Source organism: Phodopus roborovskii, unplaced genomic scaffold (genome assembly GCF_943737965.1).
Source record: "Phodopus roborovskii unplaced genomic scaffold, PHOROB, whole genome shotgun sequence".
NCBI lineage: Eukaryota > Metazoa > Chordata > Mammalia > Rodentia > Cricetidae > Phodopus > Phodopus roborovskii.
The window spans coordinates 3,214,985-3,359,163 of NW_026125575.1; the positions used below are offsets into that span (position 1 = coordinate 3,214,985).

Here is a 144,179-nt window from a genome sequence, read left to right on the forward strand (position 1 = left end):
CTGTTTACATGAATCACAAAATAGCACCACCATTTACAATCCAGGTAACTGAGAACGTCAGAAGGGTGAATTGATGGTTGTGTGGTTATTTCCCTCTCTGTAGTGAGTCTCACCTCACATGTCACTGAGATGAACAGGAGAGTCATGCCAACAGCACAGACTGGAAATATACTAAATAAACTCTTAACTTGCATATATCTGAGGCTTGGAATTTCCAAAGCTATAAAGCAGGTCAGTGAAATGTTCTGAATGGATGAGTGAATCTGCTCCAATTTTAGAGTAATATTCTCTCATTTTGAGCTATCATTGGCAGGGTGCTTCACATCTACACTTATATAAAGTCTTGGATTAAATTTATGTATTTTACTTTTTGGATTGCACAGTGCACTCCTGTCTTCATTTTTTAAGCCTCAGATCTAGAAGTGCTCTGTGTACATCTGCTAGATTCAGGGAAAATGTCTGTGTCTACTGGAGCTCATATATCAGACTTAAGACAGAACATCACATTTCTATCAACTTTGCTGTGTATTGAGGATGCTGGTCATATGTGTTACCCAGTCTGTACTGTGAGCAGAGGTGAACTTCCCTGAGGCATCCTGTGTGCCTCATCACAGACTTGATCCCCTGAGACCCAGGATTTAAGTCCTCCATTAGAGTCAGCTCCTGGTGAGGGAATGCAAATCTCTCCTGGCTCCACCCATGCTTAGGTTGAAAACCCAAGGCTGGGCCTGAGCACTCACTGGTGTGCAGCCATGGCCCTGTTTGCTTCCTCAGTCCTGCTGCTGATTGTGCCTGCATGTGAGTGCCAAGGATTCCTACTGGGTGAACTCCCATAATTCACTCTGTGCCAACCTTACCTTCTACTCTTTCTTCTCCACAGGTGTCCTGTCCCAGGTTACCCTGAAGGAGTCTGGCCCTGGGCTATTGCGGCCCTCCCAGGACCTCAGTCTGACCTGCTCTTTCTCTGGGTTTTCACTGAGCACTTCTGATATGGGTGTGGGCTGGGTCCGCCAGCTCTCAGGGAAGGGTCTGGAATGGATAGCAAACATTTGGCGGGATGATGATAAGTATTACAACCCATCCCTGAAGAGCCGGATCACGATCTCCAAGAACACCTTCAACAACCGGGCATTCCTCAAGATCGCCAGTGTGAACACTGCAGATACTGCCACATACTACTGTGCTCGAGCACAGAGGCACAGCCTCAGCTGACAGCTGTACAATATTTCAGGCTGGTTCTCTGCTCTGTGTCTTTCTACAATTCATGGTGTTGGGAATGGGCAACCCTTTCCTGCTGGCCTCTGGGTTTTCCTCTTCACTGTGAGTCTCAGAGCCTGGGTTTCCTGTTTTATAGCATAATTCTTTTTTTTTTTTTTTTGATGTAAAAGCATGAGTCTTTTATATTCCAAGTGCACTGGAGTCCACAGCCATTTGACATGGAGGGGCAGAGGACTAAGGATCACAAGTACAGAATTGAGGCAGTTTTTCTTTTATTTATTTATTTATTTTATTATTTTACATGTCGATCCCAGTTTCCTCTCCCTCCCCCTTTCCTCCCTCCCTTCATCCCTCCCTCCCTCTTATCCTCTCTGCCCCCTCACATGCACCCTGACCACCCTCCCCTCCCATCCTCCCAACCCAATTCCACATGTAGGGCAATGTCATCTAGGTGGGGTCATGTAGATCTGACAGGTCATTTGAAGTAGGGACTAGGACTTCTCTCCTGTCTCTAGGTTAAGGGAGTAAGCCTCCATGGGGGACTTGTCTGCAAGGTCCTTTTGTGCACCAGGAATACATCTTGGTTCCACTGTCTGAGGTCCCTTAGACTGCTCAGTCCTGGCTGAGACCCATATTTAGAGGGGCCTGAGTCAGTCCCATGCTGGCTTCCTGGCTATCAGTCTGGTTCAGTGTGGCTGGATTGATGTTGAGGTCTTTGATCCATTTGGACTTGAGTTTTGTGCATGGTGACAGTCTATCTGCAGTCTTCTACACACCATCATCCAATTGTGCCAGCACCATTTGTTGAAGATGCTGTCCTTGCCCCATTGTATTCTTTTAGCTGTTTTGTCGAAAATCAGGTGTTCATAGGTGTGTGGGTTAATATCAGGATTTTCAATTCGATTCCATTGGTCTACCTGTCTATTTTTGTGCCAATACCAGGCTGTTTTCAGAACTATAGCTCTGTAGCAGAGCTTAAAGTCAGGGATGGTGATGCCTCCTGAAGTTCTTTTATTGTACAGGGTTGTTTTGGCTATCCTGGGTCTTTTGTTTTTCTATATAAAGTTGATTATTATCCTTTCAAGGTCAGTGAAGAATTGTGGTGGGATTTTAATGGGAATTGCATTGAATCTGTAGATTGCTTTAGGCAAGATTGCCATTTTTGCTATGTTTATCCTACCTATCCAAGAGCATGGGAGGTCTTTCCATTTTCTGGTATGTTGTTTAATTTCTTTCTTAAGAGCCACAAAGTTCTTATTATATAGGTCTTTCACTTGTTTGGTAAGCGATACCCCAGGATACTTTATGTTGTTTGTGGCTATTGTAAAGGTGATGTTTCTCTGATTTCTTTCTCAGCCTCATTGTTGTCTGAATAAAGTAGGGCTACTGATTTTTTGGAGTTTATCTTGTATCCTGATAGTTTGCTGAAGGTGTTTATCAGCTGTAGGAGTTCCTTGGTAGAGTTTATTTGGTCACTTATGTAAACTATCATATCATCTGCAAATAGAAGCAGTTTGACTTCTTCCTTTCCAATTTGGATCCCCTTGATCTCCTTTTGTTTTCTTAGAGCTTTAGCTAGAACTTCAAGTGGTCCTGTCTAGTGTTGAGAGTGGTGTGTTGAAGTCTCCCAGTATAAGTGTGTGAGGTTTGAGTTTTAGTAGTGTTTCTTTTACGAATGTGGGTGCCTTTGTATTTGGGTTATAGATGTTCACAATTGAGACTTTGTGTTGTTGGATTTTCCTTCGATAAGTATGAAATGACCATCTTCATCTCTTTTGATTAATTTTGGTTTGAAGTCTAACTTGTTACATATTAGGATAGCCACACCTGCTTGCTTCTTGGTTCCATTTGATTGGAAGATGTTTTCCCAACTCTTTACCCTGAGGTAATGTCTATCTTTGAAGACATTCATTTGAAGACATGTATTTCTTATATACAGCAGAAGGATGGATTCTGTCTTTTTATCCATTCTGTTAGCCTGTGTCTTTTTATAGGTGAGTTAAGACCATTAATGTTGAGGGTGAGTAAGGACCATTAATGTTTTTTTTTCTTTATTATTTATTTATTTTTTTATATCCAACTCCATTTAAATGAAAACAAACATTTATAGACAATATTTGGGAATTTGGGCGTCCTTCCTTCCAAACTACTTCCGCTGGTAAGGGGTGCTGTCATGGGGGATTCTAAGATGATACAGAAATCCTGGCTGTAGTCTGCAAGGCTGCTTTGTCCAGTTGTTTTGAATGTAGGGTCACCTGGTACTCTGTTTCAGGCGGTCTGGCGTGATCAAACCACATTAGTCTGGAAGGAATACACAGCTTTTCATTTTCTGTGGAAACAAAAATAGAAATCCTTTTCCCCAGTAACTTGTCCTTGAACTTAAATTTTGGACTCAGAGCATTTTTTTAATTTAATTTATTATTTTACATGTCGATCTCAGTTCCCCCTCCCTCCCTCCCTTTGTCCCTCACTCCCTACTTATCTATCCAGGACCTTCTGGCCTTGAGGGTTTCCATGGAGAAGTCAGGTGTAATTTTGATAGGTCTGCCTTTATGTTACATGTTCTTTTTCTTTCGCTGCTCTTAATATTCTTTCTTTATTCTGTATGCTAGGTTTTTGATTACTATTTGTCGAGGGGTCTTTTTTTTAGTCCAGCCTATTTGGTGTTCGGTATGCTTCTTGTACTTTCACGGGCGTGTCCTTCTTCAGGTTGGGAAAGTTTTCCTGGATGATTTTGTTGAATATGTTTTCGCTACCTTTGAGCTGGGCTTCCTCACCTTCCTCTATACCTATTATTCTTAGGTTTGGTCCTTTCATGGTGTACCACATTTCCTGGATGTTTTGTGTTAAGGATTTGTTGGATTTACGATTTTCTTTGGTCAATGAGTCTATTTCTTCTAGTTTATCTTCTGCGCCTGAGATTCTCTCTTCCATCTCTTGAATTCTGTTGGTTATGCTTGCTTCTGTAGTTCCCAATTGTTTGTCCAGTTTTTCTATTTCGAGCATTCCTTCAGTTTGTGTTGCCTTTATTTTCTCTATTTCAGTTTTCAAGTCTTGAACTGTTTCCTTCACCTGCTTAATTGTTTTTTCTTGGCTTTCTGTACTTTCTTTACTTTCCTTAAAAAATTAGTTCATTTCTTCCACTTTTTTTTGTTTGTTTTTTCCTCCATGATTTTAAGGGATTTTCTCACATCTTCTTTGAGGGCCTCTATCATTTTTTATGATGATAATTTTTAAGTCGTTCCCTTGTGCTTCATCTGCTTTATTGTGTTCCGTAGTAGTTGTTGTAGATTCTCTAGATTCTGGTGGTGTCATGCTTGTCTTTCTGTTGTTAGGTGTTTTCTTGTATTGCCATCTTCCCATAGCTTCTTCCAGTATAGGTGTTGGTGGGGTCTCTCCCTCTCTCTATGGTACTTCCCTGGTGGGCTTATGTGGGTCAGAGGTTCGATGTCTGTAGCTCTTGGTGGTCCAAGCTCTCTAGGAGGTCTCTCCACAGGCAGAGGCCCGATGATGGGGGTCAGCAATCAGGCTCCAGCAGAAGACTGGCAGTGAGGGTCAAAGATCCCGAAGGCTGGGACTCAGGATGTTCCTTGTGCCTATAGGCAGATCTAGCCTGGGCCTGGCACTCTCCAGCTGAGGCATCCTTAGCAGAGGTCAAGGATCCTGCTGGCAGGAGCTCAGAGTGGTCCTGCAGAGACAGGCAGATCTCTGGGAGGGGCCCAGAACTCCAGTATAGGACCATTGGTGGGGGTCAGAGACGAGGCAGGTGGAAATTACGGGTGGTCTTTCATGGATAGGAAGGTCCCAGTGTGTTCAGAGCTGCTCCTGTAGTTTTGTGGACTGTTGGCTCCACCCTCTGTCCCAGTGCTCAACCAGAATGGCATTACAGTAGGCAGGAAAGCACACAGGGTAGGGGGTAGGCTCTCGGTGGGGGTAGGTGGGGGTGGGTGGGGCTGCATCAGAGCTCCAAGAGTGCTCTCAATGGGTTCAGGACACAGGGGCAGGGGGATCTGGGGCCAACCCAGGGAATTCCCCGGGGAGGGTGTAGGGGAGAGTCCACCTGAATTGGTCCCAGACTCACCTCTAGCCAAGGCCTGGCTATAGGGGACAAAAAGCCCATAATTCATTTTTAAGATGTTAGTGTGTCTTTGTTTGGTTTTATAAAGATTAAGGGAGTCTGATGTCCAAGCTAGGTGGCTCAAATCCTCATAGCGGTAGTTTCCAAATTGCTGTAATTTCACCTTCAGTAAACAACTTGAGGCACATGTCTGACACTGTTAAGTATCATGGCCCGAGGGGAAAAACAAATACTATTTCTAATAAAGAAACTAAGCGATAAAATGACTCTTATTTGCATGCCCATATATATATATATATATATATATATATATATATATATATATATATAAGTCAGTGCCTACCTAACTCAGTCTTCAGCACAGAAAATTCTTCCCCCCCCCCAGTAAATGGGAAATGGCTTACAGATACAAAAAGGGACAATGTGTATAGAGTGATACATATTTAAGCATTCGGTTGTCTTCATCAAACCTCACCCTCGGACTGAGTGACAAATTCAGAGGAAGGAATGGAAAGAAGATGGTAAGAGCCAGAAGTGATAAATGGCTCCAAGGAAACAGTCTCCTCCAGACCCTGTAGGTCTGGCACACACTTGGACTCAGAGAGACTGAGTAAGCAAGAACAAGGCTTGCACAGGTTCAAGCCAGAAGGAGTGCCAGGCTTGAGTGTTAGAAGTGGACAAGGGCTCCCACCACTAAGAGGCTATCTGCAATTTGTACCTACTAGAAAAGGAGAAAAATTGGTCTGATTCAATGGAGTCTCACTGGCTGTATTAATCATCACATTTCATGGTAGGCCCCATGCCCAGGAATTAGCACAATAAAACTTGCACAATGACATTATGTGCTTTTTATTTTGTATTACTTAACATTTTTTTAAGGCTTTTTTGTCTCATTAGTATTTTTGTATATTACATACTTTGGTTTCTGATTTTGTAGTCTTGTAAATATGTGTTTATGAGATATAGATAGATGATAATTTCTTGTTTTTTTTTTTTGTGCTTTGCACCTTTGTTTAAGGCGTGAGAGAAATAAAGGCTGCAGAGTTGTATTGAGAAGGGGAGGAAGATCTGGGGGTAGGTGACGGGGGATATGTATGATCAGAATATATAGTTAAGAAACAGGTTTTCTGGTAAAAAATATTTAAACAAAGCACAGTGGAGTCACCTCCAAACAGTTATGCATTTATGGTTATTCAACATATTAGAACATCTGGGTGGACAACACGTTTTCATTTATGATTCTTGCATGTAGATGTACAAACTGGTTGGAGAATTTGCAATGAGTTCGGTCAGTTGCTTACTATACTCTTATAATTTCCATCTTCCTGCCCTGAAGATAATCAGGTAGGAATCTAGGGAGATTTATAAATGTCACTGCTCAGACATTTTCTCAGAACAGGTGCAGAGTCACCAGCGTTACGTGTGCCCTTCCAGACTTACTCAAGCATAGGAGCGGTTGGAGAATTCCCTGTCACTAACAACAGAGATGATGGTTCAGTTTCTGTCAGCTCATTTTTCAATGTCCTCCATGACACCAGCAGGACTTGTCTTCATGGCCCATGTGTCTGCTGTAATTCTGCTTTCATTCCCATTGCACATCTCTTAAGATTAGCGCTCTCTCTACAGATGGTCTGTTCTCATTGTCTCTAAAAGGGTGTTGTCACTAGTAAACAATTCTGAGAAATAAAGGCCCATATTAGTACTTAGTTCAAAATGGTTCTTAACATCTAATTCCCCCAGGTCCTGAGATGTTTCAATATTTAATCATTTATATCAACATTCCCACTCTTCCATACAGTTACTAAAGTAATTTTATTGCATAAATAATAGAATGCAGAGTGAGTGATCTACCAGAACCAAAAGTGAATTAAATTGGCCAATCAGGAAAGCATAGAGATCTCTTCTGTGTGATTGTCGGAAGAGTATGGGATTTCCTTACTTGGATAGTGTTTGAGATTCAGGAGGAGCCAAGAGAAAGGCAGAATACCCCAGAATACTGACAAACCTAAGTTCTCTCTTCCTCTTTCCGAGGGCCAATTTGACTTTTATCATGTGCATCTCTTTACTCTGGGACCCTCCTTACATTTCCCACTTCACTTTGTTCAACAAGTGAAAGCAATTTCTGAACTCTGTGGTCTATGTTTATATTGATTGGTAAATTTCCTGGACCTAGAGTCTCCTGGGAAATTAGTCTTGGGCATGCCTTTACTGGAGTGTTTAGACTAGCTTTGTCCCTTGATGTTCCTGTGAGAGTAGTTCTAGAATAGGTTAGTTGAGTAAAGAAGACCCACTCTAAGTGTTAGCCACTCTGTTTCCATGGTCTGAGATCCAGGAACATGTACTAATGAAACCAGGTGTAAGCATTTATCTCTTTATCTTTTTAATTTGAACACTGAAGAAATATATCTTGATAACATCATCAATTTCGGTCATTTAGACTGTTTCCAGTATAGGAACGGTAACAGTTGTCAAGGCAGAACCAGAGTCAATGTTCAACTGGAGAATGGCTCTTGTCCTTTATGCTGTAGGCCATTCATTCTGCTGGGCTGAGGAATAATTTGGATCCAACACCCCTAGAGAAAATCCTGAGTTTTATGGAGACATTGAAAACAATTGAAACATAGCTCATCATCCATCACTGAAATATCTACTCAAGATCACCAGGAAGAAATAGAAGGAAAAAAACAAGCACCATATCAAGAGGACTGTGCATCAGACCATTGATAATGTTGTAGAAGCCATTCCTCAGGACCAGCAGGGGGCACTGTAGACCAACCAATCCCTAACAGGTACTGATAGAAAAGCTGAGCACTGAGGGGATTTTAACAGCCTCTGTGGACTTCACTGCCAGCATCACAACATCCAGCGACCATGTGCAGTTGACAATTGAGATTCTCCATGTTACTACCCTGGAGAGTTTCTTTGTTACAGAGAATGAGTATGTGAGCCTACCCTGAGCCAAATTTAATTCCTATTGTTACTATATAGGAAATTAGGCAATGGACTGTTTATCAGTATAGGTTAAGGATATTATTACTTCAGGATCCAGTTGATATCAGAGGTTTCTATACTCCTCCTGGTCACTGGTGTAGGATTGGTCATAAGGAACATGGAGGCGTTTACGATCAATGAAATAGAACAAATCAATATGAGTTGGTATATAGTCCTCCCAGTGGAGAGTGAATGGGAGAACTCTAGAAATCAAAGTACACATGTATTTAGGGAAATCTCCTTCACCCTTTGCACCAGCTCATTAAATAGTGCGATCATCCTATTAGTTTAGTCTAACAGAAGAATCTCACATCATTTCTCTCAAATCTGCAAGAACTAAGACTTTTGGGAATGTGCATCATTATTTTATGAGGCTGTGTATGAAAACTGCTTAGGCCAGCAAGAAGTCCTGCACATTGACACTCAAAATAGCCTGTCAGTAACCCACCATGCTGGACAATAAAATGTAATAATACAGTCATTATTAAAAAGGCCAGATTAGAATATGAAATCCCAGATGAGCCCATCCAGCACCCGGAATTGTGAGAAAGTGTTCCTCTACAATAAAGAGGGTGTTGCTCTGTAGAATGACAGTATACAGCACCTCATGTCAATTCTCACCAAGGAGAAAAGAGAAGCCAGCCAGGTCCCATGGCTATATTAGGTACATTGTTGCAAAGTGTATATATATACTGACTTTCTATGGCCTGCATTTTATATGCCATACCCTTCAGACATTTAAGGCCAAATGCATACAAAATCTTACTTCATGTTATTGGCTCTTCCAGTTCTTGGAAACATTACATATCAATCCATTATCTGTTAAAAGTTTTAGCTCCAGAAAACCTTTACTGACAAATGCCTTGTCTGGGAGAAGAGGATCCTGGACTTGTAAAGGTAGGTATGTCAAGAGAAAGATGTCTAATGTCACATACCCTTCACCCATGGAGATCCTTGGTCAGGATTCATGTTGAGTCACAGCCTGAATTTGCTTGACACCTATTTCTTCTCAGTTGTGAACACATTTTCTGCCGTTGCTAACTGATCTGTGAGTACCACACCGGGTTCCTCCTCTTCCGTTGACTCCTGTATCTCCACATCTGCAGAATTCTTATGTGGATGTCTGATGGGCTGCATCTGAAATCAAGACACATTGTGGTTACTTGGTGCAGGTGCTCTGATGCAGGTGTAGCCTGATTGTTGCAATTTAAGACAAGTGGGGTGTGAGAGAAAGGCGCCATGTGTCAGGGTTCAAGCAGAGGGTTTTTTATTTATAAAAAGGGGAGAGAGAGAGAGAGAGAGAGAGAGAGAGAGAGAGAGAGAGAGAGAGAGAGTGGGACAGATAGAGAGAGAGGGAGAGAAAGAAAGAGAGACCAGGGGATGGGAGGTGGGCAGGGCCCTTTAAAAGGGAACATCGTGAATGTGCACAGGTGGTGCTCTTAGTAGCTGCAGCTGAGGGCATATCCTGTCAGAACCCGAAGGGCAGGCCAATACAGATGCTTGAATAAAACTATAAATGCTTGATGAACCCATCAGTGATCCTGCATTCTCCTATAGTTACTGCGATACCGGTGGGTACTGCTGGAGCTGGATCAAACTGTGATGATTCTGACATTCAAAGGGACAGTGATAATACAGGCACAACTTCCAGGCACTAACTGCAGAAAAACAAGACCCACTTATCCCTGCAGCTGAGCTCTGTAAACACTGACTTTACAGGGATATGATACTGCTCAAGAGAGAATATGAGACTTCAGTGTAAGCCAAGATAAATCTAACTGTAGCGGACGGAGCTCAGGGCCAGCAGGGGGCACAATGGAGCCAAGAATCAACAGGACAGAAATGAGATGAGGAGCTGAACTACTTTTAGCAGCTGCTGTTTATATGTCAAGTTCCATGTTCAAACAGAGAAAAGATTATTAAATATTTCAGAGATTTATATTTTATCATTTTTCAGCTCCACTTATTTTTTTTAAAAACATGTTTCATTCAATATATTCTGATGACGATTTCCCCTGTCATATCTTCCTGACCCTTAACTGTCCCCACACACTGACCTCCACAACCTTTCTTTCACTCTACAAAAAGAAAACAGGGAAAAAAGAGAGTATTTTTACAATACAAGCAACAAACACACCCAAGACAAAAGACAATGCATAATTAAAACACAAGTTAAAGGAACCTCATTTATATGCAGAATAACATTAAGACCAAGACTGGAATCTGGTCGGCTCTGTGTACGACGTCACAGACACTGTATAGATTCCTTTGTGCATCATTCTTAGTGTGTCTGGAAGACACTGTATCCTTAGATTCATAATCTATACAGTTTTTAAATTCTTTCCCTCAGTAAGGCATAACTTATTTATTTTGTGCAACCACGAACAATGGCATCACGTCATACTGTATCCAGCATGCCTGGGACCTCTCTCATTGTTAACCTATAGGGAGATACCATGTACCCAGCAGTTGAGATGTTCAATAACTTGTGTTATTGGGAGCAGAACTGTTCATCCATTCAGGTACCTCTGTTCAATGATTCAGTGGTGAAAATAAAATACGAAGAATGTCTTCATACTTTACATTCAGGTTTCTGTGGATATATATCTCACATAAAATGATCAGAACCAGGCCACTGAGACAAGACTCTTAACCAAACGGCAAGTCTTATTTGGACATCATCAGTTTTGCACGCACTTTTATCAGTTTTATTGTTTTTGATAAAAATACTGTAACAGCAGATCCACAATACCGAATCGTAATCTAGGCACAAATTTATTCCATCAACGTGAAAAATAACCCATGGCACAGTTGCAAACCTGGGCACCTATGTACTACCCATTATTTCCAGTCTTTCAATTACAGAAAAAACACTGCTACTCATGTGACTTCCCATTCCATACATCACTTTCCTCGACCCTTCATATTTGCCATGTTACATGCATTCTACGTACTGTGTAGCTATATTTTCACTTTCATTTCAAGAACCTACATTCCAATGCCATTTTCTTATAACTGTTAAATTAATTCATATGAACTAATCTTATGCTCACACCCAATAGATTAGTGCTGCTCTCAGCTTCGATCACACAAGCTTCTGTGCGCTGTGTAATGATCAGTGCAGACATTCATGGCTGGTCAAACCGCTGAGAATGGGTGACAGAGGGCTGAGGAGTCATGGGCATCAACCTTCGTCTCAATATCCCACCCCCTAAATCACAGACCATCAAGAAACATTGAGAAGAGAGAATGTAATGTTCAGGGAATGAGGTTGAAAGGCATGGCAGTCTATCTACATGGGTTGACATACTCTCATTGCATAATTGAACTCTCAGCAGTCGTAGTTACCAGCACAAGACCTGCCCAAATCAAACCAGTCAAAGGTACAGGATGAGAGCCCGTGCAAAGGCTAAGCAGGTAAAAGTGCCTCCTGGCACAATCCCAGCCTGATATCTGAGAGCCATAATTTGGAAGAAGAGAAATGACCCCCATAAGTTGTCTTCTAAATTTCACACACAGGCTTTGGCACACATGTGCCCTGACCTCACTGATGAAATGTGTTTTAAGAGATTATAATGCAGATGGGAGAGGGACTCCCCAAAGACATTTCCAAGCTGAGGGGCTGTAGGGTTTGGGAAACTGCTTAGGAAGTTAGAATCATCATTTCTTAGGAGCATGTCTACTTGGAGGTTACTTATGAGCTATTGGATAACCCCCACCATACCCATACGGACAGCATTAATTAGACTTAGTGAGCTATTCATTAATAAAACAAAATAGATCAGTATGTTGGGAGAGAGACCTGTTGTTAGTGAGAACATAAGGGGAGCAAGACGGATATAGACTGGGAGGATATGATCAACATATATTGAATTCACCCATAAAAATTGCAAGGAATGTACAAAAACGTTATTTGAAAATAATATTCCATATGTTTAGTATTTTCACACATGTTTATATTGGACCCTTTCCTTGCTACTATTATTCCAATTCTCGACTTTATTTATTAGTCATTTTCAGTTCTATGTCATTATGTATGTACATATGTAATTGTTTCTAACTGTAATAACTAAGGACTACAAATAAGACTCATACAATATACTTAACAATATCATCACCAATGGCATTCATTTTCCTAAATGTGATGTAAGTTCCTATACTTTACTGATGAATAAATTGTATCGTGTACCATGTTTGTCGATGCAATCACTTGTTGAAGGACAAGTATTTGTTATCTATAATTTATATATTATAGATAATGCTGCAATAACACTTGTATGTCAATGTTTCTGAGACATTTTTACTTTTGGTCCTTTGGATATATAGATATCCTGATAGAAAGCATTTACTAACTTCCTGGATATGAAAGAAGTTTTGAAATCCTTATCATAGCCACAGTCTTAAATCAATTTTGTCACCGTGATGTGTGACCATCTCTGACTATAGTCTATTAGTGAAGTGAGTGCTTAGGCCTTAATGTTATATCCACAGGTCTGCACAGGGCTTGGGGAATTAGTATGGGATGCATTTGCTCAGACAGCATTTGGACTTGGACTTTAGCATTCTGCTGCCTGACCCAAGGTCTTCTACATCTTTCTTCTCCAGCCAGACTAGGTCCTCATATAAGTACCTTGTCATATGAATATGCAAATCATGTGAGCTTATGGTGGTAAATACAGGGATGTCCACACCACCAACAACATATGATCAGTGTCCTCTCCACAGTCACTGAGCACACAGGTCTTCACCATGGGATGGAGCTGGATCATCCTCTTCCTGGTGACAGCAGCTACAGGTAAGGGCAACAAGTTCCAGACTTGAGGAGGGGCCATGCACTCAGGTGACAGTGACATCCACTCTGCCTTTCTCTCCACAGGTGTCCACTCTCAGGTCAAGCTGGAGCAGTCTGGGGCTGAGCTGGTGAGGCCTGGATCCTCAGTGAAGCTGTCCTGCAAGACTTCAGGATATAGCTTCACTGGTTACTATATGCACTGGATGAAGCAGAGGCCTGGACAGGGCCTGGAGTGGATGGGGGTTCTCAACCTTAACAGTGGCAGCACAGATTATGCACAGAAGTTCCAAGGACGGGTCTCCATGACCAGAGACACATCCATCAGCACAGCCTACATGGAGCTCAGCAGCCTGACATCTGAGGATTCTGCAGTCTATTTCTGTGCAAGAGACACAGTGTTGCAACCACATCCTGAGTGTGTCAGGAACCCTGGAGGAGCAGGAGGCTGAGATGACAGAGAAGATCAGCCTGGAGACTCTCTAAGACATAATCATTTGAGTGGTGATTTTTCTGCCTCCTCCTCACAGTCCTACGTGTCTTTTTCAACTTTTCCAAGTTACAACAGCAAATAAAATGATCGGGTGACCCTTTCCATTTACACGTTTCTCCTATAATAAAACGCTAAAGGGAAAACTGTGACAATGCATAGTGACAAAAATATCTCTGAACTCTAATACACTGGAACTTTGGATGTAGTATCTTTGAATAAAACAGATTATGAATTTTAGCAGTAAAGCCAAATAAACAACACGCGAGCAAGCCCAAACACCTCTCATAGTCTTAAATTTTAAGAAACCTAAATTTGTGTTTCTATCTCAGGCTGTGTTGTCTAGCAGAACTTCCTGCATCTAACAATGTTTGAAATCCTCATCACTTTCACAGAAGTGTTATTATTGTAAGCTAAACAAGTGTATTATTGAATTACTTTTCATTAAACTCATTTCTTGACACAATGACACAATGTATATACATGCTAATTAAGAACAGGTTTGAGATTATGCATAATAATCTCTTAAGTGTATTGTCATTCCAATCCCAGTACACTGGCCCACAGTCTCATGCATTTACCAGACACTGACCTGTGCTGTTACACCATCAACCTTTACAGTCCACTGGATATCTTGAAGTCACCCTTGTTCTATAGAGTGCTTGGTTTTGTATAACTGGGCCAATAGCGAGCATCATGGAGACCTGCAGTACTTGACAATCTCAAAGATTTGAATCAGGAAGAAGTGTCTGTAGCACAGAGCATTAATTTTGCATGTTCCTCTACCAGACATAATTTACCTTGAAATATGGATGCCATGAACTGAGTATGGAGGAAACATCATATGATGATCATGTTGTGGCATGTATCACCTGTGCCGATTCTATGTTAGAGATCATGCAAACCTATGTTTAATTTAAAATACTGTTTGAAATACCGGTGACCTCATAAAGCACATACTGTCTTCTCCAATGGGAAGTGGGGAATGATCAGAAGGCAAGGGAATCTTCCCATTCTAGTCTGTGAATTGAACAAGACTTCAATGTACTAGCAAGGCATCTGTCTCGTGGCTGTAAGACCTTGATACGAGGAGCTGTCTGTTACATGATGGTGAGTCATTCTGAAGTGCCCCGAACACTTCAAAGGGCATGTCATCAGGAAGACATGAACATGTGAGAACATTAGAGCATGGCTGTGTGGGAGCTCAATGCGATTAGCCAATGACATTTGGGATTTGCTTCCATTATGCTTGTGATTTTCTCTGATAAGTGACCAAATACGACTTAAGGCGAGGAGTCCTGTGTTGTCTCTCCCTTGCACACTGAAGGCTTCTGGTCATGAGCTTTTCTCCATCCTTATCTGGAATAGGAAGAGGCAATGGTGTCCCTTCCCACTGTATTCAGGAGTTTGTGTCCCTATTTCATGACTTAAGAAGTAAGTCTTCCTTGAAAACATCCGTGGATTTCACACAATACATGGCCTTCATAGAGTCCAGGCTGCAGACTCCTCTCCATCCTGTGATGATGGCAGACATAAGACCTTGCCTATGCAGAAGACATTAACAGCGACTTGACCCCTAAGGATGTTTACACCAACATTCTACACACAGAGACGTCATAAAACATTTGCAAGCAGAGTTTTCCAATTGTTTATTTTATCAATCAAAGTATATTTACTTAATTACTTTTCTTCAGTCTTGTGGATCTAAACCCAGGCTCAATATTTGGTTGACTACCAAGGTATATTTACAAATCAATTGATCAATTTGGAGATATGAATTCAACATTCACTGGGTTTTCTATTTGCCTTCCTGCACATATAATTGTTTTACTTTTTTTGGTGAAGCAAGGAAGGTAAGAAGATATGTATTATGGTTAATATGTATAAGCTCATGATAATTTAGCACGATTGTTGCCAACATTTCCTTTATTTCTTGTCTGTTGTCTGCACTAGTAACTGCAGAATTCCCTATATAGAGGGACATGAGAATGGTTCTTCAGCTTGTGTAGACCGGACCACGCCGACCCTGTAGCTCTTGCAGGGCACCCATCCCCTGAATTCCCTGGTTTTCTGATCTGGTGATCAGTTGAGCCACGTGAGCACTGAAGTTGCAGAGATATGTTACTGCTGAAGAGAGACTGTGCATCTTCAGTGTAAGCTATGACAAACCATCCTGCAGGGGAGTGCCGAACCAGCAGGGGCGCAATGAAGCCAAGAATTCCCAGTAGAGACATGAGGTTGGTGTGGAGGGGACGCTTTATCCTCTGTGGTTTCCTTTCTTGAGTCCAAAAGATGACCTAAGAGTGTGTGATTGACATGTGACATGTGACATTTCCATGCTCAAACACAGTGCAAATTTCTTGTGGAATTCTTCACAGGAATATATTTTCTTGTTTGTTTTACTGTTATTACATACATCTTATATATTTTTAAAAATAAATTTTCATACATTATATTTTAATTATTTTTCTCATCTTCCATTTTTTACTCTAGGTCTTTCTTACGTCCCCATCACTCAGCTCTTTCTCTCTCTTCACAAAGTAAACACATAGGCAAAAAAAAAAAAAAACCATGAAATAAGAAATATTTTTAGAAAGGATTAAAACAATCAAACATATACATAACACAGAAACACACAAATCAATCCAAACCAAAAATTTTATAAGAACATAAGCCTAGAACCTTAGTTTTGGGCAAAAAGAACTTAGAAAAAACTAACACTTTTGATATGACAGAAAATCCCTTCAAACATGCCATTGAAGTCATTCTATGTTGGCGATCTACTGCTGGGCATGGGTCCACTCTTGAATGTGGTTAATATACTCAATGAGACTCCATTAGAGAAAACCAATTCTTTGGTAACCAAATGTCAATTGCTAAAACTCCTTGCTTCGGGTTGAGAGCCTGTGTCTGTGTCTTTCTGTAACCATGAAACCGCATTTGGATTGAATCTGTGCAGACATTGTGTATGCTGTCACACTCTCTCTAGGTTCATGGGCACATGTGTCCTGTTATGTATGGAAGACAGTTTTCTTATCCTTCTGCTCTGGCTCCTACAGCCTGTTAAGTTTTAAATGTTTCTGGAAATAAAGTCTAACTATTGAGTGATTGTGGGCAAATAAGGATAATGGTACTCTCTTATACTATTTTCAGCTTCTATAGGGCCTTTCTGATCATGAAAGCTTAGGGAGTTATCCTGTGCCAGGCTGTGAGGTGTTCACATGATGACTCATGTATTGGGAGGCAGAACTGTCCATACAGGCAGATACCTCTCCTCAAAGACTCGCAGGTTACAATAAAATACAAGGCTCACCCTTGTTCTTTCTACTCAGCACTCTGCAATAACTCAGATAATGAGACCACTGAGACAACACTGATAGCTAAAGTAAAAATCTCATCCAGATATAACCAGTGTTGCCTACAGTTTTCTTCACTTTATGATATTTGATGAGTATATATTAACAGCAGACCCATAAAACCACATTATTATCTGAACTCAAAAAATATTGTCAACTCAAAGAAAATGACAAATTTAGAACAAGGCAACTATTAACATTTTGTTACTAATAACAAGGGTAATTAATGTTTCTCTTTACTCCGTGGTGCATGTTCTTCTACTCCCAGTCTTCTCCCATAGTTTTCTCATGTCACACAACTCCAGTACTCTATATCTTTATATTTGAATTCTGATTCAAGAGCCTATATTTACACAGAACTTTCTTATCACCTTAATTTTAGCTTGCTTTACTCCGTTTTCTCATTTCTCAATTTCCCAACACCACTTCATGTTTGAACCATTCCCTTTCCAGTATTCCTCATGTGATTCCATTTTGTCCCTGTTTTACTATACAGCCTCCCATAAGTCCTCAGACTCTAATGACGCTTTTCTAGTCACTTGGCTTCTTCAAATTAAACCAACAAAGCCAATATTCAAATCTTGGAACCACAGATGAGTGAGAAAATGAAGCATTTGTCTTCATAGAGCTTGGTGACCTCACTCAGGATACTTTTTCTTGTTCCATCCATTTAAGCAACAGATGTGATCATTCATGTTTTAACACAGAACAATATTCCATTGTCTTATATGTCCCACATTTTCATTATCTACTTATCCTGCATTGGAAATCTAGTTTGGTTCCATTTCCCAGATGCTGTTAATAGGACAACAATAAACATGTTTTTTTGAGTTTTCTAGAATAAGATATAGAGTCATTGAGAACATGCTTGGGAGGGTTATAGCTGGGACCCAAAAGTTTTAGTCATTACTTATTGTAAAATCTTAAAACTCACTTCCAAAGTTATTACACTACTTTATGTTGCCATCACTGATAAATAAGGACTACCCTTTCCCTTCATCCATGCCTGCCCTTGTTGCAATTTATTTCATTGATTATAATCATTTTAATTGATATAAAAACATAACAACGAAATTATTTAATCTACATTTTACTGTTAGCTGAGGACTTTGGTTGCAGGACATAGAGAAACCAATCATGAACAGAACAGGTATTCTCCCTCCTGGCAAGGTTTTCTACTGCAGGAAAATGCTATGAAGCCTGCAGGGAGAGAAAAATTAACAGTGATCTCACCCTGTACCAGACCTTGCAGTGCACACTATCAGCTTTCCAGGAAAACCTACCCACTAGTGCCTGTTATGTAGTGACCAACTACTTTCTAATTGTATCTATGACCTGCTACACAGGGAAGATTCATCATAGGAAAACATGTTCAAAACCCATGGGTGTGGATGAGATAGGGCATAGTAACCTCAGTTGCCTTTCTAATGGTCATGTTGAAAAACTGCTTTACACTACTTACGGTTACACTCAAAGGATTAGTGCAGGGCTCAGCTTATGTGTAGTATGTAATGATATATGCGGACAGTCATGAATGGCCAAAGTACTGAGAATGAGTGGCTAAGTTCTCAGACACAGATGCATCATCTGTATCATCCTCCAATCCAATGCCCAATGACAAAGAGGGACTGGAGGGAATGTAAGATCTAGAATATAGGATGGATTGACTTGACATGATTCCTTCAGGACTTGACATAGCCATTGTACACATGAACTCACAGAAGCTATAGTTACCAGCAGAAGATCTGCACAAACTCTATCCAGTCAAATTACAGCATAAGAGTCCTAAAATACCTGAGGAGGTAATCGTTTCTACTGGCAAGTTAGCAATCAGTTTGATTCCTTGGGACCACATGGTAAAATATGAGAAATGAATTTCATAAGTTTTCCTCTGAGAATTACTCTTACTCCTTTGAGCATGTGTGCCCTGTAATTACCACTTAAGGTAATGCAACTTTTATTTATTGTTTTTTTACTTTCTCACAAAATAACATTGAAACAAGGGTAGGGAAGGACTCCTGAGGACCCACACCAAACTTTGGGTCTATTGGTGTTTGATAACTGATGAGGACAACGCATTCACTCTTCATTGGAAGGTTTCTGCAGTTACCTGTGTACTAGTGTATGACACTCCTATGTGTATGTAGATGTTATTAATTGTATTCACTGTGCTATCTGTATTTTTAGTTAAGGAAACCAAAAAAGTCAGGAAGTTGGATAAGAGACTTATTTGAAGGTCCAAAGAGAAACAGAGGGATGATCATAATATAATGTATAATAATTTCAAAGACTTACAACCATTATGAATAATAAAAACAATTCTATGTATGTTTTTAAATTATATTCATGTGTATATTGTGCACAGTGAATATTTCTCCCTAGTTTCCCTTTAATAGACAACTTGACCTACAAACCTTTGTGGATTTGTACACGTAGTTGTATGCAATTATGGACTATGTAAGAATTACTTATGAGAGACTCACATGATGTCTGTGTTTCAGAAATGGTTTTAATTAATACAGTGATCTCTAGTTACATCCATTTTGCTAAGAATGAAGTAAGTTCCTTATTCCTTGTGGATAAGAGTCTAAATCAATCTGATAACCTTGTCACATAGAGGAGCCACAGTCTGAGGCCTGAAATCTGATGAGATCGTAGGCCCTGATGTTACACCCACATCTAAACAAAGCTGAGGGAAGGGATAAGGGATGTATTTCCTCAGACAGGATGAGGAATTGGAGCTCAGCATCCTGTTCCTGACCCAGGTGTCTTCTAACTCCTTCTCCTGCTAGACTAGGTCCTTTTCTAAGTACCCTGCTCATGAATATGCAAACCATGTGAGTCTGTGGTGGTAAATACAGGGATGTCCAGACCAACAACAACATATGATCAGTGTCCTCTCCACAGTCACTGAGCACACAGATCTTCACCATGGGATGGAGCTGGATCATCCTCTTCCTGGTGATAGCAGCTACAGGTAAGGGTTCCAAGTTCCAGACTTGAGGAAGGGCCATGCACTCAGGTGACAGTGACATCCACTCTGCCTTTCTCTCCACAGGTGTCCACTCTGAGATCCAGCTGCAGCAGTCTGGGGCTGAGCTGGTGAAGCCTGGGTCCTCAGTGAAGCTGTCCTGCAAGGCTTCTGGATACACCTTCACTAGCTACTACATGCACTGGGTGAAGCAGAAGCCTGGGGAGGGCCTGGAGTGGATTGGAAGGATTTATCCTGGAGATGGTGATACTGACTACAATAAGAAGTTCCAGGGCAAGGCCACACTGACTGCAGACAAATCCTCCAGCACAGCCTACATGGAGCTCAGCAGCCTGACATCTGAGGACTCTGCTGTCTATTACTGTGCAAAAGACACAGTGTTGCAACCACATCCTGAGTGTGTCAGAAACCCTGGAGGAGCAGGAAGCTGCCCTCTGACTGAGATGACAGAGAAGATTATAAGCAATCTGAGTGTCCCTTTGTCTGTCTCCTCCTCGATGACCTATATTGCTTTTGTCAATTTTGCAAAGGACAGCTAAGTATTAACTTAGGATTCCTCTAGAGTACACCATATCCTGAGAAAATCTTGGCCAGTGATTTCCTCCATTGACATCATTTTTTAAAAAATGAAACAATAATAAAGGGAAAACTGATTATGATTTATGATGAAAATATGTTTGGATTTTGAGTGATGGGAACTTTTGCAGCAGTAGCTGAGAATAAACTGCAATTTGATCTGTCAATTCCAGATCAACATCTGGGCAAACAAAAATAAAAAGTTCTTAAGTCACAAATATCAAGTTATATTGTTGACGTTGGCCAGCAGAAGTTCCCGTACCTTTAATGTAAGCGATATTTAAGTCAAAATGCACTACCACATCAGTGTAGTTCCTGTAACTTGTACAAGTGTAGTATTAAACACTTGTCACGTAACTAATTCATCAATTCTATGTTAATTAAGGAAGTTTCTGAGATTATCCCTTAGTCTCTGGTCCCACATTTGTTGCCTTCCCAGTCCAAATACTCAGCTCTACATTATCAAGTCTTTACAGAACATGGACCTATATTGCTACAGCCTGCATTGGATGCCTGCTGGTCATCCTCTTGCTATAGAACATCTGGCTTTCAACAAATGGGGCAGGGACAACCAGCATGGACATCAGTGGCTTTTGTCAATCTCAAAGTTTTGATTCAGTGTGGTGCCTCTTTATCTCAGAACATGAATTTTGTAAGTTCCTCTAGGACACATTTCCTCCCATTACAAACATGAATGCCACTCTGAGGTAGGGTCTGCCTTTGAAGTTGAGTCTTGTTTTTTTGTATGCAGCAGAAGGGTGTATTCTGTCTTCATATCCATTGTTAGCCTGTGTCTTTTTATATGTGAGGCAAGACCATTAATACTGAAGGAAATTAAGGACCATTGATTGTTAATTTTGTTTGATTTGGATTTGTTGTTGTTGGTATTGTGAGTAGATTTACCCTGATTTTTCTTTTGACTTCTGGTAAAGTGGGATTACCAATTCACTGTGTTTTTGTGAGTGTAGTTAACTTCCTTTTGTTGGAGTTTTCCTTCCAGAACTTTCTGTAGGGCTTTATTTGTGGATATGTATTGTTCAAATCTGGTTCAGGCTTCTGGGTCACTCTTATTTTGTATATGAAAAGTTATGACCATTAGTAATTCAACAGCTGCTATCCTTTCTTACACTGGACCTGTACATGAACATCATATCAGTAATGAGGCTTGGATAACGGAGGGGCTCATAGGGTCCATCTACCTGTCTTATGAACTAAGGAATCACGAGTGACCAGGAAATAATTTTTATTTAATTTTTATTTTCATTTGTATTTTTATTTTTTGAACAGGATATCACATTCAGATGTATACTTACTGGTGTACCCCTCAGGATCCATTAGTTTTAAATCCATGGCTATTTAGATGTTACTTGTTCAAATTAACAAGTCGTAAAACAAATAAAAATTAAATGAACACGTATGTAAAAGGGCCTTGAAGGAGGAGGTTTGACAATGACATGGGGAATAAAAGACAGATGTGTGTCATAAACATATATGTACTTTTCTGAAACCATTTTTAATTAATAGAAACAACCCCCCTCAAAAAAGCTTAATATTTTTTCTTTTCCAATAGAATTCTGAGACCTCCTTTTAACCCAAATTCTCTCATCAGGATCAGCTCTCAGCAGAAAGTGTTCAGCTGTCACTGAGAAATCCCTTCGTCTGTCAGTGGACACATTTGAGAACCAGTTCTCCCTGCAGCTAAGCTCTGCTACCACTGAAGACACACAGCTCTGCATTGCACTGCAGCAGACACAATGAGCAGATTCCCTGTGGGCTCAGAAACAACCTCAATGTGAGGATGCTCAGCACCAGCAGGGGGAGCTGTAGACCCAACTTTCACCAGGAAAGAAAATGTAGTAGATGAGAGAAACATCTGGAGATTGAGCAATTCCTCTGAGACTCTAAGATTTCCTGTCCTGACCGCAAATAGCTACAGAGACCATGTAATGCACGTGCTGTAGCTACTGTGACTAGACTCCAAACTTAGTATAGTAAAAATTATTTCTTAACTAATATTGCATATTCAAGTTTTAGTTATTTCAGAAAAAATTCAATTGCATACACCTAAAGAATAACAGAAAAATTCAAACCAGAACCACTGCCACCAGCAGCATCTGCTAATCTAACTGTAGCATCTTTCCACTGTAAGGAGGGGTTTCCTCAGCTGGGATATAAGACTGTGACCTGGGATCTGAGGCCTTGATGGTCCACCACAGTGTTGAGTCCTTGCAATTCAGATGGGCAAGTAAGAGCCCTTTGGCCAAGGCATTGCCCACTGCCCTGTGAAGCCCTCAGTTCAGAGGACACAGAGAAGGAGAAGATGGGCATGATTGCATAGTCTGGACTTTATTATACATTTTCATCATGTATTTTCTTGTGAATGTTTTCCCTAAAAGGAAAGATTTTTAGTCAAATTTGAAATACTAAACCCTAATATATGGCATTTGGTGACTTTGGAAAAGAGAAGAAAGTAAATTAAGACTGAGAATTTGCAAATTTAGGATCGTTAAAGTAGAGGAGAAGTAATGTTTTCACACCTTAAATATATTAATACCCTACTTGTGATTTTACACAAGGTTCCATTCAACACCCTGGGGTTGTGGCCATCTTTATTTCTTCACAGCACGTTGGACCTCAGGAGGGAGCAGCTTCCTCTCTTCCCAGTCTTATGTTTAAGGGATGAGTGTCCTTCAATGTGGTTAATGTCTGAGATGTATGTACTGCACCCATCCTATTGTTCAGATTCTCTCCAGACTGTTCATTATGTGGCTAAAACCAGATGTCCACTGTTAGATTTTTAGAATTTCAGCTTATTGCGTGTATTTGCTGATAATTTGTCATGAGGTATTGACTTTCTGTCCCCTGGCTGGATGACATTTGCACCTCACTAGTTTAGATCCCACTTCTGGTAGCAGAATTTACTCATCAACTAAATGCATGTTTGGTTGTTGCTCTATTCTCTGCATATCTTGAATGCTACTACTCACATCATCAAGATATAACACATGCTCCTCACAGGAATCACATAACAGTACCATCATTTTCCTTCCAAGTGTTTGAGCAATTTGAAGGATGAATTGGTAGATAAGTTTATCAAACACATGTTCTCTCTATAGTGTTTTTCACCTCATATATTACTGTGACGGACAGGAAGACCAAGACATGCCCCCAGCACTGATCCTAAGTATAATAAACAGACTCTCATGTTGACTCTATTTGAGTTCTGTAATTTTGAATGTTATGATGTCATACAAAGAAATGGTCTGAGTACATGAGTTACTCTGATACAGTTTTACAGTAATATTTTCTAAGTTTTTAAAGCCTTTATTGGCAGGGAGAGTTAATCTACATTAACATAAGGTTTTGTTGAATTAAGTTCCTGCATTTTAATTTTTGTACTGCATATTCCAACCAGTCCTCATATATATATATATATATGTATATATATATTTACAAGCATATGTAAATATATATGTACATGCATACATACACACATGCACACGGTCACACTCTCGCACACACGCATATATATATATATACATATATATATATATGCATATGTAGCCTTGGAACTAGAAGTACTTCTGGTATTTCTGAAAAATTTAGAAAAAATTCTATTTCCCCTGCAGCCCATATCACAGAATTAAGACAGAACACAAGAGTTTTGTGTCCTGCATGAACAAGGCATCTGAAACACAACATCAGTATTCCTGGTTAGAAATGAAATTCTCTGTTCAGAAGAGCCTGTTGCCTGCCTTCCCTACATCCAGGAACCAGGGTTCCTTGTATTTCTGACCCTCTAGCCCCTTCCGTCACACTTGATGACTTCTCCTTTGTATCATCCGTTCCAGGATAGTTTCCTTGTGATGAGGATATGTGTGATGATTTTGGAATCTCGTGGAGAGAATGTCAGATATGCTCCAATTTTGAGGTACATAATTTAATCATAGTCCAATAATCGGTTTAATATTGATCAAGCTCTGGACAGGTAAGTCAGGTGTCAGTGCAGCTCTTACAGCCCATCCTGATCTAAGGGTTCAGTGCCTCACTGGCCCTCAGCATTCAGCTGGGTCTCTACCTTAGTATTATGATCATGGATCATGGTTTGGATGAATCTTGACATATTTATCTTCCAAAGGTTTTAAAACATGAAGATGTTTTATGCATAAACATGACGGTTTTGTGTAGCTATTTTTAATGAAATCAGGAGTTCACTCAAACTTCTTTTCCTATACTCAATATCGATCACACCGATGTATTAGTTGATCAGTGTGTAAGTATACAACACTGTACAAGTTTGTCAAAGTCAGTCAAATCCCAAACATCTCTTTGATGTTTTAAAATACATCAAAATTTATAAGAAAAAATACTTTAACATCTCTGATAGCTGTGAGGAAAATTCCGAGGGCCCGTGATCCCCTACTTCCAACATCCTCTGTCCACTGTACTGTCTCTTGGAATGTCTGAAAATATTGACTAAACCACTTCACTCTGCTTAGAGTTTATGTTTTCTACTGTTCTTGACACCCCTGTTTTATGTTGTATTCTGCAGACAGTTTCACTTGTAAGTTGTTAGGAATTTACACACATAGCTCTTTGTGCCAATTCAATACCTGAAAACTACGTAGAGTCTCACATAATTTCTGTGTATCAGAGATGGTCTTAATTAATACAGTTATCACAGGTCACATTGCTTTTCCTAAAGGTGATATAAGTTCCTTATTCTTTCCCAATGAACATTCCCTTTGTGTCTCACATATAAACATGTCTTCTTGATGTAGTCGTCTGCTAACATAAATGGAGTTTATTCCAAAAGTTATTGTAGACAGTGTTGCAATAAACATCAGTGTGCAAATATTTCTGAGGATTTTCCCTTTTGGTCAATTCAGTGAGTATTTTTGTATGCATCCTTCTTGAATGACAGTTATTAATTCTAATTATCTGAAAGGAGGGTATAAATTCTCAAAATTTATCAGATTTTGATTTTTCCAGTCATTACCGATATCATCGTTACAACCTCATGCTGTAAATCAAGCTGACCACCGTGTCACAAATTATATCAACTATCTGGGCCCTAAATCTACTGAGAGATGAGTTCCTAATGTTTCACCCACGGCATCTGCGCAGAGCTGAGGGTAGTGGGGGCAGTAAGGATGCGTCTCCACAGGATTAGGATTTGGACCTCAGCATCTTTTTGCCTGACCCAAATGTCCCACACCTCCTTCTCAAACTGGACGAGGCGCTTATGTAAAGAAATTCTCTGCTCATGGATATTCAAATTGGGCGAGCCTCTGGTGGTAAATACAGAGCTGTCCACACCCAACAACGGCACATAATCTTTGTCCTCTCCACAGTCACTGAGCATGCAGGTCTTCACCATGGGATGGAGCTGGATCATCCTCGTCCTCCTGTCAGCGACTACAGGTAAGGTATTTACAGTTACAAGCATGAGGAGGAGACAGGGACTGAGAGGGCAATGATACCCACTCTGCTTTTTTTACTCCAAAGGTGTCCACTCCCAGGTCCAGCTGCAGCAGTCTGTTACGGGACTGGGGAAACCTGGGGCGTCAGTGAAGCTGTCCTGCAAGGCTTCAGGCTTCACCTTCACTGAATACTTTATTACCTGGGTGAAGCAGAAGCCTGGACAGGGCCTGGAGTGGATTGGATGGATTTATCCTGGAGATGGTGGGACCTACTACAATCAGAAGTTCCAGGGCAAAGCCACACTGACTGCAGACACATACTCCAGCACAGCCTACATGGAGCTCAGCAGCCTGACATCTGAGGACTCTGCAGTCTATTACTGTGCAAGAGACACGGTGTTGTAACCACATCCTGAGTGTGTCAGAAACCCTGGAGGAGCAGGAGGGTGATGTGGGACTGAGATGACAGAGAAGATCAGCCTGGCAACTTGCTCAGAAATAAGCAGGCTGAGTTTCCCTTTGTCACTATAACATTCCTACCAACTTCTCAAAATTACGACTGCGCATGAGCAATGCTGATTTAGGATGCCCTAGTGTACACCATACACTGACAATCTCTTCACCACTCAACACCCTTATTGACATTTTTCTTCATTAATGAAACAATGAAGGTAAACAGTATGCTTATGCATTATGGGAAGAATCTCAGGATTCTATGAAACTGGGACATTTGTTGGTGTAGCTTTTAATAAACTAAAATATAAGTTTGCTCAGTAAAGTCCAAATAATAACATGTGGGCAAACAGGAATCTTTTCAAGTCTGAAACCTTACATGACATCAGGGATATTGCGGTTAAATAAGGATTAGGATAAACAAATAGGCCGAATAGATGCTTATTCAGGGAGAAATAACTTACAACCTAGACAGATGAACACCAGCAATTTCCACCGGATGCTCTCCTATCCATGTCCCGCCAGCAAGAGAGCGTTGCCCGGCTCCTCCTCAGACCTCCTTCCACAGGTCACTTCCACCCCTGGCTCTACCCCCAATGGGCATGGTCAGTGCCACAGACAAAGTGAATATCCCACTACAATTCTCCTTTTATTCTGAAGAAAAGATCTGGGCTTGATACAAAACTATATACAAAACCGTGAATAACAAGTGTGCTCAGAAAAGGAAATTCGAGAACAAAACGACCTACATATTTAGTCCTAGGTTGAAGGCATAACGGAGTTTACAATAGAGTTTTCCTAAGCTGGAAAACTTAAGTCTGGTATCTAATATATCTAACTAGGAAGAGAGAATAATAATTGCGATAGTTTAATCTTCACCCTCATCAAGACCTGACTGAGAAGGAAAATAACGATATTAGGGTTTACAGGAAGTGCGGATGGGCAACTTCCAAAAGGTGCAGCGAGGACAGAAACAGCAAGTTACCTGGACAGTCACCCTAGGTCTCACAGCAACGTTGATACACCCAGTTTTGGCTAAGGCCAAGAGAACTTGACAGACCACAACAACAGCAGGGAGGTAGAAAGGCCGTCTTACCCAGACTTGGAAAGGTTCAGCAGTTTTCTATATTTGTCTCCTGCAAGCACATAGGGCCGCATGTCCAAATCAGTGGTCAAGGTGGGGGCAGTTCTTTGCCCAAGAGTCCATTAGCTAAGGCGAGAATGAATTCCAGCAGGAGCAATAACAGTGTCCAACATATTTTCGGGAAAGTGCATGGTGCTGTCAGGAGCAACAGTGTCTCATGTCAACAGAGTACTAATATTAAAACATTTAAATGCCATGTTCTGCATGTCTATGAAGTGCTTGAAGATTAAGCATCTATGTCTGACTAATCTCATAGGTAAAGGAAACATGAGTGAAGATAATCTGTAATACTCAGGAACTTAGCTAAAATATTGAATGAAACTTTCCTGAGTAAAGCAGGGACAAATACCTAAACAATATAACTATGTACATATACATACATATAAAGGCCTAAAATGGAGGTAGAGCAGAAATGTCAAGACAAGAGGTAGAAGTATAACGGGCAGCATGATAAATATCCCAAATGGTATCAATATACAAAATGTCTTGAATACAAGAAAAAGATACAAACATAGAATATGGTAAGAATAAATGTGCATAAAACATCATAAGTAGAAAGATTTCACACAATATAACAAAATATAATATACAATTCTTCCAGGAAGGGAATATAAACTTAATTTTACATAACTTACCACAAATAAGAATATATAACAATGTAGCTGTAAAATAGTATTATCTCACTCTTACTCAATAATTCTCAAGAAAATAGGCTAATCTACCTATATCCCATCTAAACCATATCTTTCCCAACCATACCCTATTCCTGTCTATAGGATAAACCAGAGTCTAAGCATCACCTTTCATACCCGACACTAATTAACTAAAACCAACCCAAAGAAGATGAATATTATCCCCAAATTCCAAGGTTAGGGAAAGAGGGTATCTTAGGGTTACTTTCTGTTGAAATGGGACGATGATTGCTTCATGGGATCCTGTAGGAAGAAAATTTTTATTAACCAAATTTCTCAATAGAACTGGCTGTGACATATGTAGCTTGTTACTGTGTGGCAGAAAATACTTGACTGTAGTTTGAAACTCTGACCAGGGTGTAATAAGAAGGTGCACTGTTACAGTCAGCTAGTCATGAGTTGTCTCGAGCAAAACAGTCTCAAACCAGTTTTAGGGTGATGTTTGTAGTCCAGATAGATGCATTAGGTTGAGTCAAGTGGAAATGATGACATGGGAAATGATGACTCTTCTTTCCGGAGAGTTCAAAGATTGCTGTTAGGAATTGTTATTATTCCTTGTGGAAAATTTAAACATCAATATTAAAGTAAAAGTTTTAAGTTTTAAGGTATTCATCAGGGAAAGGCAACAATAAGCATTAAAACATATATGAGAAAATTAGGATTTCAGAGAGAAAATTGTGTATAAGAACTGAGTCCCCAGATTTTGTTTTCTTCTGCCTTACACCAATTGGCTTTTTGATTTAAGGCAGAAACCGTGAATTTAATCTTAACAACATGCTTGAATTTAGAGAAGGAAAGCCAAGTCCAACTCCAAAGCAAGTATTGGTTTACATGAATTGGCACTACAGGAATACTAGATAATAAAGAGAAATAGATTTCTGTATAGGAATAGTTTACTTGAATTAAATATTTTTTACCATAAATCAGATTTCTCTTCATTAAGTGATTGTTTCTGGGGAGCGGTCTTTTCTTCTGTAGGTACCTATATGTTTAGTGCCTTTTGGCTGTTTGAAGATAGGTTTTCTCTGTTTTCATGTAAGAACAAGAACAGAACACTTCCCCTACCTTTGAGGGGTCTCTGCACATCTCATGGGACCTAATTTGTTGGATAATTTGTCATTTCTCTTCATTAAGATGTTTCTCTTGTTTAACTTGGATCTTGATTAACTTAGATGGTATCCATAGTTTTTCTTCTCGTGTAGATACAAATGCAAAACCCCTACCCCCACGTAACACATATCCTGGTTTCCATTCTGAGTTCAATACATCCTTGAAGTACACTGGCCGATTTAGTTCAGAAGTTCCAGTTTCTTAGACTGTGAGATATGTATCAAAATGCACTGTCGTACAAGTATAAATGCTGTGAGTTGTTAAAGGGTATTTCTAAATTACTTATCACAATAATAGTTAATGAAATCAATGTGTGTACATGTTCATTAAGGTAGGTTCTGAGATCATATATTAATCTTTATTAATATTAATATTTACTTTCTTTCCAGTGTCAGAAACCTGCCCCACAGTCTCAAGCCTTTACAGAACATGGACTTGTACTGATACACCATCAACTCTCAGAGGTGGTGATCACTGTTATACTCAGAGTTTGGATTAAGGCCTGGTAGAGAACTTGTAGACACCATTGTGCTGGCTATCAACTCAGCTTATCATCAGTGCTGATTGCTACAGCTAGAGCCAACAACACCAGAGTACAGACTGTGTTTCATGGATCTGGAAACAAGTGGGGCACAGCTCACCCTTCATCCTGTTGTTCATTTCCAGAACTTTTTTTTTAAAAAATAGCATTATAATTTATGCTTCTCTTACTCCATAGTCCACTTTTGAATACTCACAGTATCCATGCTTTGATTTGTTGTGTCATGTGGATTCTATATCCTCTACAGATGTAGGATTACTTATGTTTCAGCCTCCTTACTTCAATGTCTTTCTTTTTAAAAATACACATGCATTTATTTTTATTTATTGATTAATTTAACAAATTGCTGTTTCTCATCTTTCTTCTCCTCCAAATCAATCCCCATTTATTTCCTGATTCCATATCCATTCCTCCATTTCTCTTCAGTGGAGGGCAGGACTCCATGGATTTTCAACAAAACATGACATGTGAAGTTGATAAGGTTAATCAGTGTGAGGAAAAGCTCCCAAAAGCTGGCAGAAGAGTCAGAGACCACCCCTCCTGCTCCCACTTTTAGGAGTCTCACAAGAAGACCATACTATGCATCTGGCTCATACATGCAGAGGCCCTAGGTCAGCCCACACAAGCTCTGTGGTTGTCAGTAAAGTCTCTGTGAGCTCTTCCCAGCCCATGTTAATTGATTCCTTTGTGTTTATTTATTTATTTTTTGTGGTTGTCTTGACCCTTCTGGCTCCTACAATTCTTCCTCCCTGTCTTCTGCAGAATTCCAGAGTCTGCCTAATGTTTGCCTGTGGGTCTCTGTATCTGTTACCATCAGCTGCTGGATGAAGCCTTTCTGTTGACAGCTGGGCTTGGCACCAATCTAAGAGCATAGCAGAAGATCATTAGGAATCACTTCAATGATCTTTTTCCAGTCGTGTTTGGGTTTATTCTAGGGCTCAGAGCTATCCATCCTCTGGTCCTCACCTTCCAAGCATTGTCCGGGGTGGGCATGGGTCTCAAACTGGACTAGTTGTTGTTTGAGCACTCCCTCAATTTCTGTGGCAACTGTACAGTAGGACATCTTGTAGCCAGGAAAAACTGTAGGTGGAGGTTTTGTGGATGGGTTAGTATCCCAGACTGTCCAATAAATGTCTTACCTGGTTACAGGAGATGGCCAGTTCAGGTTCTGTATCCTCGGTTATTATTTAGATTTTTTTCTGCCTTCTCCTCCTCCTTTTTTTCTTTTGAGCTTTCAGGTTTAGTGTTAAGTCTTTTGTGTGAGAATTATCTAATGCCTTCATTCAGGCAAGTCGTGCTATGAATTTTCTTTTTATTACTCCTTCCATCGTGTCCCAAACTTTGGATGTGCTGTGCATTCGTTGTCATTGAGTCTAGGAGGGGGTCTTTCATTTCTTACTTTATTTCTGCCTTGGCCCAGTAGTCATTCAGTAGGAGTTTTTTTTGGTTTCCATGAGTTTGTAGGCTTTCTGTTTTTCTGTAGTTGTCAATATCCAACTTGAATCCACGGGGGTCTGATAGATCACAGAGAGTTGCCGTTGAGCCTGCTTTACGTTGGAGTATGTGGGACAGATGCAAATGCAGAACACCAAGCAAGGTCACCTCATCTGTCCAGAGATTTTTCCTTTTGTTTCCCCTCATATAGCCATGCTACATAGGTGAAACCTGTTAGAGAAATGATTGGGCCAATGGCGGGTTCAAAGCAGAAGTGACTTCAGATCAACAGCTCCCTGCATCTAGTGGCTCTAAATGGAGTCATTTTCCTGTCAGAGCCACAGAAAGGATAAAGTCTTCGTTGAAAAGAACTCTTAGCCATAACAAAATTTCTCTAATAGGTGAATTAGTAAATCAATTAAACATTTACTCCCCAACTCCCCTTTCTAACACAGGGTGGCTATTCCAAAGGGGCCTCTTGAGACTGATCCCACAACCAACAAGAAAGTCCTACATCCGCAGGATTGGAGAGATGGAAAGACATTAAAACCATGGCTCTAAAGACCAGGTAACAGACTCCTTTCCTTCCTGTGGTGTCCACATACAAGGAACCTATATTGAGTTTGAGGAAAAATAATGGCAGAGTTGTCAAAGATGTTAACTAACACACCCCAAACACAAACATGTATCATGTATATAAAAGCAGTTTGCGATGTGTTTAATATTTATCAAGGAATAGCCTCTGTACTATTAATGTTTATTTAGTATGTGTATTTTTATACATACATACATACATACATACATACATACATACATATATTCTATAATGAGGATGATACTTTGGTCTTTGTGCATGTTAAACTTTCTAACCATGGTGTCCCCAGCCCAGTTTTAATACTGCAATTTAATATATATTTCATAATTCATTCATATTTATATTAGTTCCCCTTCAATCAGAAAATTGTAGTTTTTAAACTTCTATGAACATATATTACAAAATCTGATAAGCAATAAAGAGTGCATGAAAAAAAAGGAAAAAATAAATAAATTAAGGATGTTGAACCTTTTATAAACAAAGAATGAATAATATTCTAATGAAATGATAGTTCTCAGAAGTTCGTTTTGTCTCAGGTATTGGCACCATTACATGCTGCCATTAAGCCTCACACACACCAGAGAACAAGGTATATCAGGGAGATATGCAAATAAGGCTGCCCTCTGCCCATAAAAACCAGTCCTGCCCTTCCCCTGTAGGTCAGGCAGAGGACTCTAGCCCTGTCATCCCATTCAGTGACCATCACTGAAAACGTGACGTTCAACATGGGGTTGGGGCTGCAATGGGTTATCTTTGCTGTTCTTTTTAAAGGTAGATAACAAGGGATATTGAGTGTGTGAATAGACATGAGAGAGACAATAGACTTCTGTGACAGATTCTTCATCAGGATCCTCTGTGTTTGCAGGTGTCCACTGTGAGGTGCAGCTGGTTGAGTCCGGTGGAGGATTAGTGAAGCCTGAGGGGTCATTGAAACTCTCCTGTGTGGCCTCTGGATTCACTTTCAAGGACTCTGTCATGCATTGGGTCCGCCAGGCTCCAGGGAAGGGACTGGAGTGGGTTGCTCGCATAGCAACTAAACCCAATAATTATGCAGGCTATTACGCGAATTCGGTAAACGGCAGATTCACTATCTCCAGAGATGATTCCCAAAGCATGGTCTACCTGCAAATGAACAACCTGAGAACTGAGGATACAGCCAAGTATTACTGTTCTGGGTGCACAGTGGGGAGTCTTCAGTGTGAGCCCAGACGAAAACCTCTCTGCCAGGTTCCGATGACCAGCAGGGGGCGCCCAGCCAAGTTTCACAAGTAAGTGATTTTTTTTTTTTTTTTTTCCTGTTTTCTGGGTGCCCTGTCCAACAGATGGTTTTCTGGGGGATCCTTTTGTGATTATAGACTGTAGTTATCAATCATGTCTCTAAAAGTGACGAGTTCTCTTTTCAGTAACATTTTTAAAAGGAATGTCAGCTAGTCCCACCTGAACAAAATGCATGTCTCTAAAAGTGACGAGTTCTCTTTTCAGAAACATTCTTAAAAGGAATCTGTCACCTAGTTCCACCTGAACAAAATGCAGAAAGGGTCTGTGAGGACAAAGTGATTCTCTGTGGTCCCCAGGATCAACTGCTGGGGAAGCTGTGGATCCTCAGGTGGACTTTTCCTTCATCCCGGGGCCAGGGCAGACTCTACTGGAACAGTGTTAGTAAATCAGAGAGATCCAAGTGGAATGGGAGCCAGGCTCAGCCACAGTGAGCACTGTGACTTTTCCATCCCCCCTTCCTCTTCTGGAGGGCTGAACATACAAGGATAAGCTGTGATAGCATTTAACTTTAATTAAATGATTTTCATTACTGCATTCTTCATGGCGTCCTCTGCTTCTGTGTTGAATTAGATAATTCTAATTCTGACCTCCGTGCACTAACTCAGATCTCAGCTGCTCATCTGGAGCTAAGGGCCGGTGCTATGTGGTCTGGGCAGCGTCCTTCCTGTGTGTGTCTGCTGTGGATTCTCAGATCCTGATCCGGTTACCTTTGCTTATGAATCCATCCTCACTCTATTCAGAACTGTCCTGATCTATCTGCCTCGAAGATTCAGAGACTGAGCAGTTTTAAGTTGACAGCAAAATGGAAATGTCCCCATGTTGGTGATAATGAGAGCCTATGCTTCTACCAATATTGGATACATATTTTGGAGAAAATATTTTGATCATGTGGAAATTCTGATAGCCACTTGCAAATGAAAAAAATTAATTTTCTTCAAGGGAATCTCAGTTGCAAATCAGACTACTGTCAAGGACAGTTCCATTCCAAGCAGTAGGTGCCCAAAACAAAATAAACTCAATGGCATCTTCGGCGGTTCCTTGTCTTGTAATGTTAAATCAGAAATTGTTTTTCTTTATTTGTTTTATCACACAGCTCTCTCTCTCTCTCTCTCTCTCTCTCTCTCTCTCTCTCACACACACACACACACACACATTTATATATGCTTCCACTATTGTGTTTTCATTGGATTCATGAGTGTTTAAAAAAATCTGTTTCTACAAAAGAAAAAATGTAAAGGAGAATCTGAAAGAAATATTTGTAAATATAATTCCCCTGGGACAGCGAATTTTTTCTGCCATTTACATTTCTCATAATTTATTTGAAGATCGGGGTCATTTTGATGGCAGAATTGAAAGAAAGTTTGGAATTTTACAGTCAACCCTTAACCCATTCTGGAACGGCTTCCCCATTCCAGATACCCTGTACGCAGTTCAAACCTGTCACAGATCACAGGCCTCACTGACACGTCCCTCATTCATGGGCTCCATGGGCTTCACCTGCTGCTGTAGCCCACTTGGGTTTGGATAAAGTGAGGATCCATAACCAGGATGGGACCTGACACTAGGGAATCCCCATGGGTTATTATCTGTGAGATGTCTCTGTACTGGACATCGGTTACTCAAGTTTCTCCAGCAGACAATCCCTCCAACAACAAATACAATGTGGAGTGACTAAAATGGCTGGCATCATACTAGGAATATGTAATGAGGTATCTACCCTGCCTGCACCGGTTGCACTGGCCACGCCCATTGAGATGTGAAAACAGGTGCAGGTGTGACCTGGGGGAACTAGATTTGGGGTCTAGGACCCCAGCGTTCTCTCTTGCTTCTTGGTCAGAGAGAGAGAGAGAGAGAGAGAGAGTTTCTGGGGGCATGCTTGGGACAGAAACCTGCTGGCGGTCATCTGTTTCTGGTGTAAGTGATTTTTCCCTGAATAAACATCGATCAGCCTATTTGTTTTCCCAGATTCTTGTTTATCCATGGTATCTGATATCAGAATGACTTTTTATGAGTGTGATCTCCCTTGGGAAAATATGTGATAGAACCTTTGCGATCCTATGCTGAATTAAAAATGGACTTGAAGTATCCTATGCAAGCTCAACAGATGTCAGCTAACATCATAGAAGCACCAGGAGGACATGGGTTCTGTTCCTTTCCATCTGCTATTATAGGGAATACAAAATGAAAATAAGCTACTGATCTCCAGGGGAAATTGGAGAGTCTCTATATGGCTGATCACAGCAGTCTACTCGTACAGGCTCAAAGTCTCTGGAGAATGCAGGTGTGTGGGCAGAAGATAATACTCTTGGTCAGTTCATGAGTCTGGTGGCAGATTTTCAGGATCAGTGTCTGTTTGTCATTCATTGGTCACTCATAGGCGTATTTAAAAAACAAACATTGACATGTCCAAATATAGATTCAGTCTGTGTATGTTTTTGTTTATGAAATCATATGTTGATTTTTATTTACCAAGACTGATTGTGACTTATAGTACCAGAGATGTCTCTGCCATTGTCACTATGGTTAGATCCTGAGATATTGCTATGAAAGTTGTAGAGCTTGTCATTGTTTGTGACTGACAGGGGCCAATTTTTCTTGTCTTTAAGTGCTACTTCAGACTTGTTGAAGCCCTCAGAGATCTGGTCCTTACCTGCACTTCCCAGGTTTCTTCATCACACTCTGATACCTACTGGGCTTGGGTTTGCCCCAGAGAAGATGCTGTACTCCTGGGAGAATGCGGTTACCATGGAGTCACAGAAGACAGGTCATCTTTCTTCACCCCTAGAAACCCATCCAAGGAAGAGCTGTCCCCAAGACTGACTTCTGTGTTAGTAGAAGTGACAGCCACATATGCTGTGATGACTACACTGAGGGACACCATAGTCAGGCACAAAACCCCTGCTGTGGTCTGAGGAAGAGCATCAGAGCTCATCTCCAGCAGGACTCACATAGCACACTGGAACTCAGACAGCCCAGGAGCAGGTGGAGAGGATGGCTAAACATTTGTCCCCTTTGGGATCTTGAGCTTCCTCCAAATATAACAGTTTCTGTTACAAAACCAACGAAGCAAAATTCTACATATATACCTCTCCAAAGAGAAAGCAGTTATAGACATACATGTTTTCCTTTGTATGTACACATGCTCGATGTTACCCATGCCATTTGTCATTTAGAGGAGCAGGAAAAATCCAGCCATTGTCACAGGTTGAGATACTGAGTACTTTTGAAGGCACATGTTGATTTCGTTCTGGCCAGAAAAGGCCCATCAAAGAGAATTCTCTGTTTTAGTCTTTGGGATCCAGATAGGAACCCACAGGCAATCTAGGCTCAGTGACTAAAATTCCAAAATAATTTCAAATCTGACATAGCTCAGTCTATATATTTGTTTACTTCAAACCCAGAGATGATCTGGAGCACTTCTCTGCCAATATTATTCTGTTTTTCTTCATTTTTTTTTTACTCGACAGTTTTATGAATTCATGGAGTTAAATTTAGTCACTTTCATGCTCACTCTCCTTTGCCATCCTGTCCCTGTCCTGCGAAAGACTTCTTTTCCTCAGCGTGTCTAGGTCTCTTTTTATTTGTGACCATTTGAATCTAATTAGACTTCATGGCTGAGTATGTCAACTTGTCACCTAGCTATACCAAGTTATCCCTGAGGTTAGCTATACCACTGAGAAAACTGGTGTCCCATTTCCCAACAGCTATTATTGGCCATTGATCTTTCAGAAGCCTCATGGCTCTGTCTCTATTTATGATGATGGAATATTCCAGGGTATCTGTTAAAATAAATTTATAACATTAATTAGCAGAAATACAAGTAAACATATAGAAATAAACCTGAGGTTTGCAGACACATATATACAGCCATAACATCCATAAAGAGGTCATTGTGTCACTATTCAGGGAAATACAGACAACATTGATGTACTAAAAGACTAAAGGGCCATTGTACCATTCCTTATTGGGACACATACACAATAAAAAAAACCCAGGGTAGGTATAGAGATGTGGATTATGGTAAGGACAGAGATAACAGTTGTCACCCACACAGGTGCGAACAAAGCTCTGCTACCCCTGAAGACACAACCCTGCATTACACTGCAGCAGACACAATGAGTTGTTTCCCTGTGTGTTCAGAAACAACCTCAATGTGAGGATGCTCAGCACCAGCAGGGGGAGCTGTAGACCCAAATTTCACCTGGAAAGAAAATGCAGTGGGTGAGAGAAACATCTGGAGAGTGGGGAAGTCCTCTGAGACCCTAGGGTTTCCTGTCCTGAACTCAAATAACTGCAGCAAAGATGTAATACATGTTCGTTACTGTGCCAAGACTCCAAACTTAGTAGAGTAGAAGTTCTTTGTTCAGTAATATTGCACTTATGCTTTGGTCATTACATGGGAACCTTATTGGCAGGACAAGCATCTTTTGCACAGTCACATAAGATTTCAACATGAGGTGTCAGACACCCAGTCATCATCCTCACAACCAATGCAGCATGATCTGTAATTATATCTGTAGTTGCTGTCCCCTGGGTGAGGGGTTTCTTCAGCTGGACTATCGGTCTATGACTTGGGATCTCAGACTTGATGTTCTAGCCATACTGTTAATCCCAGGTAGCTCTGCTGTGGGGAACCTGGTCACAAGGCGTTCTGCACTGCCCTGAGAGCTCTCAGCACAGGGAAGGAGAGAGGAGGAGCTTGGGATAATCACACATTCTGTCCTTCACTGCATTTACAATGCCAACTCTCATTTTTATCTGTCCCCCCTTTTTTTTTTCAAAAAAGAAAGGCTTTTAGTCAAATTGGTAAAAACCAAGCGTTATATATGATTTCTGTGATTTGGGAAAAGAGTTTAGAAGAAAGTACATTAAATCCAGACCATCCCCATTCACACTCAGTTTCCCTATGGTAGAGCAGATGAGACATCCTCATACCTACACCACTCCACACTCCCTCACACATGAGTTTTGACAATGTTTCATGTGACATCCTGATGCACGGGTTACCTCCATCTGTTCACAGCACTCTGGAGCTCAGCTGGGATCAGCTTCATAAAGCAGTTAGGTGAAGTGTGGTGAGGGGATGAATTATTCTGCTCCAAGTTATAGTCAATTTATTTTCTCATTTTGAGCACTCATTGACAGGGAACTTAGCATCTACACTTATATAATGTCTTGGATTAAATTTATGTACTTTAATTTTTGCACTGCACAGTGCACACCTGTATGTACTTCTTTAGGCTCAGACCTAGAAGTATTCAGTGCACATCTGAGAGATTCAGGGAAAATGCCTGTGTCTACTGCAGCACATATCACAGACTTGAGACACAACATCACATTTTCATGCCCTCCAATGGGCAAAACATCTGAAATATAGCATCTGTGTTCCTGGCTAGAAATGAAGTTCTCTCTTCAGGAGAGTCAGAAACCAGCATTCCTTCCATCTCTGGCCTTTGGGCGCCTCTGTCCAAACGTGGCAACTTCATCTCTGTATAATCAAGATCTTTTCCATGCTGTGTACCTTTACTATTGCCCGCCCTTGATGAGGATGTGTGTGATGAACTTTTCATTTTATAGAGGCAATGCCATATATCCTCTTGTTTCAAGACACACAATTTAATAACGGACTAAAAATCCCTGTAACATTGAATCTCCCTGGAAAAGGAACCAAGTGTTACTGCAGCTCTTATTCCTCATCCTACCACAAAGGTTCAGTGCTTCAGCTCACACTCAGCACTGTGGGCTCAGTATCTTTTTGCAGCGTTACTACAACCTTGTGGTAAGTTCATATTCATGGTTTAGGTACATCTTGGTAGCTTTATCTTTTAAAACTTTGAATAAGAAGATGTTGTGTTTGTAGAAACAAACAATATTTGAAGTAGCATTCTCTAAAGAAACCCGAGTTTACTTGAGCTACTTTCCAAGTTTTCAGTCATTCATACTTCAAAGTCACAGTGAAAGTTGTCCAAAGACAAGCAAACCATTTTCTTTCTTGTTCCTAAAAACCATCTACAGTCACACGAAAAGAGCAGAAGGCATTGTGTTTAACATCGCTGAACATGTGTGGGAAATCCCTAGGCCCTGTGCACTGTGACTTTCATCCTTCTCTGCTCCTCTTCCCCTCCTCCAGGATGCTCAGCATCTGAGAGACCTGAGCTAACAGACTGTGTCTTTACCTACAGTTTATGTTTCTGTTGCTGCTGTTTTTTTTGAAGGTTTCAGAACTAGAGGGCAGTATAAACACGAAGGTACTAATGTTGAATAAATATAATTATCAAATATGTGAGGCAGGAAAGTGACAGTCAATGAAATATTAATCTCTTCCATGCAATTATAGACTGTGTAACTGCCAGCCTGCAAATAGCAACAATCTCCCTTGCTGCCTTCACACAGTACTCATCAGATGTGTTGGATACTGAGAACATGGGCTTTCTCATGTGGGCTCCTTTCTATGGTGAGCAGAGGTAAACCTCCCCTAAGCATCCTGTGTGCCTCATCATAGACTGGATCCCCTGAGACCCAGGATTTAAGTCCTCCATCAGAGTCAGCTCCTGGTGAGGGAATGCAAATCATGCCAGGCTCCACCCATGCTTAGGTTGAAAACCCAAGGCTGGGCCTGAGCACTCACTGGTGTGCAGCCATGGCCCTGTTTGCTTCCTCAGTCCTGCTGCTGATCATGCCTACATGTGAGTGCCAAGGATTCCTACTGGGTGAACTCCCATAATTCACTCTGTGCCAACCTTACCTTCTACTCTTTCTTCTCCACAGGTGTCCTGTCCCAGGTTACCCTGAAGGAGTCTGGCCCTGGGCTGTTGAGGCCCTCCCAGGACCTCAGTCTGACCTGCTCTTTCTCTGGGTTTTCACTGAGCACTTCTGGTATGGGTGTGGGCTGGATCCGCCAGCTCTCAGGGAAGGGTCTGGAATGGATAGCAAACATTTGGTGGGATGATGATAAGTATTACAACCCATCCCTGAAGAGCCGGATCACGATCTCCAAGGACACCTCTAACAACCAGGTTTTCCTCAAGATCGCCAGTGTAAACACTGCAGATACTGCCACATACTACTGTGCTCGGAGAGCACAGAGATACAGCCTGGGCTGAGAGCTGTACAGTTTTTCAGGCTGGTTCTCAGCTCTGTGTCTTTCTACAATTCATGTGGTTAAGGTGGGCACCCCTTTCCTGCCAGCCTCTGGGATTTCCTCTTCACTCTGAGTTTCACATGCCTGGCTTCCTGATAAACAAAGGAGGCCCCCTTTAAAAATCCTTCAACAATGAGAATCTGTCTGTTTTGTAAAAATTAAGCGTGCCTGTTACCTATTGCTGTTGTTCTAATCAGTCTTTGGCCAGAACAGGGGATTCCAAATTTTTGTACCATTCACCTTCAGTAAACCAGTGGATATGAGGAAGATTGAAATTTCTGGACAAGCTTTTATCAATTGAGGCATTGGCCAAAGTGACTCCATGGAAACAAACGATATCTCAGGCTGTGGACAAGGCAATTGGGTGCTCTCCACAAACCGATGGCAACATCACATTGCTGAAGACAACACTTACATGTCTCAGTGAACATGGATAACTTGAGTTGGTGACTAACTGCAGGCCTCAGCCCTAGTAACCCCTGTTCATAGCAGTAGAAGGTACTTGGCATGCTCTCAGAGGAGAGTCAGCCTAACTACATACTGTGACCTAAAACCGTGACCTGAGGGTGAGATTGTATTTTAAGTGAATTTCATGAATGTTACCAAATGCCTGAAACTTCTGGAAAATTTCAGAATCTGAGACAAACTTGTTCATGGACTTAAGGAAAAGTAATAGTTCTATTAAAACATGGTTTTCAACCTGTGGGGCACGGCCACATTTGGGATTGGAGTAAAAAAAAAAAACCTTTTCACAGGGATCTAGGACACTTTCACGGGGGGGGGGGCACAAATCAGTTATCCTGGATGTTACATATTTATGATTCATAGTGGAAAAGTTACTTTTATGAAGTAGCACCAAAATAATTTTAATTTCATGGTCAAACTGCTTGGGTCCAGACAGATCAATCTACACCTCAATATACAGCATATTTTAGGGTGTATTTGTGTGTTTGTGTGCCTACAGATTACACAGGTGCATGCACATGGAAAAACGTGAATACATATATATATATATATATATATATATATATATATATATATATATAATTTGCTGGTTCCACTGACACCTTGGAGCCGGCCGTGGATTATTCAGCTATAGCTGTCATTCACTAAGCTTATAGCAAGTACAGCAAAGTCTTTGACAATCACTAGCCATGACATTCCATGAATTAGAGGATGCTGCGCTTGGGTAAGTTATATCAATAGAGAAGGCAGTCATCATTTTTACCCTGAAAGATTGATGAAAATGGTATGAACAAATGCTTATAAGTCATTACAAAGCAGTGTACTTCGCACGCGTGTTATAAATGATAAATTAGCAAACAGATTGAACCAAAGTCTAAATTTTTTCAAATTCCTGTCACTTCTCAAATGTGAAAATACTTTTCCGTAGTTGGGCACCAGATCTGGATGTACCACATTTGTTCATATTCCAGGTGTTTTGAGTCTTCTGTCTCAAGTGCAGCTGGAGGTTGGAAAATTGCGTTATAAATTATGGGTTCCATTCATCACTTGTGTTTCTCTGGTCGCTCCTTCATTACCAGCGTTCACTGCAAAAGGTACATATAACAGCCCCCAGAGAAAGGACTGTGGTCCATGGAGATAGCCTTTGAGCCACAACTACCATCCATCCTTGAAATCTCTACCCACCATCACCAGGTACATTACCAGGAAGATAAGTTAGAGTCATAGTGAGATTGTGTGTGAGAATTTATACAAGCCAATTCTCAGAACCAGCAGGGAGCACTGTGGATCCATCAATCTCTAATAAGTAAAGAGCAGCAGAAGCAGGTAATGATGTACACTGGGGGGATTTCAACAGCCTCTGTGCATTTCATTGCCAATCTCAGTATATTCAAAGACCATGCTGTAGCTGACTTGTGAGAACTCCATGCCAGAACCCTGGAGAGGTTATTTTTAAATAAAATCCATAGTGAATTCACCAAGATCCAGAATGGATTCATACAGCTGCTGGATAGGGTACTAGTTCATGAGAGAGTTAAGAGTAAGTGAGCATCAGGACCCTGAACAATATTTTGGGAAAAGTGTCCCAGGAGTTCCCAGCTGACACCAGAGATGTGTACATTCCTGCCGATCATTGTGTGGGATGGACAGCAGCCTCCATAGCTCCGTGTGAGTTTCTGATGGGGACCAGAATGGTCAATGAAACTCCATAGCATGACAAGTATGGTTGATCATATTTGTGACCCTGGAACCCATGAAGTGTAAGTCACTTTAAGGAACATGGATGTGGTGACTGGATCCTCTATGGGATGGAGCTCTGTGCACACCTGTGCCAGGATGCAGCAGGGAATTCATTTATCCAGACCCAGGACCTGTCATCTCCAGGCTCCATGACAGAGCTTGCTATATAGCAGGAAGACATGCAAATGGGCCCTCTATCTTCTCATGAAAAGCAGCCCAGCCCTGACCTTGCAGCTCAGGCAGAACAGGTCAGCTGTGGATCCCAGGACTTTACTTAGGGATCAGCATGGAGTTGGGACTGAGCTGGATCTTCCTTGCTGCTCTTTTGAAAGGTAATTATGGAGAGAAGTAGATGCTGACTGTGTGAGTGGACATGAACATGAGAGACAATGGACATGTGCCATGGTTTCTTGACCAGGATTTTCTGTGTTTGCAGGTGTCCAGTGTGAGGTGCACCTGGTGGAGTCTGGGGGTAGCCTGGTGCAGCCTGGGAGGTCCCTGATACTCTCCTGCACAGCCTCTGGGTTCACCTTTAGTGACTACTGGATGAACTGGATGCGCCAAGCTCCCGGCAAGAGGCTGGAGTGGGTTGGAGAAATTAATAAAGATAGCAGTAACACGGACTATCCACCATCCTTTAAGGATCGATTCACCATCTCCAGAGAGAATACCAAGAACACTGTCTACCTGCAAATGAACAGTGTGAAGTTTGAGGACACAGCCATGTATTACTGTGTGAGATCCACTGTAAGGGGAACTCAATGTGAACCCTGACATAAACCTCACTGTGAGGCTGCTCAAGGCCACCAGAGGGCAGACAGCACACACAGAACACATCCCTCCCAGGAGATTGTAAAGGCATAAACTGCACACTCTTCACAGCAGCTTAGCTCCTTTCATCTTACAGTTCCCAGAAACTCTCTCTAAATATTTGTGCTGTTTGTGACGGTTGTCATCAAAACATGTCATATTTGTGCTGTTTTTTAAGAATAGGAGACAAAGTCTCAGATGAACAAAATGCAAACTTACAGCCATGAGGGTGAAAACATCTCCATCTACATCACTGAAACCACAGGAGGAAGTTCATGTGTATTCTTGTCTTTTGTCTCAGATTCAAGCAGATCCTTGGTCAGATTTCTTTATTAGAGTAGCACTTATATTTAGGGGAAAGTCAAGGGGAAGAGGTGGCCCAAATATGGGCACATAAACCCTACCAAGACTCAAAACTCCTCTTCTCTCCCTGATAAAGGTGCACATCAGGTTCATGAGGAACCCTGCTGTGCTTTTCGCTAATTCATTTTGTTTCTCCATGAATGTCATCTCTTATCATCATGGGATTTGTGTAAACTGATGCTTCAGTAAAGTTAATCATGTGTCTGTATGGAGATGGTCTTCCAACGATGGTTTATTGTCTTCTACAGGACCTGAATATGATATTACATAACCAGGGAGATATTGAACATATGCATCTGATCACATGCTAATGTTCATGAGGAGTGACATCTACTCACCTAGAAAATCTCCCACATACACAAGAGGCCATTTAATCTAAATCTAACAGGGGTCACTTTGCTTCTGTGGGTGTCAGCTTAGCAGTGGTAGTCCCAGCTCATTTCTCTAAGAGCCACTGAGATTTCAGCTTTATTTTCTTGTAAGATCCCCTCACTAAGTCTATCTTAGTAACTTATGAATAGCTGCGATAAAACACCATGACCAAAGATGACCAAGGAAACATGTAAAGAAAGAAAAAAAAAGACTTTGTTGGGCTTATAGTATCCTACATTAGATTTTAAGACTTGCAAATCAAGGCATAGTGACTGGACCAGAAGTTGATGGCTCATAGCTAGATCCATAAGCAGGCAGCAGAGAGGGTCACTGAAAATGCCATGAAACTGTAGAGATTCTAAGCCTTCCCCCTTTGACTCACACTTTGCAACAAGACCACACCTACTATTACTTCCCAAAGTGTTCCTCCATCTGATTATGAAGTATTCATCAAAGGAGCCATTGGGGGACCTTCTAATCCAAACTACCACAGCCCCAATCACTGAAAGAAATGCAGGATTGGCTGTTAGTAATGTACAAGGAATATGGCGGTTGGAGAAGAAGTTGACAGTTCTGTCAGGGAGAGCAGGAAATGGCAGATTCCATTAACTGAGACCAGGAAGGTTGGGTGGACTTGCTCTTGTTCATGAAGAGTGGTTTTATACCAGATGCCATGTTCCCTGTCTTATATTAAAAATTCCCACAAGAATCTACTGAATGAAAACTGGAAGGTGATATTTCATGATGAGGTCATACCTCAGGGCTCCGCAGTTGGCAGCAGAGATCAACCGGCTGCCCCAAAGTTCTGTTTCATACTTGCTGTGTTTAGGAAGAACACCATTAAATCAGTAGCCCTATTACATACAGATGACAAAGGGGCTGAGAAAGAATTCAGAATCACCCTTTTCAATAGCCACAAACAACATAAAGTATCTTGGAGTAACGCTTACCAAACAAGTGAAAGACATATATAGTAAGAACTTTGTGTCCTTAATGAAAGAAATTAAAGAAGATACCAGAAAATGGAAAATCTCCCATGCTCTTGGATGGGTAGTATAAAATATAGTAAAAAATGCAATCTTACCAAAAGCAATCTACAGATTCAATTCAATCCCCATTAAAATCCCAGCACAATTCTTCACTGACCTTGAAAGGATAATACTCAACTTTATATAGATAAACAAAAGACCCAGGATATCTGAAACAACCCTGTACAATAAAGGTACTTCAGGAGGCATCACCATCCCCGACTTTAAGCTCTACTACAGAGCTATAGTCTTGAAAACAGCCTGGTATTGGCACAAAAATAGACAAGTAGACCAATGGAATCAAATTGAAAATCCTGATATTAACCCACCCACCTACGAACACCTGATTTTTGACAAAACAGCTAAAAGTATACAATGGGAAGAGGAAAGCATCTTTAACAAATTGTGCTGGCACAACTGGATGAGGGTGTGTAGAAGACTGCAGATAGACCCATGTCTATCACCCGCACAAAACTCAAGACCAAATGGATCAAAGACCTCAACATCAATCCAGCCACACTGAACTTCTTAGAAGAGAAAGTGGGAGGGACCCTTGAACAAATTGGTATAGGAGCCTGCTTCCTGAACATAATTCCATAAGCGCAGACACTGAAATCAACAATTACTAAATGGGACCTCCTCAAACTGAGAAGCTTTTGTAAGGCAAAGGACACTTGACCTTTGGTTGACAAGACCAAACAGCAGGCCACGACTGAGAAAACATCTTCACCAATCCTACATCTGACAGAGGGCTGATCTGCAAAATATACAAAGAACTCAAGAAACTAGTCAACAAAACACCAAATAACCCTATTAAAAATGGGGTACAGAACTGAAGAGAGAATTCTGAATAGAGGAAATAAAAAATGCTGAAAGACTCTTAAGAAAGTGCTCAACATCCTTAGCTATCAGGGAAATACAAGTCAAAACAACTCTGAGATACTCCTACCAGAATGGCTAAAATTAGGAACACCAATCACAACTCATGCTGGAGAGGATGTGGAGAAAGGGGAACACTCCTCCATTGCTGGTGGGAGTGCAAACTTTTACAGCCATTTTTGAGATCAGTATATGCAGTTAATCTGGAAAATGGAATGAATATTTCACAGGACCAGGTACTCCCTCTCTTAGGCATATACCCAAATGATCCATATCTGTGCAACAAAGACATCTGTTCAACTATTTTCATAGTAGCATTATCTGTAATAGCAAGAACCTGGAAGCAACCTACATGCCCCTCAACTGAAGAATGGTCAAAGAAGATGGGGCACACTTACACAATTTCATACTACTATGCAGAAAAAAAAATGGGAGAGAGAACCAAGGGAACCTTGAAATTTGCAGGCAATGGATGGAACTTGAAGAAACCATCTTGAATGAGGTAACCTAGTCACAAAAATAGGAACATGGTTTGTACTCACTCATATATGAATTTTAGAACTAGAGCAAAGGATCACCAATTCACACCACCATAACTAGGATACAAGGAGGAATCTCAAGAGATTCATGTAAGGTCCCTCACAGAAGGAGAAAGGAACAAGATCTCTTGAGCATATTGGGAGTCGGGGGCAGTGAGTATAGAGGAGGCTAGGAGAAAGAGAAGGGGAGGAGAGGAGAGCAAGTGGGATTAGGAAGATTGAGGCAGGGCAGGAATACATGAGAAAGAGAGAGAGAGAGAGAGAGAGAGAGAGAGAGAGAGATTGAGAGATAGAGGTCATAAAGAGGGAGCCATTATAGGTTTGAAGAGAAAACTGACTGTAGAGAAATTTCCAGAGACCTACAAGGATGACTGCAACTAACAATCTGAGCAACAGTGGAATGGCTACCATAAATGCTCTTCCCTGATAATGAAACTGATGACTAATTTATCTACCATCGTAGAGCCCTCATCTATTAGGCAATGGAAACAGAAGCAGGCAGCCACAGCTAAACACTGAGCCGAATTGTAATCCAGATGCAGAGAGGGAGGCCAAGACCAGGCTACAGAAACCCACAGAGGCAGCTGTCCTGAACAAGGAGGAGATAATTGGTCCACAGACTGATAGCTGGGAATCCATCATTGGACCTTCTCAGACCCCCTGAAAATGGGTCTCAGTTAGAAGGCCTGGGCAGTCTAAGGGACCTCTGACAGTTGAACCAGGATATATCCCCAGTGCCCAAAAGGACTTTGGGAGCACATCCCCCATGGAGGCAGGAGGGAGGGCCTATTTCCTACTCCAAATGACCTGACAGATTTTGTTGACCTCTCCTGGAAGGCATCACCCTCCCTGTTGAGTGGAGTGGATATGATGGGAGGGTGGTCAGATGGCATAGGATGGTGGGAGAGAGGGAGGGAGGGAGAGTAAACTGGGATTGATATGTAAAATAAGAAAAATAAATAAATAAAAATACAGCGTCTGTCTTCATGCACCTGGATTACCTTACATGGTGTAACCCACTCAGGTCCATTCAGTTTTACACAGCGTGATCCTCATCTGTAGATCACCAGTTTCCAAATTCTCTTTGACATCCTTATTTTGTCAGTTACTTCTCCTTCAAATACTGTGATTAATTTCTTCTTAATCATTGTATTGTATCTTTAACCATTTTATGCATCTATGACATATTTTGAGGATAGTAATAAGCCATCCATTCATTCCATTAACTTCTTAAATCCCACACCCGGCAAAACACTCTCAGCTTCACAGTGAAGGCCTTTCCTTATCTTGGTTCTTACGAATAATCCTGCAATAATCGCTCGTGTTGGTGTAGACTTGTCATCAGCACACATTTCTGTCCCTCATATATAGCCTATGGGTTGATTGGGAGAACTTATGGTGATGCTGTGCTTTGTTTGTTGAAGAGTGCACACAACTTTCACCACACTCATCCACATACGATCCAGTGGATTTACCTTATCTGTGTATCAGCCCTTGTCAGCTCTTGTTTCTGACTACTAGTTATTCTAAGTTATGTGGTAGACAGTTCCATGTGCATGAAATCTGTGACTCAATAACAATTCAAAACATGGAAATTCTTTACATATCTACAAACTACAGAAGTGTTGTTTATAAAAATGCCTATCAAGTACTTCTATTTGACTATTTTTTTCTTGTGACTGAGTTATCTACATATGTGCATATTGGCTCATGATCATATTTACCCTGTGTGAATATTTTCAAACTTCCAATATGAAGTGGTCAGCCCTGAAAACCTATATAAGTAACACTGAGAAAAGTGAGCAGGTTGAATGTATATTTATACATAAGTGTGAGAGAGCGTGTATGTGTGTGTTTGTGTAAATAGCTATTAGAGAGAAGGAAGCTAAGAATTTGGGAGTACGTGTTTGGGGAGACTAAGTGTATGTCTCTACTTTTCTTTTTTGATTTATTTTAATGAATCTAATATTGATTTATAGTACCTATTATTCTTAGTTTGTTTATTGTTCCTAATTTCTTGTGTAATCTTTTTTTATTATATATATGTACATATATATATATATGTCATATTTATATCATCTGAAGTGATAAATTGGTTTCAATTTTCCCATTTGGATGACTTTTATTTTCTCTTTGTGATTGATGTTGTTGCTAGTATCAAGTACCATCTTGACTCAGCTTGTTCAAGGTAGGACAATTAAGATGTTCTCTTAATATAAAGACTTACGACTCAACTCTATATCATTTCTATGTCACTATAAAAAGGAAACAAATAGACAAAATAAAGGGAGTTAAAGAGTAAAAAAAGAAGAAACACATATTTTAGCATGCTGAAAAAGTAAACACTAATAGCTTATTATATATGAAATAAGAGTGTAAATTCTCCAAATATAGGTGTTTTTGAAATTCCCATTGGCAATTCTCCTCATCACTGCCACCATCTGTGAGTCAACTTTGTCAGGAAAAGGACCTAATGACTTGGATAGTATTCTATTTTTTAATTGATTTATTAGGTCACAGTGTGTGCAAAGATCTCAGGAATGTCTCCTTCCTCAGAGAGGATGAGGACTTGAACCACAGCATCATATTGCCTGAAAAAGTTTTCCTCTACCACCTTCTCTAGCTGGGCTAGGATCTTATCTAATAATTACACTGCTCATGAATATGCAAATCATTTGAGTCTATGGTGGTAAATACAGGGATGTCCACATCAGCAACAACATATGATCAGTGTCCTCTCCACAGTCACTGAGCACACAGGTCCTCACCATGGGATGGAGCTGGATCATCCTCTTCCTGGTGACAGTAGCTACTGGTAAGGGCTCCAAGTTCCAGGCTTGAGGAGGGGCCATGCACTCAGGTGACAGTGACATCCACTCTGCCTTTCTCTCCACAGGTGTCCACTCCCAGGTCCAGCTGGAGCAGTCTGGGGCTGAGCTGGTGAAGCCTGGGTCCTCAGTGAAGCTGTCCTGCAAGACTTCAGGATACACCTTCACTAGTTACTATATGCACTGGGTGAAGCAGAAGCCTGGACAGGGCCTGGAATGGATTGGGTATATTTATCCTGGAAATGGTGATACTGCATACAATCAGAAGTTCCAGGGCAAGGCCACACTGACTGCAGACAAATCCTCCAGCACAGCCTACATGGAGCTCAGGAGCCTGACATCTGAGGACTCTGCAGTCTATTACTGTGCAAGACACACAGTGTTGCAACCACATCCTGAGTGTGTCAGAAACCCTGGAGGAGCAGGAAGCTGCTCTGGGACTGAGATAACAGAGAAGATCAGCCTGGGTACTTACTCAGAAATATTAAATCTGAGTGTCTCTTTGACTGTCTCATCCTCATAGTACTATAGTGCCTTTGTTCCAAAGCAAAGAATATGAGAGAATTAAGTGATTTTGATTCAAGGTGCCCTCTACAAAGCACCATGTTTGATCACAACTCCATTGATATGCTTCTTTAATGAAATAAAAATAAAGACAAGCTGCATCAGTTCATTATGATATAAATATCCTTTAACTCTAAGGGATTGAACCTTTTGCTGGTATACCTGGGAATAAACTATTATATGAATTTTAACAGCAAAATACAAATAAACAATATAAGGAAAAAGAAAAATCCTTTTCAAAATTAAGTTTGAAGTACCAGCTATCACACCAAATACTTTGCTTGTTGTGGTCCCCATAGATTTGAGGAGAATCACTTTTCCTTTCCTTATAAATCTAATTTTAGACATTTATATATAGGTAAGTCTAATTTTATTGTGTTGAGTAGATGCAATCAGATTTCTTACTGTTTAATTGTCAGGATGTAGCTGAATGTCATGTGGTAGGGTACTCAGGGTGTGGAATTTGCTACTTTGGGCTCCTGCAGGAAGCAATGTGGCCAGAGCAGTGGGATTCAATGCTGAGGATGCAAGAGAACCATTCATGTCATCAGGAGCCCTGTGTATTCATTCTCCTATTTCCTGAAATCGGATTGCCCCAACTCACTGGGCAGTCAACGTCAAACTGAGAGACACCTAGGAGAATCGAAGGGCGAGGGAGGAGAACAACAACAGCAAGTCCATGTTATGACCAAGCTGTCAAACTTTATTTTCTCAGGGGAGGCTTAGATAGGACCATGGGCAGGATGTGAACGGAGGTTTTCAAGTGGGCAGGGTGAAAGCGTCAGTAGAAAGAATGCTCTGAAGTCATCTTTGACTGGCTGTAAAACTGCAGCAGGAGGAATATCCTGAGCTATTTTTTAATTGGTTGTAAAACCACAAGCCTGTATCTAGGAATGTTCTGCTAAGCATTCTGCTTACTTCTTAAAAGGCAGTAATTTTCTATCTCAGAGGCCTGAGTTAGTGAGGATGGTGATGATCCCCAACAGGATTATCTTGGACACATATTCTAGGCTGAAATTGATTGATATTCACTGGATGATGGGAAATGTCATTCTGTATATATGTCTTTCTCATTGGTTAATGAATAAAGCCCTGTTGGCCAATAGGAAAGCAAGATAGGCGGGACTAGGAGACTAGGAGGAGAGAGGAAGTAGTAGGGAGGAGTCAAGATGGAGGATGGAGAGAGAAGAAAGCTAGCCCCTCTCTTGGGTAAGATAAGACCATGTGGAAGTACTTAGATTAATAGAAATGGGTTAATATTTAAGACAGAGATAGCAGATAAGAAACTAGTAACTGGCCAACAAAATTATATCTAATACAGCGTAGGGTGGGATGGCTGTGGGACAAGACTGGCAGGAAAAACCTTACTCTTAACATCTGGACATTGGTGTATGGTGCACAATGCCCTTCCCTCCCCACAATATTTCTGTTCTTGTAGGCAGTAAAAACCACTGACGACTTCTCTTGTTTTTGCTCTATTATAACTTTGACTTGTCTAAACCACATCATTTCTGTCTATGAATGCTTTTGTTTATTTTTGTTTTGTTTTTTACTTATGACAATGCACATATAGTCACTGAATATCAAGAACAGAAATAATTCTGTCTTGATATCATGGCAACGATCTGGTATTTACATTAAGACAACAGTAACATAAACAAGATAAAAGTGGTATTCTCTGGCTTAAACATTTTTAACTCACATAAAGTTAACAAGCTGTCTAAACCAAACCCTGTGCTAGCAAATCCAATTTGTTTCCCATCTGATTTTTTTCCTCTTCCATACATGAACACCCTCAGGTTGAGAGTTGATTGGGATGTCTGTTTTCCTGCCAGTGTATTTATTTTCCTCCTAGAATTTCTTCTCTAAATTCATCATTGTCATTCCTTATTCTCTGGGCATTTTCCAGCAGATCACATGATAATCAGCAAGTGTCTACTGTATCAAGTAAAAGTGGACATAATTTCCTTGTCCTACAAGGCATAGTTCCCTCCTGCTGTAGCCTGTGCAAGGTGAAGTCATGAACTATCTTGGTCAGGATGGATAACAGTGTTCTCTTATTTGTGAATTCTGCCAACCATCAACACAATGACTAAGAGTGGTATAAATGTTGGGTTGCCATTGAATTTGAACTGGTTGCATGCATGCAAGGTTCATAGGGCTGATTTCTGTGGGGGCAGACTGGATCATTCAAGAATAGGCAAGTCTTCCATCCACCACAGAACTCCATCCCTTGGATGTCCTGATGCATCCCAGTCACACGAAATTCTTAGGTAAACTTTTCTGACCTGTACAGGATAGCTGAGATAGAATAAATCTGTCTAAGCATTTGGGAGCAATCCCTACATGAAAGTGAGAATCACCAATTGGAGACAGTATTCTCTCAGCTTTTACAATGAGGGACAAAGTCCAATATTACATCAAGTTCACATGATGACAACATTGCTAGATATGGTTGTTGTGAGACAGTAAAAGGGAAAACCAAGAACATTAGTCATGCAGAGCCTCTGGAGTAAGTGCAGAGAGGACAACAAGGGTGTTTCCTGTCTCTACTCAGAGTTTATTTCTCTGTTAACCACATGTAAGGCCTAGGAGACCATCTCCTATAGCTGTTAGAACCCTACACTAGAAGTATACAAAATCAGTTAGTTCCTAGAATCTATGTCACTCTCCTGGGAATGCTACAATAACATAAATGACCCAGTTCAAAGACTCTCAATCACCATGAAGACATCTTATCTCAAAGTGGAATAAATTTCTCTAGTGCCAAACTAGGACCTTTGTGGGTGGACGGCATGTGTGTTTTCTAGATCAGGAAGGACAAGTGTACATGTAATCCAGAGGCTATCTCCAATTATAACATCTTTCAAATGAAAAATGAGATTTCTGTAAGGGAGTCTAACCAAAAAAAAAATATTCCTATGCATGGGCTGAGGTTATCAGCGGATGTCATCAGGAATCCAATCCAAATGCATTTGGGAGGCTCAGTGTCTCATGACATCACATGGCTTTATTGCCATTATATATATTTATTTGTTTATCTCTTATTTTATCTTACAATTCTTCTGCTTATATAATACAGTTTCTAATTCTGTGTTTTTATTTGATTCCTGAGTATGTAATCAGGAGGTCTCTGCATCCATACCTCTTTCCTGTGCCTTTACTTGGGCTCTTTTCCTTCAGCTTTTCTATTGTTTTGATAGTTTTGTCCTGTTCCTGTGTTAGTTTTTAATTTATTTTAATTTATTGTATCTTATTCACTAGAAGGCTGTTTGTTTTCAAAAGACAGTAAGTTGTTGTATATTGATGTGAAGGACTTGGGAGTTGAGGAGGGAGAAGGAAGTATGGTATACATCTGCTCTATCAGCATGAGTTTCCTCTACATTCCACAGACTGGATGGAGCAAGAAGGAGGTGTGGACCCTGTGCTACCACAACATGACAGCATGCAAACTTTTGGGGACTCCATCACGTGTGTAGAAAAGAAAAGAAATACTTGAGCAGTGTGGGCTTCACAAAGAAGAACTCAGGAACCCATGTGTAAAAAGGATGTTAGCAGTGAGACCTTAAAAATACAGGAGCAGCAACTATATTCATAGCAATGTTCCTAGAAGCCATAATTTGTAAACAACCTAGATGCCCCTCAACCGAAGAATGGATAAAGAAAATGTGGTATATATCCCCAGTGAGTGCTACTCCGTGCTAAGAAACAATGACATCTTAAAATTTGGAGGCAAATGGACAGAACATAGAAAAGAAAACATCCTAAACATTCTGAGTGAGATAACCCAGACCCTGAAAGACAAATATAATATGTACTAACTCATCATTGGATACCACAGGTAGCAAATATACCCAATCTACAATCACAACCCCAGAGGAGCTTGAACCCTCTTACAAAGCAGATGAAATCAGATGTAGAGATCCACAACTAACCATTGGGCCAAGCTCCTAGAGTACAATCAAAGTGAGAGAGGAGCGATAATATGAACAAAGGAGTCAAGACCATGATGGGGAAACCCACAGAATCAGCTGACCCGAGCTAGTAAAAGATCAGTGAGTCTGGTCTGATAAATGGGGATCCTGCATAAGGAGGATATAGATTCCATTAATACAGGTAACAGTTGATGGGAGATGCAATTATGTATATATATTTCTCATACTGGTTAATAATAAAGCACTGTTGGCCAATAGGAAAGGAAGATAGGAGGGACTAGGAGACAAGGAGGAAAGAGGAAGTAGTAAGGAGGAGCCAAGATGGAGAGTCTGGAGAAAGTAGTATGCCGCCGGCTCCCCGGTAAGAGAAATACATAGATCAGCAGAAATGGGTTAATAATTAAAGGCAGAGCTAGCCGATAAGAAACAAGTAACCGGGCCAACAGCATTGTATCAAATACAGAGTCTCTGTGTGTTAATTGGGGCTGGCGCAGCAGCAGGACAAGACGGAAAAAACAGTACACCTTACAAATGGCGCCCACGTGGCTACTAAGAACTGACACTTAAAATTTAACAAAAGGTTAAAAAAGGGTTGTAAAAACAAAAAAACAGAGACAATCAAGGTTTCTTGGTAACAACATTTTTCTCGGTTGGACTCTAACTTGCTAGAGACAAGCAGATATTCGCGCGGCTCCTTTAAGGAAAGGTTCCTGACTCAACATAAACGACAAAAAACCACACAGCTTTTAAATAACTCTACTAACAATTTATTGGTGTGTATGAGAGATCACAATGGTAGTGACCACATCTCCAAGCCGGCAGCATGCTTTCTGGGTGGCAGCGCAGACCAAGGCGGTGAGCACAGCTTTCTGTGGTGGCAGGTAAAAGTACCCGCCACCATCTTTGGTAAACCGGGGCAGAAACAAAGACTTTCATTTTAACAATGTTGTTGTTTAACAGATAAAGATTCATGGCCAGAAAAAGATAAAGATTTACAGTAGAGACAGATTCACATTAAGAAAAGGTGCTAAAAGTTTACAGTGTGTTTTAAAAAAATACATAGGCTTGGGAGAGAAAAATAAAATGGTTTTAAATAGACAAAGAAGAACTAGGTGTTGTAGCACACGCCTTTAATCCCAGCACTATGGAGACAGAGGCAAGCAGATCTCTGTGATTTGCAAAGTAAACCTGGTATGCAGAGTAAATTCCAGGACAGATAAGAGTTACACAGTAAAATCCTATGTCAAAAAATAAAAAAATAAAAATAAAATAAACAGAGTAATAATAAAGCCACGTAAAGATAAAAAACTCAGAGAGAATCTGGTTACTGTATGCTATTGTGTTGTCTCTACATTGTTTGACTGCTGAGAAAATAACAACAACTGATAAAGGAAATGCTGCTACATTAATTCAATTTATATATTTTAAAAATGCTTTGACTCCAACATTTAAGTTCAAGGACAAGTTACTGGGAAAAGGATTTCTATTTTTGTTTCCACAAAAAATAAAAAACTGTGGATTCCTTCTAGACTAATATGGTTTGAGCAAGCCAGACCGCCTAAAACAGAGTACCAGGTGATCCTACATTCAAAATAGCTAAACAAAGCAGCCTTACAGACTACAGCCAAGATTTCTGTGTCTTCTCATGATCCCCCATGACAGCGCCCCCTGTCAACAAAAAGTAGTTTAAAAAGAACGACGCCCAAATTCCCAAATATTGTTTATAAATGTTTGTTTTCATTTAAATGGACTTGATTATAAATGGTTAATGACCACAGCCAGTTCTTTTTAAAGGTAAAAAGGGAATTATGGTATAGATATGAATACTTTGTTTTGGAATGGATTTTCATTTACTGATACAAATTTAAGTTCAATTTTGTCATATGTATATTTCTCTTCTTGTTTAGGTATTGTGTTTATATAGCTCAGTTAGAAATGTAATGTATAATTTTGTGCAGATTATTTATAGTTACCTATAATAGTCAAAACTTATAGTTTAGTTAGGTTTTCTAGATATATAGAGATGTATTTGAGATGGATAGGCATTCTTCAAACCTTTCAAAGACCTACAGAATATGGCATTTAAAATGGTTTAGGGTTTTTCTTGACAGTGAGACATAATTGCTCTTAGCAATACCACCTGCACCAAAAAGGAAGATGGAAGATGGACATCGAAGAAATGCATTATGAAGTTTGCTTTCAATATGGCAAGACTAACCATATGGACAAGATACTGCTCTTGTCTGGACTGTTTGACTTTGTGCTGTATAAACTGGACATGCAGGACCCACAGAAAAGTGACTACTGATTCAAGATGAACATTGCTACAGAGTTCCTGCTTCATGGAAGAGTCTGCGAGACAGTATGCAGGACACAGAGAAAAGTGACTAACAAACTGCCAATACAAAAAGACAGTTTAAAGTCTCCTGCATTGCTGAAGAGTCTGCCAGACACACTATGGCCTATGGGCTGAAGATGGAAGATTACAGAAGAACTTCGGGTGACCAAGCAGTGAGTTGTCTCTGTCATTTCTAGAGCTTATATATTATCCTTCTGTGGTCTTTGAAAGAGTTGAAGACAGATAGTAATGGTTATAGTTTTCCTTAGTTAGGTTTAAAGATAAGTTACATATAGGACTTTAGATTCACAAATATAGGATAGATGATAGAATAGTTTCTTTTAGTCTTGCTAAATGTTAATGGACTAAATATTGTTAGCTGTGATTCTTATTTGATAACTGATGTGTTATATATTTTGCTATGTTAAGGTTAAAACACTTCTTTTTATTTAAACAGAAAAGAGGAGATGATGGGAGATGCAATTATGTATATATGTTTCTCATACTGGTTAATAATAAAGCACTGTTGGCCAATAGGAAAGGAAGATAGGAGGGACTAGGAGACAAGGAGGAAATAGGAAGTAGTAAGGAGGAGCCAAGATGGAGAGTCTGGAGAAAGCAGTATGCCGCCGGCTCCCCGGTAAGAGAAATACATAGATCAGCACAAATGGGTTAATAATTAACACAGAGCTAGCCAATAAGAAACTAGTAACGGGCCAACAGAATTATATCTAATACAGAGTCTCTGTGTATTATTTGGGGCTGGCGGCGTGGCAGTGGGACTAGACCGGCAGCGGCAGGCGGAAAAACCGTACTCCTTACAAACAGTGATGAGCTGAGACAATTTATGAAGCCACTGGCTGTGGGTCCAAGATCTAACACTAATGCACAAACTGACTTAGTGGAGCCCATTCTATATGGAGAGATGCCTTGCACAGCCTAGACACAGGGATGTGGGTGTTGACAGGTGCTCGGACCTGCCTCAAGGAGATGATGAGCTAGACCTAGTAGACTTCCTGGGGGGGGGGCGTCTTACACTCTCCAAGGAATAGAAGGGAGATGGGAGATGAGGCGCAGTTGGAAGAGGGGTAGGTGCAACTGGAATTGGAATGGAAAAAATAAGTCGACAAATCTAAAATAAATAAATAAAATGTTAAGAAGTAAGTGAGTTTAGAAAAAGCAACAACAACAACAAAAACATTTACAGGAACACAAGAATTTGCTGGGGTAATTGGGCTAGTGAGTGAAGGTGTTTCCTGTGATCCCTGTAGCCCCCAGGCTCTCTTATTTCAGACCCACACTGGAGGAAGTCAGAGGCAATGATGTCCATATTGTAATAAGGAAATGGTGTGGTATTCACCCTCCCTGTTTAAAATGTCTAGGCTCACTCCTCACATGCAAATTCATCTTCTGGCTCTAAGTTAAATCCCCTCCTGAGCTGTGGGAGCTCACATCTCTCTCACAGGAGGCTGACCGCTGAGAAATCGGGGTGTAGCCTAGAAGATGAGACTCCTGGGTCTTCTGTACCTGGTGACTGCCCTTCCTGGTGAGTGTGACCATTTCACACATGTGTCCATGAGGGGTTATTATACCATGTGATTGACTGAACTGACTCTTCTTGTCTGCAGCTGTCCTGTCCCAGATCCAGCTTCAGGAGTCAGGACCTGGCCTGGTGAAGCCCTCACAATCGCTGTCCCTCACTTGCTCTGTCACTGGTTACTCCATCTCCAATGATTACTACTGGAACTGGATCAGGCAGTTCCCAGGGAAGAAGCTGGAGTGGATGGGGTACATAAGTTATAGTGGTAGCACTTACTACAACCCATCCCTCCAGAGCCGCATCTCCATCACCAGGGATACATCCAAGAACCAGTTCTTCCTGCAGCTGAACTCTGTGACCTCTGAGGACACAGCCACTTATTACTGTGCAAGAGACACAGTGAAGCAAGTTCATCATGAGCTCAGACACAAACTGCCCTGCAGTGGAGCTCTGCGCCAGCAGGGGGCGGTCAGCCATAACCAAGCCCAGGTACTTTAAGTCTCTTGATTTGGAAATAAAAATATCTGGTTTCCTCTGACTTTGATTCCCACTCCCTAAGCACAGAGAAGACAGGAGGTCTTTTCTCTCTCTGATACTGAAATGCTGTTCTTTTGAGGAGTCACATTTATTTGTTTCTAACTATGAGTCTCAAGACAGGGTGCACAGTAATATTTCTTGTCTTGTTGATTGCGTATCTAGCCCATACCAGGTGAGCCTACTCGCTGGTCTTAGGAAAAAAAAATTTTTTTTTAATGAAATCAACCTTTTGAAAGTCAGATGACCTCGGCATTGCACTAGTTGTCCCATTTAAAAAAAAATTAATTCTATAATCGATTTTCCATTCTTCCTACCCTCAGATATATCTGCCTATCATAGCTCTTCCTAGAGCATTGAGAAGAAGCAGTTGTTGCTATTTCTAAGGAATGTGCCACAGACTGAATGGGGCCCAGACATCACTGCTGCTGTATTACCTACCCCATATGGCGTGACAGGGATTTCCTGAGGTCAATTGTACATGTTTGATTACAAAGATTCTGCTGTGAGGTTGTTACTCAGTCTTAACTATTGAATATATTGTACAAACAGTACTTTAATATATGCATTGTGATTAAAACCATCACATTAAACAAACCCTATTGTTTACATTGACAATTGATATTTTTAAAAATGTGTCAAAAAGAAGCAGGTACCATACTATGGACTATTAGAGACGCAGTTTGTATTTGGGAAGTGAACTCCAGCATCAGTACTGTTGGGATACCTCCAATAGCCAAGTTTTCTTAAATGAACCATCTGCCATGACTTACGGTGCCAGAGACATGGAAGTAGACTTCAGTGCGAAGTCAGACAGAAGCCATCCTACACAGGATCTCAGGAACAACAGAAACCCTTTAGAACTGCTGAGGCTACTCAGAAATACTAGATGGTCCTCGGATGATGAGCAGTTCTGAATTAACACCATGTGTTTCCTTGTTAAGTGTATGCAAGTTTACATTTTAGAATAAGTATTTTCTGCTTCCCATTCAAATAATATTCTGGGACCCTTGGCCATGTCGTACTCTATCACATTTACTACCTGTTGCCATTCAACTAAGCATATTATTGTTTCCCCATTGAGCAACTAAGGTATTCATTTGTAACCTGCTGTCAAATGGAATCAAAACAAAAATAAAACTATCCTTGATTTTCCACAAGGTCTGTAACTTTATACTTGGTGGCAATAGGTTGTGGTGGAAATCATAGGGAAATTGAAATAATCTGAAAACTGTTCTATTTATTACCCATCATGATGAGTAGACTCCAGATGATCAATGAATGAATGTTATTACCTCACATAGATGGGAAAGCAAACTGTCTACTTTGTCAGCATCCAATGTGTTAATGCTCCAATCGGGTACAGATTATTCACATTTTCACACAACCCATATTGGAAATTTGCATCTTGTAAGGATTAATTTACAACCAATGTCCCATGTAATGAATGATCCATTTGGAGATGTGATGGGAGATGTCATTCTGTATATGTTTCTCATACTGGTTAATAATAAAGCACTGTTGGCCAATAGGAAAGGAAGATAGGAGGGACTAGGAGACAAGGAGGAAATAGGAAGTAGGAAGGAGGAATCAAGATGGAAAGTCAGGAGAGAGCTGGACGCCAGCCGCCTCCCCGGTAAGAGAAGGCCATGTGAAGATACATAGATCAGCAGAAATGGGTTAATAATTAAAGGCAGAGCTAGCTGATAAGAAACAAGTAACCGGGCCAACAACATTGTATCAAATACAGAGTCTCTGTGTATTATTTGGGGCTGGCTCAACAGCAGGACAATACCAGGCAGCGGGCAGAAAAACCAAACTCGTTACAGAGATGTTTCTGACATCTCATCTTGCGAATTCTGAGCGACCATTGTGCACATGCCAGACGACGTTGTCTAAGGTCTCTGCTCTATCCCCTTCCATTGGCAACAGAGTTGCCTGTCCCAGTTTTCTCTTTTTGCTGCTGTTTCCTTGTTCACATATCCTGCGTGCTCACTGCTGTGAACTCTATGATGCCGCTGAAGGTAGCAAAGCTGGAGTGTTTACATGAGAGTTAGAGAAGGACCAATGGGAAACGTTATGGTTGGTGTTGGTTCAGGGTTAAGGATTTCATGTTTCAGGAATCTGGAAAAGGAAAAGTAAGTGTACTTTCCAGGCCTGTGCCTTCTCTGGATGCTACTATAGAGACCTCAGCTATGTGTAAAGAAGTTTTGATGAACAAACAGACTACAGAATGTGGGATTACTGACATTAAGACAAACACAATTTATTGAGCATCACGGGGTGAAGGTGAAAACCAAGGGATCTACTGTCTGTTTCCTAATGACAGGGTGAGGTCAGCCCACGTGGCTGACAGTGACATCTGATGACCACAGTGACCATGTAGGTTGGGCAGACTCTGGACACCAAGAGTCTGTGGATTAACTCCTCAGTATCCCCAGCTATACTGAGGAAAAGAGATAATGTCATGAGCAATAGTTGATGAATGTGAAGTGACCTGCCTCTGCTTTGATTTGGGGAAATAATTCTTCAACAACCATATGAGTCCAGTTGACACAAACCTTGTTACCACAAGTCCTTACTCAGCACTCCAGAGTCTCTTGATTAAGGGCATACTGAAGCGGTGACCAGTTTATTGTGAGCGATGAGACTTTTTATAGTCTTATCAGAAACAGACTATAAAAGCAGGTACTAGGATCATTACATTGGTATAAACCATGAAACAGTGACACTGCAATTATATGGGTATAACATTTTAATGTCGAAGCAGTTTGTCCATACAAGATCCTATATGCTTCACAGACTTCTAGGGACATTGAGAAACAGAGGTAGCCTGAAACCTTCACCTCCTGAGGAAGGGACTTGGTTTTCTAGGGACTGAAAATCACACAGTTCTCCAGGAGCCACGAACTCTACCCTGAATCCCTGACTGTGAGCTGTGCCTCTCAAGGCAGCTGAACTACACCAACTGCATGATTCCCTGAAATATGTTAAGAGTCTGGTGAAAACAAGATGTTGTTTTTCCTAGACAGTTATTCATCATGCACTAATTCTTTGTGGTAAGTAACTCTGTGGACCAGTGTGTACTGTGGACATGAACACAAATGTCTGCAGGGAGACCGTGGTGTTAAGAAGAATACGAATAACAATAGACACACTGAAGGACAGCCTCTGGCATATCCATTCATGGTCTCCAGAAAACAAGGGAGCTTTATCTCAGCAGCTGAGCTCTGTGAGCACTGAAGTAGCATGGGTATGTTACTGTCCAAGAGAGACACTGAAACTTCAGGGTCCTGACACACCAATCAGCAGAGGAGTTCAGGACCAGCAGGGGGCGCTGTGGAGCCACGAATCAACAGGACAGACCTGAGAATAGGAGAGGGGACCCCATAGCCTCTGTGTATTGCTTTGAAAAGTCTGTTACCTGAACAACACATATAGCAGTTGATATGTGAAGTCTCCAATATTCACTGTAAAACTCTTCATTAAATATTGTATGCTTAAATTTTTTAATAAACATTTTTACTTTAAATATTAGAAAATGTCTTTTCATATAATATTTTCGTATCATAATTTCACTGCCCAGTTCCTCCCTGATCTTTAGTATCTCCTTACCATTCTACTCCACATCCTTTCTTTATCTCTATGGAAAGGAAAGGATAAATCACCAGATACACACTCTCTCATTCTCTCTCTGTCTCTGACTGTCTCTGTCTCTCTCTCTCTCACACACACCTACACACACACACACACACACACACACACACACACACACACACACAGCAAACACACAGGTGGAAAAGCAAATATTGTTTGTTCATGAGAGAAGAATAAAAATTCTCCTAATTTAGGAGCTTTTCAAATATTCAGTCACAATCACCACCCCCACCTGAAACCCATTTTGTCACCAATAGGGCCAAATGTCTCAGGTTTGGATTCTATTTGCATTTTGAGAGGTTAGGCTGCGTTATTATACCGACACGGTGTGTAGAGGTATCAGGGATGTCTACTTCTTCAAACAGGATGATTTTAGGACCTCAGCATCCTGTGCCTGACCCAGGTGTTCTCTATCTTCTTCTTCTCCTGCTGGGCTAGGTCCTTATCTAAGCAGAACCCTGATCATGAATATGCAAATCCTGTGAGTCTATGGTGGTAAATACAGGGATGTCCACACCACCAACAACATATGACCAGTGTCCTCTCCACAGTCACTGAGCACACAGGTCCTCACCATGGGATGGAGCTGGATCATCCTCTTCCTGGTGACAGCAGCTACAGGTAAGGGCTCCAAGTTCCAGGCTTGAGGAGGGGCCAATCACTCAGGTGACAGTGACATCTACTCTGCCTTTCTCTCCACAGGTGTCTACTCTCAGGTCAAGCTGGAGCAGTCTGGGGCTGAGCTGGTGAAGCCTGGGTCTTCAGTGAAGTTGTCCTGCAAGACTTCAGGATATAGCTTCACTAGCTATGCTATGCATTGGGTGAAGCAGAAGCCTGGACAGGGCCTGGAATGGATTGGATGGATTTATCCTGGAGATGGTGATACTGACTACAATAAGAAGTTCCAGGGCAAGGCCACATTGACTGCAGACAAATCCTCCAGCACAGCCTACATGGAGCTCAGCAGCCTGACATCTGAGGACTCTGCTGTCTATTACTGTGCAAGAGACACAGTGTTGCAACCACATCCTTAGTGTGTCAGAAACCCTGGAGGAGCAGGAAGCTGCCCTGGGACTGATATAACAGAGAAGATCAGCCTGGAGTTCTTCTATGATTTCCTTTTCTGTCTCTTCCCAGGCCTTTAGGGTGTTTGTAAAATTTCAAGACGGACATCAGGGAATGAATGATGCTGTTTCAGGAAGTACCCTACAGTACAGCATACCTTGGATGGGTCTTTACCAAAGACCCCCTCAGCTGACATGCTTCTTCTTTATTATGTTTCACTATAATATGAATTTGTCTACTGAAAATTCAAATTATAATTATCAAGTCAAGCTAATATCCCTTTCAAAATTAAGTAGATGTACATAACACCACACTTAAAACTTTCTTGGAAGTTTCCCCCATAGATTTGGAGGACTCACTTTACTTTTCCTTATATATAAAACTTTTAATGTTTATATCTTAGCAAATCTAATACTAAGTTACTTTTGTAACATTAATCACATTTTTTTAATCTGATGTATTTAGAGATGTGCCTGCATGCCATGCTTTGGAGTCCACAGGGTGGGGAGCCTGCCCTGTTGACAACATTTTGGCTCCTGCTGTAATTGGAGTCAAAGCATTAGTGTCACAAACACAAGGAATCAAGTAGTCACACAGAGACTTATATTAATTACAGACTGTTTGGCCTATAATAAATCTCGCTTATTACTAACTACCTCTTACATTAAAATTAGTTTATTAAAATACATATTGCCATATGTATGGCTTTTACTGGTATGATGGCATCTTGATTCTTGGTCTGCTGGCTTGTGTCTCCTGCACTCCATCTCCTTTTATTAATTTTTTGTTATTTTACATATTGATTCTCTTTCCCTCTATCTCCCATCCTCCCATGTCCCCCACAGACCTCTGTCCCATCCCCCACTCACTCCCCAGGGATGGTAAGGCCTTCCTCGAGGTATCAGCAAAGTCTGTCAAATCTTTTGGAGGGGATCTAGGCCCTCCCCTTTGTCTCTAGTCTAAGGGAGTATCCCTCCATAAGGAAGGGGCTCCTGAAGTCCATTCTTGCAATAGGGATACATCCTGGTTCCATCGTCAGAGGTACCATAAAGTGCCAAGGCCTCCTAACAGACACCCACATTAATGGGGTCTGGGACAGTCCTATGCTCGTTTCCAAGTTATCAGTCTGGGGTCCATTATCTCCTTCTTGTTCAGGTCAGCTATCTCTGTGGTTCTGCAACCTGGGTTTGAACCCCTTGCTCATCACTCCTCCCTCTCTGTAATTGGATTCCAGGAGTAGGCACAGTGTTTAGCTGTACGTGGCTGATTCTACTTCCAGAAGCTACTGGATGAAGGCTCTAGGATGGCATAAAAGGTAGTCATCAATCTCATTATCAGGGAAGAGCATTTAAGGCAGCCTCTTCACTATATCTCAGATTGTTAGTTGGGGTCATCCTCGTTGGTCTCTGGACCTTTCCCTAGAGCCAATTTTCTCTTCAAACCTACAATGGCTCCTTCTATTATGGTATCTTTTTTCTTGCTCTTCTCTTTTCTTCCCCCAACTCAATCTTCCTACTCCCTCATGTTCTCCTCTCCTCCCCATTTCTTTCTCCTAACTCCTTCTTCCCTTCATCACACACCTGCCGCCAATTTGCTCAGGGGATCTTGTCCCTTTCTCTTTCTGTGATGGTGCATATATGTCTTCTCAGGGTCCTCCTTGTTTCTTAGCTTCTCTGGCTGTGTGAATTGTAGTCTGATGATCCTTTGATCTATTTCTAAAATCCAAATATTAGTGAGTACATACTGAGTTCATCTTTTTGTGACTAGATTACTTCATTTAGGAATGTTTCTTCAAGTTCCATCCATTTGCCTGGAATTTCAACATTCCATTGTTTTGTTTTTGTTTGTTTTTTGTTTGTTTTTTTTTTACACTGAGTAGTATTCCATTGCGTAAGTGTACCACATTTTCTCTATCCATTCTTCAGTTGAGGGGCATCTAGGTTGCTTCAAGGCTCTTCCTATTACAAATAATGCTGCTATGAACATTGCTGAACAAATGTCTTTGTTGCATGAATGTGCACCTTTTGGGTATATGCCTAAGAGTAGTATTGCTGGATCTTGTGGTAGACTGATTCCCATTTTCCTGAGGAACTGCCATACTGACTTCCAACATGGCTGTACATGTTTGCGCTCACACAAGTTGTCAAGAAGAGTTCCCCTTTCTCCACATCCTCTCCAGCGTAAACTGTCATTGGTCTTTCCAATTTTAGCCATTCTGACAGGAGTAAGATTGTATCTAACAGTTGTTTTGATTTGCATTTCCCTAGTGGCTAAGGATGGGATGTTGAACACTTTTTAAAAATGCCTTCCACTCATTTTAGATTCCCTTTTAGAGAATTCTCTATTTAGTTCTGTACCCCACTTCTTAATTGTATTACTTGGTGGTTTGGTGACTAGCTTCTTGAGTTCTTTGTATATTTTGGAGTTCAGCCCTCTGCCAGATCTCGAATTGGTGAAGATCTTTTTCTATCCTCTGTGCTGCCATTTTGTCTCATTGACTGTGACCTTTGCCTTACAGAAGCTTCTTGGTTTCAGGAGGTCTCATTTATTAATTGTAAATCTCAGTGTCTGTGCTGCTGGTGTTCAGGAAGTGGGCTCCTGTACCAATTCATTCTAAGGGACTCCCCACTTTCTCTTCTAATAGATTTGGTGTGAATGAGGACTGTGGAATGGATTTCCAAACTAGGAATGTAAGTGACCAGTGCCTGTTATTAGGAGCCCTGCATGCTCATTGGCCTTTTTCCTGAAGCTGGGTTGTCTCTTCTTAAGTCTACACTGACTTTGAATGACATTGAATGGACATCAGTGTACAACATAGAGTAACCCTACACATACATACTCACATGAAATTTTCTGTTGAGAGAGGCAGCAAGGCCTACTCAGGGTTTGTCTTGATTATTGACATGTCTGAATCTAAGTATTTCTGTCGATGTTTGCTTTTTGATTTTGTTTTGTTTTTAAATTAAGAGAATGCACGTGTACCTTGACTGTACAATCTGTGCAATGGATGAATGTCAGGGACAGAAATAATGCAGCCATTGTTGCCATGGCTACAATCTGATTATTTCAATTAAATCAATAATTATGGGGAAAAAAAAGGAAAGCAACACAGTGGAAGGTGGGAATCTCTGGAGTAAACAGTGTTATTTATTTATTTATTTATTATTTTCCAGATCATGGCAAAAACTTGTAGAACAAGAACCAGTGGCTAGAAATCCCAATTTCTTTCCCATCTGACCTGTCTCCTCTCAAATAAATGAGCAACCTCAGGTTGATAGTTGATGGGGATGTCTGTTTTCCTGCCAGTGTATTTATTTTTCCTCCTGGAATTTATTCTTACAGTTCAGCATAATCCATCCCTGTCCTCTGGACCTTTTCCAGAAAAATCATATGATACTCAAGAAGTGTCTCTTACACCAAGCAAAGGTGATAGAATTTCCTTGTCCACCAAAGGATAGTGCCTTCCTGCTGTAGTCTGCATAAAGTAAAGTCTCAACACCACCATGAATTCTCTTACTCAAATATAAACCTCACTGTCAGGACAAATAAGAAAGACGGTCCCAGTGTCTGTGAATTCTAGGTAACAATCATCAGAAAGAATAGTTTTTGGTTATGAGCCTAGCCTTTAACGGCTGAGCCATCTAAAAAGAGGAACATGGTAAGTACTAGCTCATAAATGGATTTTAGACATAGAGCAAAGGAATACCAGCCTATAATTCACACCACCAGAGGAACTAGGATACAAGGCGGATTCTAAGAGATTCATATAAAGTCCCTCACAGAAGGGGGAAGGGACAAGATTGGCAGGGCAAACGGGGAGTAGGCAGGCAGTGAGTGGACAGGAAACTAGGAGAAAGAGAAGGGGAGGAGAGGACAGCTAGGAAGATTGAGTCAGGGTAGGAACATAAGGCAGGAGAGAGCGAGAGCACGGAAGAGGGAGCCATTATAGGATTGAAGAGAAAGCTGAACCTAATGAAATTTCCAGAGACATACAAGACTGACCCCAACTAACAATTAGAACAACAATGAAAAGGCTACCATAAATGCCCTTCCCTGATAATGAGATCAATGACTAACTTATCCACCATCATGGAACGCTCATCTAGTACCTGTTGGAAACAGATGCAAACACCCACAACTAAACACTGAACTGAGTCAAACTAGAATCCAGATGCAGAGAGGGTGGATGAGACTAAGCGGCAGAAACACATAGAGACAAGGAGGAGCTAGCGGGCCCCAGACTGATAGCTGGGAATCCAGCCTAGGACTGCCTCAGGACCCCCTGAATATAGGTCTCAGCTAGAAGGCCTGAGCAGTCTAAGGGACCTCAGACAGTGGAACCAGGGTGTATTCCTGGTGCACAAAAGCACCTTGCAAGCACATCCTCCATGGAGGAATACTCCCTTAAACTAGAGACAGGAGAGAAGTCCTAGTCACTACTTTAAATTACTTGACAGATTTAGATGACCCCACCTGGATGGCATCACCCTACATGGGGAGTGGGGGGGATGAGAGGGGAGGGGAGGTTGGTGTGCATGTGAGGGGGGAGAGAGGGAAATAAGGAGAAAGGGGAGGAGGGAAAGAGGGAAGGAGGGAAGGAGAGGAAACTGGGATCGGTATGTAAAAAAAAAATTAAATAAAATAAATGATAAAAAAGTAAAAAGCAAATTAAAAATAAAATAGGACAGAATTATATCAGAAATGCATAATAAATTATCGGAATTCTTTAATTCTTTCCCTATCACTTGCTTTTGAAGGGGAATGTCCTTCTGCATGTATGTTTCTCTTATTGGTTGATGAATAAAACACTATTTGGCCAATAGCCAGTAGAGGCAGGAAGACAGGCATTATTAGGAGTTGACAGGAATTCTGGGAAAGGTAAGAAAGAGGGACATCATGGATGAACCATGAGGATAGGACATGCTGGGCATTCTCCAATAAGATAAAAACCATGTGGATATATTTACATTAAGATATATGGGTTAGTAATTAAGAGACAGCTATCCAGTAAGATGCCTAGCCATGTGGCCACAGCTCAGTAATTAATGTAAGTCTTTGTGTGTTTATTAGGGTCTGTGAAGGGTGTTGGTTTAAGGTGACATAAGAAAACTACAGCAGCACACCCTGTGTCCTACCAGGTCTGCTGCTCTACTGCTCTGGTTGAACACTGGGCCAGACTGCAGGTCCAACAATGCCTCCATCTCTAGGGTACTTCCTGGATCTACTCGGAGAACACTGGAAGCGCCTATCTATGCAGGACCACCCTGAATCCCTGCCTGCCTGATCTTTGATGCCCATCTTCTGGCCTATGCTGGAGGAGAGACTTCCTAGAGAGCTTGGACCATCCAGAGTTACAGACATCAAGCTTCTGTGCCACCTATGACCACAGGGAGAGTAGGGTAAAGAATGTGAGAATCTACCTGCACCCACTGGAAGAAGCATACCAAACACAAATAGAGTGGACCAAAGAAAAAAGACCCCTGGACACATAATAATCAAAACAATTAACATACAGAATGAAAAAAGAATATTCAGAGCAGCAAAGGAAAAGGTCAGGTAACGTAAAAAGGTAGACCTATCATAATTATGCCTGACTTCTCCATGAAAAGACTCAAGGCCAGAAGGTCCTGGATAGATGCTCTATAGGTACTAAAAGTCAGTAGATGCCAGCCCAGGCTACTATACCCAGCAAAACTCTCAATCATTATAGAGGAAGAAAACAAGATATTCAATGATAAAGTCAGATTTTCACAATAGGTATCTACAAATCCAGCCCTACAGAAAGTTCTGGAAAATACTTCAACCAAAGAAAGTTACCTATGGTCACAAAGAATCCCACTTCATCAGGATGCAAAGGATAAAGGAAAGCAAATATATTCACAATGCCCCGCCAACAACAAATCTAAATCAAACAAGAATTAACAATCAATGGTCCTTACTTTCCCTCAACATTAATGGTCTTAAGTCACCTATAAAAAGACATAGGCTAACAGAATGTTTATGAAGACAGAATCCATCATTCTGATGCATACAAGGAACACATCTAAGCTACAAAGACAGACATTACCTCAGGGTAAAGGGTTGGGAAAAGATCTTCTAATCAAATGGACCCAAGAAGCAATCAGGTATAGTTATCCTAATATCTAACAAGTTAAAATTAAACCAAAATCAATCAAAAGAGATGAAGAAGGTCATTTCATATTAATCACAGGAGAAATCCATCAGTAAAAATCTCAATTCTGAACATCTATGCCCCAATACAAAAACACCCACATTTGTAAAAGAAAAGCTACTAAAATTCAAGGCTCACATAAAACCTTACACACTGATAGTGGGAGACTTAAACACCCCCCTCTCACTGCTAGACAGGAACACCAGACAGAAACTTAACAAAGAAACAAAAGAACTAATACAAATTATTTCCCAATTGGGTTAACAGAAATCTATAGTACATTCCATCCAAACACAAAAGAATATACCTTCTCTGCTCCACATGGAACCTTCTCTAAAATCGACCACTTCCTGGGCAGCATAACAAACCTCAACAGATACAAAAAAATTGGAATAGTTCTCTGTATCTTATCAGCACCCTATGCTTTAAAGTTGGATTAAACAACAGCACAAATTGCAAAAACCCTAAAAACTGATGGAAACAGAACAATGTGCAATTGCACCACACCTGGGTCAAGGAAGAAATAAAGAAATTAAAGACATCCTAGAATTCAATGAGAAGGATGACACAACATACCCAAACTTATGGGACACCTCAAAAGCAGTTCTATGAGGAAAGTTCATTTCACTAAGTGTCCATATGAAGAAAACAGAGGATAGTCACATTACAGAATTCACAGCACTACTGAAAGCCTTGGAACAAAAAGAAACAAACTCACCCCAGAGGAGTAGATGCTAGGAAATAATCAATTTCAGGGATGAAACCAATAAACTAGAAACCAGGAAAACAATACAGAAAATCAATGCAACAAATAGTTGGTTTTTCAACAACATCAACAAGATAGACAAACTTTTATCTAAACTAACCAAAAAGCAGAGACAGAACAAGCAAATTAACAGAATTTGCCACAAAAAAGGGGGACATAACAACAGACACTAAGGAAATCCACACAATTTTCAGGTTATACTTTGAAAACCTTTACTCCACAAAAGTAGAAAATTCAAAGGAAATGGACAAATTTCTGGAAAACTATCACTTACCAAAATTTAATCAAGAACAGATAAGCAACCTAAATATACCTATAACCTCCAATGAAATAGAAGCAATCATCTAAAGCCTCCCAACAAAAAAAAGTTAGGGTCAGATGGCGTCAGTGCAGATTCTACCAGAAATTCAAAGAAGAGTTAATACCAATACTGCTCAAATTGTTCCACACAATAGAAGCAGAAAGTATATTATCAAGCTCATTTTATGAGGCCACAATTACCTTGTTACCGAAGCCACACAAAGGCACAATTAATAAAGAGAACTACAGACCAATATACCTCTTGAACATCAATGCAAAAATACTCAATAAAATAGTGGCAAATCGAATCCAAGAACACATCAAAGAAATCACCCACCATGACCATGTAGGCTTCATCCCTGGGTTGCTGGGATGGTTCAACATATGAAAGTCTATCAATGTGATCCACCATATAAACAAACTGAAAAAGAAAAACCTTTGATGATGAAAAAGCCTTTGACAAAATTCAACACACTTTCATGATAAAGGTCTTGGAGAAATCAGGGATAACAGGAACATACCTAAACATAATAACAGCAATATACAATAAACCAACAGCCAGCATCAAAATGAATGTCAAAAAGCTTAAGGCTTCCACTAAAATCAGGAACAAGACAAGGCTGCCCTCTCTCTCCATATCTCTTCAATAGTGTATTTGTTTTTCTAGCTAAAGTAATAAGACAACAAATGGAGATCAAGGGGATACAAACTGGAAAGGAAGAAATCAAACTGTTATTATTTGCAGATGATATGATAGTATTTATAAGTGACCCAAAAAAACTCTACCAGGGAACTCCTACAGCTTGTAAATACCTTCAGCAAACTAGCAGGTTACAAGATGAACTTAAAAGAATAAACCTTAGCCCTAATATATACAGACAACAAAGGGACTGAGAAAGAAATCAGAGAAATAGGACTCTTTCCAATACTCACAAACAACATAAAGTATCTTGGGATAATGCTTATCAAACAAGTGAAAGACCTAGATAGTACGAAGTTTGTGTCTTTCTAGAAAAAAATTAAAGAAGATACCAGAAAATGGAAAAATCTCCATGTTCTCAGATAGGTAGAATAAACGGTAAAAATGGCAATCTTGCCTGCACTCTACAGATTCAATGCAATCCCCATCAAAATCCCAGAACAATTCTTCACTGACCTTGAATGGATAATAATCTACTTTGATGGGAGATGTCATTCTACAAATATGTTTCTCTTATTGGTTAATGAATAAAGCACTGTTGGCCAATAGGAAAGCAAGATAGGCGGGACTAGGAGACAAGGAGGAGAGAGGAAGTAGTAGGGAGGAGATCCAAGATGGAGGACGGAGAAAAGAATGCCAGCCCCTCTCTCCGGTAAGATAAGACCACGCAGAAATACTTAGATTAATAGAAATAGGTTAATATTTAAGACAGAGCTAGCTGATAAGCAATTAGTACTGGGCCAACAGCTTTATGTCTAATACAGAGTCTCAGTGTGTTAATAGGGGCTGGCTCGGTGGTGGGACCAGCACAGGTGGGGCAAAACTGCTCGTGACATAATGGTGTCCAATGCAAACAGAAGAACTTCCACTTAAAACTTAAAAAAAGGTTTAGAAACAAAAGAACAGAGACAAGCAAGGCTTCTGGTACCAGCATCTTTTTCCGTGGGACTCTGTTTTGCGAGAGACAAGCAGAGACTTTCAAGGCTCCTTTAAGGGAGGTTTCCTGACTCAGCATAAGCAGCAAAAAACCGCAAGGCTTTTAAGAAGAGCTGCTAACAATTTATTGGTGTGCATCAGAGCTGGCAATGGCAGCGACCACATTTCCAAGCTGGCAACATGCTGCTGGATGGCAGAGAAGACCAAAGCAGTGTGCACGACTCTTAGTTCTGAACGTAAAAGTACCCAATGCCATCTTGGATACACTGCAGCTAATACAAAGCTGCAGCTTTCATTTTAGCAATGTTGTTGTTTACCAGATAAAAGACTCGTGGCCAGAAAAACATAAAGATTTACAGTAAAGACAGATTCAGATTAAGAAAAACGTCTAATGGTTTACAGCGTGTTTTAAATATACATTGGCTTGGGAGAGAAAAAGAATAAAATGGTTTTAAAAAGACAGAGAGAGGAGCTGGGTGTAGTGGCACATGCCTTTAATTTCAGCACTTGGGAGGTAGAGGTGAGAAGATCTCTATGATTTCAAAGTAAACCCGGTATACAGAGTTAATTCCAGGACAGATAAAAGTTGCACAGAGAAACCCTGTCTCAAAAAATGAAAAAAAAAATAGAAGTAGATGAAATAGAGTAATAAAAAAGCCACATAAGGATGGAGAGAATCTGGATACTGTATGGTATTATATTGTCTTTGTGTTGTTTGACTGCTGGGGAAATAATAACAACTGTTAAAGGAAATACTGCTGGATTAATTCAATTCATATATTTGAAAATGCTATGACTTCAAAATTTAGGTTTCCACAGAAAATAAAAAGCTGTGGAAACCTTCCAGACTAAGATGCTTTGATCAAGCCAGACCCCCTGAAATAGAATCCCAGGTGATCCAACATTCAAAACAGTTGGGACAAGGCAGCCTTGCAGACTACAGCCAAGATTTCTGTGTCTTCTTAGGATCCCCATGACAGTGCCCCTTACCAGCAGGAAACAGTTTGGAAAGAATGATGCCCAAATTCCCAAATATTGTTTATAAATGTTTGTTTTCATTTAAGTGGGCTTAGTTATAAATGGTTAATGACCACAACCACTGTTTTTTAAAGGTAAAAAGGGGAATACAGTATAGAAATGAATACTTTGTTTTGGAATAGATTTTCTTTTATTGATACAAATTTAAGGTCAGTTTTGTGATATGTATAGTTCTCTTGTTTAGGAATGTTGTTTATATAGCTCATTTAGAAATGTAATGTATAATGTAGTACAGATTATAGATAATTAGTCAGAACTTTGAGTTAAGTTAGTTAGGTTTTCAAGATGTATTTGAGATGGACAGGCATTTCAAAGACCTACAGAATATGGCATTTAAAGTGGTTTAGGGTTTTTCTTAACATGAGACATAACTGCTCTTGGCAACACCACCTGCGTCAGAAAGGAAGATGGATATTGAAGAAACGTGTTATGGAGTTTGCTTTCAATATGGCATGACTAGCCATTTTGGCAAGATACTGCACTTGTCTGGACTGTTTGACTTTATGCTGTATAAACTGGACATGCAGGCTCCCAGGAAATTGCCTGCTGATTCAAGATAGACATTGCTACATGGTTCATTCTTCATGGAAGAGTCTGCCAGACATTTTGCAGGACACAGAGAAAAGTGACTGACGAACAGCCAATACAAGTAGACAGTTTAAACTTTTCAGCTTTGCTGAGGAGTCTGCCAGACACACTATGGCCTACAGGCCGAAGATCGAACTTTTCAGAAGAACTTTGGGTGGACTGACCAGGCATTGAGTTATCTCTATCAACTCTAGAGTTTATTATCCTTCTGTTGTCTTTGATGGAGTTGAAGACAGATAGATAAGGTTATACCTCTCCTTAGTTACATATAGTACTTTAGACTCACAAAGATTGAATAGATGATAACATATTTTTTTTTAAATCTTACTAAATGTTTATGGACTAAATATTGTTAACTGTGATTCTTATTTGATAACTGTTGTGTTATATATTTTGCTATGTTAAGGTTAAAACCCTTCTTTTTATTTTAGACAGAAAAGAGGAGATGATGAGAGATGTCATCCTATAAATATGTTTCTCTTATTGGTTAATGAATAAAGGACTGTTGGCCAATAGGAAAGCAAGATATATGGGACTAGGAGACATGGAAGAGGGAAGCAGTAGGGAGGAGATCCAAGATGGTGGACTGAGGGAGAAGAACACCAGACCCTCTCTCCAGTAAGATAAGACCACATGGAAGTATTTAGATTAATAGAAATGGGATAATATTTAAGACTGAGCTAGCGTATACGAAACACTAGTAACAGGTCAACAGAATTATATCTAATACAGTGTCTCTGTGTGTTATTTGGGGCTGGCACAGATTTTGACCAGACTAGAAGGGAAATACCTTACTCATAACACTATTGTATATGGAAAAACAAAAGACCCATGATAGCAAAAAACAACACTGTATAATAAAGAAACTTCAGGAGGAATCACCATCCCCAACTTCAGATCTACTATAGAGCTATAGTCCTGAAATCAGCTTGGTATTGGCACAAAAAAATAATAGACAGGTAGACCAATGGAATCAAATCAAAAATCCTGATTTTAACCCACACATGTATGAATACCCGATTTTTGATAAAACAGCTAAAAGTATACAAAGGAAGGAGGAAAGCATCTTCAACAAATGGTGCTGGTACAACTGGATGATAGTGTGTAGAAGACTGCAGATTGACCCATGTATATTGCTGTGCACAAAACTCAAGTCCAAGTGGATCAAAGACCTCAACATAAATCCAAACACACTGAACCTCTTAAAAAAAGAAAGTGGCATGTATCCTTGAACAAATTGGAACAGGAGCCTGCTTCCTGAACATAACTCCAGTAGCAAAGTCACTGGTATCAACAATTAATAAATGGGACCTCCTCAATCTGAGAAGCTTCTGTAAGGCAAAGGACACAGTTGACAAGACTTAGTGGCAGCTCACAGACTGGGAAAATATCTTCACCAATCCTACATTTGACAGAGGCATGATATCCACAATATACAAAGAATTCAAGAAACTAGTCAACAAAACACCAAACAATCTTATTTAAAAATGGGGGACAGAACTGAAGAGAGAATTCTCAATAGAGGAAATCAAAAAGGTTGAAAGATTCTTTAAAAAGTGCTCAACATCCTTAGCTATCATGGAAATGCAAATCAAAACAACTCTGAGATACCATCTTACTCTTGCCAGAATGGCTAAAGTTAGAAACACCAATGAAAACTTATTGTAAAGAGGATGTGGATAAAGGGGAACACTCCTACACTGCAAACTTGTACAGCCATTTTGGAGATCAGTATGGCAGTTCCTCAGGAAAATGGGAATCAGTCTAGCACAGGACCTGGCAATTCTTCTATTAGGCATATACCCAAATGATCCACATCCATGCAACAAAGACATCTGCTCAATTATGTTCATTGCAGCATTATTTGTAATAGCAAGAACCTTGAAGCAACCTAGATTCCCCTCAACTGAAGAATGGATAGAGAAGATTTGGCACATTTACACAATGGAATACTACGCTGTGGGAAATAAAAACAATGGAATCTTGAAATTTGCAGGCAAGTGGATGGCATTTGAAGAAACCATCCTGAATGAGGTAACCCAGTCACAAAAAAGGAACATGGTATTTACTCGCTCATTTATGGATTTTAGACCTAGAGTTGAGGATCACCAGCCTATAATTCACACTGCCAGAGAAACTAAGATAAGAGGAGGAATCTAAGAGATTCAAGCAAGTTCCCTCACAGAAGGGGAAAAGAACAAGGTCTCCTGAGCATATTGGTCATGAGAGGGCAGTGAGTGGAGATGGAGATAGGAGACAGAGAAGGGAAGGAGGAGGAAGAACTTGGGATTAAGAAGATTGATTCAGGGGAGGAAAAGAAGACCAAAAAGAGAAAGACAGAGGGAGAGAGAGAGAGAGAGAGACAAAGAGTGAGTGAGAGAGAGAAAGAGAGAGATACCATAAAAGAGGGAGCCATTATCGGTTTGAAGAGAAATCTGAATCTAGAAAAATGTCCAGATACCTATAAGCCTGACCCCCTAAAACAATCTGAGCAACAGTGACATGCTACCATAATGCTCTTTCCTGATAATGAGATTGATGACTAAGTTATCCAATATCATAAAGCCCTCATCTAGTAGCTGATGGAAACAGAATAAGACACCCACAACTAAACACAGAGCTGATCTTGAACCCAGATGCAGAGAGGGAGATGAGACCAGGCTACAGAAAGACATAGAGACAGCTGACCTGAACAAGGAGGAGCTAACTGGCCCCCAGACTGATAGCTGGGAATCCAGCATTGAACTGACTCAGAACCTCTGAACATGGGTCTCAGTTAGAATGCCTGGTCAGTCTAAGGGACCTCAGACAGTGGATCCAGGATGTATCCCTGGTGCACAAAAGGAATTTAGGAGCACATTCCACATGGAGGGATACTCCCTAACCCTAGAGGCAGGATCCTCCAAATGACCTGACAGATTTTGTTGACCCCTCCTGGCAGGCATTACCCTACCTGTGGAGTAGGTGGGTGGGTGGGATGGGAGGGAGGGGGAAGGGGACAGGGGAGGGAGGAAGGGAAAGCAAACTGGGATCTATATGTAAAATAAGAAAATTAAATAAAAGACAAACAAAGAAACAGAAAGAGAATGCCTGCAAAAAATTCTCTTATGTACCTTACCAATGTTTCCTAATACCACTGCATACTCTACTAGTACCCAATCAAAACCTAGTTTTCAAATTTAGCAGAAGGTAACAGAAAATATATAGCAATAATTGTAGGCATAATTAAGGATTAAAAATTATTAAAGAATTCTACCAAAAAAATCAATTTATGGCACATCAATTTATTGACTGCAGGAAAACAGGAGCCCCTTTTTTCCCCCTGAACCTGACCTATGTGAACATTACAGTGCCATGAAAGTCTTTTAGGTCAATTGTAAACCTGTTTAACAGTGACCCCCTGCACTGACATGATTCTGACTTAAAAAAACAACAAAAAAAGCAAGCTCTGGCAACACATTATGAATATGTACATATATGTATGACTTCTAAATTTAAAAGACTAGATGGGAATTCAATATTATATGAATTTTGCCATTAAAAAACCCAACAAAATCAGGTCAAACTAAAACCTTTTCAAAATTCAGTTGGACATAGCCAACACCACACCAAATATTTCATTGAAAGTTGTTGCCATAAATAATTGTTCAATTTGAATCTTGAAAAACCACAAACATTGTTTGGTACCTTTAGGACATTTTCTCACATAGTACCAATGCTTTTCTTTCTTTTTTTATGTTACGTATCAATCCCCGTTTCTTCTCTATCTCATCTTTTCATGCCACCTATGCCCCCCCCCGCCCCCAAACCATCCACCATCCACTCCCCGGCAGGAGCGATACCTTCCAGGAAGGATCAACAATATCTGTCATGTCATTTGTGGTAGGGCCTTGGCCCGCCCCCATGTCTCTAGGGTATGGGACTATCCCTCCATGGGGAATGTGCTCCAACAGTCCTTTCATGCAGTAGGAATACATCCTGGTCCCACTGTCAGGGTTCCCATACACTGTCCAGGCCTCCTAACTGAGACCCTTGTTCAGGGGGTCTGAGTCACTGAAACACTGGAGGTTTCTTAGCTATCGGTCTGGGGGGGGGTCTAAGAGTTCTGTCTTGTTTTGGTCAGATGTTTCTGTGGGTTTCTCCAACATGGTCTTGATTCCTTTGCTCATCACTCCTTCCTCTCTACAACTGGATTCCAGGAGTTCAGCTCAGTGTTTAGTTGTGGTGTTTGCTTCTGTTTCCATAGCTACTAGTTGAAGGCTCTAGGATGGCATATAAGGTAGTCCTGAATCTCATTATCTGGGAAGGGCATTTAAGGTAGCCTCTCCACTATTGCTCAAATTGTTAGTTGGGGTCATCCTTGTAGGTCTGTGGACATTTCCCCAGTGCCAGATTTCTCTTTAAACCTATAATGGCTTTCTCTACTATGATATGTCATTGCTTGCTCTCCTCTATTCTTCCCTGGACTCAGTCTTCCTGCTTCCTCATGTTCTCCTCTCTGTTCTTCTCCTCCCCTTATTTTTCTCCTAGTTCCCTCTCCACTAACCCCCCTTACTCCCTGTCTGTTCAGGAGTCTGTCCTTTTCACCTTCTGAGGGGGACCATGTATGCCCCTTTTAGGGTCCTCCTTGTTTACTAGCTTCTCTGGTGGTCTGAGTTATAGGCTGGTGATCGTTTGATGCATTTGATGTCTAAAATTTATATATGAGTGAGTACATACCACATACTTCTCCATCTCCTCCTGCCTCCAAGTTCCTGCCCTGCTGGTGTTGCTGCTTGTTCTGACTTCCTTTGAAGATGAATTGTGAAATGGCATTATAAGCTGAATAAATCTTTTACTCACAACTTTTGTTTTTTAATCTTTTTATTTCTTTATTTTTTTATTTTACATTTTGATCCCAGTTCCCTCTCCCTCTCTCCCTTTTTACCTCACTCCCTCCCTCTTACCCTCTCTGCCTCCTCACAGTTACCCTGGCCACCCTTCCCTCCCATCCCCCACCCCTATTCCACATGTAGGGTAATGTAATCCAGGTGGGGTCATGTAAATCTGTCAAGTCATTTGAAGTAGGCACTAGAACTTCTCTCCTGTCTTTAGGTTAATGCAGCATCCCTCCATGGGGGATGTGTCTGCAAGGTCATTTTGTGCACCAGGAATACATCCTGGTTCCACTGTCTGAGGTCCCATAGACTGCTCAGTCCTTCAGGCTGAGACCCATATTCGGGGAGGCCTGAGTCTGTCCCATGCTGGATTCCCAGCTATCAGTCTGGGAGCCTGTTAGCTCTTCCTTGTTCAAGTCAGCTGTCAATCTTACTATTTTAATTAAAACAATAATAACAGAAAATGAAAACAGAAAACAAGCCAATGTGTAATATGAAAAATAAAAGACCCTGAGACTGATATTAGTGTCGAAGCTTCAATATGAAAATCAAAGCAGCAAAGCATCCATCCTATAGGTTGTACCTCTCCCTATGCTGTGAAAAAAGAGGTGATCTGGAATGCTCCAAAGTTCTCTGCTCCTCAGATTTAGTGAGACTGCTATGCTCTCCTCAATATGGCTGCAGAATAATCCTGAGACTGAATACCCTTACTATTATTACCTCTCAAAGCCTGGGATTAAAATTCTTAGTTCTGATTTACTTTCTTGTTGCCCAGGGTTGTCTTCTTCTCAGAACTGTGTCTACCTATAAATCCTGAGTCCTGGGATTAAAGGTTTATGCCACTATAGTCTAGTTTCTAAAGCTAACTAATGATGCTGGCTTTGCAAACTCATCTCCAGTGGCTTCATTAGATCATAAATAATATATCAGCACAACTGTGGACAGTGTAATTCTTAGGATTAAACTTATCTATTTATTTATTTAAACTCAGATGAGATCAACACCAATAGGTTGTATAAACAAGACCCTGTAAGGAGAAATCCCATTTATTTCCCATCTGACCTGACTCCTCTCACACACATGAGTACGCTCAGGTTGAGAGTTGATTGAACTGTCTTGACAGCTCATTTATTTTTCTCTGGGAATTTATTTTCATGGTTTGACATTATACTTCCTCATCCTCTGGACTTGCACAAGTAAAGGTGGACAGAATTTCCTGTCCTCCAAGTTCAGTGCCATCTCATTCTTGTCTGTGCAAAAATAAAGTGTCCACACCATCATGAACCCTCTTGTTCTAATACAAGCCATAGAGTCAGGATAGAAAGGAAAGTCTCATACCATTATTTGTGAATTCTGGCAACCATCAACAGACAAAGAGTGGTATAAATGTTGTGTTGTTGCTAGATGTAAACTTGCTGGACCCATGCAAGTTTCATAGGGCTGACTGTATAGGGCCAGAGAGGACTTCTCAAGAATAGATAAAGCTTCCATTTCTACAGAACTCCATTTTGTGGCTCCTTGATAACTCACTATCACACATGATTCCTCTGACAACCTTCCTGATCTATACATAACTGCTGAGAGAGAATAAATCTGTATACAAACATTTCAGAGTAATCCTTACAAGGGAGGGAGAATCATTAGTTTGTGACCATTTTATGTCAAAGTTAACATAGAGGGACACAGTCCAATATTTCAAGGTCTTATGATCACAACATTGATAAATATATTTTTCGTGAGACAGTGTAAAGGGAAACCAAAATAAATTAGTTAAGCAGAGCCTGGGGAGTAAGTGCAGAAGGGCCATCAAGGGTGTTTCCTGACTAGAGTTTATTTCTCTCAGTTAAACACATACAAGACCCAAGAGACCATCTCCTATGGCAGTTAGAACATGCCTCTAGAAGATTACAAGATCAGTTAGTTCCTAGAATATCCTCCTGGGAATGCTACAATAACAGAAATGACCTAGTTCAAAAACTGTCTGAATGACCAAGAAGACAGTTTATCTCATTGTGGACTAAATGTCTCTATGGGAAAACTAGTACCTGTGTGAGTTGACAGCAGATGGGGATCTAGAGCACAAAGGAGAAGTGTACATGTGGTCCCATTCCTAACCAAAAAGCTACTGACCCCTAATCACTTTTCAAATGAGAAATGAGATTTTCTAAGGGAGTCAAACCGAGGAACTAAACATTCTTATGCATAGGCTAAGGTCATCAGCAGATGTCATGAAGAATTCATTCAAATGAATTTTGGAGGTTCCTGCCTCAAGATATCACATGGCTTTATTGCCATTTTATACATTTATTTATTTATCTCTTATTTCATCCTATAGAGTCTTGCCCATATAGTATAGCTTCTGATTTTGTGTTTTTATGGGATATCTGTGTGTTAAAATCAGGAAGTCTCTGCATCCACATCTGTTTCTTTTTTTATTTGTTTTTCTTATTTTACATATCTATCCCAGTTCCAGCACCCTCTCTAACTCCCTCATGTTCTCCCTCCTACCCTCCTATGTCCACAGAAAACCCTCCCATCCCATCCCCCCACTCCACAGGTAGGGTGATATTTTCCAAGAGTGGTCATCAAAATCTGTCAAATTATTTGGAGTAGGGACTAGGCCCTCCCTCTAGGTGGAGGGAGTATCCTTACATGGGAAATGTGCACCCAAAATCCTTTTGTGCACCAGGAGTACATCCTTGTTCCACTGTCAGAGGACCTTCAGACTGCCCAATCCATCTAACTGGGAACCATGTACATGGGTCTGAATCGGTCCAATGCTAGTTTCCCAGTTATCAGTCTGGGGGCCCATTAGCTCCTCCTGGTTCAGGCCAGCTCTCTCTGTGGTTTTCTGTAGCCTGGCCTTGTCCTCTCTCTCTGCATTGGATTCCAGTTTGGCTCAGTGTTTAGCTGAGGGTGTCGGCTTCTGTTTCCATCAGCTACTAGATAAGGGCTATATGATGGTGGATAAAGTAGTGATCAATCTCATTATCAGGGAAGGGTATTTATGGTGGCATTTCCACTGTTGCTCAAATTATTAGTTGGGTTCAGTCTTGTAGCGCTCTAAAGAAATCTCTAGAGTCAGTTTTCTCTTCAAACTCATAATGGGTCCCTTTTTCATGGTATATCTCTCTCTATTTCTCTCTCTTTCTAATGTCTGTTCCTCCCTGACTGTATCTTCCTAGTCCCACATGCTTTCCTCCCCTCCATTCTCTTTCTCCTATCTCCCTCGCTACTCACTGGCCCCCCACTCCCAATATGCTCAGGAGTTCTTGTTCCTTTCCCCTTCTGTGAGGGACCTTGTATTAACCTCTTAGATTCCACCTTGTATCCTAGATCCTCTGGTGGTGTGGATTATAGGCTGGTGATCCTTTGCTCTATGCCTAAAATCCACATAGCATTGAGTAAATACCCTGTTCCTCTTTATGTGACTCATTTACCTCATTCATGATGGTTTCTTCAAGTTTCACCCATTTCCATGCAAATTTCAAGATTCCATAATGGGGAAACCCTCAAAATCATGTGATCTGAGCTAGTGAAACATCACTGAATCCTATCGGATAAATAGGGAACCAGATTAAGACCAAACTACACTCCCTTAATATAGGTGACAATGGGTGCAGCTGAGATTATTTATGAAGCAACTGGCAGCAGCCAAGATGTAACCCTAATGCACAAGCCGACTTAGTGGAGCCCATTCCTCAGCTTTGGTGATATCATTCTCAGCCTAGATTTAGAGGTGGGCATGGTGGGGAGGTACCTTGGTCCTGCCTCAACATGATGATGGGACAGACTTAGTAGATTCCTAGGACGATTTTACACTCTCCAAGGAGCAGATGGGAGGTGGGGGGGGAGAAGGTTCGAGGAGCATGTGGAGAGGAGGGAGAAGGAACTGTGATTGAAATACAAAAAAATTAATTAAAATAATAAAAATGTATATATTAAGAAATGAAGCAATTGAGAAAAATAAAAGGAAAACACAGGAACAGAAGTTTTGGTGGAGAGGTTTGACGGGGAATTAGAGGTGGTGTCATTCCAAGCTGTGTTTCCTGTGATCCTGGTATTCCCAACTCTCTTATTCCAAACTCACTGAAGGAAGTCAGAGGCAATGTTGTCAATATTGTAGTAAGGAAATGGATTGGTATTCACCCTCCCTACTTATAAAATCTAGGTTCAATCCCCACATGCAAATGCATCCTCTGGTTCTATGTTAAATCCCCTCCTGAGCTGTGGGAGCTCACATCTCTCTCACAGGAGGCTGACCGCTGAGAAATCGGGGTGTAGCCTAGAAGATGAGACTCCTGGGTCTTCTGTACCTGGTGACTGCCCTTCCTGGTGAGTGTGACCATTTCACACATGTGTCCATGAGGGGTTATTATACCATGTGATTGACTGAACTGACTCATCTTGTCTGCAGGTGTCCTGTCCCAGATCCAGCTTCAGGAGTCAGGACCTGGCCTGGTGAAGCCCTCACAATCGCTGTCCCTCACTTGCTCTGTCACTGGTGACTCCATCACCAGTGCTTATTACTACTGGACCTGGATCAGGCAGTTCCCAGGGAAGAAGCTGGAGTGGATGTGGTACATAAATTATGGTGGTGGCACCAGCTACAACCCATCCCTCCAGAGCCTCATCTCCATCACCAGGGATACATCCAAGAACCAGTTCTTCCTGAAGCTGAACTCTGTGACCTCTGAGGACACAGCCACATATTACTGTGCAAGAGACACAGTGAGGGGTCTTCAGCAAGAGCCCAGACACAAACCTCCCTGAAGAGGAGCTCTGTGACAGCAGGGGGCACTCAGCACTAACCAAGTCTGGGAACTCAAAGATTTCAGAGCTAGGAAAGAAAAACACCTGGTTTCCTCTGACTTTGCTTCCTGCTCCCTAAGCACAGAGAAGACAGGAGGTCTTTTCTGTCTCTGATGCTGAAATGCTGTGTTTATGTAGGGTCACATTTATTTGTTTCTCACTGTGTCCATCCAGACAGGGTACACATGATTATTTCATGTCCTTTTGATTGTGAATCTAGCCCATAGCAGCTGAGCCATGTCTCTGGTCTTGAGAAAATTTTTAATGAAAGCATCTTTTTGTATGTCAGCTGACCTTGGCATTGCAGTAGTTGTCCCATTGAAAAATTAATTCTATGTTTGATTTTCCATTCCTTCCAACCTCACATGCATCTACATGTTATAACACTTCCAAGAGTTTGGATATGAAGCAGTTGCTGCGATGCTTAGGAATTTACCACTGACTGAATGGAATGCACACATCATTGCAAGGCAGGCATTTCCTGAGGTCAACTGCTCAAGGCTGAGGTATGAAGACTCTGCTTTGAGGTTGTTACTGACTAGCAATGTTGGATATATTTGTACAAACAGTACTTGCATTTGCAATGTAATAAAAAACATTACATTAATCAAAATCCTCATGTGTATACTTTGATAGTTACTATTTTTTTCAATTTCTCAAGAGCCTGGTACCAAACTCTGGACTGCTAGAGACGCAGTTTGTAAGTGGTCTTCAAGCCCAGAATCAGTATAAGTAGTTTTTCCCTTGCTAGCCTGATCTCACAGCTGTGCCAGCCCCAAATAATATGCAGAGACACTATATTAGATATAATGCTGTTGGTCTGTTACTAGTGTTTCTTATTAGCTAGGTCTGTCTTAAATATTATCCAATTTCTACTAATCTAATTTTTTCCACGTGGTCTTATCTTACCTGAGAGAGGGTCTGGTGTTCTACTCTCTCCATCCTCCATCTTGGATCTCCTCCCTACTACTTCCTCTCTCCTTCTAGTCTCCTTGTCCTGCCTATCTTGCTTTCCTATTGGCCAACAATCTTTTATTCATTAACCAATAAGAGAAACATATTTAGAGAATGACATCTCCCATCATAGGGATATTTCCAAAAGCCATGTTTTGTTAAATCTGAACTATCTGCCATGTCTTACTGTGTCAGAGACATGGTAGGAAACTTAAGTGTGAACTCAGACGCAAACCTCCCTGCACAGGTGCTTGGAAACAACACAGGACCTTAGGAACTGCTGAGACAACTCAGAAATGCTAGATGACACTCAGAAGGTTGACAGTTCTGAACGGATACCATGTGCTTCCTCCTAAACAAGTGTATGTGTCTTTACATTTTAGAATATGTGGTTTCCTCTTCCTGTTCAAATAATCTTTTAGGAGCCCTTGTCCATGTCATATTCTTTGACAATTAATACCTGTTTCCATTCTACTAAACAAATCAATATTTCAACATGCAGGATCTAAGGTAATAATTTGCTACTTGGTCTCAGATGGAATAAAAACTAAAATAAAACTTTCCTTGATATTTCATATTGTCTCTAATTTATGCCTTGGTGATGATAGGGTAGTGGAAATCATAAGGAAATGTGCATGGTCTGAAAACCTTTCTATGTATTTCCCATCATGGGAAGTAAATCAAGATCTTTTTTGAATCCATGTTATTACCTCACATAGATGAGAAAGCAGGATGTCTACTGTTTCCAGATTCCAATGTGTTAATGCTCCAACGAGGTACATGTAAATCACAATTTACACAATCATACTGGAAATTTGTATCTTGTAAAGATTACTTTGCAACCCAGTGTCCCATGTAGTGAGTCTTTTGAGGGTGTTTTTAATGTATGATCTTTTGGAAATGTCTGGGTGACCATTGTGCATATGCCGGGTGATATCATCTAAGGTCTCTGTTATATAACCCTTCCATTTACAACAGAGTTTTTGTCTCAGTTTTCTGCTGTTTTGCTGCTGTCTATTGTTCACATTGCCTGTGTGCTCACTGCTATGAACTCTGGTGCAGCTGCAGGTAGGAAAGCTGGATTGTTTACCTGAGAGTTAAAGAGGGATCAACCAGAGAAGTGACTGTTGGTGTAGGTTCAGGGTTAGAGATTACAGGTTTCAGGAATCTGGAAAAGTAACATAGAATCTATCTTTTCTCAGGTCTGAGTCTTCCCTTGAAACTATTATAGTGACCTCAGCTCTGTGTCAAGAAGTTTGGTGAACAAACAGACTATAGAATTTGGGATTACTGATATCAAGACAAACACTAATCACTAAACATCACGGGCTGAAGGTGAAAACCAAGGGATCCACCATCTGTTTCCACCAGGGTGAGGTCAGCCCACACAGCTGGTAGTGACACATGATGCCCACACTGAACCCACTGTTTAGCCACACACTAGAGACCAGGAGCCTGTGGATTAACTTCTCTATATCTCCCGGGCTACTCAAGAAAGACACACATGCATGAGCGTTATTTAATGAATGTGAAGTGACCTGTTTCTGCTCTACATATCAGGCTGGCCTTGAACTCACAGAGATCTGCCTTACTCTTCCTCCCAAGTACTGAGACTAATGGTCTGTACCCCTACTGCCCAACCGTATCATTGCTTTTCAATACTGGGTATCACACACAAATCAATTTGCAAGAATCTTCATTAATCTACATTCATGAAATAAATTACTTCAATTTAATATCAGGATTCAACATTCATAGTCTTTGCTATTCTTTTAAAGTTATCAAAATTTTATTATAGTGACCTCTTTCGGATCACAATGACGTAAGATTGATCACAATAACATAATAATAATCATAATGATAATAAGTAATTCTTTCCTTTCCTTATAATAAAGTTTTGTCTTTATCATTTTATCTAGGCAATTATATAGTAAATGATTCAACAATGATTGCACACTCTCTTCTTTGAGAGGAGTCTCCCTATGCTTGCATCCTGGTGAGCAGAGCATGTCCTATCCTGTGTGTAATAACTGTGTTGGGGTAGGCGATGTGTATTGTGAGATGTATAGTATGAGATGTATACTCTGGGATGTATATTGTGAGATGTGTGGCCACACTTTACTGCAACTGTGCTATACCCCTTAAGCCAAGGACACAATCATTTTATGAAAATATTACAGGACCTTTGCCTTCATGGGGGCATTCTATTGACCTCTACTTGATTTCGGCTAAAGATTCTTTCTAGCACACTCCACAATGCCCAGGACAGTTTCCTAGTCCCAAACCAGAAATGCTGAGTTACAAGAAAGTGGCTATAAAGCGTTAAATGAATCTCCTAGTTAATCATTCATGCCGATGAGACCTTCTGGGTGTAGATTTGGCATTTCTAGGAAAAATAATCACACAGCAAATTCCCATTTTTTGTGGCTCTTATAAACTTTGCATATCCCTTCCACATTAATCCCCAAGACTTCTGAGTTACCCAGAATTACAATCATGATCTACTTCACTCCACTACTGCTGATCTGATTAGCTCTCCACTCACAGGTGCATAACTCTCTCCTTCAGTAAACTAGGTGCTCACTCTTACAGCCAGGCTGCACTGTGAAGGGTATGAACATGTATGAACATGAAGCTTCACAGGACTGTGTCCATGTAGTGTGTTTTCTGTGTGCTACATGATATCAGAAAATTTACAGGTATATGCCACACCAAATATAGCAGATTCTGTGTGACACATTCCACAGACTGAGGCGATGACTTCAAAAGGAGGAGTTCTCTGGAACCGGTTCTGGAACTCTTGGCTGGAGAAAAGTATTGAGCTGTAGTTCTCATTGCGATCTCTGCACTTCTGTTCTTTTCTCACAATAACAAAATATTCCTAAAAGCCTATGCTGATGTTTTAAACAAAAGATACAAATGGGAAACTGACCCCTGAGATGTGGTCACTGACCATGAACTGGTCTCTAGGAAAACCAACACTTTTTAAATCATTCACATCATTCACATAAGTACAAATAGTATTGACGAAAATTTCCCAACAATAAAACTTAATTTGGCTGTACATGTGTAATTGAGAGTAGGTTTAAACTTTTGGTAAAGAAAGACTTTTGATAAGATAAAGTCAAAATAGTTCAATATTTCAAAGACTCACAAGAGCTAGGCAACAAATGCTAAATAATAGCTGACCATAAAAAAATATTAACTTGATCTTAGAAAATGGGCAGTTAGTTGTTGTTAGCCTTGAATGCTTTTCTGATTTATTGTTAGCCTTGAATAAGTTTTATGTTACTCTGCCTAACCCCGATGATGTCATTTGTTGTATCTGGAGTTGCTTCAGTGAACAATATCTCTGAGAAGCTAATATTTATCCTGGATAAAAAGCCTTGTTTGAAAGGTACAAAATACACTCAGATTCAAACTGCCTTTGTGTTTCTGTTTGTCACTGCCAAATCCTTACCCACCTAGTCTTCGAAATCCCATGTCCTAGGAACCCCCATACCAAGTTTGTGTGGTCCATGGCAGGTACACTCTTATCTCTTGAAGACTATTTGTTCTGCTCTGGGCTCCTTAGTTGCCTATAATCCTTTGTCTAGAGCTAAGACTTGCTAACTGCAGTTCAGTTCAGATGTGACCCACCTGGCTTTTTAGCCAATTCAGTTCATTACTCCATCACCTCAGCATTGTCCATTGTTGAAATTTCTTTAAACCGATCCCTTCAGATGTTGAAAGCTATGAGTAAGTGTGGGTAACTATGATTCCAACACTAGGGGGCAGTCAGATTTGTAATTGGAGCTAGTTAAAGAACCTTATGTTCAAGACAGTTTATAAGGAAGTAGGTGAAAGACACCCAAGTACTACCACTAGCCTCTATATGAGTGTAAACACACAAGCATACTGATGTGTTTACACAACTATACACAGCCACTGATTTTTAAAAGAGCACACAGACAGGGACAGAGAGAGACAGAGAGACAGAGAGAGAGAGAACGAAAGGGAAAAGTACTAAGTGGCCTTGAAGAAACAGTGTCAAGTTCCAAAACAAAAGAGTTAGTATGCATTTGGACCATCAGTTTGCATCATTGTTGTGATTCCTAAAATAACAAAGTTTCTGGTTCCTACAAGAAGTTTTACACAGTCATTGCCTTACAATCTATGACACTCTACTCCAGAAACAATCAATGGTTGAATGACTGAACATTTGTGCTATTTCCATAAAATGCCATGTTGTATTCTTAACATGCACCATGCACATAGTGACTTCTATGGTATAGTGTAGTTGAATTCAAGGAGATTAAAAACGAAAAGGATTATCTCATACATCATATTTTCATACCCCGAGACTCATCAGGGGGTGCCAAATCACCATGATTTCAATCATATACTTCAGCAAGTGCACAGAAGTCCAGAGATCATTTCCTGTGAGCCCTGGCTTCCTCTCCCATCCAGTTATGCAAGAAGAAACTGGAGGAACTTGAAGCTGGCAGTTGTTGACTTCCTTTGACAATACATTTGGGATTCCAGAGCATGGAGTGTGCAGTACAAGTGTCTGGTTTATGAGCACTGCACTCTGGTCCTTAACTCTTTTGTTTCCTGTCACACACCCAATGGTTTTGTTTTACACCATCTTATAATTGCCTGTCGTTAATCCATAGTATCAGCCCAGACCACCATTCCCATACAAACAATACTGCTTTCCTTTAAGTCAGATGTGAGTCATCCCTAGTATCTCTCCCAGGTCAGCTGCCTGTTCATAGCTCTGCTTCTGATAGCTCCAGACACCATATGTATCTAACAGTCAATGTACTGTTGCTCTTTGTATCTCATTTCAGCCACCAAAGGTAGGAAGTAGGTAGATTCAGATTCCTGTAATGTCCAGCAGTCTTGGTAAGTTTGGATTAGAACATAGCAACAATGAGTCTAAAATGAGCAAGGGCTTGTCTTGAGATTTCAAATTATTCTGAACATATGGTCTATGCTACAATTTCTTCACATTAATTGTCTGTTACAACACTTCAAGAATTGAATCCATGTTTCATATTTTAGTGTGAGATTTTTCATTTAAGTTGACTCATTATTAACCTCTTCTGTTTTTACATACTTATAATTCTAATTATGTGTGCTTGTCCTTGTGTGGACACACACATGAACAAGATTGTAGTGCCCAACTAGGCCAAAGAGGTTGACTTCTCATGGGTACAGAAATATAGGTGGTTATGAGCTACTCTATGGACTACCTAGAATTCAAATTCATGTCCTTTGGAAATCCTTACATTTGTATAACTGCTGATTCATCTCATCAGATATCTAAACTCTTCTAATAAGTCTCCTTCTCTGATTTCACTATAAAGTTTTTAAATTTTCTTTTAGTGGTATTCCATTTCCTTTCTGAAAATAAGTTTCAGAAGGAAAAAATAATTTTGTAATGTATTTTATACTAGAACCAGTGGTACTTCATGGTTTACTCCATTTCTACCCACAATCAGCTTTATTCATTTGGATGACCACCCCTCCCCCCAAAACCATTTTCTATCCACTGCCTAGGGGGTAGAGACTTTCAGGAAGGATCAACAATATCTCTCTTATCATTTGTGGTAGGGCCTTGGCCCTCCCCCGTGTCTTTAGGCTATGGGTGTATCCCTCCATGGGGAATTTGCTCCCAAAGTCTGTTTGTGCACCAGGGATACATCCTGGTTCCACTGTCAGAGTTCCCATTACTGCCCAGGCCTTCTAACTTAGACCAACGTTCAGAGGGTTTGAGTCGGTACAATGGTGGTTTCTTAGCTATCATTCTGGTGGTCCATGAGCTCTGCCTTGTTCTGGTCAGCTGTTTCTGTGGGTTTCTCCAGCATGGTCTTGATTCCATTACTCATCACTCTTTCCTCTCTACAACTAGATTCCAAGAGTGGCCTCAAGGTGGCCCCTGTGGATAGGTGGGTCCCATGTGCCCAGAGTAGACCCAGGAAGTTCCCTGGAGGCAGAGGGCTCAAGGTGAGCATTGGTCCGAGCAGGATGAAAAATCTGGTTTTGATCTGTTTCTTCACTGTACAAATTATTTTGTGTGGCTTTATTTTTTTTAGATTAAACAAAATTATCTTTGGAAAAAGATATGCTGGACTATTCATATTTATTCATCTGATTATTAAATATTCTTTCTGATGAAGCCTAGAAAACTTGCTATGTGTATTACAGATTGTTAATCCAGGGAAGTGCCCCAAGCCCTTGGAGAAGTTCAGGAAATCAAGACTATATCACAGACATTATGGAGTTGAGTCAAGCTAGTAAGTAGTTCTCTATCATAACTTCTCCATCTTCTCCTACCTTCAGGTTCCTGCACTGCTGGTATTGCTGTTCTGACTTCTTTTGAAGATAAATTTTGATATGACATTATAAGCTGAATAAATCCTTTACTCTCCAACTTTTTTATTGTCATGATATTTCTTCACATAAACAGTCATCACAACTAACTAGGCTTCTTTTCTTTGAGCTTGTTAGAGCCATTGAAGTTGTTTCATTTAACTAGTTAGTGATTCCATCAAGACACAATATAGCCCATCATATTTCTGACAAGGATGTTGTTGTCTTGAGATTTCACATTGTTGATAAAAGCATTGATGATCCCTTTTCTGGCAATGAAACTGTTGTCTCACTTTGTGGGACATAGTCTCCAAACTTCCTGTTGTAATCCTATACCCTACCATGAGAATTGAATTCCCAGCGAGCATAATTGATACCTGGAGTCACATGAAACATCATTAGACTTGACTTAAGGTAAAAATATTAAGATGACAAGAAATGAGAGAAGGATTCATATGGTGGAAAAATCCAGATATTAGTTGCACAGTACAAGAGGAGCTTTCATGTATGCAGAGGTCTGAATATGAAGGGTCTACCCAGGGTCTCCTCAGGGTCTTCATTGTTAGCCTTTGCATTTTGTCTGCCACGGATCTGCTACTGTAGTATTGTCACATGTCTACCGAGGGAGGGCTCTGAGCCAGGACAGTGTGTGAAAAATGAATGAGGTCATTGAGGAAGATGGCATGGGATGCAGAGGGCCCATCTGGTTCTCTCAGTGTGTGCTTCTTCTACATTATTAATGTGGACTATGTATAACAAAAACATGGCATGGTATCAACTTTTAGGAAAGATGGAAACCCATCTCACTCGTGGGAGAAAGGAAGAAAATCAGACTGTTGACTTACTACTCAGAAAGCTAGAACTTAGGAACCAAAGTGTGAGAACAAATTTGGCACCGACCTGAACCATATATATACATACAGTAGCAGTGGATTGTATGGGAGGGGGAGGTTGAGCTAGGAAGTGGAGGTATGGAGAGATGTGTTTCCTGTGATGGCTGAAGTATTCATGTTCTCTTCTTCCAGACTCAGACCACAGAAAGCAAAGTCTGTGATGACCACAATATAATAATCAAAGGGTGTCAGTATCCACCCTCAACATTTGTAAGGAGAGGGCTGGCTTCCCACATGCAAATTCATCTTCTAACTCTAAGTTAAATCCCCTCATGAGCTTTGAAAGCTCAAATCTTTCCCACAGGAGGCTGACCTCTGAGAAAAAGTGGTGTAGCCTAGAAGATGAGACTGTTGGGTCTTCTGTACCTGGCGACATCCTTTCCTGGTGAGTGTGGTGACCATTTCATCCATGTGTCCATGAGTGTGTGTGACAACTTGTGATTGACAGAATTGACTCTTCTCGTTTGAAGAAATTCTGTCCCAGATCCAGCTTCAGGAGTCAGGACCTAGTCTGGTGAAGACCTCACAGTCAATCTTCCTCACCTGCTCTGTTACTGGTTACTCCATCACCAGTGGTTACTACTGGATCTGGATCAGGCAGTCCCCAGGGAAGAAGCTGGAGTGGATGGGTTACATTACCCACAGTGGAGAAGCTGCCTACAACCCATCCATAAGGAGCCCCATCTCCATCACGAGAGAAACATCCAAGAACCAGTTCTTCCTGCAGCTGAACTCTGTGACCACTGAGGACACAGCCACTTATTACTGTGCAGGAGACACACAGTGAGTTGACTTCAGCATGAATCTAGACATAAACCTCCCTTCAGAGAAGCTCTGTTCCTGTAGGGGGCGCTCAGCCCCTACCAAGCCCAGGATCTCAATCTCAGAGCAGGGAAAGAATTTGAAGCTTCACTGACTGAGGCAATGGATTGGTTTATCAGGAACTGGAAAGTACACAAAACACCAGGACCCAAGGGTTCTAACTTGCAAACCTCTGACTTGTGCCTTTCAAAACATATAGACCAGATCAACTCCAAGATTCCCTGCAAAACATGATGGTCTAACAAGAACAAATGTTTACTTTTCCTAAAAGCAGTGATTTAGTATGTTGTAATTCTTTGTAGTGATTCTGTTATACCAGTGGGTCAGTGCTAGAACTAGATCCCTCTGCCCCAAGGGAAGACCATGGCATTGTGAGGAATATAAATAATAACAAAGACACAACTTAAAATCAATCTCAGACACATGTACAGTATCTCCAGAAAAAAACAAGAGCTATTTTCCCTACAGCTGTATTACGTTTGCAAGGAGGATGCAGGCATATGTTACTGCTCGTGAGAGACAGTTAAAGTTCAATATAATGACCATGAAGGCCATGAAGAACCCCTTTGAGAGATTTCCTGGTTTTGAATTGGCGATGATGGTTTCTGTGTGGCACCTGTAGACAGACGATGAGATTGTCTTCAGTAGTAAAAGTGATGATTATTCGGTAGAGGCATTCTTTTTTTTTTCTGTTTTAAAAGTTTTACTTTTTAATTTCATTTTACATTCTAATCATTGTTCTCCCTCCCACACACTCTTGAATCACAGCTCTGGATGAAGGAAACGTGTGGGTATAGAGAAGCTAATGATCAGTTTGTGGTATGATATATGATTTCATACTTGGCTGGTAAACATCCCAATCTCTAGTTTGGGAGTTATAAATCCTATCTTGCTTCCTATAAGAGTAGATTTATGACCATGACTTCTGTATAATACTTAACCTTCATGGATGATGGAAGGTCAGCCTGGATTCTTGCTTAGAAATAATTCCTAGTCTCCCTTTTTCTGTTACTTCACAGTGCTATAGGGTGTTTGTCAGTGTTTCCAAAGGACATCAGAAAATGAGTTATGCAGACTCAGGATGGTCCCTACAATAAATATACCTTGACCAAGGCTATGTCAGTGACCTCCTCCATGACATGCTTCTTTAATGAAAAAATCACAAAAACAAGCTCTGTCAACACATTATTCTGAATTTGGCAACATTGAGGGCTGCTTCTCAGATAACATTTGGCACAGAGCATTTGGAGTCCAAACTGGGAATGTAAGAGACCATTTCACATTATCAGGAGACCTGCATGCTCAATGCCCTGTTTCCTGAAGCTGGATTGTTTTTTGTAACAAGTTCTAGATTGACATTGACTGACATTGAATGGACATCAGTATAAGGTGCAAAATGCTCCCCTACATACATATATACACAACAATACATTGTTTTTTGTTGTTGTTAGAAGCAAGAAAGCCAAATTAGGACTTCTGGTGATTCCTGGCCCTGTTATGACTTTGACATATCTGTATCCAAAATTTTCTGCCTTTGTGTGATGGGAGATGTCATTCTGTATAAATGTTTCTCTTATTGGTTAATGAATAAAACACTGTTGGCAAATAGGAAGGCAAGATAGATGGGACTAGGAGACCAGGAGGATTCTGGGAGATGTAGCAGAGGAGCTTCAAGATGTAGGGACTTGAGAAGAAGGTTCAGACCCTCTCTCTGGTAAGATAAAACCAAGTGGAGATGCTCAGATTGATAGAAATGGGTTAGTATTTAAGACAGAGTTAGCCAATAAAAAACGCTAGTAACAGGCCAACAAAGATTATAACTAATACAGCGTCTCTGTGTGTTATTTGGGGCTGATGTGGCTCTGTGACCAAGATGGCGGGAAAAACTACTCATAATATTTGTGTATTTTTGTTTTGTTTAGTTTTTAATCAGGAGAAAACACATACATCATGGCTGTACAAAGGCTGAATGTCAGAAACAGGAATATAACTGCCATTGGTAGCATGGCTTCAATCTGACTATTTTAATTAAAACAATAATAAAATAGAAAATGAAAAAAGAAAACAAACCAAAGTGTAACATAAAAAATAAAATACCCTGAGACTGATGTTAGGGTTTAAGCTTCAAGATGAAGATCAGAGTAGCAAAGAATCCATCCTATAGCTTGTATCTCTAGCTATGCTGTGACCAAAGGGGTGATATGGACTGCTGTAAAATTCACTGCTCCTCAGATTCACTCAGACTGCTATGCTCTCCTCAATATGGCTTGAGAAAAATCCTCAGACTGAATTCCCTTACTATAAATAACTCTCAAACCCTGGATTAAAGGCAAGAGTTCTGATTTACATTCCTGTTGCCCAGGGTTGTCTTGTACTCAGAACTGTGTCTACCTCTAAATCCTGAGTCCTGGGATTAAAGGTTTGGGCCACCACAGTCTAGTTTCAATAGTTAACTAGCGATGCTGGCTTTACAAACTCATCTCCAGTGGCTTTATTAGATCATAAATAATATATCAGCACAACAGTGGACAGTGGAATTCTTAGGATTAAACTGATCTATTTATTTTAACTCAGATCAAACACCAATAGATTGTATAAGCAAGACCCTGTGAGGAGATATCCCGCTTGTTTCCCATCTGAGAGTTGATTGAACTGTCTTGACAGCACATTTATTTTTCTCTGGGAATTTATTTTCACGGTTTGACATTATCCTTCCTTATCCTCTGGGCCTGCCCAAGTAAAGGTGGACAGAATTTCCTTTCCTCCAAGTTCAGTGCCCTCTCACTCTTGTCTGTGCAAAATAATGTGTCAACACTCTCATGAAATCTCTTATTCAAATACAAGCCACAGAGTCAGGATAGAAAGGAAAGACTCATTTCATTATTTGTGAGTTTTGGGGAACCATCAACACACCGACTAAGAGTGGTATAAATGTTGGGTTATTGTCAGATGTAAACTTGCTGGACCCATGCAAGGTTCATAGGTCTCACTTTATAGGGACAGAGAGGACTTCTCGAGCATAGATAAAGCTTCCATTTCCACGGAACTCCATCTAGTGGCTGCTCTGATAACTCACCATCACACATGATTCCTCAGACAACTTTGCTGAACTGTACATAATTACCGAAAGAGAATAAATCTGTCTACAAACATTTCAGAGTAATCCCTACAAGGGGCGGGGAGAATCATCAATTCGAGACCATTTTATGTCGAAGTTAACACAGAAGGACACAGTCCAATAGAGTTTTTATGATCACGACATTGATAAACATATTTGTCATGAGGCAGCGTTAAGGGAAACCAAAATAAATGAGTTAAGCAGAACCTGGGGAGTAAGTGCAGATGGTCCACCAAGGGTGTTTCCTGACTCTACTCAGAGTTTATTCCTCTCAGTTAAGCACATACAAGACCCAAGAGGCCATCTTCTATGGCAGTTACAACACTCGTCTACATGAATACAAGATCAGTTAGTTCATAGAATCTATGATACCCTCCTGGGAATGCTACAATAACAGAAATGACCTATTTCAAATACTCTCTCAGTGACCAAGAAGACAGTTTATCTCATAGTGGACTAAATGTTTCTATTGGGAAACTAGGACCTGAGTGGGTTGACAGCAGATGGGGATCTAGAGTACAAAGGAGAAGTGTACATGTGGTCCCATCCTTAACCTAGAAGCTACCCCAAATCATTTTTCAAATGAGAAATGAGATTCTCTAAGGGAGTCTAACCAAGGAACCAAAAACTCCTAAGCACAGGCTGAGGTCATCAGCAGACGTCCCGTGGAATCCATTCAAATGCATTTGAGAGGTTCCCTGTCTCATGATAGCTCATGGCTTATTGCCATTTTATACATTCATTTATTTATCTCTTATTTTATCCTATATTTCCTTTTCCTATATAGTACAGCTTCTGATCTTGTGTTTGTATGGGATTCCTGTGTGGGAAAATCAGGAGGTCTCTACATCCACACCTGTTTCTTGTGCCTTTTCCTTGTCTCCTTGTAGTCAGTTTTTTTGTTTGTTTTCTCCTGTTCCAATGTGTTAGGTTTCTTTGAACTCATTTTAATTTAATTATTTTATTCACTAGAAGCATGTTTGTTTTCCAAAGACAGCAAGGTGTTATATACAGATGGGGAGGACTTGGGAGTTGAGGATGGATGAGGAGGTTCGGTATGAAGCTGTTTCTATCAGTGTTTGCTTCCTCTACATCCCACAGTCTCAACGGAACTAGAAGGAGGTGCTGACCCTGTGCTACAACAATCTGACATGTGCTAACTCTGGGAATGTTGGTATCCAATCTCGTGGGTGGAAAAGGGAACTTGAGCAGTGTAGGCTTGGTAATCAGAAACCAGGAACTCAGGGACCCAACTGTTAAAAGAAGGTTAGCAATGAACTGCTGCCTTAAAAATATAGGAGTGGCAACTATGTTAATAGTAACAGTATTTGTAAAAGCCAGTATTTGGAAACATCCAACTTGCCCTTCAACCGAAGAATGGATAAAGAACTTGTAGTATTTTTACACTTGCAGTACTACTCAGTGATAAGAAATTAAGGCATCCCAAAATTTGCAGACAAATGCACAGAACTAGAACAAAACCATCCTGAGTTAGGCAATTCAGGCCCAGAAAGACAGATATAGTATGTACTCATTCAAAAATGGATACCAGACACAAAGCAGTAGATACACAGCCTACAATCCCAGCCACATAGAAGCTATGACCCTCTTCCAGAAGCAGATGGGAGAAGATGCAGAAATCCATAACCAACCAATGGTCAAAGCTCCCGGAGTACAATCAAAGGGAGGGAAGTGCAATAATATGGACAAAGGAGTTAAGACCACAATGGGGAAGCCCACAAAATCAGGTGACCTGAGCTAATGAGCCATCACTGAATCCTGTCAAATAAATAGGGAACCACACTCCCTTAATATAGGAGACAATTGTGCAGCTGAAACAATTTCTGAGGTCACTGGCAGCGGCCAAGATGTAACCTCAATGCACAAATTGACTTAGTGGAGCCCATTCCTCAGCTTCAGTGATACCTTCCTCAGACTAGACTCCGAGGAGGGGTTGGTGGGGAGGTACCTTGGTGCTGCTTCAACATGATGATGGGACTGACATCGTGGATTCCTACACTCTCCAAGGAGCAGATGGGAATGGAAGGGGGAAGGTTGGAGGAGCATGTGGAGAGGAGGGAGGAGGAAATTGGATTGGAATACAAAAATTAAATTAATTAAACTAATAAAAATGTATAAAATATTAAGAAATAAACGAATAGAGTATATATATATATATATATGTATGAGCAGAAGTTTTTGTGGGGAGGTTGGACTAAGAATAGGGGGTGGTGTCTTGCCAATATGCAATGTGTGTTTCCTGTGATCCCTGAAGTCCCCAACACTCTTATTCCAGACTCACACTGGAGGAAGTCACAGGCAATGATGTCAATATTGTAGTAAGGAAATGGAATGGTATTCACCCTCCCTACTTATAAAATATAGGCTCACTCCTCACATGCAAATTCATCTTCTGGCTCTAAGTTAAATCCCCTCCTGAGCTGTGGCAGCTCACATCTCTCTCACAGGTGGCTGACCTCTGAGAAATCGGGGTGTAGCCTAGAAGATGAGACTGTTCAGACTTCTGTACCTGGTGACTGCCCTTCCTGGTGAGTGTGACCATTTCACACATGCGTCCATGAAGGAATGTGACAGCATGTGATTGACTGAACTGACTCTACTTGTCTGCAGGTGTCCTGTCCCAGATCCAGCTTCAGGAGTCAGGACCTGGCCTGGTGAAGCCCTCACAATCGCTGTCCCTCACTTGCTCTGTCACTGGTTACTCCATCTCCAATGATTACTGGAACTGGATCAGGCAGTTCCCAGGGAAGAAGCTGGAGTGGATGGGGTACATAAGTTATGGTGGTGGCACCAGCTACAACCCATCCCTCCAGAGCCGCATCTCCATCACCAGGGATACATCCAAGAACCAGTTCTTCCTGCAGCTGAACTCTGTGACCTCTGAGGACACAGCCACATATTACTGTGCAAGAGACACAGTGAGGGGACTTCAGCAAGAGCCCAGACACAAACCTCCCTGAAGAGGAGCTCTGTGACAGCAGGGGGCACTCAGCACTAACCAAGCCTGGGAACTCAAAGATTTCAGAGCTAGGAAAGAAAAACACTTGGTTTCCTCTGACTTTGCTTCCTGCTCCCTAAGCACATAGAAGACAGGAGGTCTTTTCTGTCTCTGATGCTGAAATGCTGTGTTTATGTAGGGTCACATTTATTTGTTTCTCACTGTGTCCATCCAGACAGGGTACACAGGAATATTTCATGTCCTTTTGATTGTGAATCTAGTGCATAGCAGCTGAGCCTTTTGTTGGGTCTTGGGAATTTTTTTAATGGAACCTTGGCATTGCGGTAGTTCTCATATTAAAAATTTATTTCTATGTTTGATTTTCAGTTCTTTCCAACCTCACATACATCTTCATGTCATAGCACTTCCCAGAGTGTTGATATGAAGCAGTTTCTGCCATGCCTAAGGAATGTACCACTGACTGAAAGGGATCCACCCATCACTGCAAGGCATAGATTTCCTGAGGTCAGCTGTTAATGGCTGAGTTAGGAAGACTCTGCTGTGAGTTTGTTACTGACTACCAATTTTGAGATATATTTGTACAAACAGTACTTACATTTGCATTGTAATAAAATCATCACATTAAACAAATCCTCATGTGTTTACTTTGATAGTTACTATTTTTTCAATTTGTCAAGAGCCTGGTGCCAAACTCTGGACTGCTAGAGACACAGTTTGTAAGTGTTCTTTAAGTCCACCATCAGTATACGTAGGGATATCTCCAAAGCCAAATCTTGTTAAATCTGAACCATCTGTCATGTCTTACTGTGTCAGAGACATGGTAGGAGACTTAAATGTGAACTCAGACGCAAAACTCCCTGCACAGGTGCTTGGAAACAACACAGGCCATTAGGAACTGCTGATACAACTCAGAAATGCTAGATGACACTCAGAAGGTTGACAGTTCTGAACGGATACCATGTGCTTCCTCCTAAACAAGTGTATGTCTCTTTACATTTTAGAATATGTGGTTTCCTCCTTCTGCTCAGATAATCTTCTAGGAATCCTTGGCCATGTCATATCCTATGACAATTAATACCTGTTTCCATTCAACTAAGCAAATCAATATTTCCCCATGGAGCATCTATGGTATGCATTTGCTATTTGTTCTCAGATAGTATAAAAACTAAAATAAAACTTACATTGATATTCCATATTGTCTCTAATTTATGACTTTGTGATGATAGGGTAGTGTAACTCACAGGGAAATGTACATAATATGAAAACCTTTCTATGTATTTCCCATCATGGGGAGAAGAGTAAAGATCTTTCTTAAATCCATGTTAATACCCCACATAGATGGGAAAGCAGGATGTCTACTGTTTCCAGCTTCCAATGTGTTAATGCTCTAATGAGGTACATGTAAATCACAATTTACACAATCATACTGGAAATTTGTATCTTGTAAAGATTACTTTGCAACCCAGTGTCCCACATAACGATTCTTTTGGGGTTGTTTCTTATGCTCCATCTTGTGGAAATGTCAGGGTGACCATTGTGCATATGCCAGGTGATGTCATCTAAGGTCTCAGTTATATAACACTTCCATTGGCAACAGAATTCATTGTCTCAGTTTTCTGCTGTTTTGCTGCTGTCTATTGTTCACATTGCCTGTGTGCTCACTGCTATGAACTCTGGTATAGCAAGTAGGAAAGCTGGATTGTTTACCTGAGCGTTAAAGAGGGATCAACCAGAGAAGTGACTGTTGGTGTAGGTTCAGGGTTAGAGATTACAGGTTTCAGGAATCTGGAAAAGTAACATAGAATCTATCTTTTCTCAGGTCTGAGTCTTCCCTTGAAACTATTATAGTGACCTCAGCTCTGTGTCAAGAAGTTTGGTGAACAAACAGACTATAGAATTTGGGATTACTGATATCATGACAAACACTAATCACTAAACATCACGGGCTGAAGGTGAAAACCAAGGGATCCACCATCTGTTTCCACCAGGGTGAGGTCAGCCCACACAGCTGGCAATGACACATGATGACCACACTGAACCCACTGTTTAGCCACACACTGGAGACCAGGAGCCTGTGGATTAACTTCTCAATATCTCCAGGGTTACTCAAGAAAGACACACATGCATGAGCATTATTTAATGAATGTGAAGTGACCTGTTTCTGCTTTGATTTGGGTAAATAATTCTTCAACAACCAGCGAGGCAAACCTCTAAAGCACCAGCACTTACTCACCAAGATAGGATCTCCTGATTATGTTCAGTGAGAACTGAATTTTGAACAGGCCAAGATGGAGGAGCCTCAGCAACACTGTAGCTGTGACTAGTTCATTGGTAGCAATCCAACTTTTTGTGCTATTATCAAGAAGACAAGAGTATAAAAGTATAAGGACTGCATGGGTACATTGGAGCGTTAATCACTAGATGGAGATCAGATGAGGACTGTGGGGAACTGCACAGCTTCTGTGGGCTCCCTTCTGAAAGTCCATTAGCTAAACTACATCTGATACAGTTGATATGTGAAGTCTACAGTATCACACACAGTAAAAATTCATAGTGAAATATTGCATAGGTGTTTTTTTCTCATTTACTTTTTTAATATTTGTTAGTTTTGTAAACCCCTTTTTCATGCTGTGTTTTTTGTTAATGGGAGTATTTCCATATGTTTTGTTGTGTAACTAGCCTATATCATTTGATTGATCACTAGAGCCCTCAGGATATATATATATATATATATATATATATATATATATATATAAATATATTAATGTAAACACCTTTTCAGAACTCCTCTGACCTCAGCATGGTCATAGTTGTCACGTGAAAAGGTGAATCCACCCTTCCAGACTAATGTGGTTTGATCACACCAGACCGCCTGAAACAGAGTACAAGCTGATCCTACATTCCAAACAGCTGGACCAAACAGCCCTACAGACTACAGCTAGGATATCTGAATCTTCTTCGAATCCCCCAAGACAGCGCCCCTTACCAGCAGGAAGTAGTTTGGAAAGAACGACGCCCAAATTCCCAAATATTGTGTATAAATGTTTGTTTTCATTTAATTGGACTTTGTTATATAAAATTAAATAAAAAAAATAAATAAAAAAAAGAAAAAAAAAAAAAAAAAAGAAAAGGTGAATCCACTTTTATTGTCCATGCCCTCCACCTTCAGACATCTGCATTTCAGTTGTTTGTAATGACAAAGGAATCAATATAGAATGATATTGGGTACACACATAAATTAGTTATGCAGAGCCCGAGAGGTAAGTGCAGAGCAGCCAGCAAGGGTGTTTCCTGACTCTACACAGAGTTTATTGCTCTCAGTTAACCACATACAAGGCCAGGAGACCATCTCTGGTGGTAGGTACGCACCACATCTAGAGGATACAGGATGTTACATGGAGTTACATGGAGTTAGTACCTAGACTATGTCATTTCCTGGGAACTTTACAAAATAGGAAATTATACAATTCAAGACCCTCTCAATCACCAAGAAGACAGTTTACCTCAGGATAGATTCCTCTATTTGAAACGAGGCCTGGACAATCTTGTCTAGTGGAGAGGCAAGGCTCTTCATACTGAATTTCACCCAATCAGGATAGTGTCACGTCCTGAGTGTGAACAAGATGGGATTGATGAAGGAAAAACAGAGCAGAGTACCACATTGAAGGCTATAGATTTCTCTTTTCTGTTGGCACTCACACTCACTTTACCTTTATTTGATGGGAGATGCCATTATGTATATATGTTTCTCATACTGGTTAATGAATAAAGCACTGTTGGCCAATAGGAAAGCACGATAGGCAGGACTAGGAGACAAGGAGAGGAAGTAGTAGGCAGGAGTCAGCATGCAGTGACCAGAGAGAACAGAGGTCCTGCCCAATTCTCCAATAAGATGAAACCATGGGAAAAAATTAGATTAATAGAAATGGGTTAATAATTAAGACAGAGCTAGCCGATAGGAAACTAGTACCTGACCGACAGAATTGTATCTAATACAGAGTCTCTGTGTCTTATTTGGGGCTGGTGCTGTGGTGGGTCTGGTGCCAGGAAAATGTACTCCTAACATTTATTACTTTAAAAAGTTTAAAAATAGTAACCTGATGTACAGGAATGTTCCAACCAACACAGCCCAAAACAGAATAATAAGAAAAACAAAAATGTTCAAATTTTACAAGAGTTTTAGAGATACATAATACTCTATAAAATTTGCATACCATTATTTTCCATTTTTTGAGATATGGTTTCTCTCTGTAGCTTTGGAGCGTGTCCTAGAACATGCTTTCCAGGACAGGCTGGCCTCGAACTCACAGAGATATGTCTTTCTCTGCCTCCCAAGTACTGGGATTAAAGGCATGTACCACCACTGCCCAACTATATCATTGTTTTTCAAAACTGGGTATCACTCACAAATCATTTTGCACAAATCTTTATTAATCTATATCCTTGAAACGAATTACTTCAACTTAATATCAGGATTCAACATTCATAGACTTTGCTATTCCTTTTAAAATTATTAAAATTTTCTTATAGTGGCCTCTTTCGGATCACAATGAAGGATGACTGAATTATAGTAAAAATACATCATCATCATCATCAACAACATAATCATAACAATAGGTAATTCTTTCCTTTCCCTTTATTCCAGTTTTGTTTCTATCATTTTTTTCTAGGTAATTATATGTCTAACCTTCTACCACAAAGCTCATTTTATAGTAGCAGGAACTACAAACATTGTCTCCCTGTGCTCATCAAAACCACCCCAACACCAACCGTGTAGCACTGGCTGACGAGCCCGGTCCTAGATTTCCAGTCTCCCAATCAGTAATCAGCACTGAACACAGACCACAGAACAAGGAATAGTTTGTGAGAGGAGGTATCCTTGTTGCTTTTTTAAATAGAGCATTTTCCAGAATTTCATAAACTGAGTTCTGTATCCACTCAAATTCCTCCCATATCAAACTTTCACTCCCCCACCCACAAACTCGTAATTCTTCACTGTGTGTGTGTGTATGTGTGTGTATGTGTGTCTGTCTGTCTGTATTTGTGTCTGTGTGTGTGTGTGTAACACTTTGAGTAAGTTATAGTTATGTGAATGTTCATGTATTTATTGCAGTAAACCTTGAATGAATAACTTCTAACATAGTTTGTCCTTGGTGCATCCTGATTCTCTCGAAGACATCCATTCCCTTGTGAGGTTTGTCTCTGCCTCCCGAGTGCTAGGATTAAAAGCATGCTCCCGCAGCATCCTGTATTTTTCATTTCACCTTTCATATATCTTTCAGCTTTGATGCATGTTTTCTGCCCACTCAGCAGAGGCCCCCTGGATAATGTCACATTTGATGCTGTAAATGCCACCATAACCCTTATCTTATCTCAGGGATCTGCACCATTAATCCTGTGTTACGGCACTCACATCCCTTATCTCATGATATAGAAGGAAGACATGCAAATTATGTGCCCCTCTGCACATGAAAAGCAGCCCTGACCCTACAGCTCTGACAGAGGCACCCAGCTCTGGACTCCCAGGTCCTCCCATTCTGTGGTCATCACTGAACACACAACACTCATGGAGTTCAGACTGAGCTGGGTTTTCCTTGTGGCTGTATTAAAAGGTAATTTATAGATAAGGAGAGACACTGAGTGTGTGAGTGGACATGAGTGAGAGGGTCAGCCGGCATTTGTGTCAGTTAAGTGACAGAATTCTTTGTTTTTGCAGGTGTCCAGTCTGATGTGCAGCTGGTGGAGTCGGGAGGAGGCTTGGCACAGCCTGGAAAGTCCCTGAAACTCTCCTGCACAGCCTCTGGATTTACTTTTAGTAATGCCTGGATGAACTGGGTCCGCCAGGCTCCGGGGAAGGGGCTGGAGTGGGTTGCAGAAGTTAGATTCAAAGCTTATAATTATGCAACATACTATGGGGAGTCTGTGAAAGGCAGGTTCACCATCTCAAGAGACGACTCCAAAAGCAGCGTCTACTTGGAAATGAACAGCTTAAGAGCAGACGACACCGCCATTTATTTCTGTGCTGCACGCACACGGTGAGAGGACTTCAGTGAGAACCCTGACGCAAACCTCCCTGCAGGAGCGCTCAGAACCAGCAGGGGGCGACAACAGAACATGGGAACAGGGACATTGCAGGAATAAGAGCAGACATAGTTGAGTCCTGGCTCTGGGGTCTCAAATCCATCTGACGATGTCCCTGACATTCTCTGCATTTGTGGTTTATACATATCTGTAACATCTGTGGAAAAGGAGTTCTGTTTTTCCATAATTTTAAAAACTATATATACCACACAGTCTAAAGAAACAAAACACTAAAAATTCACTCCTGGTAGCAGAAAAGGCCCTGCAGAGGTCACTGGGGTCAGTGCTTAGGAAGGTTGGAGATATTTGTGAGGCTTCTCTCTCAATGAATTTCAGGACAAAGCTTAATTAATTCTCATTAGGACAGTGTTTGCGTTTAGGGAAGATCAATGCGGGCACTTCTGCAACCTGTACACCCGAATAGGTCTCAAATATTTCTCCCCTTTCTACTCTCAGCAGGAAGAAGCTATCTCAGAAAGCACGATGGCAATTCCACTGTACTGGGTCTAAGAGGTTCTCTTGATCACTGAGAGGTCTTGAAGCCATTGTGTAAACATGAAAACATATGACAGACAGACAGAGAAAAAGACACAGAGACACACACAGAGAGAGAGAAAGAGAGAAAGAGAGGGAAAGAGAGAGGGGAGACAGAGAGAAAGAGATAGACACAGACAGAGACAGTCAAAGCAACAAAGAGCAGGGAAGGATTTGCAGTTTGTTAGTTTACTTGACTATATTGGGGTTATTTGGTCAGGTTATAACTTTATATGGATGTAAGGAACATTATGTGTGAAATACAAATCATCATTTAAAATGGCTCATATTTACCAGGCCATGACATTAAGGTCAGTGTAATAGAACAATGAACCCAATCTAGGTAGGATGGAAAACTTAGGTTGATAAAAGCTGTGAGCATTTGTTAGTAAATTATTCAACAATGATTGCACACTCTCTTCTTTGAGAGGAGTCTCCCTATGCTTGTATCTTGGTGTGCAGAGCATGTCCTATCCTGTGTGTAATAACTGTGTTGGGGTAGGCGATGTGTATTGTGAGATGTATAGTATGAGATGTATACTCTGGGATGTATATTGTGAGATGTGTGGCCACACTTTACTGCAACTGGGCTATACCCCTTAAACCAAGGACATAATCATTTTATGAAAATATTACAGGACCTTTGCCTTCGTGTGGGCATTCTATTGGCCTCTACTTGATTTCAGCTAACGATTCTTTCTAGCACACTCCACAATGCCCAGGACAGTTTCGTAGGCCCAAACCAGTAATGCTGAGTTACAAGAAAGTGGCTATAAAGCGTTAAATGAATCTCCTAGTTAATCATTCATGCCGATGAATCCTTCTGGGTGTAGATTTGGCATTTCTAGGAAAAATAATATCACACAGCAAAATTCCCATTTTCTGTGGCTCTTATAAACTTTGCACATCCCTTCCACGTTAATCCCCAAGACTTCTGAGGGTTGTGTTGAAGATGCCTCCAATTCCTTCTCCTCATTATTCTTTCATCCTTCCTCCTTCCCTTCATCTTCTGACTTTCCCCCTTCTCCTCCTACTGCTTCATCCCAACAATCCCTCTTCCTGTCCTTGGTCCACTCTGTCCCATTTTCTTCTGCCTTTACCAGCATAATTGCATAATTTTTGTTTTGTTTAATTTGGGTGGGTTTCATATTTGAGTACTTTGTTACCCTGCATTTCAATGATGATCTACTTCACTCCACTACTGCTGATCTGATTAGCTCTCCAGTCACAGGTGCGTATCTCTCTCCTTCAGTAAACTAGGTGCTCACTCTTACAGCCAGGCTGCACTGTGAAGAGTATGAACATGTATGAACATGAAGCTGCATAGGACTGTGTGCAGATCAGGGAGTGTGTTTGGGATGACTCTGAGATGGTGGTAGGTGATGTCTTATAGTGTGATAGCCTTATAGTGTGTTATGACATAACCATGTAATGTCCACGCTGAGCAGAGAGCTTAGATGATTGCTATCTCCAAATGGGATAATAATATTAGGAGCTCAACTGGTGCCTCAAATGTGGTCACCCAGTGGCCAGTCTCAGGGACCTCATGTGAGGGTGAAATTTGATACATTTATTTATTAATTTATTCATTCATTTATTTATTTATTGTGTGGATGACCACTCTGGCCCCAGATAAAGCCACTGTGTTCATTTCCCACTTTCATGTGAGGAGGTCGCAACAGTTACCGAGTAAAAGAGAGCTGGGCCCTCAGAGAGACTAGCTTGCAGCCTTTTCACTCATGTTGTGAAAGCTGACATGCGTCATGCTCTCATCCATTTACTTATAGCAACATCCCACATGCAAATTTACAGCAATGCTATCAGAAACCAAACTCCTGCTTAAATTCAGAGCCTCCTACAACCTGCAGAGTATTTCCTGGAAGGCATTGAATTCACCTCCAAGAGCATGAAACACTTGTGCATCTTCCTTTTCCTGCTGACGGTTCCCAGCTGTGAGTTCCATGGGACGCAGGGGAGAACCTGGGTCTGCTGGTTCTGAGGCCCTGGCTCACTCTTGTTCTTTCTTCACAGGCGTCCTGTCCCAGGTGGAGCTGCGGGAGTCAGGGCCCGGTCTGCTGAAGCCCTCTCAGTCACTGTCCCTCACCTGCACTGTCACTGGTTACTCCATTAGCAGTGGCAACTGGTGGAGTTGGATTCGTCAGCGTCCAGGGAAAGGGCTGGAGTGGATGGGTCGAATTTATAACAATGGAAATACTGAATACAACCCGTCTCTCAAGAGCCGAATAACTATGACAGTAGACACATCGAAGAATCAGTTTTCACTGAGGCTGAGCTCTGTGACCACTGAGGACACAGCTGTGTATTACTGTGCAAGAGACACAGTTGCGGAACTTCAGTGTGAGCCTGCACATAAACAAGCCTTCCTGCAGGGGACAGAAGTGTCTCTGTGGCAGCAGGCACTGAGTGCTCATCCAGCCCTGGTCTCAGCCCGGGAGCTGGCGCAGTGAGGAAGGACAACCCACTTCCTGTGGGTCCCGGAGTGTTCTGTCCACCAAGCACACAGCTGGCCCCTAGGAACATTACTTCTTTGGCTTTGTGGTCCAGCTTTCTCGTATGCTCAGATGGCAGTAATGTCCATAAGAAATCAATGTCATTATTTTTATAAATGGGATGGGGATTATGAGTAGGAACTTTATGCTCACCGATTATCATTTGAATTCCCTTTCGCTCTTGAGGAACAGAATATGCCAAGGATTCCCAGCACCCATCTACTGAACTACTAACCTAGAGGCAGTAGGGAAGGCCTAGAGTCAAGTCGAAATAACTTCACAGATTGAGATATGGAGTGGGGAGGCATGTGAGGGGAGTGTGGTCAGTGGGCATGGGAGGGTGGGAGAGAGGGAAAGAGGAGGGAGGGATGGAGAAAGGGAGGGAGAGGGAACTGGGATAGATAAGTAAAATAAAAATAAAAAATAATGGAACCATTAAATGAAGAGGCAATTACTAAGATGGGAGTCCCATAATGCCAATTATTAACATTAGTGGACATATTCTTGTTTTATCCCTAAAAATGTTGACTGATATGAGTGTCAAGATACAGGTCATAGAATGAGTTAATTAAGAAAATAATTTCGTTTTGACTGATAAGTTACTAGCTTTAAGAGATATTCAGACATAGACAGAAGAATTGATAGAAGATTCAACCTCAGCATTACATTAAAAGATTAGAGAGGAACTACTCAAGGTTTTCAACCAACCAACTTTAATTTATCTAGTCACCTTACAGGAACAACTGCCAAATGACAGATATCCCCAAGTCTGTGTAAGAGCTGACTGGATTTCACGGAAAGTATATATTTGAGGAGATTTATGGAAGCAATAGTCTCATACGGTATGCATTTACCTTTGTGAGGCAGATGTTAAATTCATGTTCAAGTAGTAACAGAATTATCACAGAACGACTGGAAAGACTTGGTTACAGTAGTATTGGAGACTGATCTCAATTGCAGTGGGTGATCTTGGGGAAAGATGAGGCTAGGACCATTAACAATGACGTAGGGCTGTATGTACTGAAACTTTCCAAGACCAATATCTGGGAGATGGCAATTATGCTTGTGCGTGTGCATGTGCGTGTGTGTGTGTTGTGCTCCTGTGTGTGACTCTTGAGTTTTTCTTTTTATTTTTTAATAGATTGTTTATATTTCATTTTATTTCCCAGTTTTATTTCTAAAGAGAGGGGGGAAGAAGCCTGAAGTTGGAATGGTAGGGAGATGCGAGAATCTTGGGGAGAGAATTGTGATGAGAATATAATGTATGTAAGTGTTGTTTTCCATGAAAAAAAATGTTACCAGATACGTATTCCCTCTTGTGTCTGATCATTCAGTTCCAAAGAAAGAAAGGCTAGTTTCCTCTCGAAAGTGTCTTACCACTGGTTTGCCTATGAACATCTCTGTTTTGGCAGTGAAGAATTGTAGTAGAAATAGTACACAACAGGGAAACGTTTGATGCCTTCTCACCTTCTGTAGTTTGAACAAGTTCTTTTGGAAATAGGAGCATCAGTCAGCACTGAGGAAGTCTACAAATCAGTTCCAGCTTGAGTTACTTGTGTATTATATTGTGTGTGTGTGTGTGTGTGTGTGTGTGTGTGTGTGTGTGTGTGTGACCTGTTAAGCACTAAGGTCTTATTATCTTGATCTGTAGTATAACCCAAAGCAATGACAGTAGCTTGTATTATTTTAGAAGTGCTAGAACAGTGATTAAAACAAAACATTGAAACAATGGCTTCTGTTTCCCTATGCATTAAGTTAGATTTCAACCACTATGTTGTTATATAGTGATTGTTACTATACCAATAGTCCTGTGAGATGAACACACTGGTCAGTAGTTTAAATTTGTTTCAAATTTACTGCTTAAAGTGTTATTGAATTTGATGACTGATTAAATATTTAAATCAGTTTTAAATTTAATCACAGATATAATGACAGATGAAATCCCAGATTTATGATTACCATAAAATTGTGGTCCAAATACCATGATATATTGTTCCAGATAAAGCCTAGAGGTGGGCTGGCAAATGAGGAAGAAGACCTGGGCACATGGGGTGTGAATAGGGATATAGGGATGCATGTCTTTCTTTGAAGTCATGTTAGGATGCAGACAGCTGGGGTATACCCAGCATTGTTAGTGCTATAATTGTCAGGTTTCTACTCACACAAATCATTACTCATGTGAATTTCACACAAAACATGAGCATCATCAACTTATAGAATTAAGTGGCAAACAGTGATTTGCTTGAAGTTAATAAACCTATGAAATGTACACTGAATATATTTGTACACTACCTCGAAATAACATACATGTGGTTCCCAGTGAGGCTCAGAGGTGATGCCATGGTGAAATAGTTGGAAGCCCAGAGGACACCAGATACAAAAATGCTGAATCTCTTGTCCCATGTGAGATGTGGAGAGACATGTCTAAGACCAAGGCTCTAAACCAAATCACTGTATGGGACACATCTGTTTCCACTGCATTACAAAAGAAATTAAACTATCTATCATAGTTGAGCTCAATAAATGGCAAGGGCCACATCTAAATGCTCTTGGTAGGACAACAGTATCACTTGTTACAAAAAGTCATCTATGCCCATTTGGTACATATGCCAATAGCAGAAGTAAATAAAACCAAGATTTTTAAAGCATAATCTGAAATTATCAGAAAATTATGTAATTCTGAAGTCTCACTATTCCCAAATTCAAAGTCTGGAGTGGCTTAGAGACAGGACTTTGCTCTGTGTACAGGATGGCATCATGGTGCTCTGACCATCAGGATGGGACCAGCAAGTTATTATTAACCAGTATGAGAAACATATACAGAATGACATCTCCCATCATATTCCTGATGTTAATTCTTCTTAACCATAGGTAAGGCACTGCAGGAAAAAAAAATCTCATGATCAACAGGACTGACAAATGAGGGCATCTGATACAACTCAGTAACAGTGCTCACACAGCAATTTTTGGCCCTGGGTTCCATTTGAAATGTCATAAAAGGAAGACTAGTGAGGGTTGGGAACACAGCTCATTTATATAAGTAGTTTTTGTACATGCAATGTATATTAGTTTTGGATCCCTCATATCCATGTGGAAAGCTTAGAATGGCAGTGGTATCTTTTGCTTCAATACTTGCAGGCAGACAGATTGACCCTTGAAACTTACTGGCAGGACTGTTACGCTTAATTGATGAACCTCATTTTCAGTTAGAAATTCTATCTAAAAGGTGGTTCATCAGACAATAGATGGAAGATACCCAAGATCTATCTTTAGCCTTTGTGTGAATATACATGAGAACTCTCACCTGAGTACACAAACATACACACTAACAAAACCTAAACCACCCCCCCACACACAGAAAAACAGAGAGAGCAGGAGGAGAGAGAGGGAATGGGAAAGAGAACTAAGTGAACTTCTCAAAACCAAAATAAAATTCAATACTTAAATATAAATAGTTAGTATTTAGTGTATCAATTTGCTTCATTGAGGTGTTCCATAAAATAATCAACTTTGGGATTTATACAAGAATTTTTAATAGATAGTCACAGCCTTTTAATCTATGATACTCTACTCCAGAAACCATTAACTGTTGAATGACCAAACATGGATGATATTTCCATTAAATGCCATGTTGTGCATTTAATAAACATAAATCTCCATGTTTATTATCAGTTACTATACTTCAACGAATAAATGCAGATTTTATATTTTAGTGTGAGATTTTTCACATATGTTGATTTATTATGAAACTATTATTTGTTTTCAAATACTTCTTGTCCTAATTATGTATCTGTGTCTTTTTTGTGGGTAGAGGAACTAGATTGTCTATGCCCAAAGAGACCAAAGGAATTGGCTCCCCAAGTAGCCACAATTATAGTTGGTTCTGAGCTACCTTATGTGGGTGCAAGAAGTTGAACTCAGGCCCTTTAAAAAGCAGGACATTTCTATAACGACCTCTAAACTATTCCTTGTTATCAATTCTACTTTACCATATAATCATAATAAATTTTAAATTTTATATTAGTACAAGTACATAATTTACCCCAAACGCTCCATGATCTTCTTTGTACTTTGTCAAATTTATAACTTTTTTTTACATGACTTATGTAAAGGGACAGCATGCATTTCATAATGATAAATATAAATATATCTTATTCACACATGATCATCAAGAATGATGAGACACTGATGTAGGAGTGCAGGAACAGCACTTATAGAGGCCACAGGCAAGGAAGGACAGATGCAGAGGCCTTAGTCTGCAGAGGGCAGTTTCCATGGGAAAGGATAAAGTCACTAAGTCTGAGTACACCATAGGACGGACACATGAGCATTAGAAGGCAAAGGGCCGTGTTGCCCTGTTACATGGGACAAAGCAGTGAAACTGTGAGGTAAAGAGTGGAAATCATAAATGTGCCAACCCAGCTTAGTCTGAGGCCATGGGGAAAAACACAAGCAGAGTGAAGACATGAACATCAGATCTTTCAACTGAAATCAAGAAACCTTGCACATTGGATTGTATATATAGTTTTGTTTGATACCAGGTCTTATGCAAATCTACTCAATGCCAAATATTTAGAGTAGAAATCTTAGGCTCATCTCCCTGAATGAGCAAGGCAGTGCCTGATTAGTCTCAGGAACCTATAGTGTCCAAACAAATACACATGGAGTGGGTTTGGGGGCTCCCTTTTCTGCTGGCAGCTGCCCATAGTAAGACATCAGAGTCCAGTGCTGCAGGGAAAAGAGAGGCAGATCCATGACCTCTAACTTCCTTATGTCCTCTCCACAGATTTCTAAACACAGATCCAGATGATGCAGCCAGGATCTGAGCTGAAGCAGCCTGGACAGTCAGTGAAGATCTCCTATAAGGCATCAGGGTATACCTTCACAGATTATTCAATGCACTGGGTGAAACAGGCACCAGGACAGAGTCTAAAGTGGTTGGGCTGGATCAATACTGACCATGAGAAACCAACATATGCTGACAACTTCACAGGAAGTTTACCTTCTCCTTGGACCCCTCTGTCAGAAGTTTTTACCTGCAGATAAGTAACCTCAAGACCGAAGTCATGGCATTGTATTATTGTGCAAGGAATACAGTGTGAAAACCACATCCTGAGATTGTCAGAGACTCTGAGCCAATGTGGTTCTGCTATGCTAAGTCAACAGCAGAGAAAGTACCCTTCCCTTTATCTTTCACTAGGATTATGATGTTAGTGGTTGGATACATAGAAAATATATTGCTGTTCTTCAGTGGAAAATTCTCAGTGCTATATTGACAGAAAAGCTAGATGAATAGGTGAGGGGCATTGCATGATTGTATCACCATGTGTAGATACATATAACTTGTTGGCAAACATTAATCCCTGAAAATATGCCACTGTCAGGGTGCAGATGTGCTAGATTTGATGAAAAGAGCAAGATAATCAGTCAAATGCATTTCACTCCCATAAAAATTTTCCTGAATTAAAAGGTTCCAATGTCTCATAAAACTTGATTTTGTATATCTGTGTGTAAATTTCTTAGACTGAATATTCAAGATTTGATAAAGTAGGATTGTTGAACTCAACTTAACTTAAACAGTACATTCTGTGCATTGTTTTGATACTTTTGTTTGCATGATGTCTCTTTTTTTTATCATTTCAGAAATATGTTTTTCCATCCCTTCTTCCTTGAGAAAGCTGAGATTTTTAAAGACCACAGGTACTTATTCCCTTGTTGTAGAATACTAAAAGTTATGAATCTGTATCTTGGAACAAAAAATATAGCTGTCTGGAGGGCGTTGGTTCAGAGACAAGGTATTATTGGGACTGATTGATTATCAACTATAACATCTTATATGAACTTTATCATAATCCTTACATACTCTTTGGGTATTTTAAATTCACTTAATAAACTCTCAGTACATTGGACAAAAAACAATATAATGATTATTGGCCCTCACATTTCACAGTTTCTGAGTTTCCCATAATTCATGTCTGTCTGTTACATGAGTCTTAATATCCATCTTGATCTGTGATTTTCTCTATGTCTCTGTATCAACGTTTTTCTCCCTTCCCACTTGTGTGTGTGTGTGTGTGTGTGTGTGTGTGCACGCGCACACATATAGTGTAGGTGTTCCCTTCAAAGACCTTTCTCTGCATTTGTTGTTCAACCAACACAACAGCCACTGGGAGAGGAAATGAGGGATATGTTGGTGCTCATAAAGATGGCTGCACTCTATCTTGGCACAAGGACATAGAGTTCAAAACTGTCCTCAGCAAGTCATAAGACCTAAAGGTCAATGTTGTGGTTACAGTAGGATGTTTGGCTGTCCTAGTCTAAATAACAACAGAACTGAATCTGAGGAGTGGCTACTCCAGCCTCTCAAGGCTAGGGAAGGAGAAGTTGGAGCTAGGATGTGAGTATTGAAACCTTAGATAAGTGAGGAAGAAAAGTCTGTTTGTTCCATATGAATGATACTGTGTTCCCCTTTTTGGTTAAGGTATATAAGTGTGGTGAAAAATAAACTCATGGCATTTCAGTATTGACTGACCTGCTCTCCTGACTTTTATTCTGTGTCTCTGTCTTTATTTATCACCTATAGCTAGCCTTTCCCTCATCCACACTTGCTCACTCAGGTGAGGACTTGGGGCCACTCAGCTGGCTCCAATTACAGTCCCATAAAGACAGCTCCCAATAGGGATATTTACAGAAATATTGAACAATGTTTTACAAGTGTGGTCCCATGTGCCCGATTCCAACTGAATCAAATACTAAACGTACTACAAAATTTACTTTTTATCAACCAATATCACATATGCTGTCTTCAACTGTTTCTTGTATCCATCTTATAAGATGTATTCAAAGTTGTATTTTCTGTTTTCGGCAAATGATTATCCTGCACACATACAAACATATAATACATTAGTCCTATATAGGGAGAATGGAAGAGAATATAACTTTACAATAGAGCTTTACATTGTCTTTGGTTGTAAAAGTTTATTACATGGGAAATCCAAGGAAAATAGGATTGATTATTACATTATTCTCATAAAGGCAAGTGAAAGAAAAGGGCTGAGTAAACAGTAAGAAATCAGTCTTAAGTCATAAATGACCTCGACATATATTATTCACTCTGGCCGTATGGTTCAGCAAAGTTTCAGTCTCAGAATATAAGAGACGTTCATTATCATAAAGTACTGTCACAAAAATGTAATTCCTACAAGTGGGTTGTGTTGGTTTGAATAAAAATGTCCCCGTTGGCTAACAGAGCCTGGAACTACTTGGAGTTGAGAACTTGTCGTAGTAGGTGTGGCTATGCTGCAGGAAGGGTTTCAAAAGTGGTTGGGCATTGAGTTCTACATTCACTTCTTGCTGCCTATGTCTTCAGATGTAGAACTCTATCTCATTCTCCAGCACCATTTCTGCCATGCTTCCCACCTTGATGGTAAATGACTAAACCTCTGGAACTGTAAACCAATACCAATAAAATGTCTTCTAATAGTTGCCAGGGTCATGGTGTCTCTGCACAGCAAGAAAACCCCAAGTCACAGGTTACACAGGTTAAAAATGCTATATAATTAATTTTTTACAAACTCATACATTGATCTAATGTGTGTACATGTTAATTGAGAATATGTTATGAGATTATGCATTATTATCTGCTCTCATATTTTCTGCCTTCCCAGGCCCAGGATCCTTCTCTACCATATCACACCTCAAGGATCCACAATAATACAGCATCATCCCTAACAGCCCACTATTGGTCACATTTGTTCTATAGAGCATCTGATTTTGGATAAATTCTGTGATGCTTTATAATCCCAAGTGTTTGATGTGATTGAGAAGTCTTTATCTTTGAAACTTAATTTTGCATGATCCTCTATCAGACATTCCCTCCATTTGACACCTATAATGTCATGTCTTCATACAGATGCATTCATATGGGGATGTGTTGGGTCAGGCATGAAACCACTAAACCAATTTTATATTAGAGAGTAAGGGCCAGTGTTTACTTATTGGAGAGGGTTACCTGATTATGATCAGGGAAAGCTTGGTGCAGCCTGGAAGTTCCCTAAAACTTGACTGTTCAGCCTCTGGATTCACATTCAGTAACTACTGGATGAAATGGGTCCTCCAGGCTCCAAGGAAGGGTCTGGAGTGGGTCTCTGAGGATACAAACAAAGCTAATAACTATGAGACTCTGTGTTTGATATAATTCTGTTGGCCAGTTACTAGTTTCTTATCGGCTAGCTCTCTCTTAAATATTAATTCATTTCTATTAATCTAAATGTTTCCACGTGGTCTTATCTTACCGGAGAATGGGGCTGGTGTTATTCTCTCTCTGTCCTCCATCTTGGTTCTCTTCCCTACTACTTCCTCTCTCCTCCTTGTCTCCTAGTCCTGCCTATCTAGCTTTCCTATTGACCAACAGTGCTTTTTTCATTAACCAATACGAGAAACATATTTACAGAATGGCATCTCCCATCACTAGTCTGCTTTGCTCCTGTTGCCCAAGAGTGAAACCAACTCTGTTCTCTGAAGATATCCCACGACTCAGCTGGTTTTTCTCAATTCTGGAAAATGGAGCCAATTCTTATTGTACAAATAAATTAGCAGAGAAAATTGTTTTCAATTGTCCTGTCAGCATGTTGGTCACCAATAAAGTGATGAAGGCTGGACATAAATCAGCCTGTTGCCATCCATGATGGGTTGTGTTGAGTGAAGTGCATTCTTAATGTGTATTTCCATGGCGTATAGAGAGTGAGAATCAAGCTTAGGACTCTAGGTTAGATCAGAAGAGGTAACTGCCTGGGATGGGACATGAAGTGATTGAGTAGAAAGGTCAAGGGAATTCAAATGCAGAACTGTAAACTGGGGTTCAGCTCACCAGTCACTTCCTGTTTCTAGTGAATAAAGAGATAGATGTCAGAGAAAGAAGAGATGAAATAGCTAAAAAATGTAAGAATTTTATACTCCAGGGTACATATAAATCTGGAAGAGGCCTCTGGAATAGTTGTGCCATAAGGTCTCAGTACAGAAAGAGAGTTCCCAAACTCAGGAAGCAGCTACATTTAGGGATAGGGCTAACTCAGGCAATGCTTTTCACTTCAGGGCTGACATCAACACTGTGAAAGAAAAATGTTCCACAGCAGAACAGGACATGAAGTACTAGGCTGAAATTAACCCTAAAATGCATCTTTTGCTTGTGAGTATTCAATGAAATAGACAATAATTAGTGTGTACCAGAAATGTGTGTACTTAGGATGATACAAAAAATTCCCACCATTGCCTTTATTGCCACAATTGTCCAGCACATTTACAAACATACTGTGACATGCCATCTTTCAGCTCCAATGACAGAACTTGTTATATGACAGGAAGACATGCAAATAAGGCCTATCTGTCCTTATGAAAACAAGCTCAGCCTGAAGTTCAGGCAAAAGAGACCAGCCCTGGATTCCCAGGTCTCCCAACTCAGTGATCAGTACTGAACACAGTTCCCATCATGGATTTGGGACTGATCTGGGTTTTCCTTGTTGCTCTTTTAAACGGTAATTTATGGAGAAGAAATAATGAATCGTTGGTGGATATGAGGCCAATGATGCTTGTGTGTCAATTTAATGACAGGATTCTCTGTGTTTGCAGGTGTCCAGTGTGAGAGTCACCTGGTGTATTCTGGAGGTGGCCTGGTGCAGCCTGGAGGGTCTCTGAAACTCACCTGTGCAGCATCTGGATTCACTTTTCCTAGAGACTGGATGAAATGGGTCCGCCAGTCTCCAGGAAAGGGGCTTGAGTGGGTTGCAGACATTAATGGAGATAGCAGTGCCTCAAGGTATGTGCCATCTGTGAAGGGCCGATTCACCATCTCCAGAGACAATGCCAAGAGCACTCTCTACCTGCAAATGAATAATCTCAAGACTGACGACACAGCTGTGTATTACTGTGCTAGCTACACAATGAGAAGGCTTAAGTGTGTCCCCAGACATAAACCTCAGTGTGAGGCGGCTCATAGCCACCAGGGAATGCACTGCAACACAGGCCATAAATTGAGTCCAGAAGATTATGCAGACTAGGTCCTCTCAGATATCTGGGCTGCATTTTTTTCTTTCTTTTTCCTGGATATTCTCTCTCCACGTACGTTGTGAAGGGATACAATGTCCTCAAAGCATCACATGTCCTCCTTGTAGTATTTTAAAAATATGAGGCACAGTCTCCCATAAAGAAGATGCAAACTGACAGCTATGAGGACATAAAGGACCTGGACATTGTCATTGAAATCACATAATGCAGAAGCTCGTGAACATTTCTGAGTCTTTTCTTACTCTAGGCAGAGCCTTGGTCAGATTTCATGATTATAATGCTCATGGATTTGTGTTTAAGGGAAAACCAGAAGGAAGGAGGAGCCAAGATTCCCCTCTCTCCTCTCACTGAGGATTGTGCACTATAGTTCAGATGTGACTCAGCTGTGCTTTTAGCTAATTCAGTTTATTGCTCTGTGATTTTCATCTCTGTTAATCACAAAAATTGTCTTTCAGAGGCTGGCTTAGTTTTCATAAATTGTAGATGGTCGATTGCAATGGTTTGGTAGAACTGCCATGACTTTATGCCACTTTTGTTATATAAATTCGACCATGAATAATGAGCACATTTTCTCTCACCATCTGTCAGGTGACTGATAACATGCTAGGTTTTAAAACTAATGCATAGTGAACTGAGGTGTGACACACGTCTATTCGTGGTGTCCATTATGAGCTTAGTTGAAGTCTTTGGAATAGTTTTGCTGAAAATATTGTAACATATATTCATTTTGTTTGTTTGTTTTTGAGACAGATTTTCTCTATAGCATTGTAGACTAGGCTGGCCTTGAACTCACAGAGATCTGCCTGCCTCTGCCTTGCTTGTGCTAGGATTAAAGGTGTGCACCACCATTGACCAGGTTCATATGTTTAATTTTTACTAGCATGCATTAATCATGTAAAGTTAGAAGCTGAATTGTGACTTTTTTGGAGCATATATTTATTGTGCATTGAAACCATGACTTCATCTGTATCACCATCCTAATTCACTATCATCTGTCTTCTCCTAATACTTACAAACTAGACTCACATTAACAGTGATGTGATTTATTTCAAATATGTCATACCAGAGAAAATTCATGACATGTGAAACTGCCTTACCTCACATACTTTTATAATCTATAACTCTATTCATTTTACCATAATAATATATATCATTTCTTCATATATTTGCTGAAAATATCGTGTGTGTGTGATTTTATGTATGTATCAATAACCATTAGTGTAAGGATTTGCATTTATATGAAATATTTTCTGACATGATGAATGAGATTAATTTAGAAACAGCCCCTGTGGCTTCAGTTCCTCACAGGTAGAAGGGATTTGAAATGCACAGCCACACACTGAATTTAATACTATTATATCTTCTAAACTTCAAATGACTGCACACTATCATAATAACAGAAGCAGATAATTATTGACTCTCCGTGACTGGGCAGCAGAGAGGAGGCAAACAGAAGATCCAAAGGAAGCGACTTGATAAAAACATTGTTCATGGCTTCCTAGATGCTGAGGGTTGCACTAGCTTCCAAGTCTGTCAAGTTCTATAGAGCATACAATGGAAGACAGCCTTGCAGTAGGTGCAGAGGGATGCAGAAATAAACTCTCCCTTGTGGAAACATCACTAGAGGTAATTTTGAATCATATTTTGTGGGAAACCAGCATCATGAGTCCCAGGCTTTCCTCAATAATATTACACATAGGAGAAGTATTTGTATTTCTTGATCCTACTGAATCACTCCATAATTCTTGAGTGTAACACTTGTGACATGACAAGGAATTTCCCTGCTGTGGGGAAGTGAATCCAGGATTTTGTACATATCTGACAATTAAAGAAACTTAGGAAACAAGGAGTTTTGTTTTCCTTGTCAATTTATATTAATATATTTAGATCACAATATACTGCATTTTCCTCTTCTCTATTTTTCCCTACAAATCTTACTTTGGAGACTCCCGTGTTCTTCCAAATTCATTGGTTCTTTTTTAAACTTATAAATCTCTCTCTCTCTCTCTCTCTCTCTCTCTCTCTCTCTCTCTCTCTCTGTGTGTGTGTGTGTGTGTGTGTGTGTGAGTTCTATATTTCTAAATAGTGAAATCCATCCTCAGTCCATGTAATGTGTTTTCAGGGCTATATGGCACTGGAAATCTTACAGGTATACTTGAATACTATGTCTTCTGCTCTGGCTCTAGGCTCCTTAGTTACCCACAATCTTGACTAGAGCTGAGACCTGGTGAAAATTCCTATTGTTTTCATTTATGCTCAGCTCATGTGTCAGGAGCCATGTTCAGTAGATTTCATGGATGCACGTTCTTTAATATGTCTAGGAGACATGATCTCAGAGCAGACTTAACCTTCCTAGGGTGCACACACTCTTCCTACTCCCTTTTCTACCACAATCCCTACCTAACCTACAAAGCAGGAGCAGTGTTGCAGATGTATCAGTTGAGGCTTGGGCTTAACACCTCTGCATTTTGCTCTGCTGTCTTTTCCTGTAACAGTCTCCAACATTTGCAAAGAGAAGTTTCCTCTATAAGTGGAAATAACAACACTTGTTTGTAAGTTTGGAGACAAAGATTCGACAAGAATATACTTAATGAAAACTGGAAGGTGATTTGTTTTTATGATGAGAACATGTCTCAGGGACAGGAAAGGCTCTGCAGTTGGCAGCAGAGCTCAGCCAGCTGCACCAAAGTTCTGCTTCATTCATACTTGCTGTGTTTAAGAAAATCAACATTAAATTCACAACTTGATGACTTTCAGAGAAGGAGAGACTTTGGCATGCTCATTCCTAAATGGGATGTATTTTCACTGCCCCCCACCATCAGTGCTCAGGACCCTATGAGGAAGAGTGGATGGAAATATTGCAAGAACCAGCAATTATGGGCAGCACCATGGAAACTTTTTTAGGCCACAATATAACGGGTGCACATAGGAACTCACAGAAACTGCAACATGCAGACATTATGGCAGCGTGATCAAGACACAGAGAAGCTCAAGGCTGTGATGATGTCTTGCTTATTCAAATAAAGGTTGTCCAAAGATCAGAGGATGGAGCTTGCCAGTTAGTAACCATAGAGGTCCGGAGGCCTGTACAAACAGACAGGAAGTGAGATGGCTGGGCACAGAGAGGATGTGAGCGGGAGGAAACATGAACTTGCCTCTTTTGTGCTAGGAAGGTAGGAAGTACAGGTGGTGTTCATTGCTTCTCTCTGATCTCTCAGCAATTTCTTGTATATCTGACTCCAGGTTATTGCTATTTATACCAATTATGAACTCCATTCACACAAGGAAGACAAACTCCAACCATAAGCAATGACAGTGACTACTAAGTCCCACTATTAGCAATGATGCTGTACACAGTTTGCCACTGATGGGAGGAAGTCAGTTTTCCACAAGATAGCCTCACAGGTTAAATCAATCACACTTCAGAGGAGTAGTGTGAAAACAAAAGAGAGACTTCACTGGTATATTTTGTATTTGTGTTTTTTTCCTCTTTTTCAAGTATGAGAAAATTCACAAAAGTAGGTCAGAAGGTAGGTAGGTGGAAAAGCTATGAGACATTAAGAATGGTGAAAAAAATTTAGAAAGTTCAATTTAAAAATATGAAAATGATGTGTGCAAACACTATACAGTGGACCCAGTAATTATATTCTTACATCCCACCCATGTAAACTCATGAGTAGAGTAGACATCAACAATGAATTTGTACACTATCACCAGCATTAGAAATCGGGTTTATAAAGTCATAGATTGTCAAATCACAATTTCGATATCAATAACTTATTACTTTATAAGTATTGTATGGAAACAGAAGATTGGGCAGTTAACTTCTGTGTCATATCACGTTTTCTGGTTCAAATCCTGAATATACATCATGAACAATTTGGATGTAAATTTCCTCTGTGTGGTCTGACTGTGTGCTACCTTCCTGTCACCTCCCCTCCTCACCTCAGCCTCTGGGAATCAGAACAATGCTCTCCATTCCACCTTTTTATTCTCCATGCAACTCAGGTAAATTCAATTTTACACCCAGGACAGCTTGTTCCTCGTCTCTAGATCACGCCGCAGTTTTCCCACAGATTCTCTTGGCCATCCTTTCTTTGTCAATTACTTCTTCCTGAAATACTGTGATGTGCTTACTTTCTTCTTAATCTTTCTGTTGTATCTGTAATTGTTTCATGCATCTATAACGTATTTTGATGATAGTGATAAGCCACTCATCCCATTAACTCCTTAATTCCCACACCCCATGAAACACTCTCAGCTTCATAGTGAAGTCCTTTTCTTAATTTGTCTTCTACGAATAACCCTGCAATTGTTGCACATGTTAGTGTAGACCTCTCATAAACACATGTTCCAGTCTCTCATATATAATGCATTGTTTGAATGGGATAACTTATGGTGATGCTGTGTTTTGTTTGTTGAAGTGTGCACACTAGTTTCACCACAAGCATCTACATACAAACCAGAGAAATGTCCTTATCTGTGAATCAACCCTTGTTATCACTTGTTTCTGACTAGTTATTGTAAGTTAAGTGATGGACAGTCCCATCTGTGTTTAATGTGTCAATCAATAACAATTGAAAAATGCAAATTACTTGCAGATATGTTACAAGTATGTCCTGCAAGGCTTCAGGCTACATAATTACTAGCTATACTATGAACTGTGTGACGCAGAAGCCTGGGAAGGGCCTGGAGTGGATTGGAAGACTAGATCCTGAAAATGGTGATACTAAGTAAAATCAGAAATTCCAGAGTAAGACCACACTGACTGCAGACACATCCTCAAGCATGGGACTGACTCGGGCCCCCCTGAATATGGGTCTCAGCCAGAAGGACTGAGAAGTCTAAGGGACCTCAGACAGTGGAGCCAGAATGTAGTCTTGGTGCACAAAAGGACCTTGCGAACACATTCCCTATGGAGGGATAACTGCCTTAACTAGAGACAGGAGAGAAGCCCTAGTCCCTACTTCACATGACCTGTCAGCTCTACATGACTCCAACTGGATGGCATATGGAATTGGGGTGGGGGGATGGGAGGGGAGGGTGGTTAGGGTGCATGTGAGAGGGCAGAGAGGGTAAAAGGGAGGCAGGGAGGGAGGGAGAGGGAACTGAGATCGACATGTAAAATAATAAATTAAATTAAAAAATGCTTTGACTCTAAAATTTAATTTCAAGGACAAGTTACTGGGGAAAAGGATTTCTAATTTTGTTTCCATGGAAAATGAAAAGCTGTGGATTCCTTCCAGATTAATGTGGTTTGATCAAGTCAGACCACCTGAAACAGAGTACCAGGTGATCCGACATTCAAAACAGCTGGACAAAGCAGCCTTACAGACTACAGCCAGGATTTCTGCATCTTCTTAGAATCCCCCATGACAGCGCTCCTTACCAGCAGGAAGTAGTTTTTAGAGAATGACGCCCAAATTCCCAAATATTGTCTATAAATGTTTGTTTTATGTTTGTTTTTAATTAAATGGACTTGGTTTTATATATATATATATATATATATATATATATATATATATATATATAAACAAATCAGAAACAGACAAAAAAATTTTAAAAAAGATGGGATAGATGATAGAATATTTTCTTTAAATCTTGCTAAATGTTAATGGACTGAATACTGTTAACTGTAGAATATTGTTAACTGTGGTTCTTATTTGATAACTGTTTTGTTATATATTTTACTATGTTAAGGTTAAAACCCTTTTTATTTTAGACAGAAAAGAGGAGATGATGGGAGATGTCATTCTGTAAATATATTTCTCATATTGGTTAATGAATAAAGCACTGTTGGCCATAGGAAAGCAAGATAGGAGGGATTAGGAGACAAGGAGGAAAGAGGAAGTAGTTGGGAGGAGACAGCATGTAGAGACTGGAGAGAGCAGACACAGGCCCCATTCTCCGGTAAGATGAGATCACGTGGAAATACTTAGATTAATAGAAATGGGTTAATACTAAAGACAGAGCTAGCCAATAAGAAACAAGGAAATGGCTAACAGCATTATATCAAATACAGAGTCTCTGTTTATTATTTGGGGCTGGCATGGTGGAGGAACCAGACTATTATGGAAAACCTTATTCGTAACAACTAATAGGGGTATATATGTTGGCTTGCTTTTGAATTTGAACTGGCTGCACCCTTGCAAGGTTCATAGGGCTGACTTCTGAGTGGACAGACTGCATTTCTCAAGGATTGACACATGTTTGATCCTTCACAGAACTTCATCTTATGGCATCACAGTCACACAAGTTCCCTAGGACAACTTTTCTGACCAGTACAAGGTGGCTGAGAGAGAATAAATCTGTCTACAAACATTGAGAGCAATCCCTACATGGGAGTGAAATCATCAATTGGAGACAATGTTCTTCTAAAGTTAACAAATAGGAACATAGTCCAATATAACACCGAGTTCATGAGATTAACAACATTACTAAATATGTTTGTTGTGAGACAGCAAAGAGAAAACCAAAATAGTTTAGTTATGCAAAACCTGAGGAGTAAGTGTAGAGGGTCCAGCAAGGGTGTTTCCTGACTTTACTCAGAATATATTCTCCTAAGTTAACCACATACAAGGCCCATCTCCTATGGAAGTTAGAAGCCTCCCATAGTAAAATATACAATGAGTTAATTCCTAGAATCTATGCCACTCTCCTGGGAATGCTACAATAATGGAAACAACCAAGTTCAAAGACTCTCAATCACCAAGAAGACAGTTTATCTCATAGTGCAAATTTCTCTATAGACAAATTAGTACCTGAGTGTGTCAACAGCAGTTGGTGTTCTAGGGCAGAAAGGACAAGTGTATAATTGGTCTCATCAATAATCCAGAACATATCTCCAATTATAACACCTTTCAAATGAAAAATGTGATTTCATTAAGGGATTCTAACTGAGGAAGTGAACACTCCTAATCATAGGCTGAGATCCATCAGCAGATGTCATCAGGATCCAATTAAATTGCAGTTGGGGGGATCCCTGTCTCTTAATATCATATGCTGTATTGAAATTTTATACATTAATTTATTTATCTGTAATTAATCCTACAGTTCCTTTTCCTATATTACAGCTTCCACTTCTGTGTTTTTATGGGATTACCGAGTATTTAAGCCAGGAGTCTCTGCACCCACACTCGTTCCTTGTGCCTTTTCTTGGTTTCTTTCCCTTCATGTTTTGTTTCTTTGTTTTGATGTGTTCCCATGTGCTAATTTTTCCTTTATCTCATTTTATTTTATTGACTAGAAGCCTGTTGCTTTTCAAAGGACTGCGAGGTGGTGTATATGGGTGGGGAGGACTTGGGGGTTGAGGAGAGAGGAGAAGGTATTTGATGCAGCTGCTTCTATGGGCATGTGCACCATCTGTATTCCCAGTCTGGATGGAGCAAGAAGTAGGTGTGGACGCTATGGTACAACAGTATGGCAAAGTGATAGCTTCAGGGAAAGACACAAACCCATCATAATAGTGGAAAAGGGAGCAAAACTCTTGAGCAGTGTGGCCTTCCTAATCAGAAACCAGGAACTCAGGAACCCAAGTGTGAAAAGAAGGTTAGTAGTGACCTGAGACCTTAAAGATACAGGGACTGCAAAATTATTCATAAAAGCCAGAACTTGAAAACATACTAGATGCCACCTAATCAAAGATTGGATATATAAAATGTCGTATATTTTCACAGGGGAGTAGTACTTAACACTAAGAAATGGTGATATCCTTAACCATTCAGCCACCTGAATTGTGACTGACATGTAAAACAAGCTTGTTTCAAATTTAAATAAATTTTTAAAAAAATGATGATATCCTAAAAATTTCAGACAAATGCACAAATCTAGATTAAACCGTCCTTAGTGAGGTAACCCTTAGCCAGATGGGCAAATATGGTATGTATTTACTCATAAGTGGATACTAGACATAAAACAGAAGACATAAAGCCTACAATCACAACCTCAGAGAAGCTAGAACCCTCTTCCAGATACAGATGGAAGCAGATGTGGAAATCCAAAACTAATCATTGGGCTGAGCACCTAGAGTACAATCAAAGTGAGGGAGGATCAATATGAGCAATGGAGTCAAGGCCATAATGGGGAAGCCCACATAATCAGCTGACTGGAGCTAGTGAGACATCACTGACTCAGGACTGACAAATGGAGAACCTGGATAAGATTGATATAGACTCCCTGATACTCCTGACATTAAGGTATTGAGCTGTGGGAATCATGGCTAATGCCAATGATCTAATGTGTGTCTCCTTTTCTTTCTTTGATTGTAGCAAGATTTCCCCCATTTACCATTGCTATGTTGGCATAGAAGTAGCAGGTTCTGCTAAGGCCATGCATTGTTCCCTTTCATAAAAAGAGGGTGCAGTCTCATACCCTTCTGCAGAACTCACATTGTGAAGCAAGCATCTTTGTTCTCCACCCTGAAAAGAAATGCCTCTAAAAGGCCTGAGTCTAAATGTATCTGGGAACTGAGTTCTACAAAGCTTTTGTTCCCAACAAAGAGGCCCTTTTGTTGATACCGAGTTAAGGCTAATAGGATCTTTTTACCTCTTCTCCATCATAAATTCATACTGGGAGGATGACATAGAGAGGGCAAAGTGATATGAGCAAACAGTCAAGATCATTTTGTTAAAACCCATGGAGACAACAGCTAACCCAAGCAAGTGGAAGTCACCGACTCTGGAATGACAACTGAGGAACTTGCATGACACTGAACTACACTCCAGGAAATTGGGAGATAGTTGCTGGCTTCAGCAGTTAGTGGGTCTGATGGCAGTAGATGTCCCTACTTCATTAAGTGGCTTTTTGGAGCCCATTTTCTATGGATGGATATCTTGCTCAACCTGCATACAAGGTGGAGGGCCTAAGTCCTGCCTCAAATGATGTGACAGACTTTGATGATGCCCCCTGGGAGACCTCATCATTTCGGCTAGAGGATGAGTTGTTGGGATGGGGAGATGCTCTGGGCAGTAAGAAGATGGAATGGAAAGGGACAATTGGTATGTGATATCAGATTTAACAAAATGTAAAAAATTAACTCTAGAAAACATACTAATATTCTTTGTCTCTGAAAACTCTTGAGCCATGTGTCTATAGTTTAGAATTTCCATGACTCTGTGAGTATGTGCTGTTAAGCAGTACTTAAATCATTCTACTGCTTTTCTAAACCAAAGTACCAAAGTGCAAAGTCCTCCAAAAAAGAACATGGTCAGGCTCATCACAGCAATACCTCAGTCCCCAGTACCATCTTCTGTCTTAGAAACTCCATGACCATGTCATTTCTTATAAAAGTAAATATTTAATTGGAGTACATCCCTTATAGTTCAGAGGTTTAGTCCATTATCGTCACGGCTTGAAGCAAGGTAGCATAGAGTCAGACATGGTAATGGATAAGGAGATGAGAGTTCCTATTTCTTGATACACAGGCAACAGGTACTGGCCAGAGATTTTTGTGACATGAACATATATGGGACCTCAAAGCCCATCCTCAGAGTAACACTCTTTCTCCAACAAGGCCATGCCTACCCCAAAAATGGCATACCTCCTAATAGTGCCACTCCATATGCGCTTATGGGAACAATAGAATTCAAACTACCACAGGCAGCATTCAGCAGCCAGATTTTGAAGTGACATATTAGAACCTGAATCCCAGACAAGATCAACCCTGTCTAAATAGGAATGAAGTTAAGCAGGTGGTGCTCACAGTACACATTAAGAAGGGACTAGAAAAGCAGGTGCAGAGAGACTCCATCAATGGAGTTTCCTGAGTCCATTAGCATTTCCTCCTCTTACTTACCCACAAGAAATCGTGTTTTCAATATGTTTGTAACATTTCCCTTGAAGGGACCAAGAAAAACATGATTACAGACCACTGTAGCTGTTTTTTTTTCTTGAACTTAAGATTGTCACATGAATAAAAACAGAAATGCCACAATCCAGTGTCTATTTATTTGCCACAAAACAGTTGCTTTCACAGTGCAATAAGTTCCCCAAGATTAAAATTTGAAAGCAACAATCAATCCTTTACTAAAGAGAGGTGGGTAGATATATCAACAGTCTTAATATTGAAACTTAACCCAAACCATCACAGATGTCCAATATTCAGGTAATCTGGAGAATGGTAAAAAATGAACACTTACTATGCTGTAAGACACATAGTGTGGGGACGTAAGTTTCAGTCCTGATGAAATCTCCCAGAAACAAGCTCAGGATGATCAGGGTGTGCTCAGCACTGACAGAGGAGAAGAGACCCAAGAGCAAGAGCAGATATACTTGAGAGCTCCACTCTGGAGTGGGGGCTGGATCTCAACTGGGGGTTTCCACGAGGTCTTTTTCAGGTTTTCCAGTCTGCAAGACCTATATTGTCATTGAACATTAAGGGTTGTGATTTGTTTGACTGCGATCTTTGTTTTAAAATGACAGTTTGCCACAGGAACAAAGAGCATAAACTAACCAAATCACACCTATTCTGACTGAAATGTGTCTGACTGAAACGGATATGACTGAAATGGGATCAGATCTGAAGAAACACATGGATCCTGGACAGAATAAGAAATTCAGAGTAGATCCTCAATGGGATTTTCTGATTATTACAGTGTTAGTAATTGTTACAGTACAGAGTAGAGAATAGAGTACAAGAGGAAGGTGACCAGGGACTGGTAGTCTTTACAGGGTCTAATGCCTGCTTCACTCCCTGATGACTTTAGATGAGAGAATATATGAGTTGTCAGTCAACAGTACATTTATTAATTCATCTCATTATCTCCAACTTCTTTTTCTATTATATTTTTGTTTGTGCACAATGTGTGTACGTCCTGCTCATGGAGGTCTGAAGAAGGCATTAGATCACCAGTGATTGGAGTTACAGATGACTATAAGCCACCAAGTGGGTTCTGGTAACTAAATCTCAGTCCCCAAAAGAGCCACCAGTGATCTTTTTTATTTATTTTTTTATTTACATTGTTTATTTTGCATATTAATCCCAGTTCCCTCTCCCTAACATCCTCCCATGCCCCCCACAACCTCTGTCTCATTCCCCCATCCACTCCCCAAGGAGGGTGAGGTCTTCCAGGAGGAATAATCAATATCTGTCAAGTCATTTGGGGTAGGGACTAGGACCTCCCTCCTGTCACTTGTCTCTCTATGGGGAATGTGCTCCTGAAGTATGCTATTGCACTAGGGATACATCCTGTTTCCACTGTCAGAGGTTCCATAGACTGTCCATGCCTTCTAAGTGAGACCCATATTCAGGCTGTCTGGGTCAGTCCTATGCTGGTTTCTTAGCTATCAGTCTGGAGATCATAAGCTCCCCTTTGTTCAGGTCAGATGTCTTTGTGGTTTTAAGCAGCTTGGTCTTGAGCTCTTTGCTCATCACTCCTCCCTGTCTGCAACTGGATTCCAAAAGTTTGTCTCAGTGTTTAGCTGTGCGTGTTTGCTTCTGTTTCCATCAGATACTGGATGAAGGCTCTAGGATGGCATATAAAGTACTCATCAATTTTTATTTCAGGGAAGGGCATTTAAGGTAGCTTCTGCACTATTGCTCAGATTGTTAGTTGGGGTCCTCCTTGTAGGTTCCTGGACATTTCCCTAGTGCCAGATTTCTCTTCGAATTATTGTTCAACCAGAAAATGAAACTTTTGGTCCTCTCTAACAAACATGAAGACCAGCCCCTGTGAACTCAACCAGGCTCAGGTCCTGTCTCTGTGAGGCACTGGACAAGCCCTTTTTACATACAAACTCCCCATTGCCTGGGATTCTGAGCTCTCAGTGTGAGGTGGGACAGCGCCCCATGGCAATTCTGTTAACCGCATTTTAAGAACCTCCATTCTTCTCCTATTAAGATCTGCACTAATTTACATTCCTTCAAGCAATGCATGAGGCTTCCATGTCATCCAAGTCCTGGATATGCCTTCATTTCATCAGTGCTTTGGATGATAACCTTATAAAATTTGAGATGATATCTGTCTTAGTTAGGGTTTCTATTGCTGTGAGGAGACACCATGATGATGGCAATACTTATAAAGGAAAATAATTTAATTGCATGTGCTTAGCTAAACAGTGGAATTTAGGCATGCCTGAATATCTCACCACAGAGAGGGAGTTTGAAGACAGAGGAAGCAACTACACGCATACGGACCAGTCTCCAGGGGTTTTATGTCCTCCAGTTGTGAGGCCCACACGAAATGAGCATTGGAAAGCAAATTTACTTCTATTTATAAACCATAACATGGAAAGTGGAGTTCAAATGAACATTACAACTTGTCTTTTGTTTACAAGTATACAAAAGGAAGTAGATGACAATTGGAAAAAAAGCAATGTACTTTTATGCCAATTTTTTCAACATTAGCATTCTAAACTCCATCACATTACCAAATAACCTGCCATATCCAGGAACCACTACAGAGCTTCCTATATAGCAGGAGGACATGCAAATGTGCTCGCTCTCTCTACTCATGAAAAGCAGCCCAGCCCTGACCTTGCAGATCAGGCAGAGCAGGTCAGCTGTGGATCCCAGGACTTCACTTAGGGATCAGTATGGAGTTGGGACTGAGCTGGATTCTCCTTATTTCTTTTTTAAAAGGTAATTATGGAGAGCAGTTGATGCTGAATGTGTGAGTGGACATGAATATAAGGGACAATGGACATGTGTGACAATTTCTTGGACGGGAATTTCTGTGTTTTCAGGTGTCCAGTGTGAAGAGAAGCTTGTGCAGTCTGGGGGTGGCCTGATGAAGCCTGGGGAGTCCCTGAGACTCTCCTGTGTAGCCTCTGGGTTCACCTTCAGTGACTACTGGATGAGCTGGTTCAGACAAACTCCTGACATGGCTCTGAAGTGGATTGGAGAAATTAAGTATGATGGCAGTACCACAAATTATGCACCATCCTTTAAGGATCGAGTCACCATCTCCAGAGACAATGGCAAGAACACCCTGTACCTGCAAATGAACAGTCTCAAGTCTGAGGACACAGCCACATATTACTGTGCTAGACACACAGTGAGGGAATCTCAGTGGGACCCACACATATACCTGTCTGTGAGGTTGCACAGGGCCAGCAGGGGGCGCCCAGCACACATGGATCACATCCATCCCAGGACGTCATGAAGGCATAACAAGCGCTTCTCTCAGCAGTCAGGCTGTCTTCCATCTTACAGTTCCCAGACAGTCTCTCAAAATATTTGTTTGAGATAGCTCAGCCACTAAAGGCTCACAACCAAGAATATGAGAAAAGAGGCAGCGGCCCAGAAAAACAAAATGACAGTAATGAGGGTACAATCATCTCTAGCTTCAATACTGAAATCACAGGAGGAAGATCAAGGGTATTCCTGTGTCTTTTATTTCTCATAATCAAGCAGATTTCTGTTGCGGTTAAATAAGGATCAGGATAAACAAATAGGCTGAATAGATGTTTATTCAGGGAGAAATAACTTACAACCTAGACAGACGAACACCAGCAAGTTCCACTGGATGCTCTCCTACCCACGTCCCGCCAGCAAGAGAGCGTTGCCCGGCTCCTCCTCAGACCTAGTTCCACAGGTCACTTCCACCCCTGGCTCTACCCCCAGTGTGCATGGTCAGTGCCACAGACAAAGTGAATATCCCACTAAAATTCTCCTTTTATTCTGAAGAAAAGATTTAGGCTTGATACAAAACTATATACAAAACAGTGAATAACAAGTGTGCTCTAAGAAAAGGAAAATTGAGAACAAAACGACCTACATATCTAGTCCTAGGGTGAAGGCATAACGGAGTTTACAATAGAGTTGTCCTAAGCTAGAAAACATTAAGTCTAATACTTAATATATCTAACTAGGTAGAGAATAATAGTTTAATCTTCAACCTCATCAAGACCTGAGAAAGAAAATAATGATACTAGGGTAGACAGGAAGTGTGGATGGGAAACTTCCAAAAGGTGCAGCAAGGACAGAAACAGCAAATTACCTGGACAGTCACCCAAGGTCTCACAGCAACTTTAGTACACCCAGTTTTGGCTAAAGCCAAGAGAATTTGACAGACCACAACAACAGCAGGGAAGTAGAAAGGCTGTCTTACCCTGACTTGGCAAGGTCCTGTAGTCTTCTATATTTGTCTCCTGCAAACACATGGGACTGCATGTCCAAATCAGTGGTCAAGGTGGGGGCAGTTCTTTGCCCAAGAGGCCATTAGCTGAGGCGAGAATGAACTCCACCAGGAGCAACAACAGTGTCCAACATATTTTCGGCAAAGTGCACTACAGGTTTCTTTATTAGAGATGCCCTTATATTTAAGGGGACATCAAGAGGAAAGTGGGGCACAGATATGGGCACACGAACCCTACCAAGACTCAAACCTCCATTCCCATCACTGAGAAGTATAAATATCAGATTCAGATCTGACATCCTCTTTTTTGCTATGCAGTTTTATTAATGACTTTCCTCTGTGTTCTTCATGGAATTTGTACTAATTAATTCCTTTGTAAGGTCAGTGTCTGTGTGGTGGTGGCATTTTATGTATGGTTTATTGTCTTCCACAGGACCAGAATATAAAATTATACCACCAAGAAAGCATTGAACATAAGCATCTGATCACATGCTAACCTTCATGAGAAATGATATCTTCTCAACTAGAAAAATCTCTCACATGCAATCTGTTATTTTATCTAAATCTAATAGGGATCACGATGGGTATGTGGGTATCATCTTAGCTCTGACACACTCTGCTCATTTCTGTAAGCCATGGAATTTCAGCTTTGTCTTGGAAGATTAACAGTCCCTGTGCAACATGGGTGAAAATGTCTGTCTTAGTTACTTTTCAATCGCTTTGATAAAACACCATGAAAAAGGCAGCTTACAAATAAAGCATTTAATTGGGGTTACAGTTTTCAAGCATTGGTATCCCAGATGTACAAACCAGATGCTTAGGGAGTGTAGTAGCAGCTGAGAGCTATCAACTTGATTCATAAGCAGAAAGCAGGCAGACACATTGAAAATGCCAGAAAACTGTAGAGCCTCTAAGTCTTCTCCCACTGACTCACTTTCTCCAATCCAGACACACATACTAATACCTTCCACAGAGTTCCTCCATCTGATGACCAGGTGTTCACACGTGTGTACCAATGGGGGTATGTTCTGGTTCACACCACCTTAACGCCAAACTCTTAAAGGGATGCAGGATTGGAACTTAACAATGTAGAGACAACATGGAGATTGGAAAAGAAGGTGGTGTTTCTGTTCACGAAGGAAGAAAAGAAATGGAAGACTCCATTAACTGAGATCATGAACGTTGGCGAGACCAAGTTCTTTCCATAAAAAGTGGTTTTATATCAGATGTGGCATGACACAGTGTATACTAAAGAATGTTACACAAGATTCTTGTTATGAAAACTGACAATATTTCATAGTGAGGCCATATCTCAGTGACAGAGAAGATAGATCTGGCAGAAGAATTGAACCAGCTGCTCCAAATCTCTGTTTCAATATGCTCACTGTGCTTAAGAATAGCAAAAATTAAATCCTGAACTCATCTACCTTCAGAGAGGGAGGGATTTTGCATGGTCATCCTAAATAAAATGTCTTTTTCACAATCCTTCCCTCAGTGCTCAGGGATCTATGAAGAAGAGTGGTTGTTGCGATTGGAAAACTCAAAAGCTATGCCACCTGGTCTACAGATCGAATTCCAGGACAGGCTACAAAGCAATACAGAGACACCTTGTCTGGAAAAACACACAAATATGTAAGATAGGGGCAGCATAGAGGAAGCAGTGTTTGTGGATTGGGGGACACATATAAACTCACAGAGACTGTGACTATATGAACAAGATACACAGAAGGTAAATGCAGACAAATTCAAGCATGAAGGAGGGACAAGGGGCACTAAGACCCACTCTCAGCAATGAAGCCATTCACCATTGACAACTGCTGGGAGGAAGTCAGTTTTCCACACTAAAGTGACAACCACACTTAGGGAAGGAATAGTTTAAGAACAAAACATGGACTTCTTGGATTTTGTTTTTTATTTGTGATTTTTCTGATTCTGTCTTTGTAACTGAGAGAAAGAAGAAGAAAGTGGGTGAGCAGAGAGGTGATTAAATGTGAATAAAAGGGGGTAATAAAAAGTTCTTTAATTAAATTTAAATAAAATGAAAAGCATCATCCTATGTGTGCATGACACCAACATCAGAAATTCAGTTATTATATTCATGATCTTTTTCAAGTGCAATCATGAGAAGACACTGTAGGCATCCACAGGAGCAGAGGATCATATGGGAGGGGGAGGTTGAGCTAGGAAGTGGAGGCTGGGGTATGGAGAGATGTGTTTCCTGTGATGGCCAAAGGATTCATTTTCTCTCTTTCCAGACTCGGACCACAAATAATCGAAGGGTGTCAGTACCTATGCTCCACATTTATATGGACAGGGCTGAGTCTTTATATGCACATCTGTCTTCTAACTCTAAGTTAAATTCCCTCCTGAGCTTTGAGGACTCACATCTCTTTCACAGGAGGCTGACTTCTGAGAAAAGGAGGTGTAGCCTAAAAGTTGAGACTGTTGGGCCTTCTGTACCTGAGACAGCCTTTCCTGGTGAGTGTGACCATTTCATGCATGTGTCCACGAGGGGTTGTGACATCATATGTTTGACAGTATTAATTATTCTTGTTTGAAGAAATTCTGTCTATGGTGCAGCTTCAGGAGTCAGGACCTCACCTTTTGAAGCCCTCACTGTCAACCTTCCTCACTTGCTCGGTTACTGGTTACTGCAAAGTGGTTACTACTGGATCTGGATCAGGCAGTCCTGATAGAATAAGCTGGAGTGGATGGGGTACATAACCCACAATGGAGAAACTGTCTACAACACCACCATGAGGAGCCCCATCTCCATCACCAGAGAAACAACCAAGAACCAGTTCTTCCTGAAGCTGAACTCTATGACCAATGAGGAGACAGCCACATATTACTGTGCAAGAGGCTCACTGTTGTGAGAGGACTTCAGTGTGAGCCCAGACACAAACCTTCCTGGAAAGGAACTCTTGATCAGCAGGGGGAGCTGAGCCCTAACCAAGCCTAGGGACATGAGGACCCACCATACTGATTGCCAAAATGGCTGTACAAGTTTCTATTCTTACCAGCAGTGGAAGTGTGTCCCCTTTTGCCACACCCTCTCCAGCATAAGTTGTCATTGGTGTCTAATTTTATCCATTATGGCAGGAGTAAGATGGTATCTCAGAGTTGTTTTGATTTGCATTTCCTTGATAGCTAGAGTATGTTGAGCACTTTCTTAAGTGTCTTTCAGTCTTTGTAATTTCTGCTACTGAGAATTCTCTATTCAGTTCTGTACCACATTTATAATAGGGTTATTTGGTGTTTTTGTGACTAGATTCTTGATTTCTTTGTATATTTTGGAGATCAGCCCTCTGTCAGATGTAGGGTTGGTAAATAACTTTTCCCACTCTGTGAGCTGCTGTTTGGTCTTGTCAACTGTGTCCTATGGCTTACAGAAGCTTCTCAGTTTGAGGAGGTCTCATTTGTTAATTTTAGATCTTAGTCTTCTGTACCAATTTGTTCAAGGGCACCTCCTACTTTCTCTTCTAAGAGGTTTAGGGTGGCTGGATTTATGTTGAGGTCTTTGATCCATTTGGACTTGAGTTTTGTGCATGACGATAGACATGCAGTCTTCTATCCACCAGTCTTCTACCCACCACCCAGTTGTGCCAGCACCTTTTGTTGAGGATCCTTTCCTCCTTGCAGGAACAAATTCTCAGAGCAGGCAAGGAAAACACCTGGTTTCCTCTGCCTTTGCTTCCCACTCCCTAAGCAAAGAGAAGACAGGAGGTCTGTTTACTTTGATCTTGAAATGCTTTTCTTTTGTAACGTCAAATTTTATCTTTCTAAATGTGTCTCTCAAGATGGGTATGGGTATATTTCCTGTCCTTTTTGCCTTTTTGTTGTGTAAATAGCCTATACCATCTAAGTGATATCTCCAGTCCTCTCTCTCTCTCTCTCTCTCTCTCTCTCTCTCTATATATATATATATATATATATATATATATATATATATATATATATATTCATTCAATCACAGGTCTTGCCCACATAGTCAAAGCTAACTCAGCAGAGTAAGTTGTCTCATTGCATTGTTTCTCCGATTCAGTTAATCACAGTGACATTCAGATCTGTGATATGTTTACAAAATTCTATCTGATAATTAGGAAAAGTTGAGACAAACCAAAGAGGATATTTGAAATCTGGACATTATCCCTGAAATTGTCCGATGTACATATGCATCTAAACACCTTTTCAGATCTCAGCTGACCTCAGCATGACCATAGTTGTCACACTAAATGTAATCCCACTTTTTATTGTCCATAACCTCCATGTTAATAAACATGTATTCATAAATCTGTATTTCAGAGTATATCCTAGCCTGTTCACCCAAAGCAATGGTTGTGGTGCTGGAGGAATGACACATAGAATGGTATTGGGTTCACATTTTAATGTAGCTATATGACCTACCAAGTGAGGGACTTATCCTTGAGCTAAGGATTAGTGTGTTTCTTGAAGTCACATGTGTATGATTGAGGGTCCTAAAAATTGTGATATCAGTGGTTCCTGCCTCCCCATGATTGAATATTTTGTGAAAGAAAATACATCATTATTTTTGCTAGGATAGAAAACATCAAATTAAATAAATAGACATATTCACACTGTTAATATTTTATAATTTGTAGTGGAATAATTCTCCTTTGATATAGAAGAGTACATAAAATAGTACATGCAGATATACCCATGTCTGTGTTTTGTGATCTCCTCCTATAGAGTGTTCTAGGAATAGAAATACAACCCAAGTGTAGATCTTCAAACACAGGTCTCACCCACATAGTCAAAGCTAACTCAGCAGAGTAAGTTGTCTCATTGCATTGTTCCTCTGATTCAGTTAACCACAGTGACATTCAGATCTGTGATATGTTTATAAAATTCTGTCTTATAATTAGGAAAATTTGGGACAAACCAAAGAGGATATATTAAGTGTGGACATTATCCCTGAAATTATCCGAGTATCACAAACAAGGAAGCACAGTACCTATTTGTTTGAAACCCCTTACAACTTAGAGTTGACGGGTCCCTCTCTGTGGCTATGAAAATTCTCTACCTCAGTTTCCCAAAGATCATGAATACATAAACAAGGACTCAAACAAGAGATTTCTAGGAATGAAGAAATAGATGGACAACCAATCAGATAAGTCAAGACTCAGAACATTTAGATATCGTGGTATTGTAGTATTGATATTTTGGAGATGCAGCTTCAAATTTGGAACCAGTATTAATAGTATTTCTAATATCCAATAGTTAAAATCTGAACAACTTTCCATGTCTTACTTTGCAAAGACATAAGAAGGAGACTTCAGTGCGAACTTAGCCACAAACTTCTTGGTGCTCAAGACCAACAGATATGATGAAGAAATCCTGAGGCTTCTCAGCACTAGCAGATGTCCCTTAGAGTGTAAGAAGTTGGGGACTGTCCTGTGTGTTTCCTCACAAACAGGCTTAAGGATGTTTAGGTGTTAGAATAAGTGGCTTCCCCTTCCTGTGCAAACCTCTCCTCTCATGGTCCTTTGCTGAGTCATGTTCTATGACAGCTAGTATTGGTCATTTTCTAATAAGTGTGTCAATTTTTTATCAGTAAGCATCTCAAGCAACCATCCATTTGGCACCTTCTATCTGATGAAATAAACATAAGAATAAACCTATCCATATTTTTTATTAATATGTAATTCTCACAGTTGGTGATAGTTATTAGGTCAGTAGGAAATCTCAGGGAATTCTAAGTCATGTGAAAACAATTCTCTATATTTTCTTACACATTGAGGAGAAGCCACACCTTCCATGTATTAATGTTGTTTTTCAAAGTTGGTGGAAAAATAAGTTTTCTTTGTTTCAAGCTTCCAATATGTGAATGTGTGTAATAGGGAACAGGTGGTTAATATTTTTCACACAATGATTGTTTGAGATTTGCACTACAGTGCCCCATGTAGTGATTCCTTTGCAGGTGTTTTGTGGACCTTCAGTTTGTGGGGATGTCTGAGTGAGCATTGTGCACAAACCAGGTGATGTCATTGAGGTCTCTGTTCCATCTTCCTACTTTTGGCATCAGAGTTCCTTATCTCAGTTTTCTGCTTTGTGTTGCTGTTTTCTTGTTCACATTGCCTGCATGCCTTTACATACAAAGCCAGGGACTCAGGACTATGGTCAGTGAGAACAGATTTTAACCAGGCCAGCACGTAGGAACCACAGCAAGTCTGAAGCTGTGACTAGTTTGTTGCTAGTAGTCTAACTTTTGGTGATATAGTCAGGAAGAAAACAGTGATAAAAAGTGTAATCACAGAAGGGGACACATTGGAGCCTTAATCACTAGGAAGGAGATCAGACGAGGGCTGTGGGAAACTGCACAGCTTCTGTGGACTCCCTTCTGAGAGTCCATTACCTGAACAACACCTGATACAGTTGATATGTGAAGTCTACAGTTTTCACACACAGTAAAAAAATTTTGTTAAATATTGTATAGATTTTAACTTTCTCCTTTACTTTTTAAATATTTATTTTATTTTGTAAAACATTTTCATGCAATGTATTCTGATGAGATTCCATTCCTAACTCCTCTCAGACTTTTTCCCCATAACTACCAGTACCCCAAAACCTTTCCTTTTCTCAATAGAAAGGAAGCAAATATACAAGTAGAAAATGATCTAGGAAAAGAAAAAAAAAAAGTCACCAGGAACACATAGCTACAAATGCTAAAACAGAAAATGTTAATATTTTATACATAAAGGAAATGTGGAAATTCTCCCAATTTAGGAGTTTTTGAAATTCTCATGGACAATGATCCTCATTACTACCACTGCCTATGAATCACTTTTGTCAGGAAAAGGAACTAATCACTTGAGTGGTACTCTATTTATAAAATGAGAGATTATGCCTTGATGTTTTAACCTCAATTTCTGCATAGGTCTCAGGAATGGCTTCTTCCTCAGACAGGATGAAGACTTAGATCACAGCATCCAGCTGCCTGATAAAGTTTTCCCGTACCTCCTTCCTCTCGAGCTGGACTAGGTCTTTATATAAGAAATACTATGCTCATGAATATGCAAATTTACTGAGTCAATGGTGGTAAATACAGGGATGTCCACATCAGCAACAACATATGACCAGTGTCCTCTCCACAGTCACTGAGCACACAGGTCCTCACCATGGGATGGAGCTGGATCATCCTCTTCCTGGTGACAGCAGCTACAGGTAAGGGCTCCAGGTTCCAGACTTGAGGAGGGGCCATGCACTCAGGTGACAGTGACATCCACTCTGCCTTTCTCTCCACAGGTGTCTACTCTCAGGTCAAGCTGGAGCAGTCTGGGGCTGAGCTGGTGAAGCCTGGGTCCTCAGTGAAGCTGTCCTGCAAGGCTTCAGGATACACCTTCACTAGTTACTATATCAGCTGGGTGAAGCAGAAGCCTGGACAGGGCCTGGAATGGATTGGGTATATTTATCCTGGAAATGGTGGTACTGGATACAATCAGAAGTTCAAGGGCAAGGCCACACTGACTGCGGACACATCCTCCAGCACAGCCTACATGGAGCTCAGCAGCCTGACATCTGAGGACTCTGCAGTCTATTACTGTGCAAGAGACACAGTGTTGCAACCACATCCTGAGTGTGTCAGAAACCCTGGAGGAGCAGGAAGCTGCCCTGGGACTTACTCAGAAATAATCATTCTGAATGTCACTTTGTCACTTCATAGTCACTTAGGGTATTTGTACACTCTTCAAAGGACATTAGAGAATGAACAATGCTGGAGGACTGTGTGGTCAAGATCATTAACATCAACCCTAGCAGGTATGGAACCTCATCTTCCCTCCCCGGCCCTATTCACCTCTCCCTGAGAACGGTGAACTTCAATTCAGATGTGACCCAGCTGTGCTTTTTGCTAATTCAGTTTATTACTCTACGACTTCCATCTAGGTTCATCATAGGAATTTGTTGAACTGATCCCTTAACTTGTTGAATGTTGTGATGAGGGTGGGTATCTATGGAACTAACACTGAGGGGCAGACAGATTAGTCGTTGCAGCTTATTGTCAGATCATTTGTGCAAAATTGATGAACTTCATATTTATTAGAAACCCTATATTCAAGATGGGTTATAACCTGGTAGACGAAAGACATCCAAGTACTACTTCTAGCCTCTATATGCCATCTATATATATGGCATATAGTGAGATATTCACTTTGTCTGCACCTGTGGCAGAGACCACACCCATTGGGGATGGACACAGGGGCAGATGTTACCTCAGGTAACTAAGTCTGAGGAGAGGTCTCTGAGAGCTCTATTGCTTGCAGCACAGGGACAGGGGAGCATCCAGAAGCATCCTTGGGACCAGGACCCTGCTGGTGTCTATCTGACTATGTTGTAAGTGATTTCTCCCTGAATAAACATCTATTCGGCATATTTGTTTGTTCTGATCCTTATTAAACATCAATATCTCGTGTCAGAATTGGCATCTGGATTTTCACTGGACCTGGTTTTCACCCAGGCAGCAGATGTTCCTCCCTTCCCCCACCATCCCCAAACAGGTAGCATCCTTGCCTAACCACGTGGACACAGCTTGTGGGATGTTTGCCTCTGCCATACAACTCCTTTACCTCCACAGCAGGCCTGAGAAGGCACTCACTGCTTCTCATCTTTTGCCCATTTCCTTATGTTGCATTTGCACAGAGCCCTGTGGTACCTGCTCTTCTTGTGTTTTCCTGCAGCCCTGGGGCTCCCATGGGAGGTGACACCTGTTAGCCCTGTGGTCCCAACAATTTGCTCAAGGCTCCTTTCACTCCTTCGTTTAACAAAATTTTGCTTGGCTTATATTGTTAAGAGTTATTCTGAAGGGACCAAGATCAGAAGGATCGTCTGCTGCCTGACACTATTTGGTGGTACACCTCCAGGGGTAGCTATCACAAGTTGAGATCTACAACTAAAACCATCAAAGTTCCAGGACAACAGAATTACACCTAAGGTAATTTCAAAACACAATTTAAGCTGGTATAATATCTGAGATCAGTTGTTCCATACCTATGGTGGATAATCTTATGATGCAAGACTTTAGGAATTCTTTTACTTCATATACAGAAGGAATTTTAACAGAAGAAAATAATGACTTAACCAATATATACATGCTTTTTGTAATAGCAATGCGTTTTTTATCATTAATAGGATATTCTTAAAGAAATGGTTTGAGATTAGAGCAAACAATAAGAAACTTGTACATACCATAAGAGAGTTAGTAATAAGGATTCAAAATATTAAAAATGACAATAGAGAGCTAAAAACAAAATGCAAAATATTAAAATGACAATGGAGAGTTTAAAATTAGAATGCAAAACAGTATCTATTTTCGACATGGGTAGGATATGGTTGGGAAATGAATGGTTTAGATGGGATATGAGTAGATTAGCCTACCTTCTTGTGAATTAATTTAGTAGTAGTGAGATATTAGTATTATACAGTTTACCTGACAGCACCATACACCTTCCTGAAAATATGTTGGACACTGTTGTTGCTCCTTCTGGAGTCCATCCTTGCTTCAGCTATGACCTCTAGGGCAAAGAACTGCCCCCACCTCGACCACTGATTTGGATGTATGGTCCTATGTGCTTGTAGGAGACAACCATAGAAGATTGCTTAAACCTGCCAAGTCAGGGTAAGACAGCCTTTCTACCTCCCTGCTTTTGTTATGGTCTGTCAGATACTCTTGGCCTTAGCGAAAACTGGCTTACCAATGTTGCTGTGAGACCTTGGGTGACTGTCCAGGTACCCTGCTGTTTCTTTCCTTGCTGCACCATTTGGAAGTAGCCCATCTGCACTTCCTGTCTACCTAGTATTGTTAATTTCCTTCTCAGGTCTTTGGTGAGGTTGAAGATTAAACTATCACAACTATCATTATCTCTTCCTAGTTAGATATATTAGGTACTAGACTTAAGCTTTCCAGCTTAGGACAACTCCATTGTTAAACCCTGTTTCAAATTCATCCTAGGACTAAATAGGTAGGACTTAAGTTTATATGTTCTCGATTTTCCTTTTCTTAGAGCAAACTTGTTATTCACTGTTTTGTATATAGTTTTGTTTCAAGCCTCAATCTTTTCTTCAGATTTAAAGGGGAATTTTAATGACATATTCACTTTGTCCACACCTGTGGCACAGACCATGCCCATTGGCAATGGAGACAGGGGTGGAATTTACCTGCGGGAACTAAATCTGAGGAGGGGACCTCTGTGTACACAACAGTACACAACCACGGCTCTTTAACAGTTTACAAACACACAGAGAGAGGGAGAGGGAGAGAGAGAGAGAGAGAGAGAGAGAGAGAGAGAGAGAGAGAGAGAGAGAGAGAGAGAAAGGGAAAACTACTAAGTTGACTTGAAGAAAAAAGTCACAAGATCCAAGCAAAATAGTAACCATTTGGTCCATCAATTTGTCTCATTGTAATATCAAATAAATACTAAAGCTTTGAATTTCTAAAAAGAATTTCACACAGATTTTCATTGCCTTACAATCTATGATACCTTACTCCAGAAACCATCAATGGTGAATGACTCAACCTATGTGCTATTTCAATAAAAATCGTATCTTGTCTCTCAACATGTAGCTTGCGTGCAGTGATTTCTATGACACAATGTGGATGAACTTGGAGATTATAAGTGAAAAGTAACAGGGGGCATTATATTATACATGACATTTCCATCTCTCTGAATCAAGGCCAGATAAACCCTTGAGACTGGCTGGCAAATGAGGAGGAGAACCTGGAAACATGGTATGAATAAGGGATGCACGGCTTTCTTTGTGTCTGAAGTAATGTTAGGAGGAAGAGAGCTGGGTTAACCAAAGCACTGTGAACATTGTAATTATCAGGTTTCTGGTTACATAAGTGGTTAATCATATGAATTTCACACAATACTTGACCATGATTAACAAATAGAATTAAATCACAATGTTTTGAATTGAAATTACTTAATCTATGAACTGTATAGTGTATATATCTATACACCCCCATTAAGAACACATCCTTGTGGTTCTGAGTGAGTCTAAGAGTTGATGCCTTAATGAGACAGTTAGAAGTACAGAGGACAACAGAGATAAAAATGTTTTTTTTTTCTTGTCCTCTGTGAGATGTGGAAAGAAACATCTAAGACTAAGACTCTAGACTATGTCACATCTCTGTCCACTTGTAACACAAATTAAGTAACATCACAAATGAAATTTAATCATCTATTACAGATGAGCTCAATATCTGGCAAGGGCTACATGTGAATGCTCTTTGTAGACCAACTGTTTCACTTGATAAAAGAAGTCATGTATGCTCATGTGATCCACATGACAATAGGCAAAATTAAACAAAATATTATTTTTAAGGATAAATTGAAATTATCAGGGTATTTCTCAAGTCTCATCTGCTCAATGTCCAAATCATGGAGTGTCTCTGAGACAGCACATCCTTCTGTGTATGGGAAGTGATCCTGATCTACTGACCATTAGGGTGGGGCCAGCATGCTGCAAGGAGTCAGTGTCACATCAGGGGGCACCAAATCTCCATGGTGTCAATTGTATCCTTGAACAGAAGTCTATAAGGCCAGAGATCACTTCCTGTGAGCCCTGGCTTCCTCCCCCAGCCCATTATGCAGAAGTAACCAGAAGAAGCCTGAAGTTGCTGACTTCCTTTGACAAATAGCACTGTGCTTCCAGAGCATGGGATGTGCAGTACAAATGTCTGGTTTATGTGCACAAACATCTGGTACTCATCTCTTTTGTTTCCTGTCACCCACCCTCTGTTTATATTTTGCAACAAATTACAATTGCCTGTCCTTAGTCCAAACTATCAGCAGAGACCCCCCCATCCACATTTAAACAACCCTGCTCCCTTTAGTGTAAGTCAGATGCCAGACATCCCTAGTAACTCTCTTCCCTCAGCTGCTTGTTCATAGCTCTGCTTCTGATGGCTCCAGACATTGTCAGTTTCTACAGTCAAAATACTTTAGTGCAAGCATCAATGAGGAAATTAGATAGAATCAGATTCTGATAATGTCAAGCAGTCTGGTTAAGATTGGTTGAGAAAAGACCAGAGCTGAGATGAAAGCTAGCATAGGCTTGTCATGAGGTTTTAAATCATCAGGAACATGTGGTCTGTGCTGCAATTCCTTCATATTTATTTCCATAACAACACTACAAGTAATTAATCCAGATTTTGTAATTCAGTGTGATATTTTTCACATCAGGTGATTTATTATTAAACTATTCTGTTTTCCAATTCTTATAATTCTAGTTATGTATTCATGATTTTGTGTAGGTACATGAACAAGATTGCAGGTGCCCATGGAGGCCAAAGAAGTAGGCTCCCCATGGAGCCAGAATTCTATGTGATTGTGAGCTACCTGATGTACCTGTTAGAAATCAAACTCAGTTCTTTTGGAAGTCAGGCAATTTATTTAAATACTGATCCATCTCATCAGATATCTAAACTCATCTTTGTCATAAGTCTGTTTCACTACTTTTAGTATAATTTTTAATTTTTATATTAATATAAATATATCATTTCCTTCAAACCTCTCCATGGAACCTTTTGTTCTGTTTCAAATTTATAACATTTATTACATGACTTATGTAAAAGAAGAGGACAAATTTAATAGTCCTTTTTTTCCCCTTAGGTTTTTGAGATAGG

At 40.5% G+C, this 144,179-nt stretch overlaps 17 gene segments (V, D, J or C); all 17 read left to right on the plus strand.

Annotated features, from left to right (window-relative positions):
- Window positions 1–752: 752 nt before the first annotated feature.
- On the plus strand, window positions 753–1,212 carry LOC127216961 (immunoglobulin heavy variable 2-70D-like). The segment is given in 2 exon segments: window positions 753–798; window positions 881–1,212. Coding segments are annotated over 2 exon segments (378 nt in total).
- An 11,789-nt stretch (window positions 1,213–13,001) lies between these two features.
- Window positions 13,002–13,528, plus strand: LOC127216963 (immunoglobulin heavy variable 1-2-like). The segment is given in 2 exon segments: window positions 13,002–13,082; window positions 13,164–13,528. Coding segments are annotated over 2 exon segments (411 nt in total).
- A 6,312-nt stretch (window positions 13,529–19,840) lies between these two features.
- LOC127216964 (Ig heavy chain V region 102-like) lies at window positions 19,841–20,453 on the plus strand. The segment is given in 2 exon segments: window positions 19,841–19,899; window positions 19,981–20,453. Coding segments are annotated over 2 exon segments (519 nt in total).
- Window positions 20,454–25,868: 5,415 nt separating this feature from the next.
- LOC127216965 (Ig heavy chain V region VH558 A1/A4-like) lies at window positions 25,869–26,318 on the plus strand. The segment is given in 2 exon segments: window positions 25,869–25,914; window positions 25,999–26,318. Coding segments are annotated over 2 exon segments (366 nt in total).
- A 13,482-nt stretch (window positions 26,319–39,800) lies between these two features.
- Window positions 39,801–40,263, plus strand: LOC127216966 (immunoglobulin heavy variable 2-5-like). The segment is given in 2 exon segments: window positions 39,801–39,846; window positions 39,929–40,263. Coding segments are annotated over 2 exon segments (381 nt in total).
- Window positions 40,264–42,787: 2,524 nt separating this feature from the next.
- Window positions 42,788–43,280, plus strand: LOC127216949 (immunoglobulin heavy variable 3-74-like). The segment is given in 2 exon segments: window positions 42,788–42,838; window positions 42,943–43,280. Coding segments are annotated over 2 exon segments (384 nt in total).
- Window positions 43,281–49,225: 5,945 nt separating this feature from the next.
- Window positions 49,226–49,848, plus strand: LOC127216967 (Ig heavy chain V region 3-like). The segment is given in 2 exon segments: window positions 49,226–49,312; window positions 49,394–49,848. Coding segments are annotated over 2 exon segments (501 nt in total).
- Window positions 49,849–57,648: 7,800 nt separating this feature from the next.
- Window positions 57,649–58,200, plus strand: LOC127216968 (Ig heavy chain V region 3-6-like). The segment is given in 2 exon segments: window positions 57,649–57,708; window positions 57,791–58,200. Coding segments are annotated over 2 exon segments (453 nt in total).
- Window positions 58,201–62,433: 4,233 nt separating this feature from the next.
- On the plus strand, window positions 62,434–62,927 carry LOC127216969 (Ig heavy chain V region 102-like). The segment is given in 2 exon segments: window positions 62,434–62,514; window positions 62,596–62,927. Coding segments are annotated over 2 exon segments (378 nt in total).
- A 19,683-nt stretch (window positions 62,928–82,610) lies between these two features.
- Window positions 82,611–83,108, plus strand: LOC127216970 (Ig heavy chain V region 3-6-like). The segment is given in 2 exon segments: window positions 82,611–82,670; window positions 82,753–83,108. Coding segments are annotated over 2 exon segments (399 nt in total).
- Window positions 83,109–91,689: 8,581 nt separating this feature from the next.
- LOC127216971 (Ig heavy chain V region 3-6-like) lies at window positions 91,690–92,138 on the plus strand. The segment is given in 2 exon segments: window positions 91,690–91,736; window positions 91,822–92,138. Coding segments are annotated over 2 exon segments (360 nt in total).
- A 5,643-nt stretch (window positions 92,139–97,781) lies between these two features.
- Window positions 97,782–98,272, plus strand: LOC127216972 (Ig heavy chain V region 3-6-like). The segment is given in 2 exon segments: window positions 97,782–97,840; window positions 97,923–98,272. Coding segments are annotated over 2 exon segments (393 nt in total).
- A 5,515-nt stretch (window positions 98,273–103,787) lies between these two features.
- LOC127216954 (immunoglobulin heavy variable 3-73-like) lies at window positions 103,788–104,310 on the plus strand. The segment is given in 2 exon segments: window positions 103,788–103,883; window positions 103,988–104,310. Coding segments are annotated over 2 exon segments (369 nt in total).
- A 2,473-nt stretch (window positions 104,311–106,783) lies between these two features.
- Window positions 106,784–107,354, plus strand: LOC127216974 (immunoglobulin heavy variable 4-28-like). The segment is given in 2 exon segments: window positions 106,784–106,838; window positions 106,918–107,354. Coding segments are annotated over 2 exon segments (483 nt in total).
- Window positions 107,355–116,855: 9,501 nt separating this feature from the next.
- LOC127216975 (immunoglobulin heavy variable 3-7-like) lies at window positions 116,856–117,451 on the plus strand. The segment is given in 2 exon segments: window positions 116,856–116,929; window positions 117,024–117,451. Coding segments are annotated over 2 exon segments (474 nt in total).
- Window positions 117,452–129,984: 12,533 nt separating this feature from the next.
- Window positions 129,985–138,535, plus strand: LOC127216976 (immunoglobulin heavy variable 3-74-like). The segment is given in 4 exon segments: window positions 129,985–130,035; window positions 130,140–130,450; window positions 136,420–136,504; window positions 138,432–138,535. Coding segments are annotated over 4 exon segments (546 nt in total).
- A 102-nt stretch (window positions 138,536–138,637) lies between these two features.
- Window positions 138,638–144,179, plus strand: part of LOC127216977 (Ig heavy chain V region 3-like) — a 6,488-nt gene continuing 946 nt past the window's right edge. The window contains 2 exon segments of the V gene segment in view: window positions 138,638–138,718; window positions 138,800–139,312. Coding sequence covers window positions 138,673–138,718; window positions 138,800–139,312 — 559 coding nt within the window.